Source organism: Mytilus californianus, unplaced genomic scaffold, assembly GCF_021869535.1.
Source record: "Mytilus californianus isolate M0D057914Y unplaced genomic scaffold, xbMytCali1.0.p SCAF_14, whole genome shotgun sequence".
NCBI lineage: Eukaryota > Metazoa > Mollusca > Bivalvia > Mytilida > Mytilidae > Mytilus > Mytilus californianus.
Window position 1 is genome coordinate 9,356,146 of NW_026262626.1, and position 114,238 is coordinate 9,470,383.

General features: G+C 32.1%; 2 protein-coding genes across 2 annotated transcripts; one reads left to right on the forward strand and one right to left on the reverse strand.

Moving 5' to 3' along the window:
- The first annotated feature begins 845 nt into the window (after positions 1-845).
- On the forward strand, positions 846-6,316 carry LOC127724134 (heat shock 70 kDa protein 12A-like). The gene is made up of 6 exons (XM_052230999.1): positions 846-967; positions 1,913-1,988; positions 2,638-2,958; positions 3,484-3,706; positions 4,191-4,349; positions 4,788-6,316. The coding sequence occupies exons 1-6, from the start codon at positions 876-878 to the stop codon at positions 5,855-5,857; spliced, it is 1,941 nt and encodes a 646-aa protein (XP_052086959.1). The 5' UTR covers positions 846-875; the 3' UTR covers positions 5,858-6,316.
- A 9,396-nt stretch (positions 6,317-15,712) lies between these two features.
- Positions 15,713-99,278, reverse strand: LOC127724131 (transient receptor potential cation channel subfamily M member 8-like). Its single transcript, XM_052230993.1, has 33 exons — positions 99,171-99,278; positions 85,553-85,753; positions 81,020-81,322; positions 79,754-79,936; positions 76,954-77,175; positions 71,552-71,759; positions 62,482-62,680; positions 61,337-61,484; positions 60,769-60,862; positions 59,909-60,036; positions 58,707-58,901; positions 56,020-56,175; positions 54,809-54,987; positions 52,622-52,874; positions 51,134-51,227; positions 49,654-49,754; positions 47,812-47,940; positions 45,469-45,612; positions 44,870-45,103; positions 43,295-43,469; positions 41,948-42,004; positions 40,201-40,239; positions 38,084-38,204; positions 35,188-35,398; positions 33,983-34,122; positions 33,228-33,367; positions 28,286-28,404; positions 27,608-27,702; positions 26,260-26,463; positions 24,124-24,340; positions 23,650-23,769; positions 21,574-21,870; positions 15,713-19,869 (listed from the first exon to the last, which is right to left on the reverse strand). Exons 1-33 carry the CDS (start codon positions 99,222-99,224, stop codon positions 19,762-19,764), a joined length of 5,268 nt encoding a protein of 1,755 aa, XP_052086953.1. The 5' UTR covers positions 99,225-99,278; the 3' UTR covers positions 15,713-19,761.
- Positions 99,279-114,238: the final 14,960 nt, after the last annotated feature.

The window sequence follows — 114,238 nt, forward strand, 5'->3', positions numbered from 1 at the left end:
ATGGTACTCTCTGTGGAAATTTCATCATTTACTTGTTCTGTCAACAATTTAAAATTTTTAACTTTTTGTTAAGAATTTTTGTCCAGTGTTATTTGCTTCCTACCATAAGAAAAAAAGCAAGTCATCGAAACTTAAAAAACCCATATTACTTTCATATACCTATACCTATAGGTAGTATGTACCAAAACATTTATATTGGCCGAAATATATACAAGTAGTACAACAAGGTTATAGATCAGGAAGCACTGCTGCATTCGACTTCCTGAGGAGGAGCAGGTAAGGTGTTTTGTTGTTTATAATATTTTGTTTTCTTTTCCAAGTTTTTCAAAATTAATATCGACTTCTCTAAATTAAATTCTTTTTGAGGGAGGCGGTATTCGATTAAAACTATAATCCGGTAAAAAAAATCGAGTTCTCTGAGAAAAAAGAATATACAGAAAGCAAGAACGGCATACAGAGCAATGAAAATAAGGAACAAAAGTAAAGCAAACTATAGTAACTTGGATGGGTAGTTGTCTCATTGTCAATCAAACCACATCTTCTTATATCTATATAGTGGATAGTTGTCTCATTGGCAATCAAACCCCATCTCTAACTAAACAAGGCGTAAAAACATGGTATTGACATTCATAATATATAAAGAAATTTGTGATGAGCAAATATAAAATGAATTTTAAGGTTGCAGAAAAATAGACAACAGCTGGTTTATGGTAACAAAGTATTAATCTGATTTATATTTCACAATTAAAATATTAAGCGTTAATTTAAATTATATCAATCTGAACATAAGTTTCTAAATATTTTCACAATTTTGAGTGAATTCCATTGAGGATATTTCACGAATATATTTGTTTTTGCAAAACGTTTGAAGACAAATGGGAAACACACAAAGCAATCAAGTGCAGAAGGTTGAAGATAATGAAGAGGTAGGGGAACAAGTAAGATACAGAAACAAAGGATCAAAGAGGTAAACAAAATAATGATTTATCCCTCTCAAACCTCCTCTCCCATACAAACACACTTTTTAACCGTCTAGTTGAATTAATGATATAACCAATCTGATGTTGATCCAATGCAGAAAAAAATCAAGTAGCAGTTTTAGGTTATTGTAGAAAAAGTAACAAAATGATGAATTAATGATTGTCCTGAATATGATGTCATAATCTTATATTTACGCAATAAATTTCATGTTTTACTTGATTTAATTGAAATTTAATAAGATTAATTTCAATTACAAATATCCATATTGTTTTTTTTTTCTGTAGTTTTCGTTGTTGATTCTATTATTTCGAAATGTTCCGATAATCCGACACTGCTATGGGTTTTGATGTGTTTGTCTTTTGAAAGTTTTCACATTTTTAATCACGGGTCTTTTTACATCTTACAATACAGAATGGGTTTTGCTTATAGTTGAAGACCGTTATGTGAAACGTGGTTGTTCACATCATTTTTTTTGTCTTTGTTGGATAGTTGTCTCCTTGGTAATCATATCTCCTTTATTTTTCTAAACTTGAAGAATCCTTTTCCTTCCAGACCACACACTGATTTCAGAGGTTCAAATATTTTTTTTTCAAATAACAAACTAGTAGAAGAGAATATCAGAACTGTTGTTTCAATATGGAAAGAAAACAGATTACAATTCTATATGATTGCATGAAAAAAAACAAAAACACCAAAATAAAAAAAAAAATCTTTGTCCCGAGATAGTTTAGACGATTATATTCAACTCCATGTATAAGTAATACGTTTTAAAATTTCCTGAATTTTTAACACATGAAATATAATGAATAATTTCACTAACACCAAACCATCATTTTTTTCTTTTCCCATGCTGCTTCTGTTTTTCCGAAATGGTCCGATAGTCGACACCACTATGAGATATGCTTTACTGGTATAATCTTATTTCTTGTAGGCCACACAATGATTCTAGAGGTTCAAATGATTCAAATTCAAGTAACAGAACTAGTAAAAGAATATCAGGACTATTTGTAAGTTTCACTGTTTGTCATGCAAAGAAAATCCTACCATGATTCCGTTAAAAAGCACATAAAAAAAAAAACAAAAACAAAACAAAACAAAAACACAAAAACAAAAAACAAAAAACGAAAAGAATGCACATATTAATCAATAATGTTGCCAGCCAGTTTGGTCGTTACAGTAACCGTCAATTTCTGCATTATTGCATGATTACCTTGAATTGCAGAACTTCAGTAATTTTGGACAATGAACTATGTAACACGAAAAATAGCATTTTGGTTTTATTCCGGCGACAAGAACAAAAGAGACCTCGTGATAAGTGAATTCTCAGTATTATATCTTTAAACATTGAGAATTTTAGTTTTAGTTTTGACAATCCCTTCTATTCAAAAACATAACAAATGGAATCATACTTTCATATTTCTTAATTTATTTTATGTTTCTTTTGTCAATCATTCACTTGTATGTGGAAAAAAAATCCTACATGTATACATAGGATAGGTTCAAAATTGAATATTTGAGAGAACAAAGACGACCTCATGAATCCGCTAAACGCCATTTGGAATTGATAAAAATCAGTTTTAATGATTAAATACATAAAAAGAGTATCAATTTTATACAGACTCAGTACCACATGCAGTACTTTATTTTCTATGATAGGGCACGAGTTCAAAAACAGGCGAGATTCGAAGGGATACATTTGTAGCTGCTCTGGATATTGGAACTACATTTTCAGGCTATGCCATATCCTTACTCACAGATTACAACAAAGATCCCTTGAACATCCAGACGTTCAACTGGATATCACGTTTTGATGGACACGTGACGTATAAGATGCCGTCGGATCTTTTACTTCGACCAGATGGTACTTTCCATAGTTTCGGATACGATGCTGAGTATAATTATGCGAACCTTCCGACAAGGCAACACAAGTTGTGGTACTACTTCAAGTCATTCAAGATGATGCTGTATGAATCGCCTGTAAATATATATATGCCTTAATATTTCTGACTAGAAAAAAAAACACAAATCATAAGCATCTTACTCCAACATGTTATTCAATTTAATATCCTGTATAAGTTTTTCAAAAAATTCTCTAACAGCCGATGCACACCATATATTTTTTATTCGTGAAATGATGATGGTTTTAAAACAAATTTTTATGCAGCCTAAGATCATGTCACCCACAGAAAAAAACCCGACATTTTAAGTGTTTTAATTCTCTTTATAATTATTTTTTCTTATCCATTCACCGATCATTTGTAAGACGCAAATCTTTTGTTTATAGGTCGGTCATACGTCCAAGATAATTACTTTATCATGGATTTTCTTTCTTTTTTTGTGTGTATCGTAGTCTCTTTTTGTGAACTGACATTAGTTAACCTGTTTTCTGAAAAGATTGATGGTTAAAAATTTCAGGTAAATAATACATTAGCTTTTATTTGTGACCTGATAGTCTACGACTATAACATATGGAAAAAATCATTTTCATTTTTAATGCTACAGAAACTGAACCGGTTCACAGTAATTAAAGACGTCACTGGAAAGGAGATTTTTGCATTGGACGTGTTCTGTTACTGCATCTACTTCCTGAAAAATGATATTATGACGAAACTTCAACAACAAATCGACATCGTACAGGAAAGTGATATTCACTTTGTGTTAACTGTACCTGCAATATGGAGTGACAAAGCGAAACAGTTTATGAGAGAAGCTGCTGAAAGGGCAAGTTTCAAAAGGCATACTCTTCTTCATTCAAAGGTTATTCGAGAACATGTTAAAACAAAAATTAATATTTGCTAACTAGTTGGCAGATATGAAACAATCAAACTATAAATTACGACAATTATAATGTTTAAGAAAGATATATAGTTTTATTGCAGCTAGATGTCATTTTGTGTTGTTAGGTTGCTTTCGTACGCTGACTCTGTTGTTCACGTCAAGTTGTCATATGCAACAAATTATTCAGAGAAAACGTTTTACGAAAATGCATGGTCCCTTTGTATTTATGTGTCCGACCCTCTCGTTACACTCCTTCAAAAATATCTAATAATCTCTCAATTGTTGAAAATGTAAAATAAAAAAAGATACAATCAAAGTCAAATTAATAATCTCTTAGTAAGTTAAAATGTTATTTCAAGATTAATAAATCTTTTTATCTTTTGACAAAGATAAATTTGTAAAATTTGAAATTTTTGTTTGTTGATAGGCAGGGATCGAAGGATCTAAGCTCAGTCTGGCTTTAGAACCAGAAGCTGCTGCTATATTTTGCCAACACGTACCAACTACTAGACAAACATATATCGGATTTCCACCCTCCCTAACATCAGCAAAAGACACAACATTAAAGTATCTGGTGGTAGATCTTGGAGGTAATTTGAATATTAGTATTTAAGTTAAACTTAAAAATCATACGATAGAATCCACATGCAAGTGATATGCATTATGTTTCAGTGACTACCGGGAAGTTTGTTCAGAAATTAGCCCCAGAACTATCGTTTTCTTTTACATTTTAATTGCCCTGAACAATTAACGTATTCAACCGAAGTACTACAGTAGACCATTATATGCCATAAGCTGAAAGTATTGGCAGTGTAATTTTGTTTTTCGCAGATGACACTACACTGCTCAGATCGCTAATAAATAAAAATGATTATTTAAATAGATGGATCGAATTGTTAGTTACTCATCAGTTAAATCACTCCGATTTTTGAGTCTATAAGTAAATTAGACTGTCTTGAAACCGACTCAACAAACCCACGTCTTTAGATATTCATATTCAATAATATTCATTGTAAATGTTTTAATAGGTGGTACTGTAGACATCACTGGTTTCCACTCTACACCTGACGGAGTTCTGCGAGAGTTGATGTCAGCAAGAGGAGGGGACTGGGGTTCAAATGCAATAAACGATTCATTCGTGAAATACTTAGGAAATATTTTTACTTTTAAAGTGATAGATGAATTCCGATCTAACCATCCAGAGGAATATATGAATCTACTTGCATCGTTTGAAAGGAAGAAAATAGTGTTCGACCCAGAAAAAGACGATAGAGTGACGTTGTCTTTCCCTGTCACACTTAGAACTGCGATCAAAAAAGAATTCGAAAAAAAACCCGAATTATATTTACAAGATTCACCGTTTTCCGATTCCGTTCAAATTATACATGATAAGATGGTTATTTCTAAAGACGCCTTTGCCGAATATTTTGCCGAAACCATTGCAGCACTTATCAGAAGTTTGACGTGCCTACTTAGCAGAAACAAATATGGAATAGAAACAATACTTCTAGTTGGCGGCTTTGCAAACTGTCCAGTTCTGCAAAAAGCAATACACAACAACTTCTCCAACTTCCGTATCATTATTCCGCATGAAGCTAATGTAGCCGTATTAAAAGGAGCAATACTGTTTGGAAGAAATCCACACACGGTAAAAGCAAGGGTAATCAGAAAGACCTATGGAGTTAGAAGTTGTAATAACTACGATCCCGATAAACATCCGCCTGAAAAGCGAATTGTTTTAAATGGCCAGTTAGTTGTAGGAAATATTTTCGACACTCATATCATATCCAACCAAATAGCTGAAGTTGGACAAAAGTTTGCGCGGGAGATTTACTATCCAGTCATAGACAGTCAGTCGACTGTTACTGTTGAGATTTATACTGCGGATGGCAAGGCTCCCTTGTTTGTTACCGATCGAGAATCTTCTTACCTAGGAAAACTTGTGGTGGAACTTCATTCATCCCGAAAAAGTTTCTTGAATACTAACTCTCGGAAGGTTCAAGTTCGATTCAAATTTGACGGAACAGAAATCGAAGTTGAGGCAATGGTGATAAAAACAAAGGAAATCGTTTCTGCAAAATTTGATTTTCTCGGGTAGCTAAGACATTAAGAAAAGGAGTGAGTTCCCCATCTGAGACCACAAAAAAAAATGTAAATATAAACTGTTTAATCATTTGATGGAACAGAAATCGAAGTTGAGGCAATGGTGATAAAAACAAAGGAAACCGTTTCTGCAAAATTTGATTTATTTGATGTATATTCTCACCACTGTCAAAGAACACAATTATTTATATCCAGAGACGTAAATGTGCAATGCCTCCGTTTTAGAACTGTTGCATCAAGTCATAGACGTCTACGGGCATTAATATTTTTGATCAGGAGCTTATATACAATTTTTGTCAATGGAGATCGTAAATGATAAAAGACACTGGAAAAGGTAAAGGGGTAAAATGAAAACAATGGGCCATTCATATTTATCCTGCACCTGTAACATGCATGTCAATATATCATATAGCAAATGTCCGTGAAATTCGTATTACCTCTATTAAACAATGAAATAGATAGTTTTACATTTTATTTACGCCTCAGATGTGGCCTTTGTCTAATTATAGCATTATGGATAAAAAGACATATACATTTAGGGAATAAGTCAATGAGACAACGATACGTTAACATAAAAGACAAATATAAGTCAGCATACTAATACTGTCTTCAACAGTACACACATGTATATATATATTTGATTTATTTTATGTATATTCTCACCGCTGTCAAAGAACACATTCAATTATTTATATTCACAGACGTAAATGTGCAATGCCTCCGTTTTAGATGCAAGATTTTGCATCATATATATATATGATGCAAAATTTTGTTGTGGAGAGTTAGTGGTCATTCAGGTTGTCAAGTAGGTGGATGCTTATACGATTACTTTCCTCTTTTTGTGGTAACGGCGACGTTATATGCACGAGTGAACACGATGTGGCTATGCCTATTGTTCAGAGACGTGAAGTTGTGTTGAATAAAGGCAACAGTAGTATACCGCTGTTCAATAGTCATAATTCGATTAAGAAAAAACAAATCCGGGTAACAAACTAAAACCGAGGGAAACACATCAACTATAAGAGGAAAACAACGGAACAACAGAAACACAGAACAACAACTAAAGCAAACGCCAACATACATAGAAACGGACTGTCTGATAACAACTGCCATATTCCTGACTTGGAACAGGACATTTTTAGAAAAAATGGTGGGTTGAACCTGTTTGTATGGCTAGCCAAACCTTCCGCTTATACGGCAATGTTAAAAATACTGTTAAGATGACAACACTACGTGACAGGAATACAGTACAAACAAACGCAAGAACACTCAGCACAGAGAAATACATAAATAAATAATATAAAAGTACATTACAACATGTAAACCGTAGAATAACAGCGGACACCTCCCATGAATTTACGACAGCACACCAGGACACCACAAACGAAATATAAACTGCGCGTCACATGAATGGACGAACGTCACAAAAAGTGACGTATTTTTTATGACGTTTATATTATCATAGGTAAATTTCTGAAAATAAAATAGATTTGTTTTATCTATAGACACGCACAAGAATATCAAATTGGGACCGAACCTGCAATGGAGTCACTCTGCATTCTCCAACCATGTCGGCCTCTCTTCGAAATCAAAACTGTGCGCAAACAAAAAAGCCTGTGCATACAGTTGCTTTAAACTTAAAATCATATAAATGAAGTAGCTGATTTTTTATCTGAACTTTTACATACATATAGAAAATAAAAATAAAATAACTGTAATATAAGGCAAGATCATGTAAGACCAAACAATAAACACACATGAAAACAAACAACATATAACAAAAACCCCGTAGACGAACCACGAGTAACTCAACTATACAGACAAATAATACATATGTGAAATGTACCGAAAAATACAGAATTCAAACCACAAACGAAATAAACAGACAACAACTCAACACAAAATGACCCACCGGATCCACACGTATAAGAAAGTAACAAAAAAAATGACCCAAAGCTGGATATATAAATACCGAACCACGTCGTCTCCAACAGCGTACATAAAACATACTATAACAAAATATCCAACCGGACTTACAAAAGAAACATCATAACTAAATACATGAATGTTGGATATATAAATACCGAGACACGTCCTATAGCAATGCGAATTCACACTCGGCAAAACCGTCATATTCGGGTATAGGTCACGTTCGGTACTAAGCAGACCAGACGACGTAGATGGTAAACCACATCCAAGACGTGGTAAAAAATGTTGTTAGTTAGTTTAGACACAGACACATCGTATAGATTAACCAATTCGTGATGGTTCCATAAAATTTACGGAGTGTCATCTTTAATCTCTCCTCCTTATAACTCTGTTGGAGCAGTTTCTGCGTAAGAAGCACACTCCTGTATATGAAGTCCGTATAGTGTGAACATGCACGAGTATAACGTATCAGTTGAGATATGTAAACACCATACGACGGGGCAGAGGGTATGTTACTGCTGAAAATGGGAAATTGATAATTGGGAAGTAGAAATCGTCCCGTTTGTAATAGATTTTAGTGTGAAGTCGTCCATCTGTGTCATTATTGAGGAAAAGATCAAGGTATGAAGCAGTCCTTTTAGTATCAGTGGTTGAAAGTGACCATGAAGAATTGATGCCTTAAGATGGTAAAAGTAACGTCTCAACGACAGTTTGTCATTAAAAACACAATTAGTCACATTGCATTTCAACCTTAGAACTAGAACAATTGCAGTGAAGTCAGTCACATTATTAACCGTGGTATCGTTTACAAATCAACCCCTTTTGGTTGAATATCCCAATCCTTTTCCATTAAATATTCCAATACATAACCATAAAATTATGATGTTTTATTCCCAAACTTAACCAATGGTTAGACCGAGTCGAAATAGACTGTTATGAATAAAAGGAGGAGGGTATGTCAAATATGCAGCAATTCGTCGATACAAAAGACAATGTGTAAGACTCAAACGGTCTTCTTGCAATACATTTGGTATGGTATGTTACTTGTAAAATCATGTTAATGGTAATGACACTAGTACACGATATCCTGTAGGGAATATAAACTTGAGAGTCATTAAGAAAGGTTGATTGATAGTAATAGTAAAAAAAAAAGAAATTAACAATACTGAAGAAAACTGCACGCTGTAGGTAAAACAGACAAAAAATATGACAACAAAGAGTGCACACGCCTGTTTTACAAAGCATTGCATTCATGTTGAGTCTTTGATGTGAAGATTTACAAGTATCACATAAACTTAACATTATCAATGTTCTATGAAAATGAGGTCACAGTCAGATGAACCATGCCAGACAAACATGTTCATCTTGCAATAATTCCATATACGTAATATAGTGGTCCTATCGCTAACAGTGCATGAAGAACAGATCAAACTATAAAATCTTACCATTGACCAATGAACAATGAAAATGAGGCCAAGGTCATATGAACCCTACCAGACAGTCATATACACCTTACAATCATTCCATACACCAAATATAGTTGACCTATTGCTTATAGTTTCTGATAAAATTAAAAAAAATTAAAGAACCTTAGTGAGCGCGCTCACATACCCCAGGACCCCACATTGTCATTGGAGAAATAAAATAAGTGTAAGAAAACAAATTGTATCAGAAAATAAAATTGAATCATAATTTCCTGTCAATATGCACATCTACATAGTATGTCCTTATTATCTACACAGTTTCATGAAATTCTGTTGTGTGGTTTGAGAGGAGTTGCGATGACAAAAGGTTGCAGTAGTATATTGGGCAAATAAGTTCAAAGGGGCATAACTCCTGGAAAAAAATTGAATCGTAATTTCCTGTCGATATGCACATCTACGTAGTATGTCCTTATTATCTGAAAAGGTTTCATGAAATTCTGTTGTGTGGTTTGAGAGGAGTTTCAATGACAAAAGATTGCAGTAGTATATTGGGCAAATAAGTTCAAAGGGGCGTAACTCCTCGAAAAAAAATTGAATCATAATTTCCTGTCGATATGCACATCTACGTAGTATGTCCTTATTATCTGAAAAGGTTTCATGAAATTCTGTTGTGTGGTTTAAGAGGAGTTGCGATGACAAAAGGTTGCAGTAGTATATTGGGCAAATAAGTTCAAAGGGGCGTACCTCCTGGAAAAATAATTGAATCGTAATTTCCTGTCGATATGCACATCTACGTAGTATGTCCTTATTATCTGAAAAGGTCTCATGAAATTCTAATGTGTGGTTTGAGAGGAGTTGCGATGACAAACTGTAGCAGTAGTACATTAAAATAAATAAGTTCAAAGGGGTGTAACTCCTAGAAAAAGAATTGAATCATAATTTCCTGTCGATATGCTCAACTACATAGTATGTCCTTATTATCTAAAAAGGTTTCGTGAAATTATGTTGTGTGGTTTGAGAGGAGTTGCGATGACAAGAAACAGACTGACGGACTGACGGACTGACAGACTGACGGACGGGTCAAAAACATTATACCCTCCGCAACTTGTTGTGTGGAGTATAAAAATTATCATTGAACAATGAACCATGAAAATGAGATCAAGGTCTTATGAACCCTGTCAAAGAGACATGAACACCTAACAATCAATCTATACACCAAATACAGTGACTCTATTCCTTATAGTATCTGAGAAATAGACCAAACCACAAAAACTAAGCATTGTCCAATGAACCAATAAAATTGAGGATAAGGTCAGATGAAACCTGCCAATCGCACATGTACACCTTAAAATCATTCCATACACCAAATATAGTTGACCTAATGCTTATAGTATCGGAGATACGGACTTGAACACGTAACTTAAATCTTGATCACTGATCCATAAAATGAGGTCGAGGTCAGGTGAACCTTACAATGCGGTCATATAGACGTTACAAGGAACCCATATACCAAATATGGTTTTCCTATTACTATTATAAATGAGCATTTCACTTGACAAAAAAACTGTACTTGTTTTCAAGCAGTCACTGAACCATGAAAATGAGGCCAAGGACAATGGACGTATGACAGATGGAAACTTCGTAAGGTATATGTATACAACATATGAAGCATCCAAGTCTTCTACCTTCTGAAATATAAAGCTTTATCCAAATAAATACCGCCGTCGCGGGATTGTAATCCCCAAGTCGCAGGCGAGAAAAAAATAGGTATCCTAAATCGAAAATGCAGCTGTAAAACTTAATTGTAACGATCTGGATAGTATGCAAAAATCACCAAATGTGGCTATTTATGTAAAATTATTCTTCAAAGTTTTAAAATAATCTGACGAAACTAACTGAAATAATTTCATCAAAGCGTGTACGAGTGTGGAATTCATTTTAAAAATATCACAATATAAGTTGCCCTATAGTACATTATATAATCAAGAGAGGATACTGGCAGACATTTGAAGGAGTCACATTAGTAATTACATCAGATTTTTTTATACTGGTTATGCCATTCAAAAACACCGAGACGTTTTTCAAGATGACCACAAGGGTGATGTCACCCAAATATATTTTTTCACCGTTGTAAGAAAGTAATTGATTTGATAATAGTATTTTTATCGAGAAAATGATATTTTTGCGCACTGTGTCAATATGTTGACAAAGATGCATCGAAAACATTAGTCGTTCTATAATCATAGATGTATTTTATAATCTATGTTCTAATCAAGGATTTTTATAATACTATACAAATCCTCATTCTATTGATTACGAATTACTACTGATTTTTCCCCAGTAGACATCATTAACAAGGATACTGCTCACGAGTTTTGTATTTATTTCAAGTGAATGAATCAAATTTCTACAGCAATTACAACCCCCTTCCAGTGATCTTAAAACTGTGACTTGATAATTAGTGTGTCTTTCCACCTATTCCAGTTTATTGAAAATGCTGACCCACTTGCAATCTGTTACATCATATCAACTTTTTAAATTATAAGTCCGATATGGCAAAGTTTTTATATTTGTTTGTGTGACAGAGCACTGCGAAAGATATTTGGGTGTTTTAATAACAGCTCATCCAGACCTATCCTTTAAGTGCCTAAACAAGGTAAGGATAACCCAACCTCACTGTATTTGATTGTTTCAATAACAGCCTTGTTTATTCTTTAAATCATTTAGCCGTGATAAGATTAACAAAGATAATGAAGTAACAATCATTGAACAATGGAAACCACGAAAATAAAAAAAAAATGCACTTTATGGACGAACTACTCACACTGTCGACTCAATTGAAAAGCCTTTCATCTTTGACGAGTTTTTACATACATGATATGTACACAAGATTCAGAAAATAACATTGGGCTACATATCACTGGTTGTTAATTCGTGTACTGCAGATGATGCATACGAATTGCCATATTCATAGGTAGACTACTGCAATTTCATCATTGATCTCATTTATAAAACATAAGTGAGTAAAATAGCTTAAACTGTTCGCCAAGCAGAACACAATATTCCTGTCATGGAACATTGTAAATAAATATGCATATTTGGATCTCACGTAAATGAAATTAACCATGCAGGATGTGTTGCAATGAAAATATCCCTTTTGAACAGGAAGAAACTGTCATGGTTCTAAACTCTTGAAGATCCTTACAAACTAGATCATTCTAGCCAAATATATAACTGTTTACTAGACTATAACAATATACCATGTTTCATATAGATATAGCCTTTTAAGATTTTAGATAGGGTGGTTGCTGTTCATGGAAAAAATAAAAATGAAATGCACAACTTTAGGAAAAAAACTATTGCCTGGTAAATCCTTTTCACTTGAATGGCTGTAAATTAATTTCGAACTATTCAGTCTCCAATTGATACTTGTACAACTAACATTAAGATTAAATGCAACAACAAAGCAGGAGCTGTGCATGACCAAATTAAAAAGGCATAACACAGAAAATAACATCTGATTATAGGGTGTGTATATATAAGAGTTTATAATACAGTATACTAAATGTGCTCAAATAACAATAAACCTTACAATATAATTTGTGGTGACAATGAAGTTACTGGAAAAGTACTAAAGTTATATTCATTTCACTGAAAATGTGTTTGTGAGATAATAAAAAAAATATATATTCATTAAATAGACTATTTTAAAATATTAAATATTAGCAAAATGAATAGTCCAGCTTGAAAAGTTCATAATAACCTGCTGACCTTTGGCAAATTGAATATTGAAAGCATTGAGTCCATAATAAGCTTAGACAGCTATAGAATAAACTAGTGTAAATCTTCATCTGTAAACAGATTGGATGTTTTATTCATTGATATTTCTGTATTTTTATCATAAAGGCTCAATAAAAACTACCTAAAATTGATAAACAAGTCAAAGCAACCCCCCACCCCCTCCTGGATCCGCCACTGTGGGTTGTATTTCATAAACCTCATATAAATTAAATAAGACCTAAAAAGTATTGATCATAAATCATGCACATATAATCCATAAGCTAATGATATCTAACCATATAAATTTGCATTTTGCGGATCAGGATAAGAAATTAGCATTATGATCTTTTTCTATGAAGTGTTTTGTGTACTGTTCAATTTATTCTTCAATTGGCCATGATGTTGCATTTATTTTTTTTTTTTAATTTTGTATTGATTTATTGCTCCCCCTCTTGTATCTTCTTCCCTTTTTTGACAGTCAAATTATAAAAAATAAAGAGCTGCTCCATAAAGTTCCATAACTCCTAAATGTCATATCAGAAATTTATGAAAAAACTTAAGGGAGCTTATTTTAAAAGATATAAACCAGTCACCAAAGTTTCATGAAAACTGCAACTGCTCAAAGCATTTTTAGGTTAATGTAAAAAAAAACAATTGGAAAATTCCCCCTTTTTTATGAATAAAGCCCCAATACTCCAAAATATATAAAAGAACAGAGTTCCAATGTCCCCTGCATTGCCCATCTTAACCTTATGTACATATCTTTCCAAAGTACAAGGGCAATAACTAAAATACTTGTTCTTTAAAACAATTTATAAATATCTTAGAGAAATAAAGGCTTCAGAGCAGATGCAATGCCATTTTTGTTATAATTAATTTTCCAGGGACATAACCCATTAAAAATATTTTATCAGCACTTATTTTCGAAAGAGTCAAAGACATTGCTGAAATAAACCTATGATAAAAGTTTCATAAAATTCTGGAAAGAAATTGTTCACATGAGAGTGCTAACAATGCAATTTTCCATATAATCAATATTTCCAAGGGACATAACTCTTTTAAAAATTATTGATCGACACTGATTTTTGAATCGTCCAAGACATTGCTGATATAAACCTATGATATAAGTTTCATAAACATCTGGCAAGAATTGTACACATGAGAGCACTAACGATGCAATTTTCCATATAATTAATGTTTCTAAGGGGCATAACTCTTTTAAAAATAATTGATCGGCACTGATTTTCGAAACTCATCCAAGACATTGCTAATACAAACCTATGATATAAGTGTCATAAAAATCTGGCAAGAACTGTACACATGAGAGCGCTAACAAGACTGGACGGACGGACGGACAGACTGATGCCCAGTATTTCCATGTCCCCCGCAACGCATTGTGCGGGGGGACAAAAATCAGAAAATTTAAAAAACCAAAAGGGAACTTATGTCAACATATATAAACAATTCATCATAGTTTCATAAAAAATTGTTCAAAGTGTTTTGGAGTAATAGTAAAAAACCTGCTTCGCTGAGCGCAGCTAGATACACCCACAGAGGTCCAACCCTGAACAGTTGGGGAAAAAATGGACACAATATTCAAGCTTGATTCAGGTCTGAATTTGGATTGTAATTAAATATTTGACATATTATAGGTTTCTGAATAAATGTAGTCAAAGAACTTGAAATTGGTTATATGAATTGAATTTATATTCACTTAAAGATTTCTTGCTGTTGTGCAATACTTAGTATATCTGTTGTCAGACTATAAACAAATAAGGTTCAATTAATTCTCAATGTCATATTAGAAATTTATGAAAATAAAAAGGGAGCTTACATCAATAGATATTAACAATTCACCAAAGTTTCCTGAGAATTGGTGACAGCATTTTTGAGTTATTGCCCGAAAACTTGAAAATCACCCCTTTTTTTAATGAATAAAACCCCATAACTCAGAAATGTAAAATGTAAAATTTATAAACTTCTAAAAGGAGCTTACATCAATACAAACAAAGAATTCACCAAGGTTTCATAAGAATTGCTGAAAGCATTTTTGAGTTTTTGTCCGAAAACTGGAAAATCCCCCTTTTTTTATGAATAAAACCCTGTAAGACGGAAACGTAAAATCTAAAATTTATAAAAATCCAAAGGGAGCTCATGTCAATAGATATAAACAATTGACCACAATTTCTTGCAAGTTAGTGAAAGCATTCTTGACTTATTGTCCGAAAACTGGAAAATCCCCCTTTTTTTAATGAATAAAACCCCATAACTCGGAAACGTGAAATCTAAATTTTATAAAAAACGAAAGGGAGCTCACGTCAATAGATATAAACAATTCACCAAAGTTTTATGCAAATTGGTGAAAGCATTTTTGAGTTAATGTCCGACATGTTGACGACGGACGGACAGAGGTAGTCCATAAAACGTCCGGTAAACGGGCGTATAAAAACTGGAAAATCCCCCATTTTTTATGAATAAAATACCATAACTCGGAAACATAAAATCTAAACTTTTTAAAAATCGAAAAGGAGCTTACATCAATAGCTACAAACAATTCACCAAAGTTTCATAAAAATAGGTTAAAACACTTTTGAGTTATTGTCCAATATGTTGAGAATGGACAGACAGACAGACGGGCAGATGGATGGATGGATGGATGGATGGACAAGGGTATACCATAATACGTCACGTTATTAGGCGTATCAAAAAAATCTTCATGTAATAAACAATGGAGATGGTTTTATTTCTATATAAATTAGCAAGGATAACAAATAATATATATGATATAAATATGTATATCCATGATTTGGAAGTCAATCATATCAAACATTACCTTCATTTATTCAATTTTAAGCAATGCATCTATCAAGTACTACTACTAAGTGGTGTTTAACGACCTTGACTACTCATGAGGGTCTCGCACAGTCGATTTATCAATTAAAAATCAAACCTCTTAAAACTTTGAGATCACTAACACTTAAAAAATACTTTTTATAATAGGACATGTCATAAAATAATCTTATCAATATAAAAAACTACACAAAACAAATATAAGTTTCAAGAATATGGTAAAAACTGAAAGATAAACAAGCTAGAACTATTTCAACAGGAGACTCAAGACTTGCCAACTCTCCCAAAGCATGAGGGATTTCCCAAATGAGAGGTGTTGATGTGACTCTTATGATCCCCAATCATGTAAAGTTTTTACCTCAAAACAGACATTCAAACGATTAGTATGACATTTAGGCATATATACATGTACTGTAAATTCAGAAGTTGTTGCATGTATTATTGCAATTTTTGAAGAATGGACAAAAATGTGAGATAATTATTGCCATTATAGGAATATCTGCATATAGATATATCTATCAAATAGCAGAATGGGAGTTTCTATTATTGCTTTTCTCACCCAGTTGCATTATTCACATACATAAATATCTAGCAATAATTTCTGAATTTAAAGTACTCATTCATAACCATAGAAACACTTATGACATGTATAAGAGATGCACTATGCACTAAATCTTCGTGTTCTTAAAACCCTCCATAGATTTTGGAAAGTTGGCAGTATGTGACTGAATCATTTTTACTTTATAACCCTCTTAAAATAGTTATAAAAGGATGAGGTTACATAAACAGACAACTAGGTGTACTTTTTGTACAATAATAGTCCAAGGACTTATGATATCCAAAATATTTGTATGATAGTATGATATACAAAATATTTATTAAGAGAGGTATTAATGAAGCTGGATAATAAAAAAAAACACTAAAAACAAATTACACATATGAGTGCACACAGAGAAAGAACTCACCTGCTTTACTTAATATGGTTGAGTTCTATCTTAAAAAGTCTTTAAGATCAATGTCTTACTATAGCTACTATAAACCAAATGAAGTCCTATTATTCATAATAGCTTCAAAAAATCAGGTGATAAAAATGGTTTAGTAAGATGGTCATTGACCTCTATAAATGAGATCAAGGACAAAAGAAAGATACTAAACAGACACCTTAAACTAAGATATGGATTAGTTAGCTCATATATGAAGCTTTTTATGAAGAGCTTACATTACCAGAGCTAGATTAGAATCCTATGTCTCGCAATTTGTGACCTTTGTCACAGGCAACAGAAAAAAACTGAGATCAATAAAAGTTTGACATTTGGAATTAAAGAATCAATTTATGACTATTAAGAACACTAATTTGTTACTATTTTTGATCACTTGTTGGTTACAATTTTTTTAACACATCTTATTAACAATATTTTATCAAATGATTTTTAAAATAATTTTTGAAAATTTTACAATCCGTCATCATCTACTGACAATGACAAATCGAGCATCACTGAAGAGACATTAAATGTCAAAATGTACATCTGGTGCATTAAAATTGGTACTGTTTATGTTATTACAATACAAACCCATCAATTTCTCATTTTTGTTGTTATCAACTATTTTTAAGTTGAAGCTTCTATACTTTTCAACTTTTTAGTCTTAATGCAAAACAGACATATTCTCTTTTTCATTTATCATTAGATTTTACAACTACATAAGCACAATTGTCTAGGTGATGCATTGTACCAGTAGGTTGTACATTTCGGTGGGCTCAAAAGGGAAATTTGTAAAAAATGAAAATGATCCCATCTAGATTTTATACATTTTTGTGATACACCTTACCATTGCATCTACATCATATATTAAGCCCTGCATTACCATAGTTTACCATTTGTCAAATTGTCAATTTTACAAATTTTATTCGGAAACATTAGTCAGGTTACTTTCTTCACATGGACGTTATGCAAGCAACAATCAAGCAATCTAACTCAACAAAATACCCAAGGGGTGACTCCACAATGAAAACATCGGTGTCTGAGGAAAATATTTGAATTGTCTTGTTAAATGAGCTGGGCTAAATGGAGATAATCAATGAAAGAATAAGGATAACTTATAACTTTTGTTTCTCACAAGTATATGATTATAATTCATATAAAATGACTCCCAAGTTTACATTATAAATCATAATTAAGTTATAAATAACACATATATAATAATGCACAATTATGATTTCAAGTAACATAAACCTAAAGTTGTTTTATCACAGCTTCTTCTTTGGTTTTAACTTGAGACAAAGTAAATTTAACAAAACTTGCTATGATTATGGTTGGTTTTTTTTTTAAATGATGAATATGTTTTTAAAAAGTGTACAAATATCAATTTATATAAGCCTGGTATCTTTGATGAGTTTTTTTTTTTTCTATTTATGATCAGGCATGATGAAACATGAAAATGTTAATAAAATAATGATGTATCCCTCAAAATATAGTTGAAGAGTATAATTCTCAAATGATGTTTAAACATCATGGGAACAAACAGTTGTCCTCTAGATCTCTTTTGATGATCCACCAAAAAATAAAGAGACTCTGTCTTAGTTCTGTAATCCAGTATATTTGCATTTTTTACTTTAGGGCAAAGGCAAAACAAAAGAACAGCAAGGAAATTTATAGTCATAATTGAATACTGAATATTAAAAAAAAATATTTTGGTCTGAAAAAATATAAATTGGCTAAGAAATAGATAACCTGCTTATATATTATCCTTGTGTTACACACTAAACTAATTTCACACCAGCACCTTGATCATTTAGAACTAAACAATCATCATTCAATTAATAATCATTTACATTATCTTTAACAACAAATATGACTGTATGTCATTTAAAAAAAAAAAACAACAGTGGTTGGGAAACAAAAATAACTTAACAAACATCTGTATCTATTTTCACAAAATATCTTACTCTAAAACTATCTGAATTGGTCATAACTTACAAGTAATTTTTCCCGTAAGAAGTTCTAAGAAAAATCCTACTGATTATCATTAAAAAATGAATTAACAACAAATAATGCCAAAAAAAATAATACTAAATTATGAAAAAACAAACTAACAAAATTGTCATAAAAAATGTTAAAATATAAATATTGAAAAAAATTCAACAATTATGCTTAAAACAAACAATTTATAAAATAATATCATAAAACCTCTCAATTTTATCACTGTATAATTATAGCATTAAGCTTTTGCAGAATCACCGACAAGAAACACACATCACTTTCTTTCTTGGTATGGTTTCTGACTTAACATTAGCAATCCAGATTTTTGAAAGTGGGCATTTTTAAATTATAAAATAAGTAGAGAACAATAAAATGAAATGAATACAAAGACAAGGAGGAAAACAGGAGGGGTTCCAGCCTTTATTTCATTAATTTAAGTGTGATTCTAAAATAATTAGAAAAAAGGAGTAGTAACAGTCATTGGAACCCCTATCCTCCATTTTCCTGGAGAGAAATACACTCATAAAATCATCTACGTCTTACAACTAAAACTATGTGTAAGTTAATTTAAACTGAATTGGTCACAATCTACAAGTAATTTTTCTCATAAGAATTTCTATGAAAATTCTTACTGATTATCATTAAAAATGAATTAACAACAAATAATGCAAAAAAAACCAAACTAATAAATTATGAAAAAACAAACTAACAAAATAGTGATAAAAATATTAAGATATCAATACTGAAAAAAATTCAACAATTATGCTTAAAACAATTATTTTATAAAATAATATAATAAAACCTCTCAAATTTAACACTGTATAGTTATAGCATAAAACTTTTGCAGAATTACTGGCAAAAAACATACATCACTTTCTTTCTTGGTATGGTTTCTTACTTAACATTAATCATTACATATACACAAGTAGAAGTCATGATTAGTAATAAGCATCTTGAATTTTAGCAGCTTCTTGAACGATAACACCTTCATTTCCAAATATCTTCACATTAGGTGATACTTCTTTCCATGTTACTCTCACAGTTTCCTGTAAGGAAAAGAAAAGCACTTCTCATTAAGGACTGCTGTTTTTGATGCAAAGACACTTTTTCGAATTGTTGATTTTTAGTGTTACTAGACATCATGTTAACTTTTGATACAGAATGAAATAAGGTGTTGGAAATTTGGTCTTTATAGCCTACATTATGTATATGAAATGTTCATTATTATATTTGGTGTGTAAAACTACAGTTTGTATTACAATGTTCTTGATAATTACTTGAAAAATAGACAAAGTTTTATGATATAATAGCACATGCGGTGGCAAGCATGTATGTCAAGTTTCATTTCAATCTTTAAAGTAAATTGTGTAGTAGACTTGGTGTATACAATTTTTTGTGCTGAATAAACAGTCAGATAGTAATATGTCTCCTCAGTGGAAGTGGGGCAACACCATTTTTTTCAGGTAATAATTACTGTCAACAGTGAATTGAAGGGAATAAATTGTCTCGGGTTTAAATTTTCAAAAAGCAAAAGATTTGAATTTTATGGCAGGGACAGTAGAGGGCATGAAAATTGCTAGATTTTTCCTCCTGCTAAAGTAATCACAGATTTACTTTTTCACAGTATTTCTGATTAAAACAGTAATTCCAAATTGCAGACTCTGACAGATATAAACAAAACTTTATTGGCTGCTTTATTTGTGACATACAGAATGATATAACAATACTCATAAACTAGACAACATGGAAATAGAATGTCAGAGCAAGATATCATAGGCATCTAAACTTGAAAAGGTCTGACGTACTATCTAAAAACTCAGTATCAATTATTTTGTTTGCTGCCAAAACTAGAGGATATGAGATTGACCCACTGGAGAAAATTGGGCCTTACCAGATTTAAACAAATGGGTATTGGGAGGCACTCAAATTAATAAATTATGGATGATTACATTTTCTTCAGAATTTTATTTTGAGAATTATAAATAAAATGAAAATCTTATATTCTGGGTCAGCCATCTGTAAATCTTAATTCCAATTTTAAAGTAAACAAGGTTATTCCTTTAAAAAAAGCTTATACCCACAGATGGCTGAAACTTTACTGATGCATCCAACCTTAAAGTGCTTTTAAAGTTAGAGAGCTGACACAATTGTTTTACAAGTGCACAGAAGTGGCCAAGTTAACCCAGTTTTTGACCATCACTTTGAACATATTTTTTTTTTTTTAACCAGCGTATGTGATACATCTTCCAGTAATGATGTATAATTATAGAAAGAGATTTTATAAGTTAGAGAACAATTTTTTTTAAATTTTTATATACAATCAAGTGTTTGATCATGACTTTCAATTTACAGTTTTCTTCTTTGAATGTGACACACCTTCTATTTATAGTAGTACTAAGTTTCATTTGCCAACTCCTAGTGGTTTTTTACTTAGTTATTTGTGAGGGATGGGGACACACATGGTACACTACTACTATAGACTTTTTACCCTGATTAATGGGCAGGGCCTTCATAAGACCCAAATTATAAAATAAGATGTAAAATTTGTGATTTCAAGTAGTTTTAGTATTTAAAACATGAATTACAATATTCTTAACTGCTGAAGCTGATTTCATACAGACTGCAATCAATACTTCGTGATTTCCCAGGAGATTTACCAACGACCTCAAATAAAACAGAGTCATTTTGAGACTCTGTCCATTCATAATCAATTTTATAAATGAAAATTGGAAACAATTTCTTATTATTACCTCTGGTAATTTAACATCAAATGTATCAGATGAATCATAGTGAAAATTCCAAACTTCAGCTTCTACCCAGGCACTGTCTGTGTTTCTTGGATCATCTATATATCCTTTGTACAACATAGTAGCACTAAATCCTGAAGAATCAATATCTGTCCTTAAGCTTGTCTTTGATCCGACACGCGAAGCTGCAAAACTTCCTAGACATGGCTGTGATAGAGATCTTATGGGAAAATTGATTGAAGTTCTTGATGCTACATTACCTATACTGCCTAAATTAGGAGCAGCAAACTGGGAAAAATACTAAAAGGAAAGAAATCATACATCAAAAGGAATAAAATATGAGCAGTAAATAAATTCGAGTCTTAAATGGTCATTTTGATCTTAACAAGTTATCTTAAGAGTCTGAACCTCAAAACTTTAAGTCTAGTAAAGAGTTTAAGTTTATTATATGATATTCTCTTGCTGTAAATTCAGTATTGTTTTACCTTTTTCAGACAATTCAGTAAGTTGTTGTTTTGTGCAGGTAAATAAAAGCTATTGAACAATCAGAACATAGACTTAACTGATCTTTATTGACTGCAACGACTTGTCTTAACAATACCGAATTTACCACAGTGGATAAGACTGAAAATCAACAGAAAGACAAAACATAACTTAATAATTCATTGTTCAGTCTTTTAACACCTGTTCCGATCAAAATGACTGTTTCAGTTCAAAATTGGTTTACTAGTGAATGATACTCATAATCAAAAGGCGATGACTGGGCCAAACCATAATGCTGAGTTGTTGATTAACAGACATCCCTCAACCAGTTTAACCCAACCACATTTTCATGTGCCTGTCTCTAGTCAGGAACATCATTACATCAATATCAATATTTTTGTAGTTTGTCTGATATATTTACTTTAAGGATTCAAACTTCTTACATTTAGTGCAAAATTGTTAAAACTGCCAAAATGGCCCCATTTTAAGATCTTGTCAACAATATTTAAAATATGAGCAAAGAGGCTCATATTTAATTGTCTAAAACCTATATTTAAAATGGCTATTTAAGGTTAAAGGTGTCAATTTTGAAATGTTTATCACATCATAATGACCTTTTTACACTAAACTGTCCAGATTATTCATCTCTTCATTCATCAACAATTGCTATTTCAGGAGCCAAATTATGACTCTAGATCCTAACAAATAATGACTTTAGATCTTTATAACAAATTATGACTCTAGATCTTTATAACATACCTTTTCCTTTGAACCAACAATAGCAGAATTACACACAAACAAATTAAACATAACTAGAACTATCCATTTGGCTGGACTTAAACCTGAAGGTTAGTTTTGAAAAGGGTTAAAATTCCTAAGGTTAAAGAGGAAAAATTCTTGATAAACTTAACAGAATTAAAAATTTCTTCTGATGGTCATGTTTGCATATCATGATCTTTTATTCTAAACGGTTTGGATAAGGAAGTTGGCCAGACAGACATATGGACAGTCAGACAGATGGATGGAGACAGGCTGATTCCTATATACCCAAAAACTTTGTTTCAAGGGTATTACATCTGATATAATGAAGTCAATTTCATCAGACAACACTAAAATTAACTAATATTGCAAATGGAAGTTTACCTTATCTTCCATAATTACAACAGTTCAATAAGATTTCATCTGACCACTTGCAACACAATAAGTGTAAGGTTAGATTGTCTCCCCTATATTACAAATAATTAGCATTCATGATAAAATATATATATATATATATATAGGCTCAGAAACCAGTAAGGATGGCAAAATGTGCCAATGTCCTGAAAAATAGAGCCTTGCAAGTTTAAGAATGCCTGAATATTATCATGAAACTACAGTGAAAGAGATGTGAAAGATATTCAAAGTTACAAAACTGACAATGCAATGACAAAAAACAAAAAACCACCAAAAAACAAACAACAGTACACAAAACACAAAACACAACATAGAAAACTAAAGTCTGGGCAATAGATACCCCACCAAAAACGGGGGGTTATTTGAGGTGCTCCGAGAGGGTAAGCAGATCCTGCTCCACATGTGATTTAGCAACTACTTTACCTGAATAAGATCTCCTTGATCCAAGTTTGGTTTACATTCAAATGTATGTTCATCCAACACTTCTACAGCAAAAGCTTCCACTAAAGTACTGTATGGGGAAATCAAACCATGTAGGGCTCCCTGTGATAAACAACATTTTAGTTAACATTACAGGCAATAAGAAGACCTAAAAATTAAAATGAATTCATTCAGCTGGACTGGTATATTATAAATCTAAAGCTAACTTTGAAAAAAAAAAACCCTATCTCATTGTGAATTTGCATAGGATTAACGAAAAGTGGGATACATGTGTAAAAAGCAAGGCTGAAACATTTAATATATATATATGATCATTTGATTTCAGCCTAACATTCATATATCATCTAATCAAATGTATAAACTAAACTCCTCCTGATGCCCAATAAGAACATTTTTGTTTAATTAATTGATCTCTCGAAGTTAAAGAATTTTTTTTTTCCATTAATCAAACTATACCCCAGGTAAACCGAAGCAGCTGTCTTCACTTTCATCATCTTTCCTCACAGCTATGAATTCCAATACTTTCTTTCCTTCTACATAGAGATAACCCTGAAGCTGACCATCAAGTGTATCAATTCTTCTCCATCTTGTACAAACAGCCAAGATCTCATGGTTTGGACCCCAACGCCACAGCACACCTTTCCCTCTGAGACCAGTTCTTCCCATTGGATTCCTAAAATATCAAATAGAAATATAAAAAAAACCCTTCTTGATATAAACTTTTATAGGCCACACCATGTACCAAATTATTTTTTGGTGAAAAAAAAATTAAATCAATAATGCAGCCTTGATTCTTACACTAGATACCAATACTCATTTTAGCCCTTTGGCACTTTGCTAGGATAGTAACAAAAATGAATGGCAAATAATCTTAAAAGCATTCAATAGTCCTGCAATGTTTGTATATCCTCATGTTATGCTTAACTAAGTCTGTGATCTTGACCTGTCAGACAACCATACAGACCTTGGACACACCTTTAGACAGTTGGTAGCAATAACACAAAGTATCATTAATGTCCTTAAGTAGATATAAGAAGATGTGGTATGAGTGCCAATGAGACAACTCTCCATCCAAGTCAAAATTTATAAAAGTAAATCATTATAGGTCACAGTACGGTCTTCAACACGGAGCCTTGGCTCACATCAAACAGTAAGCTATAAAGGGCCCCAAAAATTACTAGTGTAAAACCATTCAAACGGGAAAACCAACGGTCTAATCTATATAAAAAACTAGAAACGAGAAACACTTATGAACCACAACAACAAACGACAACTACTGAACAACAGATTCCTGACTTAGGACAGGTGCAAACAAATGCAGCGGGTTTAAAAGTTTTAATGGTACCAAACCTTCACCCTTTTACAGAAACAATAGTGTAACATCACAACATAGAAAGGCATTCTTAAGTTATGAGCCAGACACCACTTTTGTGTACTGTAAAACCATCTAATTTTCACTTTTGTGAATATAAAATGTTGCAATTATGTCAAAGTTGGATGTTCCATTAAATAAAGACATCAAGAAAGTTAGAAAATTGTAAAAATAAATCGGTCTGTTAGAAGAACTAAACATGAAAAGTATCCATGAAAATTAGTTGGTTTACAGTATTTGGAATGTGGTATCTTAAGGACAAAAGGTATGGTAAGAGATTTATTCCCATTTATTGATGAATAAAAGGAGATGTGGTATGTAGGTCCATGAGACAGCAACCTAACTACATGAGTAACCTAAAGTCTGTTAGAGGGCAACATACAGTCTTCAACAATAGACAAGTGTCTTTACATTTAATATGCCAAACTGTAAATCATCTAGAATCTATAATAAAATTGTAAAAAAAAACACAAAAAACAGGTACTTGTAATTTAAATCCATCACATCATGAAATTATTTAGTTCAGCATTCTGGGCAAAATAAAGCCTTTAATAGATGGTAGGGGGAGGTAATAAGATCTTAAACAGGAGAGAATTAATAATACCATACATTAATTACATTTTTATGAACAGTTTCATGTAACATAAATATTCATATCCAGGTATAATGTTAAAATGCAGATTGATCAATTTTTGATTGCCTATTTTTTTCTCATTTTACCAAGGCCAAAAAATAACGCAGAGCAACTCTAATTCATAGGCTCCAAACCTAACTCTTTTTGCCTAAATAAAATAAAAAATAAAAAATCAGTAGTTTCCAGGTGTAATTGGAAAAAGCTTGCCCTAGAGCATGTTCCAAAATTGTCTGGGTCTAAATAGAGCTTTGTGTTAAAGCATTTTAGTGACCATGAGTGACAATAAACAAATGACAGGTATATAACTAGAGGGCTCACAGTTAGGTTGATAATGACCGTGCGAGGGCTGTATAGCCAGTCAAGGTTGTTAAAAACTTCCATCATCATAGGTTGATTAAATGCAACCATAAGCCTAATATACAAGAGTTCATGTCAATTTATCTTATTTACTTGACTTTATCTATATTCCATCAAGTTTTCATTGACTAATTTGATACCTAAATTTTCCCTGATAAATTGAAGGTGCAGGTAGTTTGATGACTGACATATAGTTCAGTCCACAAATAATCTCCCCTTTAGCACTTACAAAGGAACTCCAAGTGGATCGATTTTATATCTACAAATCTGATTATCCAGCATCACCCAAGACCTTCTATCATACATCTGTGTTCCTACGTCTAATTTTGATGTCACTATCTTGTTCCATACAATATTAATGGAAGGTAAGGGAGGTAATTCTGCTCTTTCTTCCTCCGGCAACAGATTGCGTTCTTGTCTTTGTTGTTTGATACTACAAAAAAGAACAATAAACATTATGGCTGTGATGTACAAGGCAGCATTTTGCTAACAAAATAATCTTTTTTAAGAAAAGAATTATGCAGCTACAATTGAAGTAGAGAAGTGTATCATACTTTCCCAAAGTACTCAAAACATATTTTTTTTCAAATAGCATGTTGTCTTTGTGGAGGTGTTATTTATGTTATGGCTGGCGTTACTTGTTTCCAGTAATACAAAAACAACAAGACGTGTTCTGAAATTTATAAATTAACTAATCCCATAATTAAAACATAAAAAAAAAAATATATATATCAAACACGTGACAGAACAAGACATTAATGCATAGCAGACGAGTGATTTATCTGATGTTTGGTCAGGATTTGAAAATTTGTCTATATTTGAATTCTTGGATTATCTTTTCTTTCTATCAGATTGATTTTTATTCCAAATAAAGTAGAAAATCCTTTTTTACATGTATTTACTTTGTTTTGATGAATTTACATTTTGACACCACCTTTAGTTGTATGCACAAGGGCAGTGAAATAATGGGTTTTATTTCACTTGATATGCAATAATTGACTTTTATTTGATTAGGAATTCATGGTACTCATTGTAAACAATGAAATATTTAAGAAATAGATCATGCAAGCCATAGAATTTTATGATGGCCTGGACCATTATATTCTTATTTTATTACATGTATTAGCAAGGAACATATATAACTGCCCAGGTTATGCGAAAATGACAACAAACATATGGCTTGCATGCATCATTTTGATTCTTATACCACAAATATGGAAATTTATAAAACTGAATCAGAGATAAGTGTGCCATGTGTGTGGATGTTGTATTTTACTCCCTGTAATATAAAGCAAAAAATTTCCAACAAATCTATGACTTGCATGAACTAATTTTAAATAACCTCTAGAAAATATGTATTCAATTTATAACCCTTATAATTCTCAACCTAAACATTTGCAATCTTCTTTAGAATTTGTTTCATTGTTTACAAAGCGAAAGCAGCACATCATATAATATAAGAATAAAAAATTAATGGTCAAGGAAATATTTTGCTATGTCTCTTTTCATTACTGCTTTTTATGATTAATTTCTGTGAGTGATATTACTATTTTCCATGAAGTTATTGTAATACTTACAGTAAAATATCTTCATCAACATACAGTCTTTCATCTTCACTAAATGAATCTCTTCGCTTTGTGTATATTCTGGCATCATAAACTTCATATGGTTGCTGTAATTTGAAACAGTCATATTTACAATAAACAATGTATATAAATAACAAAAAATGTAATCTTAATTTCCTCAGTAATTAAATATTTCTAAAGCAACAGGGCTTGTTTTGCGAAACTTGAATGGCTCTTATATTCTCAGTCATTTACTAAAAGGTTAAATTAAGGATGTTAGTTTCAACAGTTTAAAATATTGACATTTTGATAAAAAATGTATTTTCAGTAAAAAAAATATAATACATAAAAAATGGATTAAACAGATAAGCCTGAGTGCTTGTTTTTTAAGACACAAGCATTGGAAAAACAGGAGAAATTTTGGCAGTGATGAAGATGTCTGGAATTTTCATATGCAGTATATGGGAAGAATAACCTCTACAGAATGACCAGGAAAATTATTTTCTTTCAACTGATAATTTTAAAATAACCCTACATAAAAAATGATGTGTTTATGTCACTGCTTTAAATAGTGATTTGTCTTGATATTTGAACTCCTACGTAATTTTGACTTTTCTTTGATCCTTATTAGACTAGCTTAGGCAGAAAAATATTGTATCTAATATACACTGGTAACCTTATAAGTCTTACCTCCCATGGAACATATTTATCAAAGACAGGGAATCTAGCAACATTGGTTCCTGGATAAGGTGATTGCCTGGCAGCCACATGGACAAGTAAACCTTTTACTGTAGATACTCCAAGCACATCTGTTAAAATAAAATACACATATACCAATACAATTTGTGCGTGTCTCAACACACAAGTGACTTGTTTTTACTGTCTTAGATCTATAGATATATAGATTCCACCACTGCAACAAGTGTATTACGATATTTCTCCGCTTGAGACGGTTAAATTTTAATATTTAAAGCGCGGGGCTTGCCGAGCTTTTTAAATTATTAAAATTTAACTGTTGAAAGTGGAGAAATATCGTAATACACGAGTTATAGTAGTGGAATCTGTTTCTCTAATGATTTTTATCCTTCCTTTTCCAAAGATTAGCAGAAAGTTGTGTTCTTTATATGTGACGTCACAATAGAAAAATCAGAAGAAACCAAGAAAATTTGACGTCATAATTAAATTTCTACCAATCATTTGTCGAGAACAGACATTTCACTAATGAGGAGAACAATTTTTTCACAATCGGTTGGGAAATGTGAAAACTGAAAAAATTAGAGATACCAAAATAGTCGTCTGTTATTTTACCCATTGTGTCCTTCGCACTATTGTGACATATTGACTGAGTGTGGATTTACATGAATGGTGATGCATGTACAGCAGGAGACACCCTGCCATGCCGACCGGTCTCGCTCCTTTTTGACATCATGAGATTTAGTTTTTTATCTTGATTTGTATATCAAAAATAGGTCAAAGTCTCAAATGGTCATGTTGCAATAGTTGTGACTAAATTTTGCTGAAAAATGACTATGTTCTTATGTCTTGAAAAATGAGAAAAAATTCCCCAAATAATTCCATAATATCAGGTGCACAATTTCAACATATGTTCAATCTTGCTGCGAAATTTCAGGGATTTGGATTTAAAACTGTAGGAGGAGTTGATTATACAAATCATGTACCTACTTTTCCTGCTTGAACCGCCAGCCAGACATCAGAATACTATAAGCTAGTTTTGGACTTTGTCCAACCCAGCCAAAAAAATATTAATCAGTTTTGAACATTGGTTTACTGATGTTGCCTCTTATATACCATATCATCATTTCTTCCCATGTGAACCTTAGATAAAACACATGTATGAAAAAAGGTGTAGGGTAAAGGTCAATGTAACAGCAGTCAAAGGACAAAAAAGGTATCTAGGGGTTGATGCAGGGCTTCCAAAAAATATTTGAGCCAGCCGGACATTTTTTGTCTTATCCTGATTTCAGTCCATTAAGACTTAGTAACAAAAGGCAAGCATTTTAATCAGCTGGGCTTCATATAATCAATGATTGACATAAAAACGATTTCAAACTTGACTTTTGATATAAATTCGATGTTCTGACGTAAACTGTTCAATTGACGGTGCATCATTTGAAGTGTGCAATATCAGCATACTAATATCTGCCTAAGACTCTTTATTTGTGGAAAAGTAAGCTGTCAATAACTTCGTTTTCGATTTTAAAAGACACATTTTCTAATCCGGATGTTGACTTGGCAATGGTTGACCATGGACCAGAGATGACTACGTGAAATCCGTGTACGTTTATAAAGCATGATTGAATTTAAGTAGCTCTTTCCACGTTATTTCTTCAGGAAAATACTCATAATGAACGTAAGATAAAGGTATCAATGGTTATTTTAGCATTTTTGAAAAATTTGGTTGCATAATTAAACCTCACACCTGTGCACATGCGCACACGTGTACTAGTTCAAACAACGTGGTTCTGACAATTTTTCGCTTACAATCTTTATTACTTCCTTTTTTATTTTTTCATCAAATCATGTTCATATACGTATATCTTTTTGACTAAATTGATTAGATGCAAACTGCTGAAATTTAGATATAACTTTTAAATAAAAAGACCGATCAATGTCCGGTACTACATAGTCTACCTGTTACGTGTAAATTATGATCTTATCGTTTTAAATACGTTTTTCTGATAGTCTCAATCTGTTTTGCTAAAAAGTAGTTAAATTTAGACAAGGAATGTTTTTAATTTAGATAAAAAAATAACTTCCAAAAAGATCAATCCATGTCCGGCACAGCAAGGACTTGTATACTATATAAATCCTTGGGCACAGGTAAATCTTAACTGTTAGACACTTAATTAACCTTGATTGTAATGAGAGGGGATTATAGTAGGATAGAAAAACAAAGGATATGGGGTTTCCATCCATGACACAAAATCAGTAAATGCACAACAAAAAAACATACAAAAAGCAAAGGAACAGCTCTTTTATGGCTTGTTTATAGAGCACTGTCACTTTAATGACCGGAAAAGTGTGTCTGTTTAAGGAACAATGTCAAGTCAAAATGGTTGATTTTTCAGAATCACATGAACTTTGAAATGGCAAACCTACATAGATGTCAGTTTCATGAATGGCCCAGTCAGGCAATGTCTGATAAATTTACATTTGTCCGGCAAATATGACCGTTTTAGAAGCCTTGGCTTGATGTACAGTTTTCAATAATATACAAGTTTCAAGTTTACCCTAACAATTTAAGAAATTTCAAAGATCTGCTTTGAAAATCAAATTTCTTAACAGGAGTATCGGGTTAATTAGTGTCAACACATCAGATTACACGTGTGCAACAATTAAAATGTTTACGTTGCAATTTCCTTCAATAGATAAGTCAACACTGTAAAAGAGCATAGATGAATCAGCTTATTTCCCAAAGCTATTATTTTATTAAAAATTTGGTGAATGTTGTCAGTATAAATGAAAGCTGACAAACAAGTAGGTGAAAATGAACACCTTATTTGCAATGTCCCGCAAATCATTTTAAATCAACATTAGGATTATTTCAAGAATCTTCGTTTCTGGTGGCTTCAAATTCTTCTCTCATTTTTTTTTTCTTTCAGAAAACTAAAATCCACAAACATGTAACTTTTGCTTAAACCACGAAAATTGATACCCACGAATAAAAGTACTTTCACAGTATATACTTCTGCTGAAAAGGTATTAGGGGTTATAATAACTGAAATAGCAAACGTTATTTCTGCAATAAATGACACATAAATAAAGGCAACAGTAGTATACCGCTGTTCAATAGTCATAAGTCGATTAAGCGAAAAAAAACGGGGTCAAAAACCAAAACCAAGGGAAACACATCAACTGTAAGAGGAAAACAATGGAACAACAGAAACACTGAACTGCTACAAAAACAAATGCCAACATACATAGAAACAGACTATTTGATAACAACTGCCATATTCCTGACTTGGTACAGGACATTTAAGAAAAGATGGTGGGTTCAACCTGGTTTTATGGCTAGCCAAACCTCCTGCTTATATGGCAATGTTAACAAGAGGCTCTCAAGAGCCTGAATCACTCACCTGTAATTTTTTGCTTAAAACATTTATCAATGATTATTTTTGCTTTTCAATATATATTAATGAGTGGCTTAAAAATGCCATTTAAATGTTCTTTGTATCTGTCATATTTTCTTCAAAAGCAAAAAAATGCATTTTACCCCTTTTTTCCATTTTAGCCATAGTGGCTATGTTTCTTGACGTACAAGGAAATAAAATACAAAATTTATACAAGACAATGGGTTGTTAGATTCATCTGAAAATTTCAGGGCTGATAGACCTTGACCTAATGAACATTTTTACCAATTGTCATGGTGGCCTTGTTTTTTGACGAAACAGAAAATAAAACACAAACTTTATTCTAGATACCCTAAGGATCATTCAACTTTAGTTTGGTTGGAATTGGTTCAGTAGTTTCAGAGGAGAAGATTTTTTAAAGTTAGAAAACATGATAAACAAATTGTGTAAAATTGTCCTTAAAGGGCAATAACTCCTTAAGGGGTCAATTGACAATTTTGGTCATATAAACTTATTTGAAGATCTTACTTTGCTGAACATTTTTGCTGTTTACAGTTTATCTTTATCTATAAAAATATTCAAGATAATAACCAGAAACTGCAAAATTTCCTTATAATTACCAATTTAGTGGCAGCAACCCAACAATGGGTTGTTAGATTCATCTGAAAATTTCAGGGCTGATAGGCCTTGACCTTATGAACATTTTTACCACAAGTCAGATTTGCTCTAAATGGTTTGGTTTTTCGAGAAATAAACCAAAAATTGCATTTTACCCCTATGTTCTATTTTTAGCCATGGCGGCCATGTTTTTTGACGAAACACAAAATAAAACACAAACTTTATTTTAGATACCCTAAGGATCATTCAGCTTAAGTTTGGTTTGAATTGGTTCATTAGTTTCAGAGGAGATGTTTGAAATAGTTTACACCGGACGGACGACGACGCCAGACGACGATGGACGCCAAGTGATGGCAAAAGCTGACCGTTCCTTTGGAACGGTGAGCTAAAAATACCACTAAAATGACAACATTACGTGACAGGAATACAGTAAATAACATGTTTAGCAAAATATGGGCAATATTATCTATAAACATTTCATCCTTTCTAATTTTCCTCCAAAAATCTGATTTGTGTAGTGTATGAGAAGTCTTTAATACTGTAAATTCAGAAATTATTGCAAGGTTTTTATTAATGTGAATAATGCGACTGGGTGACTAACGCAATAATAAGAACTTGCATTCTGATGTCTGTTACATATATGTGTATGCAGATTTTCATGATATCGCAATAATTAATCTCGCATTTTTGTCCATTCTTGAAAAATCGCAATAATAAATGCACGCAATAATTTCTGAATTTACAGTAGACTGTATCATTTCTTCAATGAACATGTACTTTTCACTTTCAAAACTTTCACTTTTCCCATGGGTGTCACTAATGAACAGTCATTTCAACTCGTTTGTCTTTTCTTTTCTTTTGGCCATGGTGTTATTGTTATTTCTTTGATTTACCGTTTTTTAATTGATCCCTTTTTTTTTTACCTGACTTGTCCAATTTATGCGAGATATTCTCTAGATACATCCTACTGGATTGAATCATTCTCTCTAATTCAAATATCCTATCTGTCATTCTCTTAATAGTCTTCTTCTGGAATCTCAAATCATCTTGCATATTCTGTAATCTTTAAACAAGGAAATAAATAAACAATATTAATTGGCAGATATAATTGATTTTTGCATAACATATCCCATTCAATATTGGCAACAATAAAAACAACGCAATAAATTTTGAATTTACAGTTATATTCATGTTAACAATTGACTGTCATAGTCCTGTGTGGACAAATTCCCTGACGCATGTTCCTGACATAGTACATAGTCCTATCTTGGTAGGGACACATTCTCCAACTCCATTTTATAGTCCTGTTTTGGAAGAGACAAATTCCCAGAAACCTATTCCTGACTTTAAATGAACAGGTATTTCCAAAAACTTGCTATATGATAGTGTAAAATTAAGAATGGAAATGGGGAATGTGTCAAAGAGACAACAACCCGACCATAGAGTAGACAACAGCCGAAGGCCACCAATAGGTCTTCAATGCAGCGAGAAACTCCCGCACCCAAAGGCGTCCTTCAGCTGGCCCCTAAACAAATATGTATACTAGTTCAGTGATGATGGACGTCATACTAAACTCCAAATTATACACAGGAAACTAAAATTAAAAATGATACAAGACTAACAAAGGCCAGAGGCTCCTGACTTGGGACAGGCGCAAAAATGCGGCGGGGTTACTTACATTTCAGCTTGTACCTTTGGTATATCCTCCATTTGACATTTTTCCTCCTGTATATTGACATAATCATGGGAGCATTTCTTCCAGTAATTATAATCCTCAGACCTTTTTGTCTTTTTATGACTTTCTGTTGATCTCTTCGTCTGAAATAATCATGAAAATTGTCAGCCTATAAGTAGAAGAACTTGTTTATTAAAGTTTTAAGTATTTTGAGCATACTTTGGACATCATTTGGACTCTGGTAGAGAGTTGTCTCATTGGCAATTATACCACATCTCCCTATTTATTTACTAGTATATATTTTCTTTCACATCTAAAAAGCTTCAGTCAAAGGCAAATTGACTTCCTGTTGCCTCATTTTCACTCAACAAACACGTATTTTAAATGACTCCTCTAAGTTTTTATCCTTTTTATGTTATTAGATAAATGCAGAACCTCACCTAAGTGTTTAGAATTTTCATTCAAAATCAAAACTAAATTGATTTTATTTAAACCTTAATTAATCGAGAGTAAACTCGCTGAAATGTCTTATCTATAAAAAAAACATCCAGATTAGAAGTACACAATAACTTCCTGAACATAAGGAAACAAAGCAATAATTTATTTGCTAACAAAACTAATGACTTATAAAAAAGTCATGTTGATAGAATTTTTCATAGCAAAGTCAAATTTTGAAAACTAGTGATCCTTATATTCATTTTTTTTCTAATTGCTCGACACTGACATTCAATTACTGGAAATGGATGATAATATCATTTGATTTCACTACGCTTGCTTCATAACTAATAATGTTCAACAAAGAATATATTTTTTATAGGAGGGAAAAATAAATGAATTCACAGTAAGCTATAATGATGTTCAATATCATAGCAGCTAGTATAGTTGCTATTTCCTATATATCTATCTATGTTGAACGATATGCTAAATATCTAGGTTATCCAATTGACTTCATTAATAATAACCTATCTGACGCCATTTTGGATTCACTAGATAGCATGAATTTTTTAAGCTATCTAGATCTATTTAGCGGCTAGACTAGCTATATGTTCAGTAGTGGAAATCTACATAGCAGCTATGATATTGAACGCACCCTAGTAGATCACTTTATAGAGGTAAATTTAAGCTGCAATTGGGTAAAAATTTTAGCAATTGGTATTGTGAAAAAACAAAGCCTTTTGAATATGCAAAGCAAATGGTTGTGACCCTACCTTAATCACTTTATCACATGTACAAAAGTCAGAACATTGCTTTATGCAGCCTTTTAAATGTCTATGTATAAAAGTTAGAAGAATAAAAAGGTAGTTGATGATGGTGAAAGGTGGTGGAAAGCAGAGTCGGTCCTCAAAGTCCATAATTATCATATATCGTTGAAACTTCCAGATCTCAGCAGCTTCAAGATCTACCTTGGTTATTGTGAGACTGAAAAACAATAAAACAAAACATTAGAAATCATGAATTTGTATCAATAGTACACCATGCCTGCTGGAATTATTTCATTTTAAAGTTTTCAAACAACAAGGCATAGTTGCCAGTAATAATAAATACATGTTTCTTTTCACTACGAAAACTGTTTGAGAATTGGTGTTCATAAACTGTAAATTGTATTTGTAACTAGGTCAACACTAGATAGTTGATAATATGCAATCACATCTCAATTTAATTTTGGGTCCTCAATGTTCTTAAGCTTCGTACTTTATTTTGGCCTTTTTAAGTTTTTTGATTCAAGTGTCATGATGAGTCCCTTGTAGATGAAATGTGCTTCTAGTGTGCAAAATTTTAAGCCTAGTATCTATGATGAGTTTATATGAAATCTGTTTACTGTATCCAAAGATGACCAACAACGAATGAAAAAATTGTCATATTTAAGAATTTTTCATACTCTAATGGTTATAATCAGACCAGAAGATCTTGAATGTTCCAGATGATAATTTTGCAGACGGCCATGTTTTGTGTCATTTTAGACCTTCTAGTTTGAAAATGTTAAATGATGAATACCAGACAGACAAGAAAAGGTTAGCTTGACTAGGTGAACTTAAATGGGTAAAAGATCATGTAATTTGGGGATATTTTCTCATAGAAATTGATAGGCAAATGAGGCAACCAACTTTAACTATATAATAAAATGCTCCGCAGGGCGCAGCTTGATACGACCGCAGAGGTCGAACCCTGAACAGTTGGGGCAAGTATGGACACAACATTCAAGCTTGATACAGCTCTGAATTTGGATTGTGATTAAATATTTGACACAGCATAGGTTTCTGAGACAGAATGAATGTGATCTAAGAACTTAAAAATTTTAAATTTGACATTCACCTATTATGGTCCAATATCCAAAATCTAAATACATGGTTAGATTCAGCATATCAAAGAACCCCAAGAATTCAATTTTTGATGAAATCAAACAAAGTTTAATTTTGGACCCTTTTGACCTCAATGTGGACAAAGTTGAAAACGGAACCAAAAATTAAGAATCTAAATACACGGTTAGATTCGGCATATCAAAGAACCCCAATAATTCAATTTTTGATGAAATCAAACAAAGTTAAATTTTGGACCCTTTGGACCTCAATGTGGACCAATTTAAAAATGGGGCCCAAAATCCAAAAACTTAATACACGGTTAGATTCAGCATATTAAAGAACCCCAAGAATTCAAGAATAAAATCCCATTGAAATTGATCAAGAAATAAGCAATTTATACGAAGTATCTTCTTTTGCACAATACTGTGCAATTGAATATTTCTTGCTATTGCGCAATACTGTACAATTGACAATTTCTTGCTATTGCGCAATATTGTGCTAGTGGATATTTCTTGCTATTGCGCAATACTGTGCAATTGAAGATTTCTTGCTATTGCACAATACTGTGCAATTGAAGATTTCTTGCTATTGTGCAATACTGTGCAATTGAAAATTTCTTGCTATTACACAATACTTATTATATAATAATTTACACATCCTGTTTGGTGTGTATCTCCTACCATATCATTATTATTTGCTTTTAAATATTAATCAGAAATAACCAACTTAAAATGGAAAATTTTAAAAGAAAAAAAAAAGGAAAAAAAAAAAAAAAAAGGAAAAACAAAAAATCCCCCCTCCCAAATTTTTTGAACCCCCTTATGATTCATCACCCCCAAACTCAATACAAGCCTTCCCTTTGTGGTATGGTACCTTGCAGTACAATTTCAGAGAGATCCATACACTTGAACACAAGTTATTGTCTGGAAACTAGAAAAATGCTTATTTTTGGCCCCTTTTTGGCCCCCAATTCCTAAAATTTTGAGGCAATTACCCCCAAAATCAATTACAGCCTTCCCTTTGTGATATGGAACCTTGTGGTACAATGTCAGAGAGATCCATACACTTACACACAAGTTATTGTCTGGAAGTTACAAAAATGCTTATTTTTGACCCCTTTTTGGCCCCTTATTCCTTAACTGTTGGTACCATAACCCCCAAAATCAATCCCAACCTTCCTTTCGTGGTATTGAACCTTATGGTAAAATTTCATGGAGATCCATTCACTTAAACTAAAGTCAGAGTGCGAAAACCAATGTGTCTTCGGACGACGCCGGACGACGCCAGACGACGACGACGCCACCAACGTCATACCAATATACGACCAAAAATTTTTTAATTTTTGCGGTCGTATAAAAATTAGGAGATGTGGTTTGATTGCCGTTGAGACAACTATCAACCCTTGTTCAATTGACATGGATGTAAGCAATTATAGGTAGCCGTACAGCCTTCAACAATGAGAAAACCCATACTGTATAGTGAATAGTCAGCTATAAAAAGCAACTATAATTCACCAGTCTAGTTTGGTTTCAATCAAAGAGCTGGAAGTCTTAGTGATGACAAACTAATAGGTACAGAGATAATATATGTAATTTTTCTATAACAAATGTTACCAAAAATAGTTTAATAAAGAGATTTTATGGTATTTCTCTTGTTGAAGACAGGATGAAATGTGGGTATGGCCTGAAAAAATGACATATAATAGCTGAAGGAATCTGATTTCAAAGGTGTTTAACATAAACTTCCCTGTGTTCTTTAATCAAATAAAAAAAAAATTACAAATTTAATTTCCTGCCATACTTACGCAAACATTGCAAACAACAGTGTGACTAATACAAGTTTGCAAATCAGAAGATACTGTATGGTAATTATGTAACCACCCAAACTTGACATTGGACACTTTTGGACTGGTTCCACTAGTGGTTCTAAAAGTAAATAATTATGCTTAAATTGTTTAATTATAACATAAATGACAAGTTATCTTCTATTACTGCAAAGTGGTTTATCTTGGAGGGAATTTAAATTTGATGATTTCTAAGGCGAAATGTGCACATGAGGTTTTATTTGCTCCTTTTCTGTTGGTTTTTTTGTGTGTTTATAGTGATTTTGTATTATGAACTGATACACCATATCTTTTCTTTTCTTTTCCATTTTTATATAAACTATTTGCCCATAAAAAAAGATAAACAGATACAATACATAGCTTCTACTTCAGCGGTGTTTTTCCATATCAATCTTTTTTTTTTGTGTAGTTCTTTAGTTGTGTCTTTAGGGGGCCTCGGTGGCCGAGTGGTCTAAGTAGTTACTACTGTAATCACTAACAGGTCAACACTGAGGTTGTGAGTTTTCGAACCCCACTCATGCAGGTGCACTCGACTCCAATCTTAATTGACTAGGATTGTCAGTTTTCCTATCGAAAGTTGGTGGTTTTCTCTGGGCACTCCGGCTTCCTCCACCAATTAAAAATGGCCGCCACGAAATAGCCCAAAAGCGGTGCATAAAAGTGGCGTTAAAAACACAAAAAATAAAAATAAAAATAAAAAGTTGTGTCTTATGTTATAGACTCAGATGTAAAAAGACCTTTTAAATCTTATTTTATTGAAATTCTCAAACATTTTTTTAAAATTTTGATGAGAAATCATGTATGAGGTTAATAATAAAATTGTTTCATTTTCTTACTAATTTAACTTACGTTTCATCATAATGATGTAATAATGTTGCAGAAGTAATTTTTCAACTTGTAAAAAGGTTTGGTTTATTTCAATTTTTGAACAAAGTGTTATTTCTCAGCTGTTCTTGTAAAATATTTACTTATGTATGAACATCTATAACTTTATAAGACATTAAATGGCTTATGTACAAAAAATATTGAATTTAAAAAAAAATTGCAATTACAACAAAATTTACTTTATCTTTTTGGAGGACATGTACGCTATTTGTGTCAAATTGATGTTTTGGAATTCATATTTGAAACTAAAAAGTAAAAATTAAAAGGGTAATTCTTAACCCTTTCAACGCTAAACAATAAAATAGAAAAATGGCTGCTGCTGATGCATTTTTTTTGTGTTCATTTATTAGAACAGTATATTCCTTTTCAGACTGCTGTATCTTTTTTATTATTAGAGATACAGACAAAGTTAATGCATGAAAAATGCTCAGGAGAGCATGAACTGTAATGTTATGCAATTATTTTAGTAAAATTTTCACCAAGCTACCTGCATTTTCAGGTAACTAACAGGTAAAAGGTGTAAATTATTGTATTTGTGTTGAATTTTGAATACAAACAACTTTTAATCTTCATTTATTTTGTTGTTTTATCTGCCATATAATAAAGAAGACACCAGTTGCTCGATTCCATGGCGTAAATAAATGGCTCCATCTTCAAAATTTTCAGTCAACCTCCGTTTCCCCCACTTTTTCTATGTCTCTTAAAGATCAATCAAATCATATTTCTCACACGAATTACATGTAATTAACATATTGAGATAACGGGAAACCTTTAAACCATTCCTCGTTGTCAGTTTCGCCATAGAAATGCTGAAATATTTCCATATTAACAGCATCTTTTTTTCGATTCCCGCCATTTGCATTTGTCAAAAAACATTTTTTATTTTTCTTCTACTGCATGCTATACCATTAAAATTTCTACGATTTCAAGCCCAAACGGGACCTTGTATATCCTCGATTCATACGAGGAAAAATTAGAGAGGACCCAAATGAAAACCGAATGTTTACGAGTCTGGATGAAAAATCCATCTTCATCGCGACATATGCCCCGAACAGCTGTGGCGGGCGGCGTACGTCATCGCGGCATATGCTGTGTATATCGTTGAAAGGGTTAAAAGCTAGCATATATTTACTGAATAAATTGATCTACGATTCAAATTATCAATCACAACATATAATAAACAGTTTACTAACCAGGTTTATACATATGAGAACCCCTAAAGTGGAAGTCATCTGAAAAAGAAAGTTATACATGAACTTTTATTCTAATATGAATTTTTGTTTTTCAACATTACCATGAAAATTAATCAATAGCAAGTCTTCCAAATCAATGTGCAAATTTTACAAACATTTTAAGTTGCAAAAAATGCTAATATCTTAATAAAAATACACAATATTTGAAGGTGACACGTGGAAAACTAGAGGATAGTGATTTCAAACTTCACTAATGGGGGTGTCTAAGGTCAACTGAATTTTTTATCATGATTCAACACACAATCTAGTATTGATGAATAATAACATCAAGTTTAAGCTAAAAACTCATGGAGTTATAAAGTTATAGAGCAGAATAGATTTTTGTACCTATATGCACCCAAGTTGTAGACCCAATTCTTTTGTCTCTATAGTGCAGATATTTCCTGATCTTCGATAGCCTTCCACTTTTTTTTCTTTTTTATATCAATTTTGTTTTTCATATCTGCAATATAGGGACAGAAAAATTCGGTCTAGCTCAGTTGAACTGTTTTTATGATGAATTTCAATGTACATTTTTCTTCCTATTACATAAAATCCCTTCTAGGAGTGATGGAATAAATCCACTAATTAATAGCCCCATTGATTTCTATGTTAAATTCTGCAATGTCAAGCATTAATGGCTAATTTGTCTTATGTTCAAATAAAGTGGCAGTCATTTCATGTCAAAACTATACCTTATCCTTACTTGTGCTTAAAAATTCAACATACCTTTAATTACATATTAGAGCACACTGGTTCCCGAAAGTTTGATAGTACAAAAACAGGTACTTCTGATCTGAACTACAGGGCAAATGTGCCCTCCTATTATAATTTTATATATTTTTTTTACTAATCAAAAGAAAATTTCAACAAGGGTTCTACAGTGGTTCCAAGTACCCAAGCTTTCTTTTGATACCAAAACTACACAAATATGTCACCTATTGAAAATGATACAGCTATGCGTAGGAGCTATTTTGTTTATATTATGTACTACTTTCTTGTATGTTCTTTCTGACCAGGCCCAAATTAATTCTATACCTGATGGATATTTATGCCAAATTTCATCACTGAACTGAAAGGGGTGTTTATGTTAGCAAGCAGAAACCATTTTTGGATATATGTACTTGTTGGGTAGGTTAAACTAAGTTTTGACTATGACATCAAATATGCTCTATTGAACTTTCCTTGAACATTGGCAAATCTTCAAATGTTTGTCCAAAATAATTTTTTGCATACTGTACAGACAAATTAGTTTTGGCACAATAAAGGGAGTTAATTCCTTGAAAGATTAACATCAGAACTGCACAAATTTAAAAAAAATTATAGAATGGAAAAAAACAAATTTTTCCATTTAAATAAAATTATTAATGAACACTACCTAGACAATTCCTAAACAAGGCAATTAAAAAAAAATACACATCTGAAGTCAATTCTTCTCTAAGAAAGCAATAAGTTTAATGATAAGTGATACACATAAAAATGCTGAATTTTAGTTGAGACATATATCAAAATTATTGCATACAAACTTAATGAAATCTGACATATGACACTGTAAAACCATCAAAAATTGTTTCTTATCTAAAATTTAACATTTTTACTTTATACGGTATCAAAGATGTCAAAAAATAATACATGGATGCAAAAATTAATTACACATAAAATCCAAGGGTTTAATATAAGAAAATATTTTTTAATGTTCTCTAATTACCAGTTGCACAGTAGCTAGTTGTCAAATTGGCATAATGTGGACTACAATCAGGATCTCCTACAAATAAATATATGCCTTTAAATACATGTACAAAATATACAATTATTGAAGAAAGGGAATTCTTACACTAAAGACACTAGTTTTCCATAAATACGATAATAAAAAACAAGTAATACCAAAACACTGTAGCTTGTGATGATTCATAGCCTGACCTGTTTGGTCATTCATTGACCTTCTTTAGAGGCAGAATGAAAGATTTAACAGTAGCACACTATTTATAAAGAGTATGATTGCTATCTGGACTGGATAATTATACGTAATTTGTTCTGGATAATCTGTTATCCATTGTAGATAATTATCTGTTATTCATTCTCAGGCAGTACTTCAATCCTTTTATGGTAGGGATGAGCAGCTGAGACATCAAGTAACAACCTGGTCACATATGATATATTTTGAATAACAAAAATACATATCCTTTCATATATATTTTTTGACAAAAATTACACCTGTAGCTATCATGATAACGCTATTTCATGAAGAGATAAATAGATTTGACAAATATCTGATGCATTTACGAATTTGATTTTAATCGCATCTGTGAAAAATATTGAAATGTGATTGGTCTCAGATATTTATGATTCAATCAGCAACCTTACGATATATTTCATCATAATTTCTTAACCTTATCATATATTATTAAGTTTGAAAAGGTGACTACTGCAGTGCCACATCAATACCACTCATAACATAGTAAGTGCCACCCCCTGAGTAAACAACTAGCCAGCTTTTTGGCTTCTTGTGTATCTTCATTAAATCATCATATATAGTAGTCATGTACCTGTAATATATATTAGTTTTTTAAATTAAACCATTATTTAAGCCTTCAATCCTCTATTTTGTTTGTTAAGGGTAACTGTAAGTAAATTTTTGCATATTAATCTGCAATGTTTAATAATGAGTGCATACATCAATAGTTGGAAATCAAGCTAATACTCATCATTTTCAAGTTATAGCTAGTCTTTTGTGTCAGTGGAAACGACCAGATAAAAAATAGACAGAAAACTGACACAAAGAGGTCTCTCTAACCATGCTAAACATCATAGCTCTAAAGGGTTTCAGTAACCAATTTTTTATAACTTTACAATGAATATCTTGCATGAATTAATGGCTTGTTATATTGATAGAGATCAATTAACCATGTTGGAAAGTTGTTGATGGAGTTATTTATCTTTTTAAAGAAATCACCTAGCCTGAACTTAGTGCTTATGACTCATAAAAAAAAATTAAATGACTGATAATCCTCCATACACCTGTTTAACTCTTATAAATCTTTTTTTTAATTATTACCATCCAAGTCATGAATCTGTGTCAGGAACATAGCAAACAGGGGTCTGGTTAGAACCTTCTTTATTAGTTCAACTCCTAGAGGGAAGTTTGGATACAGAATTGCCTGTATGGTTACACCACCTGATATCATGAAAATCAGGAACATTCTTACAAAAGACACAAAGTCAACTCTTATCTGAAATTAAAAAATATAACAACATATTTCTTTTCTGCAAGTGTTTGAATCTAAGTGTAATTCTTTTTAGTGTTTTTTTTTTTTTTTTTTTAAACTTTTTTTTAGTTTACTGTGACCATACTGTTACTTGGCAACAAATGTTCGTGGATTTCTTAGTTTTCACATATCCACAAATAACTACTGTGGATTCATTTATTTTCATGGGTATTAATTTTTGTGATTTGATGAAAACTTGCACATTCGTGGATATTTAATTTCGTGGTTTTGGCCAAGCCTGCATACATTCCTTTAGAAAATTTGTAATTCTTTGAACATTTAAATTCATGGTTCCACTGTACTCACAAAATCCACGAAAATTGATATCCAACGAATATTAATGAATCCACCGTATATCCAACAAGATTTATTGTTTTCCACTGATTCATAACTGTGTGTTCTTCTATCTCTAAAATTCATTTTTGAAAAAAATATTTGAGCCAACAAAAATTTGGAGAACAAAATTTGTATTGTATTTTTAAACTAATGAAGACAACCATTGTAACTTAACTTGGGAAAGGCACAAATAAATTTTGCTTGATTTAAGTTAGATTGAAGGGGTCTTACATATGAGAAAGAATTATGGGCTACACATACATTAAGTGAGAATTGTATATCACTTGATATCAACATGAGTTATTTAATGTTAATATACATGTAATAATAAATGAGCCTATGGCGAGTTTATCATTATCATTGAATTTAAAAATAATAACAGTTGATATCAAGCCATATCCAATTCTCACAAGTTGTTATAGCTATCTCTTTTATAGAAATTAATGTTTTTCTTGTGAAATATTTTTCACCTATACACATTTTTAAGGTTTTTGTATGGTTCAGAATGAAATTAAATTTGACAAAAAAGAATATTTTTCAGGTGAAACATGCGAGTCTTTTGTATATTATTAATGAATCACAAAATTGGTTGCCAAGGGGGAATTGTGATCATTGACCTAAAGAATAGCCAATAGAAATGTTGCAATTTCATAACACATTGCAGGATAGACCTCAACTTAGGAAAATACATATTATAACATGGGTGGATCCAGGATTTTTGGTCAGGGGGGCTCAAACTTAAATTTCTAATTCTTGTTAGAAAAAAAGGCTGTATAACTGTTATTTTCAAAAAAATTTCAAAGTCCAAAGTCCGTTAACTTTGCAAAAATCAGCAGAGTGGAACTAAATGTAAACTTGATCTGTAACTCATCATAGTAGACTCACATACTGAAAATCAGCTTTATATATGTGAAGGCGTATAGGAAAATGTCCATATAACTGTTCGTTGCAGAATGACAGAGTGATGGTTAAGGGTAAAACTATATGGCCACGACCACTTTGTGGCAGGGACATAAAAATATTCTTACCATCCTGTTCATCCTTACAAGCATTGGTCCAAGAGTTGGACTCATAGGTAAATATACATGTGGCAATCGATAGAAAAAAAATATCAAGCCCATGCTGAGTACAGTCTTGGAAACATAGATATCAGAATAATTGATCCACTGTGGCATTATCCTCAGAAACAGGTAGGACACGATAAAAACAAACATAATTAAAATTTCCACACAGCTCCACATCGATAACATGCTTTTATGTCTCTGAAAAGAAAAAAAAAGATTTCTGACATTGCCGATAAAAGTACAAATAGTAGATGTGCTCTGCACTTTGTTTCAGAGGACGGTGCCTTAATATTTGCAAACATTGCAATCTTTCCAAAATGTGTTAAAAGATAAAGTAAAAATTGTCAAAGATCTTTTTCATGTTCTGAAAGACGTTGTATGGATATATTTTGGCTACTGGTGCAATTCCCATAAAGAGCTCTTTGACCTAAATTATAAACAAGTTCTAGGTAGAAGGTAGGAGAACTTTAAAATTTGACCTCAAGATTTTACAATTAAAAAAAAAATAGAAAATATTCCTCACCATTAAACAAAATTATGATGAACAACAATCAATTCATTACCTGGTGCTTGACATATGTATGTCTTATTAATTCTGTAAGCATAATTAAAGTCCAGACCCACACAACCGTATCTAAATATAGGTTTCCACAGGTTGGCCACAGTACTGCCAAGCAGAATATACCCAAATATATGAAATAAAACATCTGAAAAAAAAAAAGAAATTTCAGAGGTTACTTATTTTTTTAAGAATTAAAATGATTTTCATGCAAATACTCGCATGGTTTATTGTTTTTGTGAGCCATTGCTTGGAAAAATCATAATAAAAAAATGGTAGTGATTTTTTTGTAGTATGAAAGTGTATGTTACATTGAGAAAGTAAGGACTTAGCTTACTTCGATAATTCAACTTATTCACAAAACTCCATTCTACTGATATTTTACTTAATTTTTGAAAACCTGTTTCTAAGTTTCTTTGAGCTTCTTTTTTTGTCTCATCTGTGTGTTTTTTTGTTGTTTTTTTTGCCTTAGATCTCAATCATATTTTGTTTATCACTAGAACTACTATCATATGTCAGATGTCAATTTTCCTTTAATTCTATGGCCAATATAAAAATAAGATGTTGTATGATTGCCAAGGAGAAAACTCCACCAGTGAATATTTGGAATTTCAAAATATTCAAGTGGCTAAAACAATGGCCTTATTTGAACCTTTTGATCTTTTTAACTTTGTTAACTCAACCACTAAAAGTTGGATTTTTGAAACAACAAATTTTATTTCCTGAAGTGTAATTTTTAACCCATTTCTCTGACGTCAGTCTATTGTTCTGACTGTAGATTATTTTTCAAGAATCCACTGACCATAGTATTAACTTAAGAGAACTTATATTATAACTTTAACCTTTTAACTTACGATCTTTTATCCTCTCAAAAACGAGTGGCATCTGTAGGATTCGAACCCGCGCGTATTTTCTTCGTAATCAATACAGTCTTCAGTCTATGCATGATACCACTAGACCACGATGGCTGACATCAATCATTATATAAATAGTACTCTTAAAGCGCTTACTTGTCAAAACATGTCATTTAACTGTATTTCTGTCTCATTGTAATCTAATGAAATATATATATCTTGGTTTGTTCATGTTTATTGAATTTGTTTTATTTTGGGTGTTATTTTTTTTTAAGAAATGGGTTAAAACTACTTCTTTGACAATAAAAACAGAAACAAAATCATCGCCATTATATGAAAATGAAATATATGATACTTCTACATGTTCTAGGATTAAAACAATATTTTGGTCCAGAAAAAAAAATTACAATGAAAAAAATTCATTCCGGGTACAAGGTTCGAACTTTGCACTGTTAATATCACCGTTATGACATTCGTTATAAACGACTAGACGATCACGGCTATGAACAGCTTGATGGTAAGTTTATGAAATCAACATAATTTTTCATTGTACATCCGTAGCAAGAGCAATTCTGATGTGGATTCAGAATGCGTACCACAGATAAAACTATTTTACTGACCGGTGAACGATATATGCCAAATGTAATAACGCTAAAATAATCTTAACTTAAATGAAACGGAAACAGTTTAAACAAAATTTAAATATAATTGTTCAATTTAAATCGTAAGCACATAATTTTAATACTTTAAACAGCAATATGAATTATGAAATGTCAGATTTATGGCATATACGCTTATAATATTTAATTGACTAAGAACGACATAATGGTGTTACGATTTAATTATACCAAATCACGTTGCTAAATATTATATATATAAATTTTGAAGATTCTAAATTTTGGTAATTAAAATTTTTTAACTTTTCAAAACAAGATAAATAAATTCTGTATATCAATATATGTCTTTTCGAATAAATTAAATATACCAAAATCTATTTAATTTAAATAATTTGTAATGATTAAAGATTAAATGAAATATGTATATACAAAAATAAAATCTGGTATTAAAAAGGGGAGCTAACACCCCATTTAAGTTATATTAAACTTATGTTAACTTGTCAAATGTCTAAATATAGATGCGAACCGTGTGGATATATTCATTTCCAGCTATTATAGAATAAAAAAGACAAAATACCAAACTTTTTTATGAAATATTGTTGATTCATTGTCAAAACGTAAAACAGACAGTCGTTTTACTAGAAATGGGTTAAGCTAGAGAATTGATAAGAAGTAGTGGATTCGGAAACGATAATCAACGAGCGACTTTAGTCGCAAGTTGATTATCGTTTCCGAATCCACTACTTCTTATCAATTCTCTACTACATAAACTATAAAATCCTAAATTTTGTACAACCTCTTACAATAACAACAAATTTTTGATGCTTCAAGTGTTTGAGAAATTAATGTTCTGCTCTACTGTATTTCATAACTCACCTGTGTAATCCAAAATTTGGTAATAGGTGCAGTCCATAATAAATTCATTTGTTTCCATACTGGCAATTTTCTATGTCTCTTCGATCTTAAAGCACCACTAATTTTGTTCTTTAATGATTTTCGTTTCATCTTTAAATAAATAGTCAAGGTACAAATAATTATCTTATTTTAAGAGTCTGATAGAATTAATACTATATATGTGTAATAGTCTTTAGTCTTTACAACATAGGACAAGAGTTGTGAAGAATGTGTTCCAATAATTGCTATATACACCCCTCCCCTCCTAAAAAATGGATTAATTTAACAAAGCTTAAATTCAATCAGATTGATTGATTGATTGTTGGTTGCTCAACATCCAGTGGCAAATATTCCATGCATGTTCAGGACAACCAATTCAATCAGTAATTCATTTAATTTAGCCATCTACCAAAATTATGGATGATGTATTTATCCATTGAATTGAAAGAACTATATAGAAGATTAAAACTTTCAGAAAAGTTTCTAAATCCATGGCATTTCTTTGAAATCTGATAATTGAAACAAAACTCAAGTTTGAATTACTCAGTAGTACTTTTATTTGTGAACTCAAGAAATGATTTACTCAGTAGTAAATTTATTTAATGAACTCGCTGTCAGTAACTTTGAGTACTCTCAGATCTGTATTTGTGTGTTAGATGTTTTTCTGCTTTGTATCATTCTGATGATTTGAGTCCTTTTCAACTGATCTAAATAGTTTGTTCTTATGTTGGTACTGTTACACCACTGCCTCAGGTTAGGGGGAAGGTTGAGCATGCACAAACATGTTTAACCCTGCCACATTCTTTATGTGCCTGTCCCAAGTCAGGAGCCTGTAGTTCAGTGGATGTCATTGGTTCATGTCTGTCATATCTGTTTTTCGTAATTGTTCTGTTATAAATTAGACCATTAGTTTCTCAACTGAATTGTTTCATATTTTTCATGTCTGGGCCTTTTATAGTCGACTATACAGTATGGGTTTTTCTCATTGTTGAAGGCAGTAAAGTTGCTTATAATTGCTTACATCCACGTCATTTGAACTTTGGTGGATAGTTTTCTCATTTGCAATCATACAACATCTCCTTATTTTTATATCAAATGATGATTTCATCAGCAGTAATTCTATTTTGTGAACTCAAGTAATGATTTACATAGTTGTTCTTTTGTTTTATGAATGTAAAAATTGATTTTACTTGTTATTTTGTTAGGAGCCTGTCATTCAGTAGGTATTAGTTTATTGTTTCTAGAAAATCAGAAAATTCACTTTCTCTTTCTGAAAAGGAGAGATGCTGATAGGTCCTCAAATGAAGTTATAACCTGATGTTCAGTGGTTGTCGTTTGTTAATGTGGTTCATAAGTGTTTCTCGTTTTTTTATATATAGATTAGACCGTTGGTTTACCTGTTTGAATGGTTTTACACTAGTAATTTTAGGGGCCCTTTATAGCTTGCTGTTCGGTGTGAGCCAAGGCTCCGTGTTGAAGGCCGTACTTTGACCTATAATGGTTTACTTTTACAAATTGTGACTTGGATGGAGAGTTGTCTCATTGGCACTCATACCACATCTTCTTATATCTTTATAATAAAAATAACATTAATCATAAGTAATTTGCTGCACCAGATCCACATTTCAACAATTAATGTCTGATCAGTGATGCTCAAGGCAAAAATATTTGAAAATCTAAAACTTAATACAAATGTTGAAGAGTTGATAAAACCAAAAAAAAAAAGCCTACAGAATTCACTTCCCATCCCCCTCTTTCAAATCCAGACCCCCCCCCCCCCCCCCAATTATACATTTTCACTGTCACTTAAAAGTGGTCACTTACACCATTTAATTCTTTTACCAATCCTGATCTAGTAAATGGTAAAATGGTCTCTTCATCAGATGATGCACTGTCTGAGATATCATCTTCTACCAAGAACAAATCTTCAAAATAAACACAAATATTTCCCTTAATTGATGAAACTTTTATTTAAGAAAAAAAATAACATTTTTATAATTTACTTTTTCAAAGTTTTGTTTATATACTTTTCAGCATTTTTTTAACCTAGAAAGCAAACATTGATACATATATACAAAGAAAAAGTTTTTTCATTAAAATATAATAAATATATGTTGAGAAACGTTGATTGTTTTCATCAGAACAATGATATAGCTTGTTTTTCTTATTGTTTTCAAAGACAATTAAAAAACCATTAAATATGTAAGACAAGAAACTCTTTTCAACTTATAGTATATAGAATAGACTTTTCAAAGAAGGACTTTGTATGCAGAATGTTACTCTGATAAAGAAAAAGCTTTGCCATTTCCGATTGCTGTTTGTTCAAACAATTTCTTCAGGCCAAATTATTTAAATAAAGAAGAAAATGAAAGGAACTATATTTTTTCCCCAAGCGTTTTTACCACCTTTTGTTATATGACCTCAGATGAGTGAAATTTTATATTTGATTTGGAAATCAGAGCATTTCATTGCAACAAATATAATATATTTTTATACTGGTAGAACAGCATCAGAGGCCAATTCAGGAATTTTTTTTTTTTTTTTTTGCTTAAAAATGTTTGCCTCACTACGCTTTCCGCCTTATACCATTATTTACAATAAACCTTGAATCTGCTCTGGCATTGTTCATACTAATATGTGTAATATCATAATTGTTTTATTCTTGCTTAGATCTTTGTCTTGCAAAGGGCTAAAATGTTTTACTGGTTGATCAGTTTAGTAGAATGAGTTTATATATAACGTTTTGAAAAAAAAAAAAAAAACAGTTTAACCCATTAGCAATTAGAAAGACCAACAATAATGGGTTGATATCATTTAAATATTTAAATTAATATTTGTCAACAAGACTTTGAAAACAAAGCAAAGGAGTGGTCAATATTGGCCCTTAAATTCCTTGAAATCAAAGTTCAGTTAATTTCATACACATTTGATGAAAACATGTATAAAACTATCTGAGAAATACAAAAAAAAAAACAAAAAAACCAGCATGTTTCTAACAACATAGGCCAGATGCATGGACCAACATAAATTTTTGTTATGCTGTGTATTCATCTATATATATTTTTATCGTTAAAAGGTGGGGCCAATTTTTTCTCAGAAGATAAAATTAACATAAAAACATGAAATTTCTATTAAAAACTGGTATTATATTCTTTTGAAGTTCTCATTGCCCTGTTAAATCAGAAATTATCATTATATAAACAGTGCAATAATTTCTGAATCTGCAGTATTTTATTTCATAAATATAGGTATTCGAGTATGTTAAGTCTTTAGCCTTTCCTGGCTCTTCTCCTTAAAAATTTACCATTCATTGTAAGTCCTTTGTTCTTGTATCCAGCAGATCTCCCAAACACAATCCAAAAGAACATCGGGAAGAAGAAAAAAACACTAGAAAGAATCTGAAAAATAAAATATCCTTGCTAAGCAAAAGTATTGAAAATGAACAGCTGCCATGTATAAGGGCTAGTTCTTTTATATTTGTCATTTTGGGGCCATTTATAGCTTACTATGCAGTGTGGGTCTTGCTCACTGTTGATGGCCATACAGTTGTTAACTTCTACGTCATTTAGTCTCTGGTGAAGAGTTGTCTCATTGGCAATCATACCATATCTTCTTATTTCTATATAAAGCTTCTCAGAATCATAGTAGGGGACAGGTACTTCTCTTTGACTGCTTGAGTAATTGATAACTGCTGAACATCCAGCAGCAAATATTTTATGCATATTCAAGACCATAATGTACTGAATATTCATTTATTTTCTTGGGTACCAATTGAAAAAAAATTGTAATATCTTGGTTTTGCTAAATTTGCATACAAACCTATTAGGAGTTTTGTTGAACATATAAATTCCTGGTTCGTCTATACCAAGGTTATCCATAAACAATTTGTACCCAAGGAAAAACAATGAATCCACAGTAAATGAGATAGATATACCTTACTTTGTACTAAACTGCCATATTTAGTTGAATTTCTGACATCCTAGCTCATTAGGGCTCTTCCATTAAAATGTATGTGGGAGGGTAGGAAGGGACTTTCAAAATATCCCTACAACCAAGAACCATTTTTTAGATAATTTTGCATAATGGTAATAGACACATACTGAAAAAAGACCCATGACCCACATTCAATAATTAAACTTCCCTTCCTACCCTCCCACATACATTTTAATGGAATAGCCCTTAGGTAACATTCGACAGGAAAACATATACATCCACGTCATTTGAACTCTGGTGAACAGTTGTCTCATTGGCAATCATAACCACATCTAAATATTTTTATATATAATCCTACTCAGAAACAGTTTTCTAACACCGAGCCAATCAGTCTTTACATTTACTCTTAAATACTGTTTTCTTGGCTGAGACATTTTGATTTTGTTTTGTTTGACCTGGCCAGGACTCAAACCTATGACTCTGTCACTCTAGGTAGGCAAAGTAACATGAGATAAACGAGGTGGTTTTTCTTTTTTTATCAAAAAGAGAGAAAGGGTGAGAGTCTAGAAAGAAGTTTTTGTGGCTTGCATTCCTACAATATTTTTTGCCATTTGTTAATTACTATTTTCTTTGTTACAGATCAATATATTCTTTTCTATGCCATTCTTTAGTAACAAATAATCATAAAATAAATTCAAGATGGACAGAATAAGTTACCAGTTAAGTAAATAATATATTTCTAATAATTCATAGATCATTCATTATTGCAGTGAGTCACGGGAGGCAACCAGCCTTCTTGGAATTTTTTTTTATTGTGTATGCATATATAATAAATAATTATCTGTGAACCCTAGTTTACCTTGAACCAGTATGGCAGTCTACAAATCCCAAAGTCCAATTCTTTCACTTGAATAGACCCAAACAGTTTTTTTGTTAACCACTTCTGACAACAGGGATGTGCAATAAAGCTCCCATAGTTTGCATCATAGGCAATTTCTATAGCACTCTTATTGTTAAAATCTGGTAAGGGTTTACTTAGCATAGCATATGCTTGTGCACTGACATCACTGTAGCTTATATCTAACACTCCTAGAGCCATTGTTCCAAATTCTCTGAAAACAAATTAACAAGGTTAATGTATTTTATCACTATTTCTTAAAAGTTTGCTTGGATCTTTTTTTGTGATAATTTTTCATTTCACACTATCCTAGTGATACAGATTTTTCTCAGTCATGTAGAAAGAGAATTAATGTATGAACTCAGATTCTAGCTGAGAAACACCATCTTGTTTGAAGAACCATCAATAATCTATAAATACCATATATAATGCTTTTGTTATTTGGAGTATTGGTGTTGATGGGGCAGATCTTTGATTTGATAGTTTGTACTTAAATCATTCACATATTTTTTTTAAACTCAGAGGGACTTAAAGAGTTTGATTTATTGAATAAACACCTATCTATGGTTAAATATTGTATGTTGACCACTAAATGTCTTTTGTTTGAGCCATTGGGTTGCTGTCTCATTGACATTTACCCAACATCTTGTTTTTTCTTAAAAGGTATGAAAATTACAAAAAAATGTTTTGGTATTTAAAGAGTTATCTAAATTTCTCATGTTTTTCTTATTGTTAGTCTTCTCTTTCTTAAATGTTTATTTCATCTGTCAGATCCAATTTTTCCATTGCTTAATATGTAATTTTTAATTTGTCTTTTGACTTTTTTTTATATGATTCAGTTGAAATTATATTAGTGTTAAATGAGTTGATAGACATACAACTTAAAAAGTGAGAATCAATACTATACATTGCTATATCAGATTTCAAAACTGGATGTTATGCTTTTCAGCTAGATAATGTCCTAATTCAGACTTTTCTAAAGAAAATTTTCAATTTACCTCTCAATTTGAAATAGAGGTTGATCATTTATAGGATGATTGACTGATTGGCTGTTGGGGTTTTACACCACTTTCAGAACTATTGGCTTTATCATGGCGGTCAGTTTTTATTAATCTGAGAAAACCAGAGTGACAAGGAAGAACTAACAACCTTCTGCAGGAAAACTGACAATCCTAGTAAACTATGATTGGAGTCAAACACACCTGCCACATGTGGGGTTCGAACTCAAAACCTCAGTGTTAACAGGCTAGAGATACAGAAGATGAACTAATTAGACCACAAGACCACTGTGGTTGTCATTTTTAACATGACAAACCTTTACATATCAAAAGATTCATGCCACCAAACAAATAATCACAATTTTGAACACATGTGACTGCCACTTTTAATTGTCAATGCTATTCTTATAGAAAATATGATGTGAAATCTACATGAGCTTGTTTTATTTAAGATGGATCACAAAGCAATAAGGGGGAAATGTTTTTCAAAATATTTAATGATTTTTATAATAACGTAACAATGTTTTTGTTCACTTTTATAACAGGTACTTTTTCCCACACTTTTTAGCCAGTTTTAATATGAGGCTTTTAAATCTATTTGTTCTGCATATCAAGCAAAATGGCCATGTTGGACAGAATGTTCCTGAAACAATTGAGAATAGTCTATAAAAAACATTTACATATATTGAAATATAAAGGGCAAAAAATGTGAAAAAAATCGCTATAATGGGAAGTGCATAACAATTCTTTCTTAGAAGTTTTAAGGATCTACATTGAAAACTGAAGGAGTTGTGTACACAAAATTAGTGTGTTGTTTTTGCTGAAAACTAAAAAAGTTTCCGGGTCTGGAAAACTACAAAAAAAAAACTCAATCTAACAACAACAGGCGCACAATTTCAATATGTGTGAAATTTTTAGGGATTTTGGTAGAAAACTGTAGGAGGAGTTGATTACATGACAAAGGTTCCCCTATTCCCAGTCCCCCTGACATGCCATACAATATGCCAGTTTCGCAATTCTCGCAACCTGGTCTAATAGATGTTTTTAGGACTGATTACTTATGTTTTAAAAGCAGTTATTTTCTATTTTATATTACTCTAAGTTAAGTATTTACATCAATACATTAATTGTCTTGGTATTTTATACATACTTTGCACAAGCCTCCATTTCAGTACGTTGATAAAGTTCCATTGAACATTTTGACAATTCTCTGTACATATTACTACAGATCAGAGCCACAGGAATTGGTTCATCACATCTATACCACAGGACTTTTGCTAGTTTAGGTCGACTAAACAAAACTGCCCATATAATGAGACAATTTATAGCCTATAATATAGTGATACAATCTATATTACAATAGAAAGCACTGCATTAACTGATTTTATTCAAATTTCATCAGGGGCTTTTAGCGCCGGAATATTAACCTTACCTGGATTTTCAAATAGGACATTTGAGCAAAATTTATTGTGATACTTTTATATGAGTTAAGAAAATATATCTTTAAAAAGTAAGAAAAAAGAGAAAGTTTTTTAAATATATTTCATTTGATTTTTTTTTTCATAGCCAAACAGACAAAGAGAAGGAACAGAATCTCCTGGACTTTCATTCACGGTACCGCCAGCAGGAAATAACGAGGGGTTTTTAATGTCAGAAGCCTGAAATAAATTTCAAGCCCGATCTGACTTGAAAATAATGCCATTGTCGAGTTTTCAGTTTTATGACTTTATATTTTACTATTGAAATATGTTTCCATACTCAATTTTATTTAAACTCCACATTTTAAAACTAGATGTTTTATCCTGCTCCAAATCCTACTTCCACCTCCCCTTGGTGAGCATGGGTAACAGATTACATCTGGCAAACGGAAGAGGTATTCCTTCATCATTTTCAAATTTTTTCTCTCAAATGTCCTATGCTTATTTTTCATTTTCACTCAAATGTCCTAAAATTTCGACGCTCAAATGTCCTAAACTTTGGTGCTCAAACATCCTTTTTAAATCGCTCAAATGTCCATTGCCGGTGGAAAAATACTTACAAAATAATATTGTTATCTAAACAATTAATTACAAAATCATTTTTTTATTAATTTCCATATGCAGTAAAATTTTGAAAAAGTTTTGGTGTTATGTAATATAAACATTATATCCAGTCATAAAATAAAATTTCAACTTTCTTAGATAAAAATGATAGACAAGACCCATCTAAATACTCTGATGCATCTGTTAAAATATGTGAGATAAAAAGTGTATGAATATTTCTAATAGCACCTCAGAAGTTTATTTCTTTTTAAATTGCTGTATTTTCAAAGTTTCTCCTTCCAACCTATATTTCTTTTTTTCATGTATGCATGCATTTTACCTTTCTTTCAGCAACCACTGGATCCAACACATATAGCTCAACAGAGTTCATAGATAATTCATAAGGCTGAACGAAGTCCTTTATTCCTGACAACTTTGCTACAAGTTTGTTTAAATCATTCACTAAAAAATCCTGTGGCAAAGGCTGATCTGAGATCTATAAAGAAATAAGTACAATTTCAATTAGTACAATGTGTTATACTGACGTCTATTACACAATATTAAAATCCTAAAACTATATAATAGCAAAATTGAAGAATATATTACATTTGAAGTTGCAGAGAAAAATGCACAAAATGATCTTGTTATGGCAACTTCTCCTAACTGTGCTGAATTTAAAGCCTATAATGTACTCTTTTGAAGATAAATTCATAAATTTGTTTCCACTTAGCATTTAGGCTGTTGAAAGGTTTTAAGAAAAAAATTGTGGCCTTTCTTTACAATTGAGTTGAAATTCCAGGCCATATTTTGTCAAAGTGAAATTGGTTCTTTATAACCTATAATTCCTCACAACAAGAAACAGTTCTGACAAACTTTTCCAAGAATGGCTTATTTTTCAACAATTACCTTAAAGTTAAACACCATTTTAACTTTTTTGTTTCAAAGAAAGTTTTTGAAAATTGGCCTCTCATGATTCAGACTTTGCCTCAGCAATCCATGTTTTTTGTCTAATTGGCAAAAAATCGGAACTTTTTGTTGTTTACTATAAATTCAGAATTTATTGCATGCATTTATTAAATACTGCGATTTCCAAAAAAATTGCAGATATCAGAATGGGAGTTCTTATTATTGAAGATTGATTTTTCACATGGTTTCTATACTGCCATGTTTGTCATCCAATCACCATTTAATAAGGAAAACTTGCAAATGATGATCTGACCATCAATCCTCTAAAATTACGAAATACTTTGCTTTGTAGTTTCAGAGAATATTTGTTGAAAACTAGCCAATCTGACTCAAAAGATGTTTCTGGTGACCATGATTTTCATTGGATCGACACCAAATGAGGGTGTTTGTGGAAGACCTTCCAAGATAAAGTAAATTTGGTCAAGAAATTTCAGTGAAAATGATAAAAAGTGATTTTCCATTAGGATTTAATGAATTCTAGGTGCCACAAAAGCCACCAATTACTACCTGATCAATATGAAATGAAGATTGTTTTAAAAGGATCTGTCAATCTTCAATCCCAGAAAGTTTAAAATCATTTTACCTTAGTGTTAAAATAAAACTGGCCAATCAGAATCAAAGATGGTCTCTGGGGACCATGTTTTTTATTCAATCATAGTCAAATGAGAAGACCTTTCATTCATCTCTTCAACTTATAATTAACAGAAGATAAAAATTGTAAAACATTTATAGGAAATGGAAACCAAGGGATGACACTACTCAGCCAACTTAAAAGGTCAGGTTAGAAAAAATGTCTCTGCTTATATAACTTCAAATTATAACCTCCAAAATTACAGCTAAATCAATTGAGGGTGGAGTTAATACATAAAATCAAGTTGATGAACCATGAATTTCTTTGCTAGCTATTAATAAAGAAAAGGTCAGGGTCAAACTGGATCTTTATACAAATATCAAAGGATAATAATGAAAAAACGTTGCTTTATTAATAGCTATAGGAAGTATCAAAACAAAGGTCATATTAATTTCAGGGTCAAACTAACAAATAAGCAAAGGAGTTGGGGCAATAAGGCCCTTGACCCAAATATTAGTGCAAATTGAAAAGTTAACAAACATATTCTTAACTTTGTCCATACTACACTAAGGTACAAGGTGTTCAGAAAATAAAAACAAATTTCACATCAACAAGTTCCCATGGCAACAAACTATGACAAAATGTGTATATTTTGTAAAATTTCTTGATTTTCCTTGTTTTACGTCAACTGCTAGGTATATATTAGATTGGAAAAGTATGTGCGCACCCAAAACAACTTTATATTCAGTTAGAATATGTCAATATTTATAATAAAGCTTAAATTATTTTATTGTTGTTTGCCTGCGCACGATGTTTCCATAAAGAAAATAATGACGGAAAACTGCATAAATTTAGTAATTTTCTTTGTTTTTGTGAAATTAGTGAAATTGGTGCATTTTGTGACGTTATTGTGACTTCATAACATCAAAAATCTTACTTAATTCATTTATATTTCTTGAATTTATGCATTTCTAAATAATATGTGCAAATTTGAAATAGTTCTCAAAAACTTTTCTTGGGCCAAAACCGGGGCCTCAATGCCCCTACTCCGTTGATTTAGCGTACTTTGTATGAGGGGCTGGATGGGGTTTTAAGAATAGAGAATAGTGAGAAAGGCATGCAGAATAAAGGATAGAAACAACAAAGAATAGAGAGAATTAAGCAAAAAAAATGGAGAATGTGTCCATGGGACACAGATGATGCCCCTGCTTGCACATAACATTATAAAGGGACATAACTCAATGATAAGCATTGTGTATAGGTTTCATAACATTTGGTTGAGGCAAACTAAAGTTGGAGATTGAAAACAAATTTGGGACATGCGTACCGATGGACAGACAAGGGTAACATTTAATGCTCCTTCCAGTGCAGCATGGGACATAAAAATTGAGAAAATTGGCCTACAAATTTTAAGAATAAAGAAATGAAGGACCCTCCAATCCAGACTCTCTTGTAGAGACTAAAATAAATCAGCTGTAATAGTCTCTTACTATATGAGTCTTTCCAAGTACTCCTTCCAGACAAACTGTTGTAAAGAATTCTGAGTCATCAGCCTTATCAAATAAATACTTCAGATGCTTGTGGTTCAAATATTTGTGAATTTGGAATCCTTGATCTAGAAATAAAGAAACAAATTCTTCCCTGTCAGTCTTTATTAGGGACTTCTCAAACAATGTCTTGTCTACCTGAAATAATCAAAAACATTCTCATTTCAATTCATCCACAATTAATTGTAATTAAAATATGTTATTATTGATCATAAATGAAAATTGTCTACATACCATGGTAAAGAGTGAATTTTAGCAAGACGGTTGCCACATGTGGAGTACCATCTGCTTACCCTTCCCAAGCATCTAAGAGCGACCCAAATTTTTCATGGCCTTTATGTTGCTCAATCTTAGTTTTCAATGTTGTGTTTTGTATACTGTTGTTTGTCTTTTGGTTCTGTTTTGGTTTTTCCCATGGCATTGTCGGTTATTTCAAACTTAATTTCCGTGGTTAAAATTACTTGGTTTTAGGAGAACAATCTCATAAGAATCCTACATGGGATTCTGACAAAGTTTAGTAACAAATAGTTTCATAGAAGATTTTGGAAAATTCTTAACAATGTCTGATTAACAGAAGCCAAATGCATCAAATATAGACATGTGAATCACTATATTTCCCCCTCCCCCTCCTCAAGGAGGGATGTTTAAAAAGGTAATGGTATGGTCATAAATAAAATTATACACAATTTATTGTCCTGAAACAAGAAAAATGCTTGTTTGTGGTCCTTTATTCCTAAACAATAAAAGACAATAACCCACAACATAAATAAATCAATCCCAACCTTCCTTTTGTGGTATGGAACCTTGTGTTATAATTTCATAGTGATCCATTCACTAATATACTCAAGTTATTGTCTAGAACCCAAATGTCTTCAGACGACGACTATGACCTCAATGCCATAGCATTATACATTCCAAAAATTTGCAGTTGTATAAAAACTATTTGGTTGATTTGCAGCTATATCAAAGAGAGCAATTGTTTTAAAGGATTTCCCTTATCTGACACTGCATGTTTATGAGAATTTAAATCATTATTTATAATGCCAGTTGATAGTTATTGGTCCCTGACGGTAGCTGGTCCTTGAGCAGTGACAGCATATCAATTATCAATCCTTATTCTAATGCGTTAATTAGCTTTTGCATACCTTAATTCTTGAGAAATCTCTTGATGAAAATATCTCTGTCTGAGCTAAATCTGGTCTGTTCCAGTCGAGTAAGAGAGTCAAGTCTTTGTAGGCTCTTTCTCTCCACCTAGAGTTACTCTTTATTTCACCTATAAGTACATAACAAATTATTCAAAACAAAAAGAAATGCTTTAAGACTTTCCAAAAGTAAATGTCTTAAGTAACTTAAATAATTTGCTAAAACAAATTTGTAAAGTTTAAATTTTCCAAGCCATTCTTTTTTATTGTTGCAAAAACAGTTGAGGGACTGCAGTATTATTTTTTCCAATTGCAAAAGTCAAACACAGGGACTGGTACCTTGTTGATTAGAGAGAAATAGCAAACACTTGATACCATTGTTTTAATGTTAAAACATGAAAAAGCAGGTGTTAAAAAATATCACACATCATGATCAGAACAATGAATCCATTTCTCAGTGTGGTGGTTGAGCACATGTTGTGGCAAGTTCAGGATAAAACAATTAAGAATAAGTTACAAAGGACAGTTAACAATATAAAAATTTGAAGATGTAGTATGATTGCCAATAAGACAACTCTCCATCAGACCAAATGACGTAGAAGTTAACAACTATAGGTCACAGTAGGGCCTTCAACAATGTCTTCCAAAAGCAATTGTAACACTGACTGAGAGAAACAATTACAAAAATATCAAGCAAGTTGGAAAGAGATGTTCCCACTTTCAGCAGATATTTCAATATATAAATTGCAAAAATGAAATTAGCTTTCATCAATTTTTGGTGATGCAAGTATGGCTTCAATCTTTACCAGGACTTGGTAAAAAAAAATCAACTCCTGATTATAAACATTTACAGACAAACTTACATTTAAATAAAGCTTTCAGTAAATACTTGTCTAGATCTGCTAAATTTGCATCCCAACCTTGGGTATTTAGTATTGTCACAAATGTCCGCTCATCCTGAAACAAGGATACACAGGTACTATACATATAATCCTACACAATAAACCAGATGCTGTGGATACATTACTATTCGTTGGATATCAAGTGTCGAGGAGTTTGTGGGTAAAGGTGAACCACAAATATAAATGTTTAATAAAGTACAAATTTACTATATGTTAGTATTCAGATTTTGGAAAAATTACAAAATCAAATATCAACGAAACTACAAATTTTCTTCAATTTACAAAAAAATTGGTATCCACGATATTTAAATATTACATTTTCCTGCTTTTTTTAACATGTAGATTAAAGACTTTGTTTGATATAAAAATATAAAACTATTAAAAGGATGAACTAAAAAAAAAGTCAATTAACAATCTATTTAAGAAGTCACATTCAGCCTGTGTACTCTAAAACAAATGATTAACCCATCTCTACTAAATATAAATTGTCCCATATTTGAGATAAAAAAAGGTACTTTAATAAGCTTACTTCTGTGGCTAAGGACACACATTCAAGAATTTTGTCTCTCAGTACATTCTTTGCAAAATCATTTTCTTTGAAAGTGTTAGGAAAGGTATGGCCAATCATCTTCAGCAATTCTGGTTTTAAATGATGTTCTTCGTAATCACCATCTGGTCTGAAAAATATTTTTATCTCAAAATAGATGGATAAAGGAATAAATTGAATACAAGATCAGCATTCCAATATCCCCGCATTTTTTTGCATATATTTTATCTGTCAAGGGTTATAACTAATAAAAAGATAATAATTTCATTTAACACAAGAAAAGTAGGCATTAGATTACTAATAATGTTTTTTTCCATATAATTCTATTTTCAAGGACCAGAACTCTTGTAAAAATGGTTGCACTCTTACAAGACCTTGCTGATATAATCCTTTGAGATAAACTTCAAAAATCTAAAAAAATGTAGGTGTGAGAGTGCTTACAATGCAATGTTCATTATAAATTACATTTCAAAGACACAACTCCTGTAAAAATAATATATCAGCACTGATTTTCCAACTCCATAAGTATCTCGCTACACTTGAAAGCGCTTGCAATGCAATTTTCAATTCTTATTACAATTCTAAGGGACATTACTACTGTAAAAATAATTGATCAGCACTGGTTTTCTAACAGACATTATTAATACAGAACTTAAGACATTTCATTACAATCCTACAAGAAATGTAGGCTTGAGAGTGCTTACAATGCAATTTTCCATATAATTTATATTTCCAAGGGGCATAACCCCTATAAAAAAAGGTTTTGGCACTGATTTTCCAACCTGTCTGGGTGCAATGCTCATATAAACCTTTATTTAATATAAGTTTCATTAAAAAAATAATTGTACAAATTGTACACACAAGAGAGCTTACAAGACCAGATGGAAGACTAATTGGACCATACAGAAGCACAAACCTTTACACAATTCTTACAAAATTCATTTGCTTATTTCAAAGCTTACCAGCACATCTGAACATATCATATGATTATGAAAATTGCTACTATGCAAAGACAATCACATAATACATGCCCCCCATGCGTCAAATCCCGGAACAGCCCTATTGAAAATGATTGAAGCCATTTGAAAATTGGGAAATTATGAATAATGAATGGACTTTCTGCAGACCTTTCTTGTGATTCTTCTATTGCATAAGCCAGGAGGTCGGCACATCCACCACTTCCTTTGACAATAACAATTGGCATTTTATTCCGCAGATAAAAAAGAACCAGATCTATCCCTCTTGGTGATCCCTGTATAACAAGTCCAATGACTGGAATAGGCTGTGTTGTTGGCTCAATTATTTCTGAGCTCTCATCATCAGAACCTGTCAAAAATTACAACTTGAATTCAAATATAAAAAGACTGTTTTACAAAATTTTCATGGTACTTTATTGAAAATGATTTCAAAATCAATGATATCTGATAGTTATTTATCTCAACAAGAATTATATTAATGGAATTTTAATTACTCAAGTCTAGGTCTAACACTATCTCCACACAAATTATATTAATGGATTTTTAATTACTCAAGTCTATGTCTAAAACTAAATAAGAGATTTTCTGCTACTTGAAACCTATGAAACATAATAAAATATTCTATATTAATCATTGTTTCATAAAATGGCTTTCATCATACTAACAGAAATTAAATTTCTAGGATGGATAAGTGAACATTTTTATAACCTTCCCATTGGTAGGTAGTTTTAAATAACATTTTACATGTTAGTAAAGAGTTAGCACATCTGTTTAGTTGCAATTAATTTTGAAAAAAAAATTATTTCTCCATGGGCAAGTATAATTTGAAAAAACTCAACAGCCCTAACACATATGTTTTCATTTCCCCTTCAGTATAAAAATCTGGCATCTAAATTTTATTCAGTCACTAATTATGATTGCTGTGATGAATTATTTGTATTAGATATATATATATATATATAGTATGATTTGAGCTACGTCAGATAGAAATCAACCTTATGCAAGTGCAAGTTTACATGTACATATATAAGACTTAAATTGATTTTGGAACATTCAAATACGAAATAAAAGATGAATTTGGTCTTGTGTTTTGTAAGTTTCTTATAACAACTCAATTTTCAAACAGTTACAGACTTTCCATAGAGATTTTTTCAACTCAAACTAGGTTAACAGATGTACTCATATTCATATGCAAAAGGTTTGTTTTCTATCCGACACAGCTCATTTGTTATTATTTATATTACTCAATAGTTTCATATATATATATGATCATGTATTTTGATTTTATTTTCGTACACATATATACTGTGTAACTCTTTAAATCAAGCGTTATTAATATAATGGAAAGAGTTCTGTATTGCAACTCCACAGAATAATGTTATAAGATTTTCAAATCAACAACTTACACTACTGAGTTGTTTATGGCAAAGTCATTGGTTATTACAAAAATGAAAATTACCAGATTTTGTGAAATAAATACCATGTCCAAAAAAAAATATCAAACTTAAAAGATATCAATATCTGTTAAATATATATATAATGGATATTGATATCTTTTTTATATACTTGAATTGAACTCGATAACCAAACTACTTAAAAACACTTATACAGCATATGTAACATATGGAGAAGATTTTTGTAAAAGTTAACGACGGCGGACGACAACGACGGACGAGGGACGCCAAGTGATGAGAAAAGCTCACTTGGCCCTTTGGGCCAGGTGAGCTAAAAATAGGACCATGTTAACAACATATAGGCAAGTGTGCACCTGTCTATATTTGTGATGCAGTTAAAAGTTTTTGACATAAATCAATTGGTTATGCTATTTTACCTAAGTTAGTCTCTAGTATTTATATTAAGAAAGAAAAAGAATTTATAGAACTTTTTTTGAAATTTGCTAATTTATCCAAGGCATATACATGTAGCATGACAAATGAAATTTGCTTATTTATTGCACGCATAGTGTGACCATTGAAATATGCACATTTATACCAAGCATAGCGCGACCATTAAAATATGCATATTTATTACAAGCATAGAGTAACCATTAAATATTATATTTATACAAAGCATAGTGTGACCATTGAAATATGCTTATTTGATTTAAACGTATATAAAAAATAACTGAAGAACGGTAAAAGTGACGCTACCCAAATTTGAACTTGATCTGAGTTTTGTGGTAATCAGCATTTGTGTAAGTCTCATAACATTTGGTTGAGGCTAACTTAAGTAGAGAACAGAAACTAAAAATTCAACAATTTTTCTATTTGTAAACACGCATAACTCTAGAACGGTTGTGTATAAGTTTAATAACATTTGGTTGAGACAAACTAAAAAATTCAGCAATTTTTATTTTTATAAAAGGGACATAACTCAATAATGGTAAAAGTGTCACCACCTAATTTCGTACTTAATCTGTATTATGTAGTAATAAGCATTGTGTATAAGTTTCATAACATTTGGTTGAGGCAAACTAAAGTTAGAAAACGGAAACAAAAAATTTGTACTTGATCTTAGTTTTGTGGTAATGAATATTGTGTATAGGTTTCATAATGTTTGGTTGGGGCAAACTTAAGTTACAGAATGGAAACTAAAAATTTTGCAATCTTTCTATTTATAAAGGGGCATAACTCAATAATGGTTAAAGTGACACTTAGTCTACCCAAATTCAACTTGATCTGTGTTTTATCAGTGGAAGTCAAAATTAAACATTGCATTGTATAAAGTATTGATTGTAGTTGATTCAACTATAATCATGGACAAAGGAAGATAACTCCAATTTTAAAAATTACTAGATATTTAGAAGAAAATAAAAATTTTGCAATTTTTCCATTTATAAAGGGGTATAACTCTAGAACGGTTGAAGTGACGCCACCAAAATTCAATAGTTTCATATATATATATGATCATGTATTTTGATTTTATTTTCGTATACATGTATACTGTGTTACTCTTTAAATCAAGCATAGTTAATATAAAGGAAAGAGTTCTGTATTGCAACCCCACAGAATGATGTTATAAGATTTTCAAATCAACAACTTACACTACCGAGTTGTTTATGGCAAGGTCATTGGTTATTACAAAAATGAAAATTACCAGATTTTGTGAAATAAATACCATGTCCAAAAAAAAATATCAAACTTAAAAGATATCAATATCTGTTAAATATATATATAATGGATATTGATATCTTTTTTATATATTTGAATTGAACTCGATAACCAAACTTCTTGAAAACACTTATACAGCATATGTAACAAGTTGAGCTGTGAGCAGTACTAATGTTATCCCAGCAATAAGTATTATAAACAGGAAGCTACATAGCAATACATATGAAAATGCATCTGACAGTAAAGCATGCAATCTCCAGCGCAGAGTTCATATCCGTTCTGTACATGCTCCGCAATACTACACTCATATTGAGCGTAGTGTTACTTAGTATTGAACGGAACAAATATGATCTCTGCGCCGGAGATTGTAAAGCATGCTCAAATGAATGTCTATACCAAATTGGTCTGATTTGTAATTCCTGAGAAAAATGAAATGAAAATTTGATACATGAAATTCTATGGGAAGAATGGACAGAAGGATGAATGGAAAGACAGGGGTAAAACAGTATACCCCATCCTTAGGAGCAGGGGTATAATAAAAACAAGAGCAAAAAAAAAAAAAAAAATAGGACCATGTTAATAACATATAGGCAAGTGTGCACCTGTCTATATTTGTGATGCAGTTAAAGTTTTTGACATAAATCAATTGGTTATGCTATTTTACCTAAGTTAGTCTCTAGTATTTATATTAAGAAAGAAAGAATTTATAGAACTTTTTTTGAAATTTGCTAATTTATCCAAGGCATACATGTAGCATGACAAATGAAATTTGCTTATTTATTGCACGCATAGTGTGACCATTGAAAAATGCACATTTATACCAAGCATAGCGCGACCATTAAAATATGCATATTTATTACAAGCATAGAGTAACCATTAAATATTATATTTATACCAAGCATAGTGTGACCATTGAAATATGCTTATTTGATTTAAACATACATAAAAAATAACTGAAGAACGGTAAAAGTGACGCTACCCAAATTTGAACTTGATCTGAGTTTTGTGGTAATCAGCATTGTGTGTAAGTCTCATAACATTTGGTTGAGGCTAACTTAAGTAGAGAACAGAAACTAAAAATTCAACAATTTTTCTATTTGTAAACACGCATAACTCTAGAACGGTTGTGTATAAGTTTAATAACATTTGGTTGAGACAAACTAAAAAATTCAGCAATTTTTATTTTTATAAAAGGGACATAACTCAAGAATGGTAAAAGTGTCACCACCTAATTTCGTACTTAATCTGTATTATGTAGTAATAAGCATTGTGTATAAGTTTCATAACTTTTGGTTGAGGCAAACTAAAGTTAGAAAACGGAAACAAAAAATTTGTACTTGATCTTAGTTTTGTGGTAATGAATATTGTGTATAGGTTTCATAATGTTTGGTTGGGGCAAACTTAAGTTACAGAATGGAAACTAAAAATTTTGCAATCTTTCTATTTATAAAGGGGCATAACTCAATAATGGTTAAAGTGACACTTAGTCTACCCAAATTCAACTTGATCTGTGTTTTATCAGTGGAAGTCAAAATTAAACATTGCATTGTATAAAGTATTGATTGTAGTTGATTCAACTATAATCATGGACAAAGGAAGATAACTCCAATTTTAAAAATTACTAGATATTTAGAAGAAAATAAAAATTTTGCAATTTTTCCATTTATAAAGGGGCATAACTCTAGAACGGTTGAAGTGACGCCACCAAAATTCAATAGTTTCATATATATATATGATCATGTATTTTGATTTTATTTTCGTAAACATGTATACTGTGTTACTCTTTAAATCAAGCGTTATTAATATAAAGGAAAGAGTTCTGTATTGCAACCCCACAGAATGATGTTATAAGATTTTCAAATCAACAACTTACACTACCTAGTTGTTTATGGCAAAGTCATTGGTTATTACAAAAATGAAAATTACCAGATTTTGTGAAATAAATACCATGTCCAAAAAAAAATATCAAACTTAAAAGATATCAATATCTGTTAAATATATATATAATGGATATTGATATCTTTTTTATATATTTGAATTGAACTCGATAACCAAACTTCTTGAAAACACTTATACAGCATATGTAACAAGTTGAGCTGTGAGAAGTACTAATGTTATCCCAGCAATAAGTATTATAAACAGGAAGCTACATAGCAATACATATGAAAATGCATCAGACAGTAAAGCATGCAATCTCCAGCGCAGAGTTCATATCCGTTCTGTACATGCTCCGCAATACTACACTCATATTGAGCGTAGTGTTACTTAGTATTGAAGGGAACAAATATGATCTCTGCGCCGGAGATTGTTAAGCATGCTCAAATGAATGTCTATACCAAATTGGTCTGATTTGTAATTCCTGAGAAAAATGAAATGAAAATTTGATACATGAAATTTTATGGGAAGAACAGACAGAAGGATGAATGGAAAGACAGGGGTAAAACAGTATACCCCATCCTTAGGAGCAGGGGTATAATAAAAACAAGAGCAAAAAAAAAAAAAAAAATAGGACCATGTTAATAACATATAGGCAAGTGTGCACCTGTCTATATTTGTGATGCAGTTAAAAGTTTTTGACATAAATCAATTGGTTATGCTATTTTACCTAAGTTAGTCTCTAGTATTTATATTAAGAAAGAAAAAGAATTTATAGAACTTTTTTTTAAATTTGCTAATTTATCCAAGGCATACATGTAGCATGACAAATGAAATTTGCTTATTTATTGCACCCATAGTGTGACCATTGAAATATGCACATTTATACCAAGCATAGCGCGACCATTAAAATATGTATATTTATAACAATCATAGTGTGACCATTGAAATATGCTTATTTGATCTAAACATTAAAAAAAACAGTTTCATTTAGCATGTTTAGTCTAGACCTGTCACCTTTTTAGTTTTATTGTGTTACAAAAATTTACTTATTAATAGAAGTGTCTGTAGTTTAAGTCTGTTGATGTTCCACATTTCAAATGATGCTCTGTCAGTTAACAGAACCCATACCCATGCAGAACTTAATCATTTGCAAGTGTTGTGTGGCTTAAAAGCCTACAGTCACCAATGTAAAGAGCTTATATTGGAAAGAATCTGGATGTATCAATGCAACACGAGTGCCAACCCCTTATCCCCTGCTCCCGAACCTACTATCTTAATGAAAAAAGTCACATCAACTGGAATATGTTGCAAATAAATCTGGAATTAGCATTTAACACTAATGTAACAAAAATCAACTCCAGGTCTAGATCTGCAGGCATTACAGATAAAAGTTAGGACAAGCACAATTTTCTGAAAATTTAAGCCCTAAAACTTGGACAATATGAAGGAAACACAATCTCAATCTGTAAGTCATCTTTTTTCCTTATGTTTCAAAAAAAAGCTCCAGATCTGAAGGCATTACAATATAAACTGTTGACACAGAGATATGTCTCGCCAGTCGGCATAAAATTCAGAAAAAGACAATCTGATGGACAGCAACATTCCTAATTAATTCAGTCACTGGACCAACTAGTGGGTAAGGCCTGGAAATGGTTGACAAACTGAGAAGTACAGACAGCAATGTAACTTTATAGGAAATGTTGTCTATTGTAAGTAGTTCCTATCAAACTAACCTAATCAGAAAACTTATCATTGAAAATTGTAAAGTGATTGAAAGTCACTGGACCACGACCTACTGGGCAGGGCCTTGAAATAATCATCAAACTGATATGTACTGATAGTAATACAACTTTATAGAAAATATCATTGATCTATCGCAAGTAGTTCATATCAAACAAACTTAAGCAGAAAACTTATCATTGAAAATTGCTAATTAATTAAAATTCACTGGACCATGGCCTAGGGGGCAGGGCCTCAAAATAGATGTTTAACTGATATGTACTGATAGTAATGCAACTTCATACAAAATATCATTGATCTATCACAAGTAGTTTCTATCAAACTAACTTCAGCAGAAAACTTAACATTGAAAATGACTAGTTAATTCAGTCACTAGACAATGGTCTAGGGAGCAGAGCCTCAAAATTGTTGTCAAACTGATATGAACTGATAGTAATGCAACTTCATACAAAATATCATTGATCTATCACAAGTAGTTCCTATCAATCTAACTTAAGAAGAAAACTTAACATTTAAAATTGCTAATTAGTTCGAAGTCACTGGACCATGGCCTAGGGGGCAGAGCCTCAAAATTGTTGTCAAACTGATATGTTCTGATAGTAATGCATCATCATACAAAATATTAATGATCTATCACAAGTAGTCCCTATCAAACTAACTTAAGCAGAAAACTTAACAATTGTTGAAGCCATCACCACAGCCGTCGCTGGAAAAGCAATCCCTATGTCTCTCTTTCTACCAAAAAATATAACCATTGTCAAAAAAGCATATATTTGTCAATATTTTTGCTTATAAAGCCAATTTCTATTTTCTCAAATTTTCCTTTGATCTTTTTTTGTGTTAATTTTCGTTATTAAGTGATACATGTTGTATATGGGATTTTCTCAGTCAAGTAGAAAGATAATACATGATGTCAGATAAACCTATGTCATTGACGTTGCCTTGGAAAATAATGATAAAAAGATTATCAATGGTCTTTCAAACTTGAGGATGTTTCTCAGCTACATCTCATCTCAGGGCTGTCGCCCTTCTATGAGATTTTAGCCCAGATACTCCATCTCATTGAAAGAACCATGGATAATCTATAACATCGATCAATCTTTTTCGTAAATATAGTACAGTATAAACTTTTTGTCAAATAAGCATAAACCAGGGATTTCTTTTTTTTTATGGAATAGCAATCTTCTATATTTACCAGTGCTATGATACATACAACTTTATTAGAGAAACCACTAGACATCAATGTTCTTGATTAGTACCTCCTGTATATTATTAAAACAAAATATTAACTTTTTATGCATGTTACCGACACCTAAAGACTGGTGGTATATATGTATATATTTAGTAAATAAGATAGTTACACCATTTCTATAACAGTTTTATGTACTTCCATATAAAATACTAAAGTATCACCCAGTGGTATATATGTATATTTTGAATAAGATAGTAACATTATTTCTATGGCAGTTTTATGTACTTACACAAGGAACTGGTGTCTGGAATGAATTTCAGAATAATCTTTACTGGTACTTTTACTATATACAGTCAAACCTGTATTCAGAGACCACTCAAGGGAGAAGTTGTCTCTTAATACAGGTGCACATGTTTGACTAGAAGGTACATATTTCAGCCTGTGTACAACTATAAACCTGAGAATTTGGACTATTGACGTCATACAATAATCACTTTTCTTTTGCAGCGTCAAGACATTTTCTCTTATGACGTCAAAATTTCACGGGACAGTTAAATAAAATATATCTTTAAGCATAAAATGAATAGCTGATGTCCTTTCTTACAAGAATTTTTGTTCCAAATGCCAACACAAATTTATGTTACATCATCGACGTATTGGTATATATAAACATTCTAGAAAGTTTTACAGTTCTAGGTTGAAAAATATAGAAGTTGCTTACACCAAATGGGTACCCTTTATTGAGAATCTTGCTAAAAGATAAACCTAAGAAAAAAAAATGAAAACAACACCTTATAAATTTCATGCATCTGAAGCACATTTCTGGTTTTACCTCTATCAGGATGCTCAAAGCTGAATATTTGAACTCTGTACAATGTATACAAAAAAAATTGCACAACTTCAATATATACCAAATATACATTCAGGTGTTATTTCGAAATTGTAGGAAGAGTTTATTACCACTTCCCCTTTTCCTTGTTTGCTTCCCCTTTCCAATTGCCTGCATTTTGCAATAGTATCAGCCATTTTAGCAGTAAGTTTTTAAAAACAGGTTAGTTAAGTGCCATATAGATATAAGAATACATGTATGTGGTATGAGTGCCAATGAGACAACTCTCCATCCAAGTCACAATTTGTAAAAGTAAACCATTATAGGTCAAAGTATACTATGGTCTTCAACACAGAGCCTTGGCTCACACCGAACAGCAAGTTATAAAGGGCCCCAAAAATGACTAGTGTAAAACCATGTCAGAATGGTATTACTTTATACAACAATAAATTTTATATCAGACTATCATACCAAAACTTAAGAGTCGTTTGTAACGTCTAGGTCTTCCAAGTTGACATTGTAACTGCCTCTCAAAATTAAAGCGGAGTTCAGTGTATTGCACCTTTTCTTTGTCATCTGGCGTCTCAGTTTCTACCATGATAAAATGGGTGTGGTCAGGATTGAGTTCATAAATGTCTTTCTTAAATTTACATCCTTCATTGATAACATTAATACAATCCTGAAATATAAAACACCACTATCAGATCATGCTCTATGTTTTCTACAATATATTCTAAATGCATTACTGTGGGTTCCTTATTATTTGACGGATACCAATTTTTGCAGATTTCATGGGTACAGGGGAACAACAAATTTAAGTATACTGCAAAATACAAATTTCCTATAGAAATGTATGCAGACTTTGACAAAACCAAATATCCACAAAAATTGGTTCCCAGGAAAATAAATAAATCCACAGGATTTTGCTAGTCCTAAAGGATTGTAATTTTAATAAAAATATGTTAACTACTTAACCAAAATAAAAATGTTCTGAAAAACGTTCTTTGATTTTATAATGTTATGTGTTGTCTTAGTTCCATTTTCTTTTTACTCATGCAAGATATTTTGCACATTTCTTTTGAAGCTATCCTAAGCTTAATTTGTTGTGTGAAGAATATAATATTATTTTAAGACCAAACAGAAACCTAAGGATGCAATATAAATATATAAATACCAAATTTCATGGATTGAGGAAAAATTGTATTGTGATGGATATCATTGATTTCCTGGATTTGACAAAGTCTGCATATATAATTAAGCCTATAAACCTATAGAAAATTTGTACTTCGTCGAACATTTTAATTAGTGGTTTACCGTAACTAGGAATTCCACAAAATTGGTATCCAATAAATAAAAATGAATCCACAGTATATAATAAGCTATAGTGGGTCGAGCTTTAATACTTCCAGGAAACAATGTTGCTGATCAGAAACCATATATCTAAGTACATGTACCACTAAAATCATTTTCAGTGTTGTGAATTTAATCTTTACAAAGGAATCTGAGTGGTTACATGTACCTTGATTGGTTTTTATGACTATTTACAAAAGTAAAAGAGGATAAAAATAACATCTAATAAAATGCTCCGCAGGGCGCAGCTTGATACGACCGCAAAGGTCGAACCCTGAACAGTTGGGGCAAGTATGGACATAACATTCAAGCTTGATACAGCTCTGAATTTGGATTGTGATTAAATATTTGACACAGCATAGGTTTCTGACACAGAATGAATGTGGTCTAAGAACTTAAAAATTTTAAATTGGACATTCACCTATTATGGTCCAATATCCAAAATCTAAATACATGGTTAGATTCAGCATATCAAAGAACCCCAAGCATTCAATTTTTGATGAATTCAAACAAAGTTTAATTTTGGACCCCGATTTGGACCAACTTGAAAACTGGGCCCATAATCAAAAATCTAAATACATGTTTAGATTCAGCATATCAAAGAACCCTAAAAATTCAATTTTTGTTAAAATCAAACTAAGTTTAATTTTGGACCCTTTGGACCTTAATGTAGACCAATTTGAAAACGGAACCAAAAATTAAGAATCTAAATACACGGTTAGATTCGGCTTATCAAAGAACCCCAATAATTCAATTTTTGATGAAATCAAACAAAGTTAAATTTTGGACCCTTTTGACCTCAATGTGGACAAAGTTGATAACAGGGCCCAAAAATCAAAAATCTAAATACATGGTTAGATTCAGCATATCAAAGAACCCCATATATTCAATTTTTGTTGAAATCAAACAAAGTTTAATTTTGGACCCCGATTTGGACCAACTTGAAAACTGGGCCCATAATCAAAAATCTAAATACATGTTTAGATTCAGCATATCAAAGAACCCTAAAAATTCAATTTTTGTTAAAATCAAACTAAGTTTAATTTTGGACCCTTTGGACCTTAATGTAGACCAATTTGAAAACGGAACCAAAAATTAAGAATCTAAATACACGGTTAGATTCGGCTTATCAAAGAACCCCAATAATTCAATTTTTGATGAAATCAAACAAAGTTTAATTTTGGACCCTTTGGACCTCAATGTGGACCAATTTAAAAACGGGGCCCAAAATCCAAAAACTTAATACACGGTTAGATTCAGCATATTAAAGAACCCCAAGAATTCAAGAATAAAACCCCATTGAAATTGATCAAGAAATAAGCAATTTATACGAAGTATCTTCTTTTGCACAATAGTGTGCAATTGAATATTTCTTGCTATTGCGCAATACTGTACAATTGACAATTTCTTGCTATTGCGCAATATTGTGCTATTGGATATTTCTTGCTATTGCGCAATACTGTGCAATTGAAGATTTCTTGCTATTGCGCAATACTGTGCAATTGAAGATTTCTTGCTATTGTGCAATACTGTGCAATTGAAAATTTCTTGCTATTGCACAATACTTATTAGATAATAATTTACACATCCTGTTTGGTGTGTATCTCCTACCATATCATTATTATTTGCTTTTAAATATTAATCAGAAATAACCAACTTAAAATGGAAAATTTTAAAAGAAAAAAAAAAGAAAAAAAGAAAAAAAAAGAAAAAAAAAAAATCCCCCCCCAAATTTTTTGAACCCCCTTATGATTCATCACCCCCAAACTCGATCCCAGCCTTCCCTTTGTGGTATGGTACCTTGCAGTACAATTTCAGAGAGATCCATACACTTGAACACAAGTTATTGTCTGGAAACTAGAAAAATGCTTATTTTTGGCCCCTTTTTGGCCCCCAATTCCTAAATGTTTCTGGCAATTACCCCCAAACTCAATTCCAGCTTTCCCTTTGTGATATGGAACCTTGTAGTACAATTTCAGAAATATCCAAACACTTACACACAAGTTATTGTCAAGAAACTAGAAAAATGCTTGTTTTTTGCCCCTTTTTTGGCCCCTAATTCCTAAAATTTTGAGGCAATGACCCCCAAAATCAATTACAGCCTTTCCTTTGTGATATGGAACCTTGTGGTACAATGTCAGAGAGATCCATACACTTACACACAAGTTATTGTCTGGAAGTTACAAAAATGCTTATTTTTGGCCCCTTTTTGGCCCCTAATTCCTTAACTGTTGGTACCATAACCCCCAAAATCAATCCCAACCTTCCTTTCGTGGTATTGAACCTTATGGTAAAATTTCATGGAGATCCATTCACTTAAACTAAAGTTAGAGTGCGAAAACCAATGTGTCTTCGGACGACGCCGGACGACGCCAGACGACGACGACGACGACGACGACGACGACGCCAACGTCATACCAATATACGACCAAAAAATTTTTAATTTTTGCGGTCGTATAAAAATTGTCTAGTTGGCTTCATACTTGTATTTTTTTGAAACTCTGACACCAAGCCAATCAGTTTTCATTCTAACTCCAAAATGGTGCATTCTTATTAGAAGAGAAGTATATACAAATTTCAGGCCTTCCTTTATGTCAGAGGTCTCCATACTTAAGGGTTGGGATTCATTTATAATTAGGGTTAGGTCAGGATTATTAGGATTAGGGCTAGTGTTAGGGTTAGAGCTAGTGTTAGGGTTAGGTATAGGTTAGGTTTAGGTTAGGTTTAGGTTAAGTGTTAGAGAAAGTTTAGATATCTCTATATGGGTTTAAAACCTAAAGTAAGAGTCCAAATTTTATAACTAGGGATTAGTCTCACAATTTCCCACAATTGTTAAGAGAATGCCACACCTTTTGCATGATAAGAACCCTTGCAAGAACTCTTTGAGGGTTCTGTAGGTGGCCTTTTGAAAGGTAAAATTTCTATCCCTATCCATTATACCCTAATTTTCCAGTGGCAGTGCAAATTTCCTGACTTCTTTCCCAGACAGCCTTTATTGCAGGACCTACCTATTTTATCTATTTATTATTAATTTGTTTTTGTCCTGGACATTTATGAAGTATTTAACACTGCACTTTAAGCAAACAACAATCAATCAATCCCACAATTGAGGCACTACAAGGAGACCAACCAGCCAGCTGTGAAATGATCTTCATGGAAATGATATGTGCCAATGCTTATGCATCTGCATACCAAATATCATTGACCTACCACTAGTGGTTCCCCTTAAACTGACCTAATCACAAACTAACACGTTTAGTACGTAAAAGTTTCAAAGTCAATAGATAGTCTTTCCCCCAGGCATGTTTAGCATGGATAGACGCCATGCCCTTTTTAAATGACGCCATGCCCTTTTTCTGTCCTAATAAATGATGACATGCCCCCTTTTCACTTCTTTGGATGACGCCATGGTCTCGTAAATGATTGAATACAAGAAAGTGGATGTATAAAGTCCAGAATTGGTTTGGGTGTGGTTCTCTACTTATTTCTTCTTTATTATTTTCACTTGATTATATTTATTTCGATATCATAATTCTCCTCAATCTGGATTGAACGATTAAAAGATCGAATCATATGGTTATTCAAATCTTTCAAAAATGTGAACAAGTAAAAATTATCGTACTTATTTGAACAAAAAGTTGGTATGCATTTCTCAGTACCACCGATTATCAATTTCACCTGCTTTATTATAGATCAACATCGTTTTACTCTGTTTAATAAACAAAATCGATAGAAATACTAAATTCTTTTTGAATGTTTCTATTTTGACAAGACGCCATTTTGTTAAAAGATTTTAAACTGGTCCTTCAACTAATTTCCTTGTAATGCATTTAAAAATAGTAAACCTTATTTTTCTTAGTATAAGCCTCCCTTAATTAGGAGCACCTCCATATGGAGTTTTATCTTAACTTTAAAATTTTAAGAAAAAAAATTATCCAACATATGTACAGCACATATAAATAAACGATAAAAGTGTCATGCATAGCATATTTACAGGGACCTTTTTAATACAAATACAGGCGAGAAATTTAAAAACTTGAAATATTTTAAAACATAACACTTTTATTGATTGCTATCTTGAGCTCTGATTCCATCAACAACTGTCAGTCCATACTTTACCAATGCAATATAACCTTGATTGCCCTTTCTTTAATTCTTAGCATAATCTATAATGTGCCCTTTTGTTAATCTTTTGCATGCTCTAGGTTCCCTTTTTCATTGAAGTTACCATGCCCTTTTTGTGTGATAGGGGAAACACTAAATAGACCATGACTGAGGGGGTGGGGCCAAATTATCTCCATTGAAATAAGAATTGCCAATGCTAATACAACTGCATATAAAGTATTATTGACCTACCACTAGTGTTTCACTTTAAACTGACCTAATCACAAACTAATACATTGTGGACACCACTGCCAATTCCTCAGCAGTCTGAAACAGCATACCTAAGTCTCCCTTTTTGACTCCATCGAGATGAAATTGACCAAAAATTCAAAATTCATTAATTGAGTTTCTTTACTTACAGAACCATCCAGTAGATGTTGGTAAGAAATCTTATGTTTTGGCATGACACCTATCATAGTCAGTTTATGGAATTTTTTTACAGCATCGGGTCTGAGCTGACTCAAATTATATCTACTGTTAGCTCTGAGAATATTCTCCTCCTTAACAGCCTCGCCTATCATACTTGAAACTCCATCATCAATTCCATTTGTAATTACCCACATTTCTGTTCTATTTGCTGCCTAAAAAAAAGACATCAGTACAACAACTAGAGGCTCTATAGAGCCTGTGTCGCTCACCTTGGTCTATGTGCATATATATCAAACAAAGGACACTCTCCAACATTGTAGACAAGAATAGACTTCATGACGAAAATCTCTATTTTGTTGATCTTGTATTACTGATCTTTTAGTCTGTTTAGTTTCTCTCTATCTTCTTTAGTTTTTGCTCAAAACACAAAAGAGGGTAAAAAAAATCCTCATTTAAGGGCAATCACTCCTATGAAGAGTGACAGTCTACTAACAATATCGGCAAAATTTGACTTTTTAATGGATCTTGCAAAATTTGACTTTTTAATGGATCTTGCCTTGCTGATCATTTTTGTGATTTAAAGTGTTTATTTATCTATTATAATTTAAATCATATAAGGCATGTTGACTTATTTGTAGATCTTACTTTGATGAACATTATTTCTGTTTACAGTTTATCTCCATCTATAATAATATTCAAGATAATAACCAAAAACTGCAAAATTTCCTTAAAATTATCAATTCAGGGGCAGCAACCCAACTACGGGTTGTCCGATTTGTCTAAAAATGTCAGGGCAGATAGATCTTAACCTGATGAACATTTTAACCTATGTCAGATTTGCTCTAAATGCTTTAGTTTCAGAGATATCAGCCAAAATCTGCATTTTACCCCTATGTTCTATTTTTAGCCATGTCGGCCATCTTGGTTGGTGGGCCGGGTCATCAGACACTTTTTTAAACTAAATACCCTAATGATGATTGTGGCCAAATTTGGTTAAATTCGTCTCAGTAGTTTCAGAGGAGAAGATTTTTGTAAAAGATTACAAAAATTTTTAAAAAATTGTTTCAAATTGACTATAAAGGGCAATAACTCCTAAGGAGTCAATTGACCATTTTAGTCATGTTGACTTATTTGTAGATCTTACTTTGCTGAACATTATTGCTGTTTACAGTTTATCTCTATCTATAATAATTTTCAGGCTAATAACCAAAAACTGCAAAATTTCCTTATATTACCAATTCAGGGGCAGAAACCCAACAACGGGTTGTCTGATTCGTCTGAAAATTTCAGGGCAGAAAGATCTCAACCTTATGAACAATTTTATCATGCCAGATTTGTTCTAAATGCTTTGGTTTCAGAGATATAAGACACAATCTACATTTTACCCATATGTTCTATTTTCAGCCATGGCGGCCATCTTGTTTGGCGGGCTGGGTCATCAGACTTTTTTAAACAACATACCCTAATGATGATGGTGGCCAAGTTTGGTTAAATTTGGCCCATTAGTTTCAGGGGAGAAGATTTTTGCAAAAGTTAACAGACGATGATGGACGTAGACGTACAACGACGACGAATGCCAAGTGATGAGAAAAAGCACATACAGTATCATAGACGTAAACACTCAAAAATGTGCGGTAATAAAAATTTCTGGTACGATTATTATACTCAGACTAAGAATTCAACCAATCAAAATACTGGATTTGTTGTTCAAGTATTTGAGTACAAATTGTGTACTCTGAGTACAGAGTTAAGTTTTTCAACTTCAAGTCCTGATCTTGGCAGGTGGTTTTAAATAGTTTTTTTCAAAATTTCTGGAAACTTGTGCTTCATGCCCATCATCCTCAGGGCTATTCCAGAAAAAAGTGTCACCAGGGGGCTGAATGCCATTGATTACTTATTATGATGGTGGTGGTAAGGAGGAGTGGGGTGGGAGTTTTTCTAAAACTTTCTATGTAAAACAAATATTGCACCTTAATTTTAATGTGATGGTGGTACCCCTTAATTTCATTGGGGGGGTTCTCTCCCCAGAAGACACCTGTTTCTGAAATAGCCCTAAGGAGAGTTAGCATCTCCTGCTATTTTGACATTTATATTTTCACCTGGAATATTTTTAAAGTTTACTGGTAACTCCATTCAAAACTTTGCATTAATTATTTTTCTTTTTTTTTTCAAATGTAGTTGTATAGTAAATATGAACTAAACAACAAAAAATCAGTTAAATATCTACATGCCAAATTATAGAATCTAATATCAACAGTGAGTGTTTGGGGCATAAAATAGTGTCAATTCTGACTGAAAATTTTCCTTATTAAGAGAGGCTGATTTTTTTTTTAATTACCAGCATGTTGAACATTTCTATTTCCTTGCACCAATGTTTAGAATTGAACTACAACAGGTGCAATTCCTTTCATGCTGACTTTTGTTACTCATATTTCTTACTGTAAACCAATTAATTTTCGTGAGCGATTTATTTTAGCGACTTTCACGACCAGAAAAATAACGCGAATATAAATCGTCATGAATATGTAAAACTTGGATCTTTCCTTATTCAACTACATCTAGTAAATTAGAAAATCGTGAAATTAAATTGCCGCGAAGTGGACTAGAAAGATCTAAACGCGAAATAAAGTTTCCATGAAAATAAGTTGGTTTACAGTATTTGAATTGTAATTAATTCTGTGTATTTATTTTTTGAGTATCCTCTTTTTTTAGTGTAACATGTCTCAATGTAAACCCTACATATCATATCATTCATCTATGTTATTTTCCACTCTACTTTTTACTCTTTACCCTTATGATTCCTTTCTTAAATTGGTCCTTCATTCGAGGATTCTTCCAAACTTTGAAATGATGTACACCAGAGATGATAGACAAAACAATCTTTGGACTTCTCATGTTCCAAAACTTATCCATGAAAAAGGTCAGATCATATGGAGCTGAGTCCCATGGAACACAAACGTAATGCTTCTTTAACTGTAAAAAATAAATTAGTGAAATTAACACCATTTACATTGCTTCTTCACTAATTTAAAATATTTACACAACTGGTTGTTTAATTTTTTGTAAAAACAATGTGTAGTTAAATTGTTATCTACCCTTAATTGATTGAAACTAAATTATTACAGTGAAATTGATACCATTTAATATAAAAATAAGAAGATGTGGTATGATTGCCAATGAGACAACTTTCCACCAGAGACCAAATGACATAGAATTTAACAACTGTAGGTCACCGTAAGGCCTTCGACAATGAGCAAAACCCACACCTAAGTTGCTTCTTTGCTGACTTAAAACATTACACGACTGGTTGTTTATCTTGTCATCATGTTCATAATCAATGTGTGGTTAAATTGATCTCTTCCCTTAGGGCTCCTCATCTGATAAATTTTGGAACAGCCCTTAATTAATTTGTTTGGCAATTATGAAGCCATGACCAAAAGGTTACAATGCATGCTCACATCAAATAGCCAGAACACCAGAAGAGAACATAAAATTCTCATAAACATTGTCTAAAAACCAAACAAAATAGATAAGGGCTGTTCCAAAATTTTAACAGGTGGGGACTGGAGGCACTCAAATATGGATTAATGTATTTTCCTTAGAATTTTGAAAAAATCATATGTAAATGAAAATTCTTATCTTATGTCGACGTCTTTAAAAAGTGCCTCCCATGACTACCCCCCATGCGTTTAATTCTGGAACCGCCCTAACAGATTCTTCCTCTGTGCACTGCAACATATATTCACTTTTGACACTTTAATTTTATAATTGAAAGGGTCAGTAAGCTCCGTTTATTTGAAAATTTTAGTGTCAAATTGGATGCAGTAGCATGTATTGTGAATTTGTCTATGGTTTTTTAAATTAGAATCAACTCCAAAGACAAGTTGATGATTTATTAATAAATTCCTTATTATTTAACAACTGTTGTCTGAAATTGTTCTTTTAATTCAAACAGAAAAAAAAAGTTTGAGCTGCTTTCAAGAAATATATGAAATATTATCTTGATGAGTAAATGATTTGTAACATATTTCCAATTTTGCCAATTTTTTTTTTTACCTCAATACCCTCTTCTCTTCTTCCAGCAAATCTGATATTACCACAGGGAAACGGCGTATTCTGATAAGTAGCACTATCTTGTGTATCAACAGAAATTTCCCCCATAGATTTGACAGTTCTTTGAACATCATCGTAATGATCCGGCAAGAAAAATGATGATCTTGAAGATGCTTTTGATAGTTTACCCTCTGTCTTGTCTTCCTCTGGAAAATGTATTGAGCTGACATTGCCTGTATGTTGTGATGAAGAATGAGACGACTGTCTTTCGTGTACTACGCTTGCTTGTCGTTGATTAAACAATTGCTGAAATACAAAAATGTATGAAAAATTTACGAAAACAACACAGCAAAAACAAAACCAATTCTTTGGGTGAATTACTTGTTCAATTAGGAAATAGTACATAATAACAAAAACTTGTCCCCTACCAGTTCAGGCTTCCAGGAGCTTGAATTGTTCATCTTGCAATAATTCAAATCATTAGCAACAGTGGTAGTATTCACAAACTATGTCAGAATGTGACCAGTTTTGATGCAGATCCAATCAGAGAATATTTTTTATGAAAAAAGGCATTAATTAAGACTTATAATCCCCAAAAGACGTCAATTGACGATTTTTCCATTACTTTATTTTCTTGTATTGTCTTGCTGATAACAAAATCAAATAAACAAAGGAATGTATTCATAAGAAACCATGCCCCAAGCCCACTATCACATTTGCAAGTTCATAAAACTGTAAAATCTTGGTTAAAAGCCTAATAAAGAATGTTCACCTAATAATGAACATATATACTAAATCTCAAGTTTATGTGCCAACAAACTACCCTAAACCAAAACTTTAACTTGTTCAGTGAACCCTGAAATCTGGAAAAACCATAATTTGGCATTTGTATCAAAGTGTTCTCTTTATATGAACATATGACAGTGTGTACTAAGTTTCCTAATTTGATGAGGGGCCTCGGTGGCCGAGTGGTCTAAGTAGTTACTACTGTAATCACTAGCCAGTCAACACTGAGGTTGTGAGTTCGAAACCCGCATGTGCGGGTGCACTCGACTCCAATCTTAATTGACTAGGATTGTCAGTTTTCCTATCGAAGGTCGGTGGTATTCTCCGGGCACTCCGGTTACCTCCACCAATTAAAACTGGCCGCCACGAAATAGCCCAAAAGCGGTGCTTAAAAGTGGCGTTAAACACCAAAAATCAAATCAAATCAAATCCTAATTTGATGCGAACACAAACCATCCTAAACTAAAACTTAAACCTAATACAAGATGGATGGATGCACAGTCCGGAAAAATCATGCCCTTCTACTAATATTTTTTCGATTTTCAGTTATATTTCAACAAGCCATAGTTGTAAGCAAAATTTTACCAAAGTCTGTGACATAGCCTATTTACTGTTCCTTGACCTTAAGGGCAATAACTCCTTAAAGGAGTTGACTGACAACTTGTCTGATTTTACTGAAAATTTCAAGGTTGTAAGATATTGACCTGCTGGTCATTTTTAATCCATGTCAGTTTTATTCTAACTGCTTTAACTTATGAGGTACAAATGTATTTGTCAAAAACTGAGGTCTTATGCCATACGTTCTATTTCAACCTGTGCCAGCCATGTTTTTTGTCAGATAAGAACAAAATGAGGATCGTTTAGTTTCGTAAGGGACATACCAGTGTAATAAAATTGAGAATGGAAATGGGGAATATGTCAAAGAGACAACAACCTGGCCAAAGAGCAGATAACAGCCGAAGGCCACCAATGGGTCTTTAACACAGTGAGAAAATCCCGCAACCGGAGGTGGTCCTCAGTTGGCCCCTAAATAAAAATGTGTACTAGTTCAGTGAAAATGGACAACATACTAAACTCCAAAACATATAAATGGAACTAAAATTAAAAAACATACAAGACTAACAAAGGCCAGAGGCTCCTGACTTGGGACAGGCGCAAAAATGTGGCGGGGTTAAACATGTTTTGTGAGATCTCAACCCTCCCCCTATACCTCTAGCCAATGTTGAATAAAAAAACACACAGCGATACATACAGTAAAACTCAGTTTAAAAGAAGTCAGAGTCCGATGTCAGAATAGGTAACAAAAGAAACTAAGCAAAATGACAATGATACATTAATAAACAAAGGACTACTAGCAGTTACTGACATGCCAGCTCCAGACCTCAATTAAACTGATTGAAAGATTATGTCTTCATCATATGAAAATCAAGTTCAATCCCTCCCGTTAGGGGTTTAGTATCATACCATCATAAAATATATGAGACAAACATAACCTGTATCATGCCAACAACTGGTTTTAGAATAAATATGTTTATTTCCGATGCAAAGACCCTATGAGTGAATCAATATTAATACCAAAATATGCAATCCTTAATGACTTGACAACAGTATCGTAACTATATCCCTTCCGAATAAGTCTGTTTAAAGGTTTGGTTAGCTTTTGAGGTGAATGCCGACATTTTTGTGCTTTGTAAAGAATATTACCATAAAAAATTGGATGTGAAATACCTGAACATATAAGATGTCTGCATGTAAATTTATATTTATGAATGATGTCCTTGTGCCGATGATAAGATTTAGTAAATGTTTTGACTAGTTTGTGATATCGAAAACCCTGGTGTAATAATTTTTCAGTAATACAGAGATTTCTGTCGTTAAAATCAAATACGTTGTTACGTACACGAGCAAATTGAACAAGTTGAGATATATAAACACCATAAGATGGTGACAAGGGAAAGTCACCATCTAAAAATGGATAATTAACAATAGGAAATGAAAAATCATCTGTTTTGTCATAAATTTTGGTATTGAGCTTCCAGTTAAAGATATAGATATCAAGATCCAGGAAAGGGCAATGTTCATTGTTAGTATTAGCTTTATTAAAGGTCAGTTCTGCAGGATAAATCTCTTTAGTGTACATACTGAAGTCGTCATTATTGAGAGCCAATATATCATCTAATTATCTAAAAGTGTTATTAAATTTTTTAATCAGATGTTGTTTCCATGGGTCTTTGCTGATTTTGGTAATAAATTGTAACTCATAACAATACAAAAACAGGTCCGCAATAAGTGGTGCACAGTTAGTCCCCATGGGAATTCTAATAACTTGACGATATACAGAATCTCCATAGCGAACAAAAATGTTATCTAGTAAAAATTCAAGGGCAGTTATAGTATCAAACCAGGTCCAATTGACAAAGTTCTTTTGTTTGTTGTTACTAAAAAATGACCTAAAAGAGTTTGAACATATATATTAGCATTCTGACTTTTTAAATGCCCATTTAATCAAATGTGTGAATTTTTTCTTAATAAGATTATGAGGCAAAGTGGTATATAGGGTAGAAAAATCAAAACTTTGAACAGATTCGAAATCACCAATATAAGCATGCAATTTATCAAGTACTTCCAACGAATTTTTTACACTCCAAAAGTAATTAATTCCACTAAAATTATCAAAGGCCTTATTTGAACAATTTATTACCAGGTTTTTGATTGTACCAAGTGTACTAGTAAGTAGAATAGATAGTTTAGTAGTGGGACAATGGCTTGAAGACGAAATAAATCTATATTTGTAAGGAGTTTTGTGCAGCTTCGGAAGCCAGTACATAGTTGGAACTTTCATTGTATTTGGATCTGCTTGTAAAGAGGTAGCTAAAAGTTTATGTTTGTTACAAATGTCATTTTCCGAAAATGGAGCCAGTTGGAATGTTGGTGAATTCGTGATTTCCTTTTTCAGAACCTCAATGTAAAATTTACGTCAAACAATAATGATATTGTTAGCAGCCTTATCAGCCGGGACAAAAACACACATCATTACTGCTAAGATTCAAACATTTTGCTTTGTGGTTTTAGAGCAAAAGATTTTTTTAAAGTTTACAAGGTTGAAACAAAGACCACAGATGACAAGTGATGGCATAAGCTAACATGGCCCTTAAAAAGTTGTTAAAAACTTGGCTTTAATTTGTTTTTAATTTAAATTTTCTGTATAAATTTCAAATATTTATTCATTGTTTACAGCCGATTTCAATGAGTGTGTAGCTAAAGGTAATATCTTTGGTTAGCTTGCTGGCTAGCTGAACCGTGAAGTCATTGTTTGGTAAGGTATACTACCCTCCTTTCGAAGCAGCCTAGTCCTCCAGATAGATAGGTTGGTTTTCTGTCGGATTAGTCTACTCTTAAAGGAGGGTAGTTTACCTAACCTAACAATGACTTCACAGTTCAGCTAGCAAGCAAGCTAACCAAAGATATTACCTTTGCCTACACACTTATCAAAATCTGCTGTAAAACCAGTTCATTTCTTGTCTACCTAGTACCTAACCATCTATGTGTTATAAGTGTGATATGTGAGGAAACTGATCTATAAGCCAATATATGAATTCTTCACTCAATTGTAAAAAAAATTACGGATCGATTATTTGTATTGTAAATATTGTATGACATTGCTAATTGACTGTTGAAATGTTTGCAAGTCTCAAATTCTTGCTCATTTGACTCCCATCTAAATCTTATAAGCCTTATAATATAAAACACCTGCAATGCTGCAACATGTGGACTTGTGACATTACTGTCTATAGACGGACTTGATGCTCCAGATATGGAATGTTGATTTCTATCACTTGATTTGGAGATGGTCTGCAGTGAAGGGCTGATCCCAGAATTGCTCAACGGTGATCCAATCAGAGGAGTGTGGGGAGAACTGGGTAATAGCTCAAATTCTTCATCTCTCTCATCCTGAAACAAAGAATGATATATGTAAAATATTGAATTTCTTGGTAACCTTTTTAATTCATTATTTAATTTTGTGTTACAGTATGACTATCAATCTTTCAAATTATAACTGACCTACCTGAATAATAATCTAGATATAGCTTATTATACAGTCTATTCCAAAATTGATTAAAAACAACTGTTAACCGGAAACGCATGGAAATGTTTAAAAACAACCATCCAAATCTCGGATGAGCTATGAAATTTAGATAATTTTTTACTTTTTAGCACCTGAGATGATATAAATACATTAAAAAATTACCAGTATTTATTTATAGTAATATTAATATTTTTGTAAACAACTGTGCAATATTGCCGTTGAATAAAAAAAAATATAACCTTACTGTGCTTGGTACAATTATAAATTTGTAAACCTTCCACGGAGGATGTTTGTTCCATTATCTTGCAGGTTGTCAACAAATAGTGTAAGCAAACATTAAATTGCATTTGCAGTGCATAACTGTATGTCTTGTAGAAAATCCGTGCAAGTTTTGTTTAATTCTGTAGAGCAGTTTTCAAGGAGTTTTGGATTAACAAACTGATAAAAAGTAGAGATGTATAAGTCCATGTTGTAGTTTAGGAAGTAAAAAAATCACTCAGATTTCATAGATTGAAAAACAGGTGCATAACTTTCACTTCCTATAGAAGATTCTGTGCAAGTTTAGTTGAATTCTGTCACAGTCAAGCCTTTTTCAAGAAGTTGGAAATAAAGTGTGACACTGACAAAGTGGAGTACAACACAAGACAACAGAAGTGATCATTATACTTTTTTGAAATGGCGAGTCCCAGCTTGTTCTGATGAGTCCATAGTCCAGTTACTCAAATAGTTCTGATCGGAACTGTCTTAATTATCTAACTGTACTTCCTGGAATGGAAGGATCTTTTATAACACTGGATTTATAGTTAGGTTAATGTAGTACATGTATGTATTTATATAGAAGCAACTGAATGTACCCTCCCATTCCAAACAATTACAGTATGGATTTTTTTTTCTCATTGTTGAGGGTCATACACCAACTTGTAGTTGTTTACATCCATGAGGCAAACAGCTCATACCACATCTCCTTATATTTATATTATTATTAAAAAAAATATGTTTACCGGTAATAAAAATGTTGAAAAATACATTCAATTTTATTAAATGCCATAGTTCTATCACAATAAAAAACTCAAAATGCAAACAATGGAAATGTACAAGTTATGGAGTCTAGTGCAGGGCTTCCAAAAAATATTTGAGCCAGCTAGACATTTTTTGTCTTATCCCAATTTTAATCCCTTAAGACTTAGTAACAAAAGGCAATTATGGTAATCAATTGGGCATGACATAAACAATGATTGACACAAAAACGATATTAAACTTTTGGATGCATATCTCACACCTGCGCACACATGAATAAGTTCAAACAATGTGGTTCTGGCAATTTTTCGCTTAAACCTTTATTACTACCTTTTTAAATTTTTCATCAAATCATATTTATATACGTATTTCTAATAATCTAAATCTTTTTGACTTAGTTACATTGTAATTAGATGCAAAAAACTGAAATTTAAGAAAATAACTTTAAATAGACATGATAGACTTATCAATGTCTGAACAAGGTAGACACTACATGGTGGACAATAAGTTATATTGGTGTTCCTTCTGGTGACTGTGTTAGAAGGTACAACTACAGTGTAGTTTCGATCATTTTTTAAAAGCCATGCAATAAGATTTGACTGTGCAAAAAGTTACGTATACCAAAGAAAATTTTGTAGATGGCTTTAAAATAATTAAAATATATAAGAGGTCATAGATCTCTTCCTACTACTTTTGAAATGAGATATTTTACAGGTTTTCAATCGAAATTTCATTAATGTGTAATGTAAATAATTGTTAGAAAATGCAATGCACGAACCATGAACATGATGAAGACAGATAAGTTCAAAAGGTTTCCTGTATTTTTAAATAATTTTGGAGACTGTAAACAACTTGGAAACCTTTCGAACCTCATGGTTCATGTATTGCATTTGGAGTCATAAAGCACATAGATTTGACATCTACCTCTGTCATTAGCGGTGGACTTGACACATAGATTTGACATCTACCTCCGTCATTAGTGGTGTACTTGACACATAGATTTGACATCTACCTCTGTCCTTAGTGGTGGACTTGAAACATAGATTTGACATCTACCTATGTCATTAGTGGTGGACTTGACACATAGATTTGACATCTATCTATGTCATTAGTGGTGGACATAGTAAAAGCTACCACAAAGTGAAAAATTGAAATTTCTTGATAGCCGATTGATTTTACATAACAAACCATCAACAGAAAGCAATAGGTTAGTCTTTTATGAGTTGATACATGTACCAATTTTATGAATTCATTGAATTATGGTGCATTTAATGTGCCAGAGGCGAGCAGATGTACAATATTAAAAATTCATTACCTTTCATGCCTTGTAGAAAATAAGGAAAAAAGGACTATCAATAATCATATTCATGCATTTTCCAGTACATTTCTGATGTCACAATGCTAATATGAAGGCTGTGGATTATCTCACGAATGGGTTATAATATCCTATTTTGGGATATAATACCCCAAACATGCCAAATGGGAAATAATTTTACTGTGCAAAAAAAAGTTTGATGGCTGATTCAAAGGAAAATATTGCAAAGTGCAAATGATTTATCATTACATGAAAGGCATGACTTTTAGTTAGAACTTTTTCTGAATACCTGGTTGTTTATGAGTTTGATCCATTGGAAGAAGTTGATTTTCAGAAGAATCAATTTAGCAACTTATTCATTTTCTGGAAAAGTCGCTAACCAAAAGTTGCTACTATTAATGAACTAAAACAAATGCACTTTTCAGTATCCTCAATGTTTTCATACTAATAACAATTTTCACTGATTAGGGTTTTCACTGCTGAGTTTTTATTCACGTGTGTACTTGAATTTTAAAAGGATGTTCCAGATTTTTTTGTCAAGGCTTACTACGATTTTTACTGTTTCCGATTACTTTGCGATTTTCATGTCATAAAATGGCATCATATGTTTTCGTATGAAGTAAAAATTGGATCAGCACACAGATAGGAAATGACTATAAAATCTGGAAATGAGTGTTTTCTAAAGTCCTGGTTCTGGTGATTGCTTGAATCATAAAAAAAATGTATTCACTAAAAATAACTAAATAGCTTTTAGTTGATGTTTCATGTGCTGAAATTATAACATTGTGATTTTTCTTTCAGATTGGCACTGGGTTTCTTCAAAAGACATTGTTTTTTTAATTTAAAGTTAAGACCAACATTTTCATCTTTATGTATAAAGGTTGTAAAAAAAAGAGTTGTCAATAGTATATTGAACAAGCATTCTGAGAGTATTGCATGGCAATACATAGTTCCCTACCGGGTAAAAATTCATTATACTGGAACAAAATGCTTACTTGTTCTATAACTTGTCATGGTGTTAACAAAAAGAAAATATCAAGTCAATATCTTCAAGCATGACTAAAAACAGTGTGGAAAACTAATTATATGAGTGAATTTTTCAAGTCCAAGGACCATAACTCTGCACAAAATTATCAGACCGAAACAAAAATTTGAACTTGATCTGTAACTTGTCATGAAAAAACTATATACAATTATCAATAAATATCTTCAAGCATGATGAAAAAAAGTGTGGAAAACACTTTAACATTAGATGTGATTAATAGTTCTTTAAAATTAGATATGATGTAATACAATGTATATTTATTTTCAAGTTATAATCAAATATAATTAATAGTTCCAAATATTTTTTCTTGCATTTGTCACAAACTAATATAGATTTGTAACTTATCTATAAAATGTCAACAACTTTTATCTATACACAATGTAATGAAATGAAATATACAGTGATCTGGAAGGATAAATTCAATGGGCTATTTTTAGAATTAATGGGCCATGTTGTCAATTGAGTGGGCCATTCGTTTACAATAAAAAAAAAATAAAAAAGTGTATATTTCAGCAAAGAGGTAGTGGTACTTACCTGTATGATTCTAATTGATATCATGGATATTGTTCCTGTGATTTTGTAATTTCAACTTCAATGAATATACAATAACTTCTTCCAAACTGGGCAATATTTATGATAACCTTTATTTACAATGTTAATAAAATTGAGAATGGAAATGGGGAATGTGTCAAAGAGACAACAACCCGACCATAGAGCAGACAACAGATGAAGGCCACCAATGGGTCTTCAATGCAGCGAGAAACTCCCCCCCCCCCCCCCCCCCCCTATACCTCTAGCCAATGTAGAAAAAAACAAACGTACAACAGTACGCACAGTAAAACTCAGTTTAAGAGAAGTCCGAGTCCGATGTCAGCATAGGAAACAAAAGAAAATAAACAAAATGACAATAATACATAAATAACAACAGACTACTAGCAGTTACTGACATGCCAGCTCCAGACTTCAATTAAACTGATTGAAAGATTATGTCTTCATCATATGAATATCAGGCACAATCCCTCCTGTTAGGGGTTTAGTATTATACCGTCATAAAATATATGAGAAGAACATAACCCGTGTCATGCCAACAACTGGTTTTAGAATAAATATGTTTAATTCCGATGCAAAGACCCTATAAGTGAATCAATATTAAAGCCAAAATATGCAATTTTTAATGACCTGACAACAGTATCGTATAACTATATCCCTTCTTAATAAGTCTGTTTAAAGGTTTTGTTAGCTTTTGAGGTGAATACTGACATTTTTGTGCTTTGTAAAGAATATTACCATAAAAGATTGGATGTGAAATACCGGAACGTATAAGATGTCTGCATGTTGAGTTATATTTACGAATGATGTCCTTATACCGATGATAAAATTTAGTAAATGTTTTGACTAGTTTATGATATCGAAAACCCTGGTGCAATAATTTTTCAGTAATATATAAATTTCAAGTTGAGATATATAAACACGATAAGATGGTGACAAGGGAACATCACCATCTAAAAATGGATAATTATCGATAGGAAATGAAAAATCATCTCTTTTATCATAAATTTTTGTATTAAGCTTCCCGTTAATGATATAGATATCAAGATCGAGGAAAGGACAGTGGTCATTGTTAGTATTAGCTTTATTCAAAGTAAGTTCAACAGGATAAATTTCTTTAGTATACATACTGAAGTTGTCATTATTGAGAGCCAATATATCATCCAAATATCTAAAAGTATTGTTAAATTTTTGTATCAGATGTTGTTTCGATGGGTCTTTGCTGATTTTAGTCATAAGGCCAAAAAAAAATATATGTCTGTTTAAGGTTACATACTTTAAAAAAATAGGGTAGGTAGGTCGGTATTTTCATTTTATTTTTTGTGACATGATTTTGAGTCATGCCGTTTCGACTTGTCGTGGTCCGAGTTGATCATGGGCCGAGTTTACCTGTATTTTTGATGATTGGGTTATTTCCCTTGGAAAAAAATGGCGGTAAAGTGTTTATTTCATCACACAAGTTGCGAATTTCCAGAAAACAGCTGTCATATTCACGATTGTGAACATTGGGATGTATCAGGCAGTTGATTTATATCATATGCAACACTAACTTCGCTTTTGACACGAGTTCAGTTTATTTTTCACTTTACGACGGAAATAAAATGACTTAGGGTCGGCGCTCAAAAGTAGGGTAGGTTGGGTAACCGTAAACAGACATATATTTTTTTTTGGCCTAAATTGTAACTCATAACAATACAAAAACAGGTCCGCAATAAGTGGTGCACAGTTAGTCCCCATTGGAATTCCGATAACTTGACGATATACGGAATCTCCAAAGCGAACAAAAATGTTATCAAGTAAAAATACAAGGGCAGAAATAGTATCAAAGCATGTCCAATTGACATAGCTCTTTTGTTTGTTGCTACTAAAAAATGACCTAAAAGAGTTTGAACATATGTATTCGCATTCCGACTTTTTAAATGCCCATTTAATTAGGTGTGTGAATTTTTTCTTAATAAGAGAATATGAGGCAAAGTGGTATATAGGGTAGAAAAATCAAAACTTTGAACAGATTCAAAATCACCTATATATGCATGCAATTTATCAAGTACTTCCAACGAGTTTTTGACACTCCAAAAGTAGTTAATTCCACTATTTTCAAAGGCCTTATTTGAACAATTTATTAAAACTGGTACTGTTGCCTTGTTCATGTTCATGATTTTTTTTACATTAAATTTGGGTCTTCGTCGATACCATACTTATTCCAGACGTTCCGTATTAGAGGACGTTTCTGGCATTTCCTCTGCACTTCTTGTATTAATATTACTTCATCACGATGACAAGAATAACAGTAGAGAGTAACATTTATTGATAAGACACAACAACAATTCGCTGAAGGCATGTTTACAAAATGTTCAAACGAGCCAAAGACCAAAAAAAATGACAAGGACAGTTAAGCGCCTTTTATGGAGACAAATACTATATTCATAAAAAGGCTTTTGGGTTTTTCAAACGAAATTATAGCAAGCTTACTTAAAAGATTATAATTAGAGAAAAATTCTTGTCTGTACTAGCCAAATTTCACAAATTTAAAGTTGTTTATAAAAATTTTATGTCATGAATGATGGTTAATTACGTTTTTTGGGTAATCAGTTATACCACATGTTGCTATTAGAAATAAAATGTTTTAAATAAAAAACTAATTTTTGATGCCAAAACCTGGACCTGAACAGACCTGAAAATCTATGGTCAGACTTATTCAAACTTCAATAACTGTTTTATTTTTCAATGGATTTCCTTCAACTTTAGATTTTGTGAAAAGACAAATTTGACTTATTAATAATATTAAAAAAAAATTATGAAAAATATTGTTGGAGTGTCAAAACTCGGACCTGAACGGGAAATTAAATTACTTGCATTGACCTGAAAATCTCCAGTCATTTATTCAAGTTCTATAACTGTTTTAGTTTTCAATCAATCTCCTTGAAATTTGAATTTTGTTATAGAAAAGGGACAATATTTCATTGAAATGATAAATAATTTTACCAAAAAATATTTGTTTAGTTAAAAAAAATCAGACCTTGTCGGGGAAATAAAAAGACCTGAACGGACAAGACCTAAACAGACAATACGGGGAGATGTATTTAAACTGACAGAACCTAATTTTTCAATTTGTTTTTATTTTTAATTAAGTTATATTAAAGAGAAAGAATTACTTTATTCATATACAGGAACATTTTTAAATTAAAAAAAAACACCTTGTTGATGTTGAAACCTGGACCTAAAGAGAAAACAGGATTGTCCGTGGAAAATTATTCAAACTATAATTAACTTGTTTAAATTGCATTTATATAAACAGGTCTTAAACTGTTTTATTTATAAATTGAAAATAAAAGTATCATTTGCACATAAACCATGTAATCTAAAGACGCGTGCAGGTTGGTCAATTGTAATGTGTGCCGGCTATAATTCACACCTTGTATTGATATGAGGTGATAATTGGATCATTAGTCTAAATAAACATATCATTTTAATTTTTTAATTAGTATATTAGATTATCATTTAATCTTGTAACACGAACTAAACATTGCTCATGCCAAGAAATCCTCGTTAAAAATTCCGGTGGACCTCCTACGGCACCCATTAGTAGTTAAAGATTTGATTTCATTCAACAAATTAATTTATGACCTGCATGTACGTGTCGCTTAGAACACAGCCATATACCAAATGGTCAATATTAATCATCCATGTAATTTGCTCTATGGGATGTTTGCAAAATTTCAACGGAGGTAATTTCTTGGCATGGTCACAAATTTAACTATAATCTTTACAAATAAAATTTATAACCAAAAACATCAAATAATTGATGAATTCAGATCAACAATTTAACTTTTTATAAAAAGTCAATATGATAAACAAAGATTATATACAGCAACAAACGACAAACACTGAATTACAGGCTCCTTGCTTAGGACAGGCACATACAGAATGTGGCAAGGTTATCCTAGTTTGAAGGCACCAACCCTTTTTCATGTTTATTTACGTCTATGGTATCCTTTTGTATATCCTGTCTCTTTGACTTGTAAGTTTTGATATGTGAGGTCCAAGACTTGTCACCAACATAATATTTTTTGTTAATGTTGGGTTTTTTTCGTTTTAATAAAATATTTAATTCATACTTTAACAAAATCTACATTTCAAGGAAATTCTTTGAAAAAATATATTATATAATTAGTAGAATTTCAGATCCATTCAGATTTTTAATTCTCCGTTCAGGTCCCAGTTTTGGCACCAAAACATGTTTTTCATTATTTGATTTTTAATTTTAATAAAATGTTATATTTTTTATTTTACAAAATCTAAAGTTGAAGGAAATCCATTGAATACTTAAAAAGTTATTGAATTTGATTTTCAGGTCCGTTCAGGTCTTTTCATTTCTCCGTTCAGGTCCAGGTTTTGGCATTAACAATTTGTTTTTTGTTTGAAACATTTTAGTTCTAATCAAGTGTGGTTATTTTAGATGCAAGAATGTTAAAATGTGGAATTCAAATAATTCTTATAATTCAGTATTAGTTAAAGATATTTAGCACTAGTTTAAGAAATAATTTACTTGATAAATAATTAATATAAATCTTCACAATTTTAAATAAGTGTAAAGCAAATTATTATGTAATCCCCTGAGGGTTAAATGACAATAATATTTTTTGTTAATGTTGGGTTTTTTTCGTTTTAATAAAATATTTAATTCATACTTTAACAAAATCTACATTTCAAGGAAATTCTTTGAAAAAATATATTATATAATTAGTAGAATTTCAGATCCATTCAGATTTTTAATTCTCCGTTCAGGTCCCAGTTTTGGCACCAAAACATGTTTTTCATTATTTGATTTTTAATTTTAATAAAATGTTATATTTTTTATTTTACAAAATCTAAAGTTGAAGGAAATCCATTGAATACTTAAAAAGTTATTGAATTTGATTTTCAGGTCCGTTCAGGTCTTTTCATTTCTCCGTTCAGGTCCAGGTTTTGGCATTAACAATTTGTTTTTTGTTTGAAACATTTTAGTTCTAATCAAGTGTGGTTCTTTTATAACCAGTATATTTTAGATGCAAGAATGTTAAAATGTGGAATTCAAATAATTCTTATAATTCAGTATTAGTTAAAGATATTTAGCACTAGTTTAAGAAATAATTTACTTGATAAATAATTAATATAAATCTTCACAATTTTAAATAAGTGTAAAGCAAATTATTATGTAATCCCCTGAGGGTTAAATGACAATAGAGAATTAAGGATTAGAGAAGTGTTATATATACAAAAGGGATTTCTTACTTTTTAAGATAATTTAGGTTATGTCACAAAGACTTGATATTTGGGAAAATAAATAAACTAGCATTATTATGTAGAGTAAATATATTGAGTATTAATGTTATATAAATTGAATAATGAAAAACAACATATGTTGGTTGACCATGTAGTAAGGGAGAGTTGTATTTTAGAGTTGTATTTTACAGTTGTATTTTAGAGTGGTATTTTAGAGTTGTGTTTTAGACTTGAATTTAGACAGTTGTATTGGATTGAAATTAGACATGATGTTTTATTATGTCTCATGAACTTATGTGATTATTGTGATTGATAAATTATACTGAATGCTGAATTAATAAACAATTATATATAGAACTTTGAATCTGTGTTGCGTTAACATGTATTCATATAAAAGCTACCAGCTAGTTCCCCCAACCTAGCAAGATGAGTAACCAGGTCAGGAATGAGCAGAGTACTGGCCTTGGTTATACTTTACCTTAAACAAAATTCTAACTTGAAGGAAATCCATTGAAAATTTAAAAAGTTATTAAAGTTTGAATAAGTTCGACCATAGATTCTCAGGTCCGTTCAGGTCTTTTCATTTCTCCGTTCAGGTCCAAGTTTTGGCATCAAAAATTGGTTTTTTATTTAAAACATTTTATTTTTGATAAAATGTAGATCTTTACATTTAATACAATTCTAACTTGAAGAAAATCCTTTGAAAAATAAAAAAGTAATCGCATTTTGAATAAATCGAGAAATATATCTTCAGGTCTATTCAGGTCTTTTCAGGTCCACTTTCAGGTCTTTAGTGTAACCCCCCGAGACGTCCCAAAAAAATATAGGTGCTCCTCTCATTGGAGGGAACACTACACAGTTGTGTACACACACATGGCGACACGAAACACGATTGGAAATCCATTTGACGATATCTAAACATTTCAAAACGAAGTGAAAAATATTGTGCGCCACGTGGGCGCTTACATTTGTCACTGTATGCGCCATTTCGGGTCGATAAGCGCAATTGGCGCATGGCGCACGTCCTTCCCGATCACTGAATATATACCTTAATAAAAAAAGATTATTATCTAATTAAAAGATTTCACTTCATAATTTTTTTTTATGTATATAGCATTCAGAAAATTAGTTTATACAAAATAAAAAACACTTCAAACAATTAACCAAAGAATGTCTTTAAAAAAATGAGTTATCTCTCTTTGTACAGAAATATGGTTTAACATACAAAATGTAGTACTCTAACATTAGATATGGACCATGATAACTCTAGACTAAATCATCAGACCGGAACAAAATTCAAACTTGATCTATAACTTGTCATGATAAAACTATATACCAAATATCAAATCAATATCTTCAAGAACAAAGAAAAAAAGTGTGGAAAGCTGATTTGCCAGACTTACGGATGGTCAGACGGACGGACAGACAGACGGACGGAGTGCAAACCTAAAGTCCCCTTCGACTTCGTCGGTAGGGGACTAATAAATGGATTTTGGACAACCATTTTATATAAGAACCATATGTTAATTTTAACTCATTGGTTTGTAAGAAGTACAACCAAAAACCACATGACAGTTATGTAACTCGAAGAGCCGGTGTCTGACAGGCAGACGACATGTAACCCTTCAGAATTTTTTCTCAACAACTTTTCTAGTGATGCATATTTTTGGCATTAAATAAAAATGGCTGCATGAACAGGTAAGTTTGATTAAATTTGTTCTTACATCTTTAAAAGCAACTTTGAATATGTTTGACATTTGTCACGTTGTAGTGTTGTTGTTATTCCAAATGAAGAAACCGGAAAACACATCACCATGTATGTGTACGCAATCAAAAGCGATGAAATATGGATGATACGGAAACCTATGACTTACGAAAACATATGACACGACGATATGTTTGCAATATTTAAAAATTTAGATTTTTTTTTGCACTGAAAAATAAATAATCAAAATTTATATCCAATTTGGGCTATAATTATTATGACCCATTCGGGAGATCCAACCTGATATCAGATAGTCAGATATGTTATTACATCACAGGCAAAGTAAGAGTTCATTGACCCAGGAACATATATCATGTAGGCACTGGCTACGGTTACATGGAAATGTAACAATTAATAAAAATATTATTGTTACATTGGAGACTAAATGCCGGAATGCATGGTTGGGTAAGGACCTGATTAATTACAAATGTAACACTAATTATTGAGGCTACGGTTACATTGTGTTATTGTTACATGAAAAATAGCAATGTACGCTAGATTTATTAAACTTAAATCTTCTATAGTTTTGTTGCTTAATTCTTTCATATGTACTAAATAATACTTGTAATAATGATAAATAATAAATATTATTATTTAACAAATGGTATTTAAATAGTTTTACGTATTAATGGTTTTGATGTTCTTAAAGATACTACTTCAGATTAGTAGTGCCAAAGGCGAAAAATATAGTTCAATGGTTTGTTGTTGAGAACTCGGGCTGAGAAAAGTGTTCACTTCTTTGTATTTAACTGCACACCTACTACTTCTTACTGTCATTATACTTTGAACAATGGATGAAGAGATTCCTATTGCCAATTTTGTTTTGGGTGAAAAATTTAAAACTTAGAATGCGTTTGAAACAAAACTGAAACAATATCAAGACATGTAGTATATAGATAAATTATCCTTTGTTACGACATAAGCTATATTTAATTCTTAAACTTTATATTAAATTTACACTATATTTGTTTCAGATGATTTCCCGTTACTGACAGAACCTTCCTATAAGCTCCCCCCTAAAATGATACGCCGAGGAAGACCGAAAGGTGCAGAAACGACCGTCGTTGGATTGCCCAGAAGAATGAAGAGAGTCATGCCGTTTCTTAAAAGACAACCAAAGGAAAAAGAAGGTAAATAACTTTTAAAAAAATTGGGACAGTGAATATCCGCCCCCCGCTCAGTTTTGATGGGGGTCGTGTTGCTTAGTCTTTAGTTTTCTATGTTGTGTCTTGTGTACTGTTATTTGTCTGTTTGTCTTTTTACTTTTTAGCCATGGCGTTGTCAGTTTGAAAATGGAAAAAAAAAAATAGAAATAATTCAATGGCACTATTTATTAGTACTTGATGAATTTTCGACAATTGATTTGCATTTTTATAATTTATTGTTTTTTTTTTCAGCTATGCTAAGTTGGATACTGAAATGTGAGGTAAACCTAAAATCCGTAATGGACGGCAGTGCAATCATATTGAAAGACGACATGAAACTACACCACATGCTTCCAACCAAAATATTGGATGAGAATATCAACATTGCTAGAGTGAAAAAGTATTTCTCACCAGAAGCATGGCAAACATTAAAGGTTGCCTTATCTTCTAAAAGGGATATCGCAGAATGGAACTGCACGGTATGCGATAGGGACGTTCACAATGCGGCATCACTGGTGTGTGATGGCTGCTTGGAAAGGTTTCATCAGAAATGTGTCGGATTTAAACATGCTCCAAAAACCACTTTAAGGCACTTACTGGATATGTAGAAAATGTCATTGTAAATAAAAAATTAAAGAAATTGTAAGTAATAAATGTATGTATTGTAAATATAAAATAAATGTCTTCAACTTTTATTATTTAATACATATTACTAGTCCCATCGTACATTGCTGTTTTTCATGTAACAATAACGCAATGTAACCGTAGCCTCAATAATTATTGTTACATTCGTAATTAATCAGGTCCTTACCTAACCATGCTTTCCGGCATTTAGTCTCCAATGTAACAATAATATTTTTGTTATTGTTACATTTCCATGTAACCGTAGCCAGTGCCTATCATGTATATATTGACTGATATACTGTTCCCAGATTGACCACCGTAACTTATTCATAAAAAAGAACAAAGGGCATTATAGATCATTATATCTAACTACTGTTATTGTAATATAGTATGGATAAGAGAATTAAAATATTAAATAATACTTACTAAAAACCAAAAAAATAACACAAACACAAAAACAAAATAATATAAAAAAGGGGTCAATTTCCCAAGAGAGCACAGAAAAAACAACTCTGTATTCCAACGTTTCTATAATGACTTCACGTAAATGAACTACCTCAAACGAATGTGAAACGTGCAGTTTCAAATTTCTCTTTCTTCCCCCATCCATTTCATCTCTTCAAATACATCTGATATATTAGACTGCAGACGATTTGTAATTTCGACTGGTAACACAGTCTTGATTGGTAATTGGTAACCAGTCGGTCTCACTAATTAGCGACAAAAAGGGGCAAGAAACGTCGAGAAGTAAAATTTCTTCTACTTCGTAGTGTTCGCCTTCAACACGTTGAAGTTTATGTCACTTGCACTGCACATTGCTTTGTGGAGACGTATTTACAGAGAAAATTAAAAATTTCATAATATTAAGATAAAACTATTTACACATGATAAATTTCCTGACTGTAGGTGTAGCCTGGTTGAGACAGCTGCTTTGAACGACTCTATAGAGTCGCTCATCACAATACTCAGAGGAAGGCTGTTCCAGTTTTTAATTGTTCGTGGAAAAAAATTATTGTTGGCGTATTTGTGTTCTGCAGGATGGAATTTGGTATGAGAGTGTGTGCATGTTCCGGGACTGTCTGAGTAGTTGTATTAGTCTGTCCGTTTTTGTTATTGCAATGAGATGATATGTGATTTTATAAAACATGACCAGGCGTGCATCTGTTCTTCTGTGTGCGAGGTCTCTTCATTTTAAATGATTTATCATGTCACTAACACTTGATGTGTCTGTGTCGGTTAGTGACAAATCTAGCAGCCCTTCTTTGCACTTTTTCTAGTTTGTTTATATCCTCAGTACAGTAAGGGTCCCAGACTGAACAGGCATATTCTAGTGATGGTCTGACTAAAGATTTATATGCCTGTTCCTTTATTGAGGTGGAACTGATGTTAAGATTCCTTCTAAGAAACCCTAATGTACTGTTAGCCTTTAGTTTGTGTGTTAATAAATTATGGCTGACTTTATCAAAAGCTTTAGAAAAGTCCATTATAAGTACATCTGTTTGTTTTGAATTTTCAATATTTTTAGTGACATCATCTATAAATTCCAAAAGTTGAGTTTCAGAAGATTTTTTTTTTCGAAAGCCGTGTTGTAGGGGATACAGGATGTTATGGTTGTATGCGTGTGTCGTGTCATGATTGCACTAACTACACCATGTTCCATAATTTTACAACATATTCATGTTAAAGAAATAGGTCTATAATTCTTTGGATTATATTTGGACCCTTTCTTGAAAATGGGGGAGACATGTGCGGTTCGCCAGTCAGTAGGGACTTTGCCAGTGTCTAATGTTTTCTGATATATAAGGGTTAGTATAGGTGATATTTCATGTGCTAACTCCCTTAGGATGCGTGGCTTAATTTCGTCTGGTCCACTTGCCTTTGATGGGTTTAAATTTAGAAGTAGTTTGGAGATACCTTGGATGGTTATGTTAATGTTTTGCATGGTAGGGTAAGCTGTTTTCTGTTGCATGAACTGATTGTTTTCAAATTCAGTAGCAGTGATTTTGTTTGGGTCTGAGAAAACTGATTGAAACTGCCTGTTGAGTGCATCGGATTTCTGTTTTCTGTCTGTTACAAGTTTCCCATTCTGCTTTAGTGATATTATTCCGCTGTAGTCAGTTTTTTTGCTTTTAATATAAGACCAATTTTTTTTCATGTTGGTGTAACAATATTTTCAATGTACTGCCAGTATGATTGTCTTAGTTGTTTTTGTACCTGATGTTTAATTTGCTTATATATGTTTTTTCATGTTGTCATTTCCAGATTTTTTCATCTTTTTAAAAAGTCTGTCTCTCGTTTTCATTAATTTTCTTGTTTCAGCTGTAACCCATGGGGTTTTAATTTATGTAGTTAGTTTTTTGTGTGGAATATGCTCACTGACTAGTTCATTAAGTTTTGTTTTGAATTCTAGCAAGAGTTCATCAACAGTATATGTGTATTAACCTTTTCCTGTATAGTGTGTTATAGGTTATCAACTTCTTTTTTATTGTTTCCCAGTTTGCCTTGTTGTAAATCGGCACATTCATTGGTGTTTGCTTTAGCTTAGATGGTGTTATATTGAATTCCGTAAAGACAATGTCATGATCCGAGATTCCCGTCATGATTTCAATTCGTGGAACCTGGTTTGGTAAATTTGTGATCATAAGATCTAATATATTGTCCTTCCTTGTTGGATGTTCAATTAATTGTATCAAGCCGGTATCATCCAATGTATTTCCAAAATCATAATGTATATTTTGTAGTGTAGATTTTGGTGGGTAGATTGTTCCGTATATTACAGTTTTAGTATTTTGTTTTTCCAATCCCACCCTGGGAGATTAAAATCTCCTCCAATTGATATTGCTGCATTATTATTTGAGTAGCTCTCCTAAATGATGTGTCAAACTACTTCATGTTTTGTTCATCGGATGTTTTTGGATTGTAAAAGGATGATAAGTAAAGTGATCTGCTACCCTTAATTTCAATTTTGGCCCATACCATTTCAGATTTATCATCAGGTGTAAGATCTTCAACTTCATCGCTTATAAAGTCTGATCATGGAAGTATTATATTGACAACTTCCATGGTCTGATTAAATTGCAATGAGTACACAACCACCCTGCTGTTTTTTTTGTTTTTTTTTGTCTTTTCTGTATAGTGTGTACTCCTCAGGAAAGATTTCAATACCTTTGATTGTTGAATCGAGCCAAGTTTCTGTTCCAAGTACAATATCCGGTTTAGTGCTATCTATGATATTTTGGACGGTATGTTTTAACGTTTGATAGACTGAAAATTTATGTTTAGTATTCGTAGACGTGTCTTACAAATTGTTTTTGTTTTATTTGTAAGTATTGGTGTAGACTGGTGAGATGGTTTAAATGAGTTTGTTGGCGACAAGAAGACAAATTTAGCTACAAAGAGGTTTATAGTCTATTAAAACAAATAGGTTTATTAAAAAGGTCAACACATTACAGTTGATTATGTGTTGTCTTATAAAATTTCAAATTTGTTGCTATCTATATTAATGCTGAGACTACTATAACACAGTGTTGTAGTAGTCTCATATTAAAGGTCAAGTTAAAGTATGAGCTATAACCTGGAACATAATAGCATGGACGTATTATATTGTCAATATAATACTTCCATGATAATATGTAGTATAATAGTCCCAGCTATAACTGAAAATCACAAATCAATAACAAACATAGGTATGAGCAGAGACATATAATCCATGTTGTATTATATGTCTCTGGTGTGAGAAAACACGGGACACCAATGACTGGTCTGCAAAATAAATAATCAAATCAAATAATTTTATTGGTGTAAATTCCAATACAGGAATGATACCAGCTGACATTTACAAAATACAAGTACAAAAACAGACAAAAATAAACAAAAAACAAATATACAGATATGTTTTCTCAATGATAAGAGACACATATTTTATATCTACATTGGGTGGAGGTGTTATTCATACTATATTATCACTTCAAGCTATTACAATAAGCTTTAATACTACAACAGTTCTTAACAACATTATGTTTGCTTTAAATGAATGTTCGAATCATACATATCGCTTATTCCAGCTACACATACAGTACAAATGTCAGTATCATTACTTTTCAAAATGAAACTAAATTTATCTTGTTCAGACATATTAACAGAAGATGGAACTATATATCACTTAAATCTACACGATAAGAACAACAATCTTCTTCACTTTCAAATAATTATTATTGTTCCGTATATTACAGTTTATTATTTATCACCATTTTACGAATAATTTTATTCATAAATTGATATGCATTTTTATCAATAAGATAAAGTATAATTGAAATGTTTTTGCCATTCAGTGTTTCTTAACGTCTCTTCCTAAAACAATTATATTTTCCCTCTCTTTTTTATAACATAAACCATGGCCGAAACGACTCCTGGCTAAACCACGATGGCCGAACCGGCAGTATGACCGAAACGTCTTGCATCGAAATTAATAACAGAACTTAAACAACTGGTTGTCGCAGAAATTTAAACATTCAGAAATAAATATAAAACTGCATGCAAAATGCATTATTTGTGTGCAAGTGTAAAAAAAATTGTAAGACATATTATGTGATGATACAATGAACTGAAATCAATAAAAATCAAACAAGACGAAAAGGTAACTGAAACAAATAAATTTGTTTTCTTGTCGCTAAAATAGTCTCATTGTCGCTAAATAAGATTTCTTATTGCTTCGTGTCGCTTTTGGCTATTCTTGTCTTTAATTAGTGAGACCCGTAACCAGTTGTTAATAAAATCTGGGACGGAACCTGATTATCCAGTTGTGTCGAGTTTTATCCGGTCATGCAGTTCAAATGCAGTAAAAAAAATATGTCAATGATCGGCTGATTCATTATCAGTCTAAATCAAAAATAAATACTATGATAAAATTGAGAATGGAAATGGGGAATGTGTCAAAGAGACAACAACCCGACCATAGAACAGACAACAGCAGAAGGTCACCAACAGGTCTTCAATGCAGCGAGAAATTCCCGCACCCGGAGGCGTCCTTCAGCTGGCCCCTAAACAAATATATATACTAGTTCAGTGATAATGAACGCCATACTAAACTCCAAATTGTACACAAGAAACTAAAATTAAAAATAATACAAGACTAACAAAGACTAGAGGCTCCTGACTTGGGACAGGCGCAAAAATGCGGCGGGGTTAAACATGTTTATGAGATCTCAACCCTCCCCCTATACCTCTAGCCAATGTAGAAAAGTAAACGCATAACAATACGCACATTAAAGTTCAGTTCAAGAGAAGTCCGAGTCTGATGTCAGAAGATGTAACCAAAGAAAATAAACAAAATGACAATAATACATAAATAACAACAGACTACTAGCAGTTAACTGACATGCCAGCTCCAGACTTCAATTAAACTGATTGAAAGATTATGTCTTCATCATATGAATATCAGGCACAATCCTTCCCGTTAGGGGTTTAGTATCATACCATCATAAGTTGTGTTATTAACATATATGAGAAGAACATAACCCGTGTCATGCCAACAACTGGTTTTTAAATAAATGTGTTTAGTGCCGATGCAAAGACCCTATAAGTGAATCAATATTAACGCCAAAATATGCAATCTTTAATGACCTGACAACAGTATCGTAACTATATCTCTTCTTATGATACATGCATGTAGTTGCTAAACGTCAGTGTGATGTTAATACTACACATGAAAATAACGAATCACCAGAGACAAACTCATGATTTTAATATAACACATATACTAATGGTGTGCATTATTGTCAGGTTTTGAGAATTTTTAACAAATGACAGGTTGCTGAATTTTGACATTTTGGTAATATAACTCATGCAGTGTACATGGGTTTCCGGCTAAGGGAGCTACCATTTGATTTTTATGGGGGGGGGGGCTAGGATGAGATTTGAAAAAAAGGCCAGGACAGGGGTTTTGATTAAAAAAAAAGGCAGGATGAGCAACTTGGCAAACAAGGCAGGATGACAATTTATGTAAAAAAAGTCAGGATAAACCGAATAGAGTGAAAAATAAAAAGGCAGGACAGAGATTACAACTAAAAAAAAATGTAGGACAAAATTTTTCATCCTAGCCCCTCCCCCCCCCACCCCCCCAATAAAAATGGTAGCTCCCTAACTTCTAGATATTTCAAGATACAATTGTCATATTTTGCCGTAGGGTGTCATTACATGTTTATTAAAAGTGTGCATATTGCCAAGATTTTGAGTTTCTTAACATATTCCACGAATGATAGGTTGTTGACCTCTGTCATTTTTCTGTTCATATCTGACATGCGGGGTGCATAGAAAAAAAGATCCATAGAAACACTAGAACACTTATTACAAGTTTTTATTGAAATATGGAAACGGTAAAAAAAGCACTGAGGTGATTGAGAAATTAACCCCTTTCCAGTGTTTTTGCATCATCCACGAAAAAAAGAAAATGTTAAACCTCTAAAGTTGTATTGACCTTTCCTCCAGTCCCGGTTTTACCGGTCCCGGCTTTGTATAAACTCCAATACATTCTTTTTTTGCGAAGGGATGAAACTACGTACAACGATAAAATCAATTTTCAGTATAACCGAAAGCTTTTTTTATAAACGCTATTACTTGTAATATAGTACAGTTATTATGTGTATAGTTCCGGTTAAAGTAATTAATTTTTATTATAAAAATTAGAATGGTCATTATTTTACGTCAGGTTAAAAGTCATATGTTTCGATAATTCTTTAACCAAACCACTTGGGAAACTACGAAAGCCTATTAGGGTCACAAAAAAAAAATATTTATCGCGTAATTACGTAACTGTAATTTTGCCTTAGGGTGTCATTACATGTTTATTAAAAGTGTGCATATTGCCAAGATTTTGAGTTTCTTAACATATTCCACGAATGATAGGTTGTTGACCTCTGTCATTTTTCTGTTCATATCTGACATGCGGGGTGCATAGAAAAAAAGATCCATAGAAAAACTAGAACACTTATTACAAGTTTTTATCGAAATATGGAAACGGTAAAAAAAGCACTAAGGTGATTGAGAAATTAACCCCTTTCCAGTGTTTTTGCATCATCCACGAAAAAAAGAAAATGTTAAACCTCTAAAGTTGTATTGACCTTTCCTCCAGTCCCGGTTTTACCGGTCCCGGTTTTGTATAAACTCCAATACATTCTTTTTTGCGAAGGGATGAAACTACGTACAACGATAAAGTCAATTTTCAGTATAACCGAAAGCTTTTTTTATAAACGCTATTACTTGTAATATAGTACAGTTATTATGTCTATAGTTCCGGTTAAAGTAATTAATTTTTTTTTAATAAAAATTAGAATGGTCATTATTTTACATCAGGTTAAAGTCATATGTTTCGATAATTCTTTAACCAACCCACTTGGGAAACTACGAAAGCCTATAAGGGTCACAAAAAAAATATTATTACGAGAAACTATCGCGTAATTACGAGATAATTATCGCGTAATTACGAGAAAACTATCGCGTAATTACGAGATCATCCTTTTTTATCTCGTAATTACGAGATAATTATCGCAAAATTACGAGAAAACTACCGCGTAATTACGAAATAATCATCGCGTAATTACGAGATAAGAAGTTTTTTATCTCGTAATTATGAAAAAACTATCGCGTAATTACGAGATAATCATTTTTTTATCTCGTAATTATCAGAAATGATAAATGAAAAATTTATAAAATTCTAAACAGAGCTTACATCAATATATATAAGCAATTCACCAAAGTTTTATAAGAACTGCTGAAAGCATTTTTTATTTTTTGTCCGAAAACTGGAAAATCCCCCTTTTTTATGAATAAAACCCCATAACTCGGAAACGTAAAATCTAAAATTTATAAATAACGAAAGGGAGCTTACGTCAATAGACATAAACAATTCACCAAAGTTTTATGCAAATTAGTTAAAGCGTTTTCGAGTTAATGTCCGACATGTTGACGACGGACGGACAGACGGACAACGGTAAACCATAATACGTCCCGAAAACGGGCGTATAAAAATGATTATCTCGTAATTACGAGTTAAAATATTATTATCTCGTAATAACGCGATAGTTTTCTCGTAATTACGCGATAATTATCTCGTAATTACGCGATAGTTTTCTCGTAATTACGAGATATTTATATTGTTATTACGAGATAAATATTTTTTTTTGTGACCCTAATAGGCTTTCGCAGGAAACAGACTAAATAAAAGTACTACAGAAACTTCATTTCTGCTTTTAACAGCCAATCCAGTACCCCACCCAAAGTCAAACAACGGCAAATATTATATATACACGGTTCGTTATAATCTTACGAGACAAATAAAAGTCCTTATAATTTTGGTGGAGACCTTAAATTCCCGAAATAACAGCTTTTCATGAAAATGACAACACCAACCAATTATAAGGCCAAGGACGATAAGAACGATTACCTTTTACGAAGTTAGTGACCAACCTTCTCCAATATGTCGCAAATTCCTACCAGTAAGACCAGCATTGCCACCGGGTACTGTGGATATTACATCAGTCAACTCGAATCATTGAAGGCGTCTGAGGCCAAATCAATTATTGAAAATGCCTCTGTGGTTGTGTCAACACCCATAAAGACACAACAGTTGACACAACAGCCGACACAACTACCGACAAACCGAGTTTATATATTTAATCAATTCTATACAACTTTCATTCAAATTCTGTTTTCAACAAAAATATAGTAAAATTCGTTTCCTCACAAACCAATCAAATTGCTTAAAAGCGACCTAGTGACTTAAGGCAATTTTCAAACGTGACATTTTATTTTGACAGAAGGTTTGTATAGTACTGGATCCCCTCTTCATATTCTTTCTGGTCGTTTAGCTCCTCACATTTCTACGTATTCATACGTTATTTTTATAAACGATTGGATTGAGTTTTCCTGATGAAATGGATGCAGCACAACAAGACAATGTGTCACGTACGTACAACGGAAAATGACATCCGAAATTAAGCCTTGACCTTCAAGATCAAATAATTGTTTGAAACAGTTTTCTGTATCTTGGCATTGCACAAGGTCATGTTTTTCTCTGACTGTTTATGACGTCTTTACACTAAATCCAATGGATGTTGGATGTGTACGGATTGATAATTTAGTCTTAGATGCATGATTTTTTTTATTAGTTGTTAGTGACTTTGAACTAGCTGTCAGCAACTGCGAGTACTCTCAGATCTGTACTTAGTGTCTTTTTGTTGTTTGGATGTACAAGTACCCGGCCACGTCCACTTGTATTTGTAGTATTTGTATTTTTATCCATCTGATGAGTTAAGCTTCTTTCAACTGATTTTTATAGTTCGTTCTTATGTTGTACTGTTACACCACGGTCCCAGATTAGGGGGAGGGTTGGGATCCCGCTAACATGTTTAACCCCGCCACATTATGTAAGTATGTGCCTGTCCCAAGTCAGGAGCCTGTAATTCAGTGGTTGTCGTTTGTTTATGTGTTACATATTTGTTTTTCGTTCATTTTTTGTACATGAATTAGGACGTTAGTTTTCTCGTTTGAATTGTTTTACATTGTCATTTCGGGGCCTTTTATAGCTGACTGTGCGGTATGGACTTTGTTGAAGGCCGCACGGTGACCTATAGTTGTTAATTTCTGTGTCATTTGGTCTCTTGTGGAGAGTTTTCTCATTGGCAATCATACCACATCTTCTTATTTACATAGGTCAATCCCAAAACCATATATATATCATTGCTTGGCATGTCAAGACCTTTTCGATGCATTTGATGATTTTTTTTCCTTGGGGTCATGCCCTTTCCACTCACCTAATAAATAATAAAATAGATCAAAAATAATTTTCCTCAGTTGTTCAATTATATATCTAACCTAAATGGTAGACAAGTCATTTTTCACAATGCAATTAGATGCTATATACATATAAAATTTATATATAGCTGAATAATTCTAAATGGATATTTTAAAAAGTGACTTGTCTACCATCCATGTAGCCGTTAAAAACAGTGTGACCGACATGTCTTAAATTGTTTAATTGCTACAAAAATGGCAAATTTGTTCCCAATTGGAATTCCTACACAAGAAGAAAAAATATTTGACAAGAACTTTATATGTTTCCCTGATCATATAAACCAAAAGTCACTACGTTGATAAATTCCCCATATGTATTTCATCTCCCGCCTTTAATGTATGACGTTTTGAGGGAGGAGAGTTCTTCAAATGAAACCCCCAGTCAATAAACGGTTGTATAATTTAGCTGAAATGATAAGTTTTTGCAAGAAAGGTACATTTAACTTATTTTATACAAGTACATCTCACAGGCATATAGTCACAGCGCTATTCGTCAGTCTAGCTTACAAATAGTCACAGCACTATTCTTCCGACTAGCCCGACAAAATAGTCACAGCACTATTCTTCCAACTAGCAGGACAAAATAGTCACAGCACTATTCTTCCGACAAGCCGGACAAAATAGTCACAGCACTATTCTTCCGACTAGCCCGACAAAATAGTCACAGCACAAGCTGACTCTTTTATCCATACTCTTTCTTAAAAGCCGAACAAATATTCTACAATCATGGTTAACAGGATATTCAAAAATGTTTCGAGTGTATTTTTGTATGACATCATTAAGATCGTATTTTTATATATGTTGTTCAAATAGTATTATATACTGAGTAAAAAAGGATAGCAACATATATTTTGATTTAAAAGTTTTAATTAAAAATTTCCATACGTTTTTCAATTAATCGTTTTGTCGATTAAAAAGTGCACATAATTATGTTATATTTTCTTTGTTACTATGCATAAATGTATTGCTATGTTTAGCGGATTGTTGTTTTTCTAATATAAAATTAAAAATATGTGCTGCTTAACTTTTGTTCCTCTGTATATATTTTGATTTGCATATAATGATGATGGTTTAAGCTGGTTAGTTTTATTCAAATTTGTAACTTCCGTATTCGTGATAAAAAGTTAGATGTCGAATTAGACCGATATAAAACAATTCCTAGGGATCTAAGAAATTGTAAAATTTACAATTAAGGTAGGACTATAAAGTACAATTTTCCTTCATGTCAGATATAAATCGATTTTTAATAGTAGCTATAACCAGCATGACTCTTTCTCAAAGCTGAAAAAATATATCAATTCCAGATCAAGATATTTTTCCAGTGTTGTTGACTACATAACATAGAAATCAGGAAATGTGCCGCAGTATATAATTGCCAGTGCGACAAATATCCACCAGAGACAAAAGTTCGAGGATTATAACTCCCAAATCAGGAGCCTGTAATTCAGTGGTTGTCTTTGGTTAATATCTGTAATATTAGTTTTCTCGTTTGAATTATTTCACATTTTGTCATGTCGGGTCTTTTCATGACTGGCTGTACGGTATGGGGGGTTTCTCATTGTTGAAGGCCGTACATTGACCTTACATCCACGTGGTCTTTTTTACTCCTCATTGCAATAATATATATATATATGATCGTAATGAGATAACTATCAACCAGATTGAAAAAGACCACTGTTATAATAAAAAGACCACTTATATATATATTATACATATATACGTCAAAAAATGTGAGAACTTTATGACAGACATTCTCCATCGGATAACTCGTGGTTGTACAGGGATAACATCAACATATTTATATGATTCGTCTCCAATTTAGCCCAACAATGTTCGTAAATGTATTGTGCATCGAAATCTTATTTTTCGACGTTTTAAAATATACAGATACTTGGATGATTAATACGACAAAAACAAACTCGGTAGTAGGCCATCCTCTACAATTTTCATATCAATAAAAAACTGAATTTTTAGTGACAATAACATAATTTTAGAGATAATTTTTTTGACAGGTTTTTGAGAAAAAACAGTTTTCACTCGGTCAAAGTTCACCGTTTTCGACTTGATAAAACACTTTAAAATGACATAAAATTGAGAATGGAAATGGGGAATGTGTCAAAGAGACAACAATCCGACCATAGAACAGACAACAGCAGAAGGTCACTAACAGGTCTTCAATGCAGCGAGAAATTCCCGCACCCGGAGGCGTCCTTCAGCTGGCCTCTAAACAAATATATATACTAGTTCAGTGATAATGAACGCCATACTAAACTCCAAATTGTACACAAGAAACTAAAATTAAAAATAATACAAGACTAACAAAGGCTAGAGGCTCCTGACTTGGGACAGGCGCAAAAATGCGGCGGGGTTAAACATGTTTATGAGATCTCAACCCTCCCCCTATACCTCTAGCCAATGTAGAAAAGTAAACGCATAACAATACGCACATTAAAATTCAGTTCAAGAGAAGTCCGAGTCTGATGTCAGAAGATGTAACCAAAGAAAATAAACAAAATGACAATAATACATAAATAACAACAGACTACTAGCAGTTAACTGACATGCAAGCTCAAGACTTCAATTAAACTGATTGAAAGATTATGTCTTCATCATATGAATATCAGGCACAATCCTTCCCGTTAGGGGTTTAGTATCATACCATCATAAGTTATGTTATTAACATATATGAGAAGAACATAACCCGTGTCATGCCAACAACTGGTTTTTAAATAAATGTGTTTAGTGCCGATGCAAAGACCCTATAAGTGAATCAATATTAACGCCAAAATATGCAATCTTTAATGACCTGACAACAGTATCGTAACTATATCCCTTCTTAATAAGTCTATTTAAAGGTTTTTTAGCTTCAGAGGTGAATACTGACATTTTTGTGCTTTATAAAGAATATTTCCATAAAAAATTGGATGTGAAATACCTGAACGTATAAGAAGTCTGCATGTTGAGCTATATTTACGAATGATGTCCTTATACCGATGATAAAATTTAGTAAATGTTTTGACTAGTTTGTGATATCGAAAACCCTGGTGTAATAATTTTTCAGTAATACATAAATTTCTCTCGTTAAAATCTAAAACATTGTTACATACACGAGCGAATCGTACAAGTTGAGATATATAAACACCGTAAGATGGTGACAAGGGAACGTCACCATCTAAAAATGGATAATTAACGATAGGAAATGAAAAATCATCTCTTTTATCATATATTTTAGTATTAAGCTTTCCATTAATGATATAGATATCAAGATCGAGGAAAGGGCAGTGGTCATTGTTAGTATTAGCTTTATTTAAAGTAAGTTCAACAGGATAAATTTCTTTAGTATACATACTGAAGTCGTCATTATTGAGAGCCAAAATATCATCCAAATATCTAAAAGTATTATTAAATTTGTGTATCAGATGTTGTTTCGATGGGTCTTTGCTGATTTTTGTCATAAATTGTAACTCATAGCAATACAAAAAAAGGTCCGCATGCCGATTACATTTGCTAATAGCCCAAGTGTCCCATGAGATACAACAGAGAATTCCACACACCACCAGGCTACATCATGGTCCGTTCTTATCTCAGTACACCTACTTTTTCGTCAACCAAAATCCGAAAGCAAAATACGCTTATTGAAAAGTAAGCGTATACGTCGACTCAAGGCAAAGTATACGTAATTAGGCGATATTTCGGCGATTGATGGAATTTTGTGTGCATTTAGTTTTAGTTGAACTTCATCTCAGACTGAAAATCGAAATAAGGTTTGTAAATGTAGTGATTTACACAAGAAGAGCATCCCCCACGTTAGATTGCGTTTCTCGAAATTAAATTCGTCCACAGGAAGAAATTAAATACCAGTTCTAGTGATGAATTTGAACTTTTTTAAATATTAACCATTTTAGAATTTTAATTATTCGTCGACCAAGAGTGACCCATAAAATGCAGGATTGTTATGAGTTTAGTTTTTAGAACAAGAACGAATTTGGATGGGCTAAAAAAGGATTGAAATTCCTTACACATGAGCCCTTTAAAGATTCTACAGGTATATTCTACAGGTAGAATTTTGATGAAGAGTTATATTTTGTAAATGTCAACATTTCTATTTTAAAGATTATGAAAATATCAACCGTATTCGTTTTTCAAAAGAAACCAACTAGTATCGATATGAAGCGTGAAAAAGGTCAAAACGACAAAATTATCGTAACGTCGTTTCTGTGTCACTCAGCAAAATCGTTTTTTACGAGTTTTTTTTCAAACATCGGTCATCCTGAAAATAATTAACACAATAAATACGAACACGGTGACCTAATATTTTCATATTTTCATATGTTCATTTCACAATTTTTTAATAGATTGTATCTCTGAAATTATTAATGTAACATAATTATCTTTTCTCTTTATATAGATGCAGTTCAACGAGTTCTCAATGCATAAACAATGTAATCAAAATCAGAAATATCGTCACATTACGTATACGTTGCCTCAATCGGAAAGCAAGTGTTCTGAATGTACACCGTAATATTATGCGGCAGCTATTACCCCTCAATATATCAACATGAAAAAAAATCATGCCTTATTGTTTGTAGTTCTTAATTTAAATCTACGAGTTTTTCGGTGAGATGTTTTATAAAAGTTTGGAAATTGAATCTATCGATTTTATCGAATTTCTTTTTTAATTATTTTTACTGTACAAAATGACTTCAGTATCTTAGCTTCTCTCTGGGGTATATTCACTTCAACAGTCAACTCAGGCCAAGGCAAATGGTTTTGCAAACTCCGAAACGGTGACAATGCCTTTTCTCGACGTCTGATTCACTTCATGACAAAGTTTTGTGTCGTCACTTCAACCCCTCCCCCCCCCCCCCCCCCCCTCCAAAAAAAAATCGATATGTTCAGACATCGCGACTCGAACGCATCAAACCATATGTTTTTGGTTTGACCGTATCTCACAACGTATTCAAGGGGCCTCGGTGGCCGAGGGGTCTAAGTAGTCGAACTACTGTATTACTAGCCAGTCAACACTGAGGTTGTGAGTTCGAATCCCGCAAGTGGCAGGTGCACTCGACTCTAATCTTAATTGACTAGGATTGTCAGTTTTCCTACCTTCAAAGGTCGGTGATTCTCTCCGGGCACTGCGTCTTCCTTCACCAATAAAAACTGACCGCCACGAAATGGCAAAATAGTGTTTAGGGTGGCGTTAAACACCAATCAATCAATCAATCACAACGTATTCAACAGATTCTAGATGTCTTTTTGTTTATCTGTGTCGTTGGCTTATACATAGCATTTTCTGTTATTCATCTGCAATCTTTATATCTGTTTCCATTTAGAAAAAAAGGTTTAACAACGTACAGTGGCAAACATTTTTTAGACTACTAAACTCAAATCGATATAATACTTTGCTTAGTTTCCTCTGTTACCTATTCTGACATCGGACTCGGACTTCTTTTAAACTGAGTTTTACTGTGCGTATTGCTGTGTGTTTGTTTATTCTATATTGGCTAGAGATATAGAGAAAGGGTTGAGATCTCACTAACATGTTTAACCCTGCCGCATTTTTTGCGCCTGTCCCAAGTCAGGAGCCTCTGGCCTTTTTTAGTCTTCTATTTTTTAAATTTTAATTCATTTATATGTTTCAAAGTTTAGTGTGACGTCCGTTTTCACTGAACTAGTACACATTTTTGTTTAGGGGCCAGCTGAAGCCCGCCTCCGGGTGCGGGATTTTCTCGCTGTGTTGAAGGCCCATTGGAGGCCTTGGGCTGTTTTCTGCTC

Bases quoted from the DNA above. Each gene is read 5' to 3' on its own strand.
- LOC127724134 (XM_052230999.1), top strand. From the start codon at position 876: ATGGGAAACACACAAAGCAATCAAGTGCAGAAGGTTGAAGATAATGAA. The intron at 1,989-2,637 runs GTAAGTTTCACT...TTTCTATGATAG, and splicing joins AAAGAATATCAGGACTATTT to GGCACGAGTTCAAAAACAGG. The intron at 4,350-4,787 runs GTAATTTGAATA...ATGTTTTAATAG, and splicing joins TCTGGTGGTAGATCTTGGAG to GTGGTACTGTAGACATCACT.
- LOC127724131 (XM_052230993.1), bottom strand. From the start codon at position 99,224: ATGGATGGGGGAAGAAAGAGAAATTTGAAACTGCACGTTTCACATTCG. The intron at 58,902-59,908 runs GTATGCAAAAGC...TGATTATTTCAG, and splicing joins GAGATTTCTCAAGAATTAAG to GTAGACAAGACATTGTTTGA. The intron at 23,770-24,123 runs GTATAGTTTGAT...TGTTTATCACAG, and splicing joins GCTGCTTCGGTTTACCTGGG to GGAGCCCTACATGGTTTGAT.